Here is a 144,179-nt window from a genome sequence, read left to right as displayed (position 1 = left end):
TCTTAGTAAGATTTGAAGAATTAGTAAAAGCATGCAATTTAATGTAATTCTGCATTCTTGTTCTTAATCTCTTCATATATCTTAAGGTGATTCTAAATCTTAAGATCTAAGTATCTATTATTTTGCTTAATATTTTCCACACTAACTCTATATAGAACTAACTTATCATTTTCATCTTTAACTTTCTTTAGTTCTGTTTTTAGGTCCTCCAAATGAGCCATAGTACATCTTAGTGTAGTACTAACATTTATGTACATTTCTTTTATGGTTTCATGTTGCTCAAGGAATTCCTTTGTATTGCAACATGTCGTAATATAGTGATGAGAAATTGTATTTCGGTATACTAAGACAGTCTCTCTAAAAGCAACACAATGTTCATTCTCACATAAGTTATCTAGAGGTAAAGCAGGAACAATTAGGAATTTTACCTGTGAAGAAAATTTGCCATCAATGCAAGATTTCCATGTTGCTCTTCTTCGTCATCAATATCATCCCAGCTCTTCCCTTCTGTTATGTAATATTTCACCGGATACTTTCTTGTGCTGCCCGAGTCCTTCTTCTGATAACCCTCTTTATCATTTGCTTACTGGGACTTCCTACATTCAGTGGCAAAGTGTCCAACCACATCACAGTTAAAGCATCTAAACTTATTTCCATCAACCATCCAGGTCTTATAACCAGATCCAGAAGATGAAATTGACCTCTGACCACAATTGCTGCTTCCAGAACCCCTAAAGCCTTGATTTCTTCTAAACCTGATGTTACTGAACATCCCAGCTAGGTAGGCCATAGTAGGGTCTTCCATACCTTGAAGCTCCTCAATGGTATAGTAGTCAATTGGATTTCCAGATAAGTTTCCATCATCCATCTTAGCTTAAAAGAGCGTTTCAGCTTTATACTTAGGCTTTTCAGCAGTAATGTCAAGCTTTTTTATTCCACTAGCTACAAAAGCAGTTGTCTTGAGTAGTTTAACATTCTTGCTATCAACTATACCACCATCATATCATATATGATTTTTCTTTATTCCTGCTCCATATCATGTTTCTTCAATTTATTATACAACTTCTCAAGTGTCATGGTTTCAAAATAAACTCATTCACGAATGAATGAAGCCTTATTCTCCAAGTGGTGAAGTAGGACTGACATAAACTTCTTGTTGACTTCTCTCTGAGGATAAGTCTTGCCATGGATACTCAATTCATTTAACAGCTTGTTCATCCTTTCAAAGACTTGAGTTATAGTTTCTCCAGGAAAGGACTTAAAAGCCTCATATTGTGAAGTCAAGACATCGAGCCGATTTTTCTTGACATCTTCAGTTCCTTCCATAATTAGTATTATGGTCTCCAATATGTGCTTGGCACTTTCACAGACCATAATTTGGTGACTCGTATCATGATCCATTGAATCCACCAAAATAACCTACAAGCCTTCATCCAAAGCAAACAATTCCTTATCAACATCAGTCCATTCTGATTTAGGACATGACATTCTTGAATTAGGGATCTTTTGATGCTCCTTTATAGGCACATGTTTTCCGTCGCTTAATACCTTATATATTCAGGATTTGAATCCCGAATATATAAATATATTTTCTTCTTCCATAGATTATATCTCGATTTATCAACCCGAGGAACCTTAATACAACTTTTTGAGTACTCATCTTTTCAGATCTTAGAAAAATTTGCAATGCACCGTCTCAAAACACAACACCCAGTCAGTTAACAATACCAAACCGTCAAGTCAAAACCTACAAACCCAAAATCAGATCTATACACCAGAAACACTCCCAGACTCCGACAACCAAAATCAACAACAAAATTTTCTAATCTAACAGATCTGATCAGTATATCGATCAAAAAGTTATGATACCAATTGTTATGTATATACAAATGGGGGTGAATGTATGTTTTTTATTTTTCATACATAAATGTAGTGGATAATTAAACTATGAAAATGAAATAAACATACAGAGAGATTCACGAAGTAATTTTTATATATTAAGAAATTAGACCGCAATGGGTTGCTTACACCTTTGAACAAATATTCAAAGTTACAAATAGATAAAGCCAATACAAAATACAAGCTATCAAACTATGGCTTGTATCTATCACTCTAAAAACTTATATCTCTTATCAAATGATGAACAATACAATCAAAGAACATATAAATGATGAGTGTTACAGTTGTGTAAGTCTTTATATGGTGAGAATCAAAATGGGCATGACCTCTCCTTGTGAAATCAAGCTTTTGAATATTCTGAATACAATTTACAAGAGCTTCACTATAATCAATGATGGAGAGATATAATTCCATTAGCATCTGAATTATTTATATAGACTGATAGGTATTCAGGAGAGAAAAGGTGTTGAGTGGCATTTATGACACTTTATAACGCTCCGTAAACCTTTGAATTGGTGTTTTGTACTCAAGTTAGTGTTTTTAACGTGTTTTTGTAGTGTTTTTGCATTTCAGTCATTTATTAGGAACACTGGTACATTAGCATTGTTTGGATGCTAATTTGGTGTTAGGATGGTGTTTAGAATAAAAGCTCATGTAAAGACCAGCTCAAACCAACAAGAAAAGAAAGAAGTCAAAAGTTCTACAGAGAGACGGCGCGCCCACGCTGTGATAGCGCGCGACCGTGCCAGGATGGCCGAATGTCAACGCGCCCGCGCTGGTCAAGCGCGTGGCCGCGCCAGGTCGAGAAAGTAAAATCTTGTTTAATCTGGAATTTTGATCCGTTAGACTTCTACTCTGCATGGGCTGCTATATATACATAAATTATGTTCATTTTTTATAACGAGATGTACCAGAGCTTAAGGAGAAGGCGTAAGAAGACCATAGAGAGCAATTCAACCAAGGCGAAGAAGATCTAGTTTATTCTTGTGATTCTTTGTTTTAAGTTAAAACTTTGGATACTAGTTTTCTTATTCGTCAACCTATACTCTTGTTTTGTACTTGGTTTTATTTAAGTATAAAGACTACGTTTATCATACCATGTTTTCATCGGAACCTACATTGATGATTCCGATTATGGGCTAATCGTTATCGTGGGGTTATAACTGATTTATTTATGGATTTCTTTAGTTAATTCATTTCGATACCTTAGTGTGTGGTGATTGTATGATAACCTAGTATTGGTTGCGCTTATTCATCTTGTGATTGTCTTGAACTTATAAGATAGTGTGTTAATCTTTAATGAAGCGAAAGTGAATTTAAGGGTTTAGAACTTGCCATGCTAGCATAGGTTCATGTATGTGATATGCATGATTCATATGTAACTTTAACCATCTTACTTTCCCTATGTAATCACAATAGATAACTTGTGCACTAAACCATTATATTTTTTAAATTCTATAGACATATAGGGTCTCAATATAATTGGTGTCTATCCAGCTTCTATCTCTTTTATGGATGATTGGTAGTATAGTATTCGTACAACGAAAGTTGGCATTTATCAATTTCGTATTATCTGATTAGTGTCATCACCATTACATGCTAAGGTTAAGAACAAAAAAGCTATTGAATGAAGTATTTAATAAAGTTAGAATCCCATGTTTGTGTTATATATTATTGAAATCTCTTTAATCTCTTAGTTTATGTTCTTTATTATAATCTCTTAGTTAATCTTAGTTAAACAACCTCAATTTATTATTCGTCCTAGCATTGGATAATAACCATAGTAGTGTTGCATAAATATATTGATTGAAATTAACCTAAACCTATCCCTATGGGAACGAACTAGAATTTATTCTATATTACTTGCGATCGCATATACTTGCGTAAATATTAGCGCATGTTCTAGCCCTAACAAGTTTTTGGCACCGCTGCCGGGGATATCGGTGTTAATTTTTAGTTTATGTGTTTGTCATCATTGGTTGTTAAAGTTCAATGACTCGGACATTGTTACTTACTTAATTCCTTTTCGTGTTTCAGGTACTCTAGCGAGTGTGTATGCATACGCGTTCTCGGTTTCATAAGAAAACACTGGATCAAGCTGAGGAAGAAGTTGTAGTCGAGGAGAAAGTTGGAGAAGAGATCTTAGTTGAGAAAGAAGTAAAGGTTCTTATTGTAATGGGAGAACCAGATGCAAATCCCAAGGTTTTGATGGACTACTCTCAACCGAAGATCAATGATATTCAATCTAGCATTGTTCGACCAGCCATCTCGGCAAATACCTTTGAGATCAAGTCGAGCATGATTCAGATGATACAGAACTCAGTTCAGTTTGGGGGTTCTCCGACAGAAGACCCAAATATGCAAATCAGAGATTTCATCGAGATCTGCGACACTTTCAAGTTCAATGTAGTTTCTGAAGATAATATTAAGTTGAGGCTTTTCCCATTCTCTCTGTGGGATAAAGCTAAGTGTTGGTTACATTCTCTACCACCAGGGTCTATCGATATAAGGAAATGCTTAGGAAGTGTCCTCATTATGGGATGCCTGACTGGATGATCATTAATTATTTCTATAATGGTTTGGGTACTACTTCTAGACCCATGATTGATGCAGCATCATGAGGAGCCTTGTGGGATAAAAGCTGCGATGAAGCTTATGAATTGATTGAACTGATGGCTGCCAATGAATACCAGAATCCTACTCAGAAACTATCTCAGGGTAAGGTAGCAAGAATTCTGGAGTTGGATGCAGCTATTGTTATAGCTGCTCAACTTAAGGCTTTGACGATAGAGGTGGATTCTCTGTCTAATTTTGGAGTTAATCAGATCACTAGTGTCTGTGAGCTTTATGCTGGTGCCCATGAGACTGATCAGTGTGCCATTTCTAGTGAGTCAGCTCAGTTCGTGAGCAACTTTCAAAGGTCGCAGCAACGTGTACCAGCCACCTATCATCCTAACAACCATAATCATCTTAACTTTAGCTGGAGTAACACTCAGAATGTGGTTCAGCAGCCTTACCAGCAGTATCCAGCAAAGCAGTACAACCCCCTGGGTTTCAGCAACCGCAATATGCACCAAGGCAAGAACTCCAGCTGCAACAGTCTAATGAAAAATCTGAATTGGAGGGAGTTGAGGCTCATGTGCAAGAGCCAAGCGATTTCTATCAAGACCTTGGAAAATCAAATTGGACAAATTACCAATACCTTGTTAAATCGTCAACCTGGTACACTTCCTAGTGACACTGAAGTACCAGGAAATAGGGAAGCTAAGGAGCAGGTAAAGGAAATTACATTAAGGTCTGGGAAGGTTGCAAATCCCACACACTCTCAAGTTTCGGATGAAGAGGATTAGCTGAGGAAGAAGTGCAGAAGGAAGCTGAAGTGGAACCAAGGAAGACTACTTTTGAACACACTCCTGTTGAGGGTAATATAGGGGAGAAACATATCTATCCTCCACCTCCCTTTCCTAAGAGGCTGCAGAAGAAAAAGCTGGATAAGCAGTTTGAGAAGTTTCTGGAGGTGTTCAAGAAACTTCACATCAACATACGTTTCACTGAAGCTCTTGAACAAGTGCCTAGTTATGCGAAGTTTATGAAATGTATACTCTCTCAGAAGGTGAAGCTTGATGGCTTAGAGACAGTTGTTCTCACGGAGAAATGCAGTGATGTGCTGCAACAGAAGTTGCCTCCGAAGCTTAAAGATCCTGGAAGCTTCACTATTCCTTGCACCATTGGGAAGGTGTCATTTGACAAATGCTTTTGTGACTTGGGAGCTAGCATCAATCTGATGCCTTTGTCAATCTTCAAGAAGTTGGACTTACCTGATCCAAAACCTACTTATATGACTCTGAGCTGGCTGATCGTTCTGTTACTTATCAATGAGGCATTGTTGAGGATGTTTTGGTCAAGGTGGATAAACTCATCTTTCCTGCTGATTTCATAATTCTTGATTTTTTGGAGGATAAGAAGATTCCCATAATCTTGGGAAGACCTTTCTTGGCGACTGGCCGAACCTTGATTGATTTGCAGAAGGGTGAGCTCACCATGAGAGTGTTGGATCTTGATGTAACTTTTAATGTGTTCAATATCATGAAGTTCCCTACGGAAAATGAGGAGTTCTTAAATGTGGAGTTGGTCGATTCTGTGGTTACTTCAGAACTTGATCAATTGCTAATGTTTGATGCCATAGAAAAGGTGATGAGCAATTGCAATATCTGAATGCTTCTCCCTAGAAGAGGAAGATGGATATGCCTTTTGAATTTCTTGGAATGGAGGAGCCGAACAAATCTCCCAAGCGCCTCAAGCCATCTATTGAGGAAGATCCTACACTTGAGCTTAAACCATTGCCTGAACACTTAAGGTATGCTTTTTTAGGTGATGCATCTACTTTTCCTGTTATTATTGCATCTAACCTTTCAGGTAGTGATGAGGAAAAACTCTTAAGATTTCTGAGAGAATTCAAATCAGCAATTGGATGGACGATAGCAGATATTAAGGGAATCAACCCTTCTTATTGCATGTATAAAATTCTGCTAGAGAAAGGTAGCAAGCCTACTGTTGAGCAACAAAGAAGATTAAATCCGATCATGAAAGAAGTTGTGAAGAAGGAAATTCTCAAATGGCTAGATGCAGGGATCATCTATCCCATTTCTGACAGTTCTTGTATGAGTCCAGTTCAGTGTGTACCAAAGAAAGGAGTTATCACCGTTGTTGCTAATGAGAAGAATGAGCTCATTCTTACTCGAATAGTCACGGGGTGGAGAGTTTACATGGAATACAGGAAGCTGAACAAGGCCACGAGAAAGGATCACTTTCCTCTGCCGTTTATTGATCAGATGCTTGACAGATTGGCTGGGGATGAGTACTACTGTCTTCTGGATGGCTATTCGGGCTATACTCAGATTTGTATTACTCTGGAAGATCAGGAAAAGACTACTTTCACTTGTCAATTTGGTACTTTAGCCTTTAGAAGTTTTTTTTTGGTTTGTGTGGGGCACCTGTCACATTTTAGAGATGCATGATGGCTATCTTCTCTGACATGATTGGTCAGAATATGGAGGTGTTTATGGACGATTTCTCTGTATTTACAGATTCATTTGATGAGTGCTTGCGGAATCTTGGCGACGTTCTTAAAAGGTGTCTTGAGACTAATATGATTCTCAACTGGGAAAAATGTCACTTTATGGTGCGACAAGGCATTATTCTTGGTCACAAGGTCTCTAGTAAGGGTGTTGAGGTAGACAAGGCCAAGGTGGGGGTCATTGAATATCTTCCTCCACCAATTTCTGAATAGCGAGTTCACAGCTTTCTTGGACATGCGGGTTTCTATAGGCGGTTTATCAAGGAATTTTCAAAAATTTCTAAACTTTTGTGCAATCTGCTGGAAAAGGATGTTCCATTCAAGTTTGATGACGAGTGCCTAAATGCTTTTGAGTTCTTGAAGTAGAGTTTAATCACAGCACCTGTCATAAATGCACCTGATTGGAATGAACCTTTTGAGATGATGTACGATGCAAGTGACTATGCAATTAGAGCAGTTCTTAGGCAGTGAAAGAACAACATTTTTCATGTGGTCTACTATGCTAGTAAGACCCTCAATGGTGCTCAACTGAATTATACTACTACGAAGAAAGAACTTCTGGCTATTGTCTACGGTTTTGAGAACATATTTTCTTGGGACGAAGGTGACAGTTTTCACTGATCACGCTGTAATTCGATATCTCATCTCGAAGAAGGACTCGAAGCCTAGATTGATTAGATGGGTTCTTTTGCTTTAGGAGTTTGAATTGGAGATCAAGGACAGAAAAGGTATTGAGAATCAAGTCGCTGATCATCTCTCGCGTTTAGAAGATCCAAATGCAACTTCACATGATAAGACATTGATACATGACTCTTTTCCTGATGAGCAGTTGTTTGGAGTGCAAGAGGAAGAACTGTGGTTTGAAGACATTGTGAACTACCTTGTGAGTAATATCATGCCTCCAGACTTGTCGTAAGCTCAAAGGAAGAAGTTTTTTCAAGAAGTGAAGTGGTACATGTGGGATGAACCATATCTGTTTAGGCAAGGAGCTGACCAAATCATCAGGAGATGTATTCCGTACGGTGAAATGGGGGGGATCTTGTGAGACTGTCATTCGACTGTTTATGGAGGCCACTATGGTGGAGAGAAGACAACAGCTTGGGTCCTTCAAACAGGATTCTTCTGGCCTATATTGTTTAAGGATGCGCATCACTTTGTTTTGAAGTGTGATCGATACCATCGTGTGGGTAATATGTCCAAGAGGGATGAAATGCCTCTTAATGGCTTCTTGAGGTTGAAGTCTTCGATGTTTGTGGAATCGACTTCATAGGGCCGTTTGTCTCATCTTGCAATAATTAGTATATCTTGTTGGCGGTCGATTATGTGTCGAAATGGGTAGAAGTCAAGGCTTTGCCGACAAATGATGTGAATGTAGTGCTTAATTTTCTTCATAATCAGATATTCACACGATTTGGGACTCCAAGAGTCATAATCAGTGACGAGGGATTGCTTTTCTGCAATCGCAAGTTCACTGCCATGATGCAAAGGTATAATGTGAATCATCGCATTGTAACAGCCTACCATCCTCAGACTAATGGTCAACTGAGGTGTCTAACAGGGAGATCAAGCGTATTCTAGAGAAAGTTGTGTGTCCATCAAGGAAGGATTGGTCGTTGAAGCTTGATGAAGCTGTTTCGGCATATAGAACATCATACAAGACTTCGTTGGGAATGTTGCCATTTTAGTTGGTTTATGGTAAGGGGTGTCATTTGCCTGTGGAGATCGAGCATAAAGCGTATTGGGCTTTGAAAAAGTTGAACCTTGATTTGGATGCAGCTGGTAAGAAGAGAATGCTTCAATTGAATGAACTCGATGAATTTCGGCTTCAAGCTTATGAAAATAATAAAATGTACAAGGAGAAGATCAAGATGTGGCAACTTTCAAATCCTGAGGCTGAGGCGGAGTATGTGAGGCTGCTTTAAAAGCCTATAGCCAAGGAGCGTGGTTTTCTGCCATCGGGGAAAGATGGTAAGTTGTTGTAGATGATCTTGGAGATGGGCTGAGTTGTTTTCTGTGAGACACCCGCTACTGTGCCCATGAGTGTGTTGCGTGAGTTTTATGCTAATACTAAGGCGGAGAAGAACGGTTTCACGGTGGTGAGGGGGATGACAGTGTACTACAGTGCTGAGGCGATTCGTAGGGTGATTGAGCAGCCCGAGAGGAAGGAGCAGGAGAACTGGAATGAGAAGACTCCGGAGGAGTTTAAATTGGATTTGATTGTTGTTACCCTTTGTGTGCCTGAGACTCATTGGAAGTTCAAGAAGGGCACAAATGAGTATACCATGTTCCCTGCTTCGTGCATGAACAGGTTTGCACGTGTATGTAATTCTTTTATTTGTGCTAATATCATGGCATCTTCTCACATACATGAGATTACTATGGAGCATGCGCGTTTGTTGTGGGGTATCCTGCAGGGAGACTATGTGGATCTTGGGATGGTTATCCATCAGGGTATTCTAAAGTTTTTCCGAGGGAGTACTACGGGTTCGATATCCTATGCGTCCATCATGACGAAGTTGTGTGTGGCAGTTGGTGTTCGTTGGCCCGCACATGAGCAGCTGCGGCTCCCTTGCTCAGATTGATAGTTCGATGTTGTTGAATATGATAGAATGGTATGGTGGGAAGCCCGATCCTAAGAGGCTTGGTTATTTTTATGACTATCTGCCAGGTAGAAGGCTAGCGGATCAGACTTATGCTGGTGGGACTTTGCAGGCTCGTCGAGCGGCATTGAGAGCTCAGTTGGGAGATGAGGCTGGTCCTTCGGGATCGGAACAGCAGCAGCAGCAGCAGGAAGCACATAACAGTGCTGGTTTGAGTACGACGCATTATAGGCATTTAGCTAGGAGGATGGATGCAATGCATGACATTTATAACAGGTTTACACATGACCTCACCCAGGCATTGAGGACTGTTTTCAGAGCCACATGAGTTGACATCCAGTGGCCAGTATTCGGTGAGGACTCGGTGTATCCACCTCCAGACAATCCTGACACTCCACCCCTGGAGGGTGATAATCCTGGTTCTGATTAGGTATGCCTGATTCCTTGTTATTACCTTCACTGAGGATAGTGAATATTTTAAGTTTGGGGGTAGTAGTTAAGGATTTATGTGTTTTCTGTGAGTCGCATATAGTTTGCATATTCATGCTAGTTTAGTTCATATAGTTGAATATTTGCCATGTAGTAGTTTTTTTGTAGTTTTTATTATAGTTGTTCATATAGTTTCATGCATTTGTATAATAACATGATCCCTTAGATGATTTTTCTGATTAATTTGTGATATTGATGCTAGTGTAGTGATGTCATATTTCGTGATGTTAAGTCTTATTGAGTTGATTTGCATGCTAGAGAAAATTGTATTTCACTAAGTCTTATAGGTTGCTGGAGGGCTAGATCATGGTCATGGTTTATTTGTTTGTCAAAGATTAATCGCTTGTTTATAGTTAGAATGTAGGATATTCTCTTAATAATAAAATAACATGGATATTTAAAAATTGGAGAAAATTGGATTTCATTGCTAGTTGTTGTGGTTAGGTGTCAAATGGCTAGTAGCTGGCTCATTTTATATGAGTAGTCTAGGGTTGAACGAGATGGAGCGAAACGCACTAGTTCATAAATTTATGAAAAAAAAAGAAAAAGAAAAAAATATGTGTTTATGTATAATTGATCACGAGTGGGCTCTTTAATACTCGAGTTATTAAGTTCTTAGGGAACTTGGTGCCTAGTGACCTAAGGCTTTTTATAGTCCGGGATCCACTAACCTAACGCTCGCTACATGGGTATTATTGTATAAGTCTTTTATGGACCTCACTCATTGCACGGTCAAATAAGCATATTTTTGTTATTTTTATGTTAACAATAAAAGAGTGAATCCATGTAAAACTCCGATATAAGAATAGAAGTGTTATAAGTTATTTTGAGTCTAGCTTTTATTCTTTTTATAACCTTGTGATTGCTTTGATGAATAGTGAGTCATGATTATTGATCTAGTTACGATAGTATATCTGTAAGCATTTGAACACACGCACGTTTCTGGATTGTAAGTTGATTTGTGGGGCTTGATTGATCTTTGTGCGAATAACTGCATTTGTTGAGATATTTCTTGTTGATTGGTTTAGTTATTCTATGGGGATCGTTGCATTCATGTAGTTTGCATTCATGCATTTTTATTTCTTGGTCTTTAAGTCTGTTTATGCTTGAGGACAAGCATCGGTTCAAGTTTGGGGGTATATTGAGTGGCATTTATGACACTTTATAACGCTCCGCAAAGCTTTGAATTGGTGTTTTGTACAAAGTTGTTAGTATTTTTAACGTGTTTTTTCATTTCAGGCATTTATCAGGAATACATGTACATTAGCATTGTTTGGATGCTAATTTGGTGTTAGGATGGTGTTTAGAATAAAAGCTCATGAAAAGACCAGCTCAAACCAACAAGAAAAGAAAGAAGTCAAAAGTTTCTCCAGAGAGACGGCGCGCTCGCGCTGTGATAGCACGCGGCCACACCGGGATGGCAGAATGTCGGTGCGCCCGCGCTAGGTCGAGAAAGTAAAATCCTGTTTCTTCTAGAATTTTGATCCGTTGGACTTCTACTATGCATGGGCTTCTATAAATACATAACTTATGTTCGTTTTTTATAACGAGACATACCAAAGCTTCAGGAGAAGGTGTAAGAAGACCATAGAGCACAATTCAACCAAGGCGAAGAAGATCTAGTTTAGTCTTGTGATTCTTTATTTTAATTTGTAACTTTGGATGCTAGTTTTCTTATTCGTGAACCTATACTCTTGTTTCGTACTTTGTTTTATTTAAGTATAAAGACTACGTTTATTATACCATATTTTCATCGGAACCCACGTTGATGATGAGTCCGATTATGGGCTAATCGTTATCGTGGGGTTCTAATGGATTTATTTATGGTTTTCTTTAGTTAATTCATTTCGATACCTTAGTGTGTGGTGATTGTATGATAACCTAGTATTGGTTGTGCTTATTCGTCTTATGAGCGTCGCGAACTTATAAGATAGTGTGTTAATCTTTAATGAAACGAAAGTGAATTTAAGGGTTTAGAACTTGCCATACTAGCAGGGGTTCATGTATGCGATATGCATGATTCGTAGGTAATTTTAACCATCTTACTTGCCCTATGTAATGACAATAAATAACTTGTGCACTAAACTGTTATGTTGTCAAATTCTATAGACATATAGGGTCTCAATATAATTAGTGTCTATCCAGCTTCTATCTTTTTTGTGGATGATTGGTAGTATGGAATTCGTACAACAAAAGTTGGCGTTTATCAGTTTCGTGTTATCTGATTAGTGTCATCACCATTACATGCTAAGGTTAAGAACGGAAAGGCTATTGAATGAAGTATTTAATGAAGTTAGAATCCCATGTTTGTGTTATATATTATCCAAGTCTCTTTAATCTCTTAGTTTATGTTCTTTAGTATAATCTCTTAGTTAATATTAGTTAAACAACCTCAATTTGTTATTCATCTTAGCATTGGATAATAACCATACTAGTGTTGCATAAATATATTGATTGAAATTAACCTAAACCTAACCCTGTGGGAACGAACTAGAATTTATTTTATATTACTTACAATCGCTTATACTTGCTTGAATATTAGCACATGTTCTAGTCCTAACAAAAGGACACGTGGCAGTCTAATAACCTATTATTTCAATTATGACAACTTGCAAATCATTGTAACTTGCATCCCTCAGATGTATTCCTTTCTTACTTGCATCTAGGAGGTGTTTTTGCCTTGAAATAATTTGTAATGCTTTAACTGGCGACTAGAGTAGCTTATATACATGCTTTCTAGTGACTAGAAGCATTCTTTCTTGGTTAATTCACTAACTTGCGACTCCTAGGGCTTTGAAAGAGCCTTACTTGCAACCACCAAGACCAAAGCTTTCTTACTTGCGACCTAGGGAGCTAGATTCAATGTTCCCTTAGTCAAATGAAGTAACTTGTGACTAAAAGTCCCTCATAAGGCTAAGTGGCGGCTAGACATAGCAAGAAAAACAAGTTAGTTGTGACTTGTTGCTCCTCTACATGCTAACTTGCGACTGTACCTCCCTAGATATCTTTGTAATTGAGTTTGTGGGCTATAGCAGCACATGGGATTAAGTTTCTCTCTCTTCTTCATTATTACTGGCGACCATGACCTTCTAGTGTAGCTAGGAAGATCTTTTGCCTTAGAAAAATGTTCATACCATGCTTGATAGATCTTAACTGGCGACCAAGGGGAATAACATGCTCCTCTGAATTTCTTTTTGCCTTAGATTATTCTCAGATATTCCTTCTAAGTCAAGACTAGTTCCTGTACTGATATATTGAACTGTATTTCCAGGATAGTGCTTACGATAATCAATATACTGATCATGGTGACTCCTACTATAAGGTAGTGATCACTTTGACTTAGTTTCTGTAGAGTATTGCATTATTAAAGCTGTCCAGTCTACAAGTGTTCTCTCTTGAGTCTTCGTATGAACCATAAAACCTGTATTCCCGGATATGAATCCTCACTTGACAATCTTCCTAATGATAGTACTTAGTTTCCTTTCACGAATCACTGACACCTAGTGTAATGGTCTGGTTCACAAGTGTTTAGTTCCGCTTTCAGGCCTTCATACTATATTTTCTCAAATCATTGTCAAGTCTTCTAATAGATACAAACAACTTCACATAGAATCCTTGAGGTCTTCACACTGATCCTGGTAACTGCTTTGAAGGGCTCCAACTTTATTCCTCCGTTTCCTGAACATGTTAATGAACTTCATACGGATCATTGTTGATGTCTTCTTCATTATAGTTACCAAAATCATCATGTATATGCCCAATAAACAATATGTATTGATTCTAATGGAATATAGATTATTTCAAAGTCCTTTGTTCTATGTTGAGTTATCCAAACCAGTAGTGTTGAGTTATACATACAGCTTCAATCTTGCTCAACAATGTCATCTCCAAAGGAAATATTAGGGCCAGCTCTCTCCTTAAACTCTCTGAGCAGAGTAGAATCTCCAGTCATGTGCCTTGAGCATCCACTATTCAAGTACCATAGATTCTTCCATTTCCCTGCACACACCAAAACCAAATCAAGTTGATTTTGGTACCCAAGTTTCCTTGGGTCCTTCCTTATTAGATTTCTTCTTAAGTTTATTAGACTTTCAACCACTAGATTTAGGTGATTCAAGATCAACCTTTATATTGGGAGTAGGCCTTTGAAATCCATGACTAGTTTGAGATTCATCAAGCACATTATTATTAACATGATAGGGCATAGGTTGTGCATACATGTTATTCTAAAAGGCATGATATATGACATTTGTGGCATATTAAATGTAGCAAAGTAAGGATTGTGTGCAAATGGCATATTAGCAAAATGTGCATGTGAATTCTGTGGAGGTATGACAGACATGACATGCATAAGTGACATAAGCATGTTAGTCAGAGAAGGAGGTGCATATATGGGTGCATTCTCAATAGACTTGAAATTAGTAGACATATGATTAACACTACCACACTTTACACATGTCTTTCTAGATGCATACTTATCAGGAGTATAGTTGTTGTGTTTGTTAATCCATACTTTCCCATTCATGTTAGTTCTTCTTTTAGATTCTATTTAACCTCAATCTTTTCTAACCTGCCACTCAATTGCTTTAATGACAAATGCCCTACATTCACTTTACAAACATTTTTGGTTTTGCTTGATTCTCCTGAGACAAAATTCTTTGTTACTGAACCATATTTCTCATTTAGCTTTGCTAGCTTTCCCTGGCTAATGGTCCTTTTCTCCTTCAATGAATCAGCTTCATCTTTTAACGAATGAGCTTCATCTTTCAACGTATAAGCTTCATCATCCATTGATTCAACTTCCGTTGACAGACCATCAACTAACTCTTGGTTCAGTTTCTTCTTATGTTTCTTCCAGGCTTCTTCACAAAATGATTCAATCCCTTAAACTTTGGCAATCTGTGCACTAACATCCCTAGAAGATTTTTAGGCTTTAATGAATTCTTGTTCTCGTTCAAGCTGCTTTCTCAGATTTTTTTCTTTCTTCAAAGACTCTGTTAACTCATCTTTAGCAATTTTACACTGAATTTTCAATTTCTCAAACTCAATAAATTGAGTTTCTAATGCAACATTTCTATCATTTAAAAACACATTATTCTTTTTAATTATATTATTCTCTTTTATGTGATTTAAGTGTGATACACAAATGATACAATTCAGTTGACATATCATTAATACAATCATTGCATTCATCTTTAGAAACCTGTGAAAGATTAGTAGTGATTACCTGATTGCTAGATGATCTAACCTCTGTTTCATCTGAATTGGCCATGAGAGTAAGGTTGACATAGTTCATGTCCTCAACTGCATCATCTCCATCAGCTTCCCAGTCATTTTCTTGAATTATGAAAGCCTTCTCTTTCTATTTGAGCAACTAAAAATATTTCTTTTTGTAGTCTACAAGCTCAATTTTTTTTCTTCATATTTTGGCTTTCTGCACTCATTTGCAAAGTGACCACTCAGCCCACACTTGAAACATTTGAATTTGGTTTATCAACCATGTTTCTGTTGGGCCTCACAGCTCCAGATTTTTCTTGAATTTGAGCTTTGCAAATATTCTATATAGAAAGGCTAGATGCTCATCAACTTCAACCATCATCAATGTTTAGTGCAGTTTTAACAACTTCAACCTTCATTTACACCACACTTTCTTGCTCATGTACCAATACCATAGATCCGCCTTTCTTCCTTCCTTTCTCTATCATCTCATCTTGTTCCATTTCAAGCTCATAGGTCTTCAAAATTCCATACAGTCTCCCAAGAGTAAAATCCTTGTACTCTTGTGACTTTCTAAAAAAGACTGTCATTGGCTTCCATTCTTTTGGCAAAGACCTTAGAAATTTTAGGTTAGAATCCTTGGTTTGGTAGACTCTTCCATACAACTTTAGTCCATTTAACAGCTTCTGAAATCTACTGAAAGTATCATTCAGGCACTCACCATCTTAAAAATGGAAGTGCTCATATTGTTGTATGAGAAGTTGTATTTTGTTTTCTCTAACTTGCTCAATTCCCTAACATATCACTTGAAACATCCTTAGCAGTTTTGAAATTTATGACATTGTCACACATGTCTTGATCAAGACCATTGAATAAAATATTCATGGCCTTTTTATCTAAATGGACTGCTTCAATATCTTCATTAGTCCATTCTGATTTAGGCTTTGGAACAGTTTGCTCATTTCCAGTAGCTTCATGTTAGATATTGAATGCAACACATAAGGGGGGTGAATGTGTTTCTTGGATTTTTAGCCTTTTTAAACTTGTTTGGATATTGTGTGAACGAAGTAGTTTATATTTGCAGAAATATTGTATTAGAGAAATAAATCAACAAGCACAGTATTTCAAAACTCACATAATTTGTATTAATTATATTTTTCTTGCTACAAATTCTGGGTTCTTAAGATAATATGAACACAGCTTCTTTCTAGAGAGAATACAAGAAAATTTGATCTATTTTTTTGTTACTTGTGAACTAAGGACCAGTGCATGCTTTATAGACTAGCAGCACGAGTTTACAAGACTTGCACTAAAATGTACTAAACTACTTTCTAAAGCAACCATTTTCTATTTCTATTTCTATCTTAGAAAATATGTACAAAATCTTGCAGGTCTATGGCCATCCTTTGTCCAGTTAATCTTGGCCTTTGATCTTGTATTCTTCCAGCTACTTTGTAGACTTTTCAATCTAGTTGAATAGATTGTTTGTTGACTGATAATCTTAAATCTTTAACTTGTGTGCATTCTGTACTTGAGAGGCATGTCGAGGTCTCCAGTTTGTTCTATAGAGAAATGATATCTCGATAAGTATAATGACTTATCGAGATCTCTGAGTTCTCTATAAGTATACTTGACTTGTCGAGGTCTCTAGGTCCTTGCATCTGAAATGACTTGTCGATATGTCTGAGATCTCTACATGTAGAAATGACTTGTCGATATCTTTGAGATCTCTATATATATTTTGACTTGTCGATATCTCTGAGATCTCTATAGGAGAAATTGACTTGTCGATGTCTCCAATTCTTCACATCATCATTTGACTTGTTGATATCTCTGAGTTCTCTACATGCAGAAATGACTTATCGATATCTCCAGTTCTCTACATCTGCATTTTACTTGTCGATATCTCCGAGACTTCTCTATAAGCCATGTTGGACTTCGCGATAAGCTATTCTGGACTTCTTGAATGACTTCTCGATATAAATTGATCCGTGAGTTATCAATTTCTTGACTTAGAGCATTTTTCCTAGAACAACTTTATTCAACTCCAAGATTCTACAGTTTTCTCTGAGGCATGATCATGGCTTGATCTTCTTCCAGAGTTTATTCCTTAGCTTGAATCTGTTCACAGAAAAATTCTCCAGTCTAATCTTCCAACCTTTTTACGGACTTAAGAAATATAATACAAAATACAAAATTGATTATCAAATAACTAATCTCAGGGTTGTCATTGTGACTTAGTCTTGTTATTGTACATGCATGTCTTGCACAACAATATCCCGTAATTTGTGAGAAGATTGCTTATCAAAAATTAATGCCTGATAACAAGACTAACCCCAAGCTAAAATCAATTATATAAAAACTGACATATTGACAAATACAAATTGTTTATATTTAGTAGTTACATCAGTTCAACAATTACAACCATCAAGTGAATTTTTCATAGCCTGGTTCTTTCCTAATGAGATCCTAGAGATTTACTAGCACTTGCAGTTCCTCTATTATTTTTGTCCCTCTTAAGGCTTCGACCATCTTTAGCCATTCATCCAATGAGTAACCGTTGAGATAACCAACTCTGAATCTTAAAAATCTCCCAACTTGAATGTTCGGAAAATGTTCATCTTTAGAGATTCTACTCAGCCCCTTTCCTTAAGCTCATTTGATCTCTGTTCAAATCTCTCAATCTCCCTGACATACTGCCTTTCCCTTTCCTCCTTCTCGGCCTTAATCCTAGCATGTCTTTCATTCCTCTCTCTTAACATTTCAGACATCACAACCTTCAACATTCTTGTACTTGTATCCTGGTCCTTCATCAAGCTAATCACCCTCTTCAATCTTGTGGTTGAGAATGTTTCCATTAATTATCGGCTAAGAAAAATAAATGAGTCATCCAAATAATATATTCTTACTTAGACATAGAAACAACCCAAACTTTGACTATTTCTTCAGATAGTTGTTAACAGTAGTCATCATCTGTTATGCTCATGTTTATAGGTAGAAAATCATCTTGATTGAAACAGTTCCATATGACACCAACATCAGCTTACATTTTCTTAGGTTTTCTCTCAACAGTCTTGAAATGAGTTTTGATTGGAGGCTTGAATGAAGGTAGGTTTGTGATTTTATTTAGAGTGACTTGGTTGGATCTGATTGGTATTTTGAGTAAGGTATTTGCAGTTTATTTGACTAGGAATATAGGCTATTGGGGTAGGAATTGGTTGAGATTGTGTTTGGCTTGGCTTAGTGGTTTGAGTAGGTTGGATTTCAAATTTTTTGGCTTCCTGGACATTTTGTTTCTTAGACTCCCCTTCACTACCTCTTCTACTTTTCTTTCCATCTTCTTTCTTCTCTCCTCTCCCCTTTTTCTTCTCATACACCTTGCTGCCTATTGCCTTAGAAGATTGACTAGGATTTGAGCCAGAAGATTTATGTTCATCCTTCTTTTGCTCATTATCATCCAAATCATCTTTGGTATTGAATTGTGTATTTTCCAACATCGTTTCAGCATTCTGTAAGTATCTCCCCAAAATTCTTATTACTTCCTTATCTTCAGATGTCTTCTTCTTCTTTGTCTTTACATCAGTTCCCAATGTCATGATTAGTCTGAGATTATCCCTGATACAGTTTTTGGGGATTGTGAGGTATTTGCATTTCCCGGTTTGAGAACAGATGTAGGCCACCTCCATACTTGGATAAAGATAGGCTTCTAGAAAAGCAGCCATATGAATTTTTTTGAGTTCATTTAGCAATTGAGTGTCCTCTGAAATAACTGGATTGATCCTATCAATAATGACATCCAGCTCAGATACTCTCTTGGATTGAGGATTTGAGAGAGACACCTATAGACACCTGTCTAAACCACAATCATTGAAACTAGAAACTATTCTTTTCTCCATGAAGTTCCCATTCTTTACAAGCACCACTCTTAGAAAGTTAATGTTGTTGCCCAAAGCTCTTTTGTAGGTGATGTAGTTGTTATGAAGAGAGACTCTCAGCACAGTGAGTAGCTCATTGAACTCTTTATCTTGATAAGGTCCTTCTGCACCTTTTTGGAGTCTGTCTTTACTGACATCTTGAGTAACTTTAAATTGAGTAGAGTTTGACCAGAGTGTGATGTTGATTTTTGCAATCCAGCTTTGTTTGATTTTTGCACTCTAGCTTCTATCTCCCCCTTAGTCTAGGTAGTAGGCAGGACTAGAGGACTAGGAATTTCTGGCCTAACAGCTTCTGGAAAGGCAGGAAGTGGAATGTTTAAAGCACTCATAATAGCTCCCAAAGAGACAGAGTTTTGCAGTTGTAGGTATCTGTGGGAGTCTACTAGGGACTTTATATCCTGCTGCTGACTCTGCACCAAAGCTGTCAACTGGGAAACTTGAGTAGTCAAAGAAGCATTTGAAGATTGGATGGATGAGATTTGATCTTGCAAATTTTGTATTCGTAGGTGTGTTGATGTAGATAAGTGTTGGCCTGAGCTTGATGCTGCCATAGAACCGACAGAACTCTGCATAACATTTTTCACCTCCTTTATGACCAAGGCTGAAGGTTCAAATCTAGCCTTGTAAATTTGATCCACTTTGACCTTTGTGTCATTATGTTGAGTAATTTAATTCTGGATCACTTCATGTAGAGCTTTGAAAGATTCCCTTAGCTTAGCCATATTTTCTTCTACAGAAGTGAGAGAGAGAGAGAGAGATGGAGAGAGGGAGAGAGAGAGAGCATGTAGTCTGTTTAAGAATCTATTGAACTTGGTCTTGATGTCTTGAAATGTTGGCATTAGCTCATCATTCCTGTCATGGAATATCTTCTTTACTTCATTCTGATGCTTGACCATAGTGCTTTCCATGGCTCTTCTAACATGGTGAAAAGCCTTCAATTGTGCTTTGTACACCTCTGTAACAACATCATACACTTCTTGAGGAATGAGAACCTTAGCACTGCTACTAAAAATTGTGACATATTCCTCTCTGAACTTTGCTAAGGCATCCTCTATAGTAATTGTGAAGTCCTTTGAGAGCTATGCATCCACATTACCATCTTCTTCATCTGCAATTTTCTCTTTTTGCTCCTCAACATCCTCCATGTATAAAAGCAGCATTGCTTGATAGTCTTGGTTGGACATATCTGTAATAAGGAGTTGTTGGGAAATATTGGCTAGGCCTGCAAGGTGCTCAACCAAAAGATCATCAACAATAGTAGGTTGGGCTTGAGGATCCTGCAGCCATTGAGCTGGAAGGTGAGAAGGTTATGGTGTAGTATTTGAGGTGGATGGGATGTTTGTTTGGTTTGAGCTGAAGGGTGTGGTGGTACTAGGTAACCCTGTGACTGGAGTCACAGTTTAACTCAGAGTTTAAAATGTGGTTTTGACAGTGTGTTGTTCACCAATTATGGGAACCTCCATTTGAATTGGAGGGGATTTGACCAGGTCACTGTCATGTACCATGACCTCAAACCCTTGTTCTTCTTACAAAGAACTGGCACTTGAATGTGCTATACTTTCCTCCCCAATAGTTGGATCATTGGCAATTTTACTCCCAGCTTCTATTGACTATGCAATTTCAGCCAGGGTTTTGAGGGGAGTTGTCCCTACCTGAGGAACCTCCAATTGAATTGGAGAGGATTTAGATAGCTCCCCCTCAGGAATACTACTGAGGGGAATTGTCCCTATCACAGGGTCTTCAGTAAATATTGATGAAACCCCTGTGTTTTTGTTGGTGTCATGAAGATCTACCCCAGCATATAACCTCTCACCAACGAAATGTTGTTCCTTGATGGTGAGCACAATTTCATGAACCGTGTCACTTGATTCTGGCAACACTTGAGATATGGATTCAAGTATTTCATTGTAAGAAGAAGAAATTTGAGATATAAGATTTGTGATATTTTGATTGAGTGTTAACAATCCCCCTGAGTAAAAGAGGGAGTTTCAAATGATGTGCCCTCAATGTGTGTGCCAACCATACTTCTTCTTTCACCAACTTAAGAGTGCTCAAGTTAGGGTGCAGACTCTGTACATGATGCATTAGGAAGAGTAATTTGTTCAATAGAGACACCCTATTGAGAAGGTGCCCCTAGAGTCTGTTTAAGTCCCTCTATTACAACTGCATCTTGTTGGGAAGATGTAGAGGTGGCTACTTAAGTGGTCAACTCAGCTTTCTTAGTCTTCTTTGGTTTTCTGACCAGGCTAGACTCAGTTTCTGTTTGTTCCTCACCACTCTCAGTAATTACTATTAAGGGTGCATTTTTTCTCTTCTGTTTACTCACTCCACCCTGTTGAGAGGATGAAGTGGTTGGTTTTCTAGCTTCTATTGGTAGTGAAGAAAGGGTCTCAGTTGTGGAAGGCCCATGTTGGTGTTCCTGTGTTTGTACTTCCACAAGCACAGGAGCTATGATTGTACAAGATGTGACATTAGACCTCATGTCAGGCATAGGGTAAGGGTAAGTCCTGAATCTTTCTAACACAAAGTTAGTGATTCTCAGACTTACAGTTACCTTATTCTTTGTAATTAGTGTACCAAATAATATTCTGGACACTTGTTTACAGTTGCCGATTTTGGTTCTATCAATACTGTAATAACTCAAATTTTTGAGACCTTGTAAAAATGCTTAATGAATAGTAACCCTGACAGACGGGAAATTTTTTTAGCCCACACTATGTTGTGCATGGGAAATTGAGTTTTGGAGTTGATAACATGATTATACGTACCAAATGAGTGTATGTAAACACTATTAGTTTTCGAAGAAAATGAACTTAGAAAAATGACAGTATTTACGAACCATCAAGGATTACGAAAATCACAATATAATTATGAATTAAAAATCCTATGGATTTATATCCAAGAACGATAATTCAATACATAAAGAATGTATATGAAAGGATTTACACCGTGAATCGTTTACGAGAAATCATTACGTAAACAATTAAGCGACCAAGCAAATACGTGAACGGATAAATAAACGAATTGAACCAAACAAACTAAAATAACTAACCAAGTCAAGGAAGTAATCATGGCTAGGTTAACAAATAGTAACCTAAGGTAGGTAGGGATGATCACCTAAGCTAGAAAATAGTAACCATGAATAGTGCTGAGGGAGTACTTAGCTAGTAACCTAGCTTTAAAATTTGTGCAAGCTAGTAAAGATATGTATTAGATATGCATATTTAGGATGATATATACAAACCAACACAATCTTTCAAGAGAAGCAACAAGAAGCATTAAAGAAATCTCTCTCTCTCTCTTTCTCCCTCAACTTCTTTCCATTCGACCCTCACCAAGAAGAAGAAGAAAATCAAATTCAAAACCCTAAGTTCTAGTCATGGAAAAAATCCCCCATTAATTCTCAAGCTTCATACATCCTAAACTAAGGTAAGATAAATTTTAAGCTCATTTCATTGAGGTTTGATGGGTGAAATAAATTTAAGAAAGATGATAATGAATAGTATGATTTATAACTTTTCTTTGGTTTCTTGATTTTAATGGTTGATCTAGGTTTCAAAAACCCTACCAAGCACTCCCAAGACTTCACCATCATCAAGAACACATCTCAAGATTTCAAGAAAGGTATAAATATTTGACCTATCTTTATTTAAGGTTTAAGTTCAAGAATCTTTTGAAACCTAGTTATAAACTTAGTTTTAGTGGTTGATTTGTTGTAATTTTGATGTTTAGTTAAGTAGTTCTAAGGTTGATGATTGTTGCTCTCAAGAACATCATGAGAGGAGTTAGTGTTGGGATGATGATTTGATTATTGTTGGTGGTAGTATGGAGATTTAAGACATAAACGAAACTCGGATCGTAATCGTAATCTCGCTAAAACGAACAAAACACAACATTAAGTTTCTACAGAAAGTCCTGAAGGTATAAACTGTATTTTATTGAAAACTAACACTTGATTATGATAGGCAATGTTATAAAAATCGATTATGCGCTTGAATCGATTCCGATTAATGGATCAAAAGTTATGACCGTTTATCCCGACTTTAAGTCTATCTTGGTGAAGTAACGGGCAGTAAAAGTGAATTACGTGACAAAAACTGCTATAAATTACGAACTTTGGAAATAGAAATGATCGACTTAAAAATATTCATAAATCGTGAAATTTTTACAGAGAGTATTAAATAGAGTTCCTTAACTTCTTTAAAAATATCAAGTCAAAATAACGATTTTTTAATTTTATAAAAATATTGGAACCAAGACCGCGCGATTGGAAAATCGTTAGAAATCATAAGCGGAGCCGACGATGAAAATATAAACGGACCTAAGGTACTTCGAAAAGGAAGCGACCGTGATATGAATAAGTACTTAAAAGAATAATAAGGGTAAAATAAGTTGAGAAAATGAATAATAAGTAGCATATGAGTACGAGTCGCCGTAAATAAGAACGGGATCTAACGAAACGGTTTATGTTTATGGTTATAGATTTCCGAGCGGACCCTAGAGCATCCTCCACCTCGAAATACCCAGGAAAGTTTACGAACCCAACTCCATAAAATTTTGTGTTGTGAAAAGATTGTTTTATTATCTTTTGCATAAATGCCATGCTTGCCATGATACTAAGTATTTGAGTTTTCGCATATATATAGCGATGTTGTACGATATGTATATGTCGTAGAATATTTAACACCGCCATGAGCGTGATGTATAATTATAAGAGCGAGAGTCGGTCAAAGTTTTAAAATGAAAACCCGTGAATCATTCCGGTGATGTTTTGGACGATTAAAGTCCGCAGTTATTTTATTCCAAGGGACTCGACATCCACTTGCTAAACATTAAATACCTCGAACTTTATTAAAACGATTTCCAACGATCATATTCCCTTAACTACATTTAATTACTTGAATAATGAATATTATTTCATTTATTCTTTTAATATAGGAGAATAATTCTCAAATGATTATTTATTTCAAACTCGATTAATTATTAAATATTACTTTAATGATCTAAACATAAATTAGTTGAGGAATATTATTTCAAATATTCTTTTAAAATTTAATTATTCGAGGTTTAATAATTTAATATTTATTATTTAATTATTAATTATTTATTAAATGATTTATATGATTTAAAAATCATAAAACCTGATTTAAAATACTTTCCGAAGTTCAGAAAATTATTCAAATAATTCCAGATCGTCGATGAATATTATCTCGACATATTTTAAATATTTTGAATATAGTTTCAAAAGAAATCCCCTCATTTATTCTTCTGTTGACAACGATCAACTCACATTCTTAGTATTTCCTCCGAAAATTCTCGGAAGTACATATATATATAAGATGAGCTATACCTATCAACAAGCAAAGCGCTTGGGGAACTTCGATATAGTTCAATGATTCCATGTATATGATAGGATTTCCTAAAGGACAAAGGAGGGTTAGGATGCAAGTACTTCGTGTATTGGGTAGACTGTCGGTACCGTAGGAGACGGTACTATATGTACCTAAGGACCTGCGAAGTGTGTATATACCCGAAATGAGGACACATAGCCCGTATGCGGCAAGGGTGACAAACGGAATATGAAGGTGTTGTCCTTCTACTGGTAGAAAAGGTTTACTAATTGTCCGTAGTACGACTGATCCAACCTTGGGTCTCTATCTGACACTATGGCTACATGAACGCCGTGTCTTACTACAATTTCTTTCAAGTAAATGTCCACCAACTTATCTACGGTGTACCTTTCGTTGATTGGTAGGAAGTGTGCGGACTTGGTCAATCTATCTATGATAACCCATATGGCGTCGTGATTGGTCTTTGTCCTTGGTAGGCCTGTCACAAAATCCATGGCTATATGCTCTCATTTCTATTCCGGAATTTACAGGGGCCGTAATAGTCCACTAGATTGCTGATGTTCAGCCTTCACTCTCTGGCATGTCAAGCACTTGCTGACTCACTCTGCTACTTTTCTCTTCATGTTAGGCCACCAATAATATTACTTAAGGTCATGGTACATCTTCGTACTTCCTGGGTGGATTGAATATCTGGAGTTGTGCCCCTCGTGCAACAGCTCATCCTTTAACTCTTGCACATTTGGTATCCAAATTCGGGACGCATACCTCATGATCCCTTTCTCGTCCTTCTCGCATCTCACTTCCTCGCCGGCCAATATTCCTCTTTCTTCGCTCATCTTCTTTTCCTAAAATACTTGTATCTTTTCCGTCAGTTCCGGTACTAGCTTAATCTCAAATAATCCTTTCGTTCCTTTACCGTTCATTCTCACGTCGATTTCCATTTTCTCAAATTCTTTAATTAACTCCTCTGATGTCATTATCATCTTGAGTCTTTCCTTCCTACTAAGGGCGTCAGCCACCACATTGGCTTTACCCAGGTGATACAAAATTTCACAGTCGTAGTCCTTAATCAACTCTAACCATCTCCTATGTCTCATGTTCAGTTCCTTCTGAGTGAAAATATATTTGAGGCTTTTATGGTCTGTGTAGATCTCGCATTTCTCACCGTATAGGTAGTGTCTCCAAATTTTCAGGGCAAACACTATGACTGCTAATTCTAGATCATGCGTCAAGTATCTGCTCTCATACTCCAATTTCCGAGAGGCATATGCTATAACTTTGCCATGGTGCATCAGTACACATCCTAATCCTTTAAGCGATGCGTCACTGTATATCACAAACTCTCCCTTTCCATCGGGAAGAGCGAGCACTAGTGCTGACACCAGCCTCCTTTTCAGTTCCTGAAATATTTCCTCATATTTCTCTGTCCATACAAACTTTTCTGTCTTCCGGGTAAGACTAGTCAGTGGACCAGCTATCTTAGCAAAGTCTTGCACGAATCTTCGGTAATATCCTACTAAACCCATAAAACTCCTAACCTCTGTTGGGGTAGTTGGTCTTTCCCAGTTGGATACCGCCTCTATTTTGGCAGGGTCAACTAAAACTCCTTTGCTACTCACCACATGTCCTAAAAACTGAACTTCTCTTAACCAAAACTCGCACTTCGAGAACTTGGCATACAATTTCTCGTTCCTCAGGATTTCTAAGACTATCCTTAAATGTTCTGCATGTTCTTGCTCTATCTTTGAGTAGATTAGAATATCATCTATAAAAACTATCACACATATATCTAGGTACTTTTTGAACACACTGTTCATTAAATCCATAAAGGCTGCGGGTGCATTGCTTAGCCCAAACGACATGACTAAGAACTCATAGTGTACATACCTAGTGCGAAAGGCAGTCTTCGGTATATCTTCCAGTTTGATTTTAACATGGTGATACCCTGTCCTCAAATCTAATTTTGAAAAATATATAGCTCCCTTAAGTTGATCGAATAGGTCATCAATCCTAGGGAGAGGGTACCTATTCTTAATAGTCAGCTTATTCAGCTCTCGATAGTCTATGCATAACCTCATACTGCCGTCCTTTTTATTTACGAACAGTACTGGCGCTCCTATGGCGATACACTGGGTCTTATCATCCCATTATCTAATAACTCTTGCAGTTCAGAAGCTAGTTCCTTCATCTCAACTTGGGCTAGCCTATATGGGGCCTTGGATACTGGTGCCATTCCTGGTGCTAATTCTATACCGAATTCTATTTCCCTGTCAGGTGGAAACCCTGGTAAGTTCTCTGGAAATACATCCTCGAATTCGTTCACTACGGGTATGTCCTGTATATTAGGGACTCCCTTCTTGATATCTATCACATAAGCCAAATAGGCCTCGTTACCTTTCCTTAATAATCTTTTTGCCTGTAGCATGGTCAGAAATTTCTGGTTCTGTCGTTGACCTTTAAACACTACTTCTTTTCCATTTTGCACTCTTATCTTTACCCTCTTCTGTTCACAATCTATTTGCGCTCCATTACTGGATAACCAATCCATTCCTAAGATTACATCAAATTGTCCTAACGCAAATGGGATTAGGTCAACCTCGAAGACCTTCCCTTCTAATTTCAACTTGCACTTAGGGTGTACTTGATTCACAGGAATTATTTCTTTGTTTGCTATTTCCACTTGTAATAGCTCACGTATGGGTATGGCGTTAAGTTTTAACTTTTTAACAAAATATTGAGATATAAATGACTTGGTTGCTCCAGAATCAAATAGGACATTTGTATGTTCGAAATTTAACAGAAGGGTACCTGCTATCACGTCAGTGTTTCGGACAGCATCCTGAACAGTCATGTTGAAGGTCCTAGCAGCTGGGGGTCGGTTGGATACAGCTTTGCTCATCCCTGAGACTGGGGGCTTCAACGTCGGGCAATCCTTCCTCATATGCCCTACTTTCAGACATTGGAAACTTGTCTTGCTGTATTGGGGACAGTTGTTGGCAAGGTGTCCGGGTTGGTCGCACCTGTAACATTTCAGAGGGGCTCTTTCCTGAGTGCACACCCCAAGGTGTCTTTTTCCACATGTCTGACATTCTGGTATTGGGGCACGTGGTTGGCTATGAAATGTTGCCCTATCTTGTCCGCTGCCCTGGCCAACACTCTCACTTGGGGCCTTTCTGAATCCGGGGCCTTGCGCAGGTTGGGACATCACTCCCCTGATGAACCTGCTTGGAAGGCTCCTATTCCTAGTTCCTACTCCTCCTCCTCCACCTTGGTTTCCTATCTTTCTCTTCCTATTTTCCTTTTCCTTCACACTCTGCTCACTGCCAGCTTTAACAATTGAGGCTTTCTGTACTAAGGTGGCATAATCTATCAGCTCTAGTACTGCCACTCGGTTTTGGATCCACTATTTCAGACCAAGCTGAAACCTTCACACTTTCTTCTCTTCGGTATTCACAAATTCAGGAACAAATCGTGATAGCTTAGTAAACTTGGCCTCATACTCTGCCACAGTCATCCTATCCTGTTTCAACTCCAGAAACTTAATCTCCATCTGGGTTTCCATAAACCTAGGGAAATACTTTTCTAAGAACAGTTGGGTGAATCTATCCCATGGAATCACAACATCAGTCTCTAGGTTTCGTTTGGACTCCCATCAGTGATTAGCTTCTCCTTTCAGCATGTAAGAAGCGAAAATGGTCTTGTGCCGTTCCTCTACACCTAGTATCTCGAAGGACTTTTCTATCTCTTTGAGCTAGGCCCGTGCCTCAACGGGGTCGGCAGATCCTAGAAACTCTGCGGGTTTAAGAGATTTGAAGGCCCTAAAGGCAGTGGCTGCAGTCTGTTGGGCAGCATGTGGCTGTGGTGGAATAGGCTGTTGGTTCAGATTTGCTCTTAACAGTTCCATAAACTCATTCATGGGGTTCCCTCCCTGATGGGTATCCTCAACCTCTTCTTCTATATATTCTTCCTCATCATATTCATGATAGTCTAGGTCCTCTTCACTTTCTTCATTCACTACAGGGTCAGGTTCATTCTGTTGTTGGTTAACAGATTCTGCGGGCTGTGCCCTGGTTCCTCTTCTACGGGGTGGCATTGTTCTGATAAGGAAAATTTGTCAATATAGTTGCAATGTTTTACAATTGGATTAATTTATTCATATGCGAGCATGTTATTTACTATTTAGCATGTTTTTATTAGGTGCAATAATATGGAAATCCATTTCTAAATAACTGCTAGATATATATACCAGAGGGTCTCCCACTTATATCTGGGGACAAAACAACTAGCCGAGTTCATACATGCCTGATTATAATACATCATTACTTATCCTAAATACTGAAATGTAAATACATAAGCCGTATACCCTGAAGGGCTAGGAACGCTATCTACTACTAGCTATCCTTTCAAAATTGGTGATAAGTCACCCAGCCTTCTTCAAGGTCCATAAATAGTCACTAGTCCCTCAGTCACTGTCACTACATGTGAGGTCACGCACCCTCCTCATTGCTCCTGCAAACATCGGCTCTGTATCAACTACCGGGGTGTATCCTCCAATCGCCGTCTTCCACATCTGAACCCGAGTACGGAGCTCGATCCCATCAATCTCTCTGCGGGCTATGGCTGGGAAAGCAGCTCTGAAATCCCCTGGGTATCCTAGTCGGATGGCTCTCTTAGCAGTCAGTGCCTGGCGTAACTGCGCAATGCGGGCATATGCCACAGTGATCTCAGCATTAAGCTGAGCCACCATCCAGTCGTGTATAACTACATGTATGGTCGCCGAGGGTGGTAGAGGTGAGTCTGGGTCGCTAGAGGATATGTCATAAGCCTCGTAGACCTGTGCATATATCCCATTCTCCTCATCATTATCAGTATAGGGCAAAGGGCTCTGCATCCCTGGGGGTGGTGTAGGAGAGCGAATAGTCGGGTGAGGGTACATCTCTACATCCCTCCAGCCTAAGTCATCTCCCTGGGGCATCTCAACGTCATCAGCTATGAGGACAGGAAGGTCAGTCTCTTCCTCTGGTGCATCCTCAGTAGGGTCATCGTCTAAGTCATCAGTGGGTGGGTCCTCTGGCTCGGGAGTAGGGTCATGCTCAGGAACCATAACATCATCAACAGGGTCAACCTCCCTCATAGGCTCCACTGGTACCTGCCACAATAGGCAAGGTGTTACTAACTTAGAGTCGGAATTCCCTTAAGGGTAAAACTGTCAAGGCTACCCGTGTAGCCCAACGCGAACTTGACTTCAGCTCTAATTGATTATTTTATTATTCCTATGTCTACGTATTTTTATATCCTATCATTTCCAAGATTTGATAACCTAAGGCTCTGATACCATTTCTGTGGCCCCCAAAATCCGGGGTCGGGAATCTCAGAGGCCACACCATCTAAACCACTATATACCACATACCTCACACCACAAGATATAAATACTCACACTTTACGACCCCACACTTATCACACACACACACTTACAGGTTATTGTCTTGGAAACGAACCATTCATTACTAGAGTAGATTAAACCGCAAAGTGATAATTATTACAACCCAAAAGTAATTAAGTCTTACCGGGGAATAACCTTTAAGTAAGGCTAGTCCGTCGGCCAAATATACGTTTCTTATTTATTACCTTACATAAGTCATACTTATAAATAAGCCGAACTAAAAACAACTGAAAACCAATCCAGCTTATTCGGACTACCTGCGGTACAACACTAAATAATCTACGGAACAGCTGGCCATTTCCTACCCGTTTCCTGGCTGTGGTTCTCATGGTAGGCATCTTGATTCACTGTTGTGTTGTGTCATTTAAAAGAAAGCAAGAGTGAGCTATAGTGCCCAGCATAATAATATACAGTATGAAAATGACTGTATGATAAACTTACATAAAACATCATATATGATAATTACGTTTTATTCGAAAATAGTTTCCCTTGGTGATACACACCTTTTATGAAAACAATTCTTTAGTGGATTTTATTAACCTGCGAATACCTTAATAGTAAACCAGGCACCTAGGCTTGGGTTACGGTATTGCATCACAATTCCAGTTGGAAGCATAGGACATTCGTTGGAGCCACCACATACGATGATCAGTCGTACTACAATAAAAGTAACCTTTTCTACTAGTAGAGAGACGATACCTTCATATCCCGGTTGTAATAACCCCAATTTTTGGAATTTTTTTAAAACCCTTATGAATAGTGATTTTGCTGATTATGCTGAATAAGAAAACTTTTCATACCACACTTTGTAGAGGTTCTTTTATTATTATTCTGAGATCTTATTAGTACTCTATATGGTATATACGTGTATGTAAAGATCGTCAGAATCCAAATTCGAACACTTTGATTTTTCCCGAAAATCCACCAGATACCGAAAGAATTGAGTATAAGGTAACATGATAAAAAGGATTTAAATTCAAGGATTATAAGAGAGGATCATATAAGAAATATAATATATTGAGAAAGGTTTAGGGGAACCCAAGTAATAAGATCCCGGGTATGATCTCTCAAACGAAAATTAAGCAAACCGTATAACAGATAAGCGGTCATTAACCAAACAATTAAGCAAGGATTAGCATAAGAAGATGCTTCCACCACAAAGTGATGACAAGTGGCAAGAGATGAAGTCACCAAGATGATGTCATGCTTAGTCATACTCCACTCACTTTAAACAACCAACAAATCATCCAAATATCCCATTCACTTCATTTTCCACCACAAAAACATTCAACAAAGCAAATACTCTCCCAAGAACACATAGCTCACGACTTTTTCATTTTTTCAAGGAGAAAAATTCCAAAAATCAAGTTTCTAGCTTTGTTAATTTGCAAGGTAATTACCCCAGGTCCCTTATGATTAGATAAGCATATCCTAGGAGTTTAAGCTTCTATTTCTTCATGAATCTCTTCCAATAAATCAAGGAAGAAGATGATGAATAGTGTTTTCAACATTACTAACTTTATTTTATTTGATTTCCTTTAAGATCCAAGCATTCCTAAGCTATCTCAAGGCTTCTTAAGGCTTCCTAGCTACTCTAATCACTCCAAGGAAGGTATAACACCTCCAAACCCTAACTTTACTTTGAGTATTAAGATGGTTTTGATGGTTATAGTAAATAAGAAGCATGATGCTTGTGTGTTTAGAGTTTGGATTGGATTTGTAGTGATTTGGATGTTGAAATCTTATTTATAGTTAATGAAACTTAAGTATAGCTAGTAGTTCATGTATGGGGTTGTATAAATTGGAAAATTTTGAGATTTGGGGACTGATGCAGTAAGGTTTGGATGAGGGTTGGTTGTATTGTTGGTTGTGAGTTGAATGGTGGTTGTTTGGGGTGGTTTAAAACTTGGTAATCGCGTAAACATAGCCGTCGTAATTCCCGATTTACTTTAGACTGTTTTTGTTCTTAACATCAGGATCCGTGAACTCACTGTTAGGTTTTTACCATTTCCATGATTAGATAGTTCATGTTATGAGCTTCGTTTTGATATGTGGTTCGTTTGAATCCGATTTACGGTTTAGGAGAAACGACCGTTTTAAGTAACGGTGCTTCGCGACCGAACCATTACCCCTCGCCTTACTTTGAAACCTTGGTTGAGGACTTTAAATGACTAATTGGGGTATGAAGCAATTATGTTAAGTGGATTAGGCAGTTGTTAAGGTACTCGCGAAAGAATCGCCTTAAAACTCTTAATGGTTAATTTATTAAAAATGGTGGAGCCGAGGGTACTCGAGCGACTTAAGTGAATCGTTAAGCGCGAAAGCGAACGTTAGGGGTCTAATTGGTTAAAGTCTAGTTTCTTAAGCGACCGGGGATTAATTCCGACTTATGTTGTTGTTCATAGGTTATCGGACCCACTCTAAGCTTAAGTTTATCCGGGAACACTCAGGCAAGTTTTCTACCCATTATACTGTTGTTGTGATGTATATATGTATATGCATTATCTTTTGATAAGTGCATGAATGTTATTAGCAAATCTTGCGATATATTGGAGCATGCTAATATGGTATATATGCATGTCTGTTTCATAATCTTGATATCTAATTATTGATTCAATTGCTTATAAGTTGCATAATACCTATGCTAGAGATAAGCAGTAGTTGCGTATACCCTTAGTATAGGGGACCCAAAGGTGAACATATTTCTAAACCGGGAGTCGATATTCCCGAGTATAATATATATATATTTATATATATAGATATAGTTTTCAAAACTATTAATCGAATAAGGTTTATTCGATAACTTTATTTTATTTAATGAATATTATTTTGAATATTCATTCGAGGACTTATGACTCCGTTTAGTTTAATTAATGAATATTATTTTGAATATTCATTCGAGGACTTAAGACTCCGTTTATTTTATTTAATGAATATTATTTTGAATATTCATTTGAGGACTTTTGACTCCGCTTATTCATTACATAATATTCTTTATTTTATTAAAGAATAATATTTCGATAATCAAACTTATTTTCGATTATTCAAATAAAGATCATACTTTCGTATAAGTATATCTTTGGTTATTTATTTTTCATTTCAAGTATGAGTTTTAAAACTCCTACCTCGATTATTTTTATAAGGATCATCCTTATGGGAATATTATTTAAATAATAATATTCAGATACTTTCTAACATATCGGGACTGATTTATTTTATTAAATCAGCGTTACTCTAAACATTCTTTAAAATGTTTTCGAGTCTTCAAAATGATTTTAAAAGTTAGGGCGGATCCCAAAACTCATTTTTATATTTAAGATCCTCCTTTCGAAGGGGATTTAAATACTCGCTCAAAACCTGAGGGATCCGGCTCTGTGGTGTGTTTTATATTCGCAACAAGGTTGCTGTTTTGATAAAAGAGTTTTTGATTACTTACCCAACACTCGGGAAGTAAAATTCTTAGAACAAGTTAATCCATTAACAGACACCGCCTGGGAAATATCGGTGAGTTTTCCTTTCCAACTAGATACGACTTCTTGGTGGAGCCGTATCAACAAGTTTCTACTTGGGGAAAGGGGGGACAAGCTTTACGTTTCAGAGTCATGGATTTCATCTGAACTAGGAGTGGCGTAAGTGGTCGAGTGGCGCCGGCCCAGCCTTATTATATTGGCCCAAATGGCCTGCAACTTCCGCTAAGACGGTCCATTCCTTAGGAGTCCAGTGTTCGGTTGACAAGTAAATCCGACAGGTTCTCCTCTACATGTAGAAAATGGTGGGGTTGCACTACTGCGACTGATCATCGTAAGTGGTCCTCCTAGCGCGGTAAACTCCCGTAATGAGTTCATCCTCCAGTTGGATATTTCTGCAATACTACCCGGAGTATTTCGATCGAAAGGCTACGAATGGGTGGTTGCCGAAGCATTGACAGGGTCAAACAGTTTTAATGGTGTTTCCATCGAATGAAGTATCTCGTAACTTCATTTCCTTTAAAAAATATTTCAAAGATTGAATCTATTCAAGTCTTATCTTGTAGTCTCATCTATGTGATGAACTCTCGAAACTGTTTATACCTTGAACGTTGGTGGTTCAAGTAGTATTCGGAAAAGATATAAGTATATTGGAGTATCTTGTAACTTCATCTTTTCAACTTATATCTAGTCAATGATTATCTTATGCATGACAAAGATTTTCAGAAAAACGTTGAGACAAGGTTGGATACATGAGATCACCTTGCAACGATATTTTTATACAGTTATAAACTGGAAGTCTGTGTATATTATGCATGGCAGAGGATTTCAAAGATTTTGAAAAGTATATATATATATATATACTAAATATTTTGCGACTTGGTCGCATTAAGAGGTCAAACTTGGTTCAATTCTTCTTGACCAAGACTTTCATGAATACTATGAGAATGCTCATATATTGTTAATCATTATACATATTATTTTGGTGGGCTTGTTGCTCACCCTTGCTTTCTTCTTTCATCACACAACATCAAATAGACAATATGAATAGGACCAAGCTCCCATTTCGCGAGCGGATAGGAAACGTTCCGCAGTTTTCTATAGGCGTTGATGTCGCTGTAGCTGAGGTAGGAACTACCAATAGGCTAGGCTTTCAACTTTTGATGTACCAGACTTATATATCTTTATGAATTGTAATAATGGCAAAGAAATGTAAATTTATTCAGAAACCCTTTTAAGGTGTAATGACATATAATTGTGGAATAAAATGACTCGTGTTATTTTTGGATATTCATCTCTGAGACTATAACTTGTGGTGTGTGTGTTTATTCTGGGGTCACAGTACGGAGTAGTTGATTGTTTATTAAGATTGGGTGTTATTAAGGGAAATAGAACTCGTGACAACCCGGATCCCCGACCCCGGATTTGGGGGTGGTACACCGGTTATCACCCTTGCCGCATACGGGCTATGTGTCCTCATTTCGGGTATACACACACTTTGCAGGTCCTTGGGTACATGTTGTACCGTCTCCTACGGTACCAGTAGTTATCCAATACACGAAGTATTTGGATCCTACCCCTCCCTTGTCCTTTAGGAGATCCTATCATATCCCGAGAACTCGAACCACATCGAAGTTCCCCCAGGCATTTTGCTTGTTGATAGGTATAACTTTACTTCATATATATATATGTACTTCCGAAAGTTTTCAGAGGAAGTACTAAGGATGTGAGTTGGCCGTTGTCAACAGATAATTAAATAAGGGGGGAGTTTCTCTTTGAAACTATATCCAAAATATAAAAATAAGTCGAGCTATATTCTCCGACGATCTGAAATTATTCGAATGATTTTCCGAAAATCAGAGAGTATTTTAAATCAGGTTCTATGATTTTAAATCATAAATAAACCCTTTAATAAATAAAAATTAATTAAATGATAATCGATAAATAATTAAACCTTGAATGAGTTTACTCTTTAAAAGAATATTTAAAATAATATTCCTCAACTAGTTTATGTCTACGCAATTAATAATCTTTAATGTTTAATCAGGTTTGAAATAAATAATCGTTGGAGTATACTTCTTCATAATAAAGGAATAGGTATAAGATATTTATTATTCGAACAATAAAATATAGTTGAGGAAATATGATCGTTGGGAAATCGTTTTATTAAAAGTTTGAGGTATTTTAATGTTTCGTAAGTGGACGTTGAGTCCCTTTAAAACGTACTCTTATGGACTTGTAATCATCCCATAATATCACCGAAATGATTTCCGGGTTTTCATCTTAAAATTCCGATCGAATCTCGGTCTTATAATCATACGTCACGCTTAAAGCGGAATTAAATATTTTACGATATATACTTATCGTACAACATCGCTATATTTTGCGAAAAGTTCAATTACTACGTATCATGGCAAGCATGGTATTTATACAATGATAATAAAACAATCCTTTCACAACACAACAGTAAAATGGAGTTGGGTTCATAAACTTGCCTGGGTATCTCGAGGTGGAGGATGCTCTAGGTTCCGCTCGGAAATCTATAATTATGAACACAATTCATTTCGTTAGGTCCCGTTCTAATTTACGGCTACCCGCACTCATGCACTAATCATTATGCACCCTCTCAACTTACATTACCCTTATTATTCCTTTAAGTCCTTATTCACATCATGGTCGCTACCTTTCAAAGTATCTCAAGTTCATTTTCATTTTCGTCGTCGGCCCCGCTTATGGATTCTACGGTTTCTAATCACGCGGTCTCGGCTCCAATATTTTTATAAACTTGAAAAATAATTATTCTTACTTGAAATTTTTATGAAAGTTAGGAAACTCAATATGCTACTCTCTGTAAAAATTTCATGATTTATGAACCTTTTTAAGTCAATACTTTATATTTTCAAAGTTCATAATTCGTAGCAGTTTTTGTCGCGTAAATCACTTTTAGTAAAACGGCCATAACATTTGATCCGTAAATCGGAATCAAGCGATTCAAGCGCCTAAATGATCCTTATAACATTTTATATAATAAAAAAGGGTTAATTTTCAAGAAACTACAGTTTATATCTTCGGGACTTTCTGCAGAAACTTAAAGTTATGTTTTGTTCATTTTAGCGAGATGACGTTTACGATCGGAGTTTCGTTTATACCTTAAATCTTTACACTACCCCCAACAATCATCATATCATCATCAGCACACTAACCCCTCTCAAGAACATAATGTTCTTGAGGCAACAACAATCAACCTTAAATCTATTTAACTAAACATCAAGATCTCAACAATATCACCACTAAAACTAGGTTTACAACTACATACTAAAAGGATCTTGAAATTGAATCTTAAATAAAGTTGGGTCAAAGATTTTTACCTTTATTGAAAGCTTGAGATGTGTTCTTGATGATGGTGAAGTCTTGGGAGTGCTTGGTATGGTTTTTGGAACCTAAAACCACCATTGAAATCAAGAAACCAAAGAAGAGTTACTTTTCATACTATTCATTAGTAACTTTCTTGATTTTATTTCACCCATCAAACCTTAATAAAAAGAGATCAAAGATTTATCTTACCTTAGTTTGGTTGTTAGGAAGCTTGAGAATTAATGGGAGGATTTATCCATGGCTAGAACTTGAGGTTTTGATTTTGAATTCCTTGGTTTGATGAAGAAGGCCGAATGGAAGGTTTTAGAGAGAGAGAGGGAGTATTTTTATGCTTGCTTCCTTGGTTGCTTCTAGGAAATGATGTTGGTGATATCTTATATTGATTTAATATTCTCCTAGTTTAGAATACTAGGTTTATTCTTGTTGCCAAATCCATGGACAAATCTACTAGCTTGTGGAAGATTACAAGCTAAGTCACTTGCTTAGCTTCCTTAGCTTACTATTCCATTAGCCTTGGTTTATCATCCTATCTCTAGCTCACTATTTCATAAAGTAACCATGGTTACTTTCTTACCATGGTTAGTTAGTGCGTCACGTTTATTTAATCGTTTACGCGTTCGCTCGGTCGCTTAAACGTTTTCGTAATACTTCCTCGTAAATGGTTCGCGACGTAATTCCTTTCGTATTTATTCCTTATGTTTTGAATTATCATACTTAGGTATAATTCCGTAGGGTTTTATATTCGTAATTATATTATGATTCCTGTAATCCTCGATGATTCGTAAATATGGTCATTTTTCAAAGTTCGTTTTCTTCGAAAACTAATAGCGTTTACATACACTTATTTGGTACGTATAATCGTAATATCAACTCCGAAACTCATTTTCTCATGCACTACATAGTGTGGGTTCAATAGTTTTTTTTCCCGTCTGCCAGGGTTACTATTCATTAAACGTTTTACAAGGTCTCAGAAATTCGAGTTATTACAAAAATGATGTGAGAATAACCAGTAAAGGAACAGAAGAATTATTTGAGATTAAGCTAGTGTAGGAACTAACTGAAAAGATACGAGTGTTTCAGGAAAAGAAGACGAATGAAGAAAGAGAAACATTGGAAGTCAGATGCGAGAAGGATGAGAAAGGGATCATGAGGTATGCATCCCAAATTTGGATTCGAAATGTGCAAGAATTAAAGGATGAGGTGCTGCACGAAGGGCACAGCTCCAGATATTTGATCCATCCAGGAAGTACGAAAATGTACCGTGACCTTAAGGAATATTATTGGTGGCCTAACATGAAAAGAGAAGTAGCAGAGTGGGTCAGCAAATGCTTGAAATGACAGAGAGTGAAGGCTGAACATCAGCGACTGAGTGGACTATTACGGCCCCTGGAGATTCCAGAATGGAAATGGGAGCATATAGCCATGGATTTTGTGACCGGTCTACCAAGAACGAAAACTAATCACGATGCCATATGGGTCATCATAGATGGACTAACCAACTCCGCGCACTTCCTGCCGATCAATGAAAGGTACTCCGTAGACAAGCTAGTGGATATTTACTTGAAGGAAATTGTAGTGAGATACGGCGTTCCTGTTGCCATAGTGTCAGATAGAGACCCAAGGTTTAATTCCCAATTTTGGAGAAGTTTCCAGGAGTGTGTAGGCACCAGACTAAATATGAGTAGCGTTTACCACCCCCAAACTAATAGACATAGAAAAATGACTATTCAGACCCTAGAAGATATGTTGCAAGTATGTGCCATCGACTTTAAAGGGAATCAGAATGACCACTTACCCCTGATCGAATTTGCCTACAACAATAGCTATCACGCTATTATAGGAATGCCTCCATATGAAGCTCTCCCCTATATTGAGATGAGGTTGAAGAACACAAGATAATAGGACCCGAGTTAGTCCAGCAAACCAGGGAGATGGTGGGACACATTAGGAAGAGACTGGTAGCAACTCAAGATAGACAAAAGAAGTACGCTGACCAGACCAGGAAAGATAGAGAATATAAAGTAAGAGATTCAGTATTGTTGAAGGTATCTCCATGGAAAGGAGTGATGAGATTCGGAAAGAAAGGGAAGCTGAGTCCCATATTCATAGGACCCTTTGATATTTTGAGGAGAACATGACCTTTAGCTTACGAGTTCGCCTTGCCTCCTAATCTGCAACAAGTGCATAACGTGTTCCACGTGTCAATGCTAAGGAAATACCGTGCTGATGCACGACACGTGATAGAGTATGAACAGGTAGATTTACAACCAGACATGACCTACGTTGATCAACCGGTAAGGGTAATGGACCAGAAAGAACAAGTGCTGAGGAACAAGACTGTGAAGCTGGTTAGAATCTTGTGGAGAAATCAAAATGTTGAAGAGTCAACTTGGGAACTAGAAGACACAATGAGGAATATATATCCCCACCTATTTTTTGGGAATATATTGTGAACTTGATGATTACATTAACAAAACACCTTAGTAGATTTAACTTAGTAAAAAATGTAGCACTTGACGGATGATCAAATATAGTCCTGACGGATGACTCAATATAGTCCCGACGGATGATGATTTGATATCCATCGAGTGAGTAGCTTATGTAACAATAAGTATTGTAACACATTCATGTGAACAACTTTGTATAGATCCTGTAGTAGCATATGAGTCATGTTGACTATTATTAGATATGCAGAATAGGCTGATTAATTGTAAATATAAGATGTCTTGTAATTCTGCTTAAGTGAAATAAAGTCAAGTGTCAAATAACTACCTGACGGATGATCAACAAAGCTACCCGACGGATGATCAACAAGGAAACCCGACGGATGACAAGCATGTACCCGACGGAAGATCAATTCAAGCATCTATTGACAGTGAAAAGACAATCACATGCGTTGGGTGTTTATAAAAGGAATGTGGGAGCCTGTTTAACAGGAAATGAAGAACAAAGAAGCATTACCAAAGATGCTTGAATAGAGTAGTGAAGCAGCGTGGAGTTTGACTTGATAGTTTTGTTTTATTATCCTGTCTTATTACCATGTAAACTTGGTGATATATAAACCAAGTGTAGCTAGTGAAACAAATAACTAAGCAAACACTTTTAGAAGAGAAATAAAAAAAGCTGTAACTGATAAGAATTTCTCTGTAGTTTGTTTTTTCACTTATAAAGCAGTTGTGAGACAATTTGTTCTTCACATAGTCCTTAAATCGATATATATATATATATATATATATATATATATATATATATATATATATATATATCTGGTGGATACTTTCAAATCCACCAGAAAGTTTTAAAAGCTTGTATTTTTTATTACTTTGTGTTTTTAATTCACTTAACTTGTTATTCCGCACCTTGCAAATCAAAACACTTATATATATAGTTTAAGTTAGAACATTTCATAGTTCAAGAAAAAGGTTACTAGAATTACATTCAACCCCCCCTTCTGTAATTATTGTTGCATTGTTAGGTACTAACACTATTTTTTAATTGATTCCGGGACGGAATCCTTTTTAAAGGGGAAGATTGTAATAACTCAAATTTTTGAAACCTTGTAAAAACGCTTAATAGTAACCCTGATAGACGGGAAAAATGTTTTAGCCCTCACTATGTTGTGCGTGAGAAATTGAGTTTCGGAGTTGATAACATGATTATACGTACCAAATGAGTGTATGTAAACGCTATTAGTTTTCGAAGAAAACGAACTTTGAAAAATGACCGTATTTACGAACCATCCAGGATTACGGAAATCATAATATAATTACAAATTAAAAATCCTATAGATTTATATCCAAGAAGGATACTTTAAAACATAAAGAATGTATACAAAAGGATTTACACAAAGAGCAAGCTCTTGAAGCACAAAGAGTTTAAAGATCACAACAAACAGCAAGATGAACAAGAAGGATGTTGGAGTCAAGATTCCTTTTCTGGACAAAGATAATTACCATCACTGGAAGGTAAAGATGCATCTTTATTTACTTTCTCAAGATGAGGACTATGTTGATTGCATAGAGAGAGGTCCTCATGTACCAATGAGAGCTGCAACTGGAAATATGCCATCCGTTCCCAATCCAAGGCATGAATGGTCAGATCCTGATATTGAACAAGTCAGGAAAGACAAGAAGGCCATGAATATTTTATTCAATGGATTTGAATGTGACATGTTTGACAACGTCATCAATTGCAAGACATCCAAGGAGGTTTGGGACACCATTCAAATAATTTGTGATGGCACTGAACAAGTTAGAGAAAATAAGATGTAGTTACTAATTCAGCAATATGAGCATTTCCACTGTGAAGAAGGTGAAACTCTCACTGATATCTTTAGTAGATTTCAAAAGCTACTAAATGCTCTGAAGCTGCATGGAAGAGTCTACCAAACCAAAGACTCTAACCTCAAATTCCTGAGATCCCTTACAAAAGAGGGGAAACCAATGACAGTCTCCTTGAGAAATTCATAAGAATACAAGGAGTTTACACTAGAGAGACTGTATGGCATTCTAAAGACTTATAAGCTTGAAATAGAGCAAGATGAAAGAATGGAGAAAGGGAGAAAGAAAGGAGGGTCCATTGTACTGGTTGCTGAGTTAGAGAAAGAGAAGGAGATGAAGATAGAAGCTGTTGAGTCCACTTTAAAGGTCTGTAAAAACAAGGGCAAGGGGCTGGTAGCAGAAAATGAAGATTCTTTGAGCAAAGATGATATGGATGATATTGATGAACATCCTGTATTTCTTTCCAGAAGATTTTGCAAGCTCAAGTTAAAGAAGAACTTTGGAGCAGCTAAGCCAAATAGAAACATGGTGGATAAATCAAAATTCAAGTGTTTCAAATGTGGTTTGGCAGGGCACTTTGCTAGTGAGTGTATAAAGGCAGATTCCAGCAAAAAGAAGTTTGAGCCTGTGGATTATAAACAAACGTATTTTGAGTTGCTCAAACAAAAGGAAAGAGCTTTTATTACACAAGAAAATGACTGGACAACAGATGGTTTGGATGAGGATGAAGATGTCAGCTATGTCAATATAGCCCTAATGGCTAAGTCTGATGAAACATAGACAACTTCTTCAAGTAATCTAGTAATCATCACTAACCTTGCACATTTATCTAAATCTGAGTGTAATGATTCAATAAATGACATGTCTACAGAATTATATCATTTGTGTGTTACACTTAAGTCCCTCACTAAGGAAAATGCTAAAATCAAAGAAAATAATTTGTTTTTGAGTTAAAGGAATAATGTGCTAGAGTCTTAGTTTATTGAATTTGAAAAATTGAGAATACAATGCAAGATTGCTAAGGAGGAATTAACTGAGTCCTTGAAGAAAGAAGAAATTTTGAAGAAGCAGCTTGATCGTGAACAGGAGGTGATTAAGGCATGGAAATCATCTAGAGATGTCCATGCTCAAATCACCAAAGTTCAAGGTATTGAGTCCTTCTGTGATGCAGCCTGGAAAAAGAGTAAAGAGAAGCTGGAATCCAATTTGGTTGAAGGATTGCTAACAGATGTAGATTCGATGGATAATGAGAGTCATCCGTCGGATAATCAAAAAGGTTATTAGTTGAGTGACATAAATCCTCATCCGTCGGCTGTGAGCAAACCTGTAAGTAAAGCCAAACTTGCCAAGTTATATGAAAAATATGGATCAGTTTCCAAAAACTTTATTTCAGGAGAATCGAGTCAAGTGAAGAAGGAGAAGAAAGTGAATGTTGGTCATCTGTCCATCAAGCAATTGAATGACAGATTAGAAAAGATTGAGGTTAAAACAGAGGCTAAAAAGAAAAATAATAGAAATGGGAAAGTAGGAATTAACAAACATAACAACTACACACCTGATAAATATGCTCCTAGAAAATCTGTGCTAAGTGTGGTAGTGTTAATCATCTGTCTGTTAATTGCAAAATTTCCATACATACTTCTATGACTGTACCACCTTCTTTTCCCAATATGAGTGCTATGTCTTCTATGCCTATGAATGCTATGTCTGCATAGAATATGAATGCACAATTTGCTAACATGCCATTTGCACCTAACCCTTATTATAGCATGCCCTACTGGAATAATATGTTTGCAAATAGCATGCCATTTCCTGTTAATCAAAATGTGCATGATAATTCGGGTTTAATGTATGGTTTCAAATGTCCAACTCAAATGACTAAGGATGAATCTGATAATCCCAAGTCAAATGAGATCAAACCTAAGAAACAAAAGAAGAAAGCTAACAAGGTTGGACCCAAGGAAACTTGGGTACCAAAATCAACTTGATTTTATTTTAATGTGTGCAGGGAAACAGAAAGAATCTATGGTACTTGGATAGTGGATGTTCAAGACACATGACTGGAGATTCTACCCTGCTCACAGAGTTCAAGGAAAGAGTTGGCCCGAGTATTACTTTTGGAGATGACAACAAGGGTTATACTGTGGGATATGGCTTGATTTCAAAAGACAATGTCATCATTAAGGAGGTTGCCTTAATGGATAGTTTCAAGCACAATTTGCTGAGTATCAGCCAACTTTGTGACAAAGGCAATTCAGTAACCTTCAATTCAGATGCCTGTGTTGTGATAAACAAGAGGAGCAACAAAGTGGTTCTCACTTGAGTGAGAAAAGGAAATGTGTACCTAGCTGACTTCAACTCATCAAATGCAGAATTCGTTACTTGTCTTCTCTATAAAGCAAGTCAAGATGAAAGTTGGCTATGGCACAAGAAGCTATCCCATCTAAACTTCAAGACCATGAATGAGCTTGTAAAGAAAGAACTGGTTAGAGGTATTCCTCAAGTGGAGTTTTCTAAGGATGGACCGTGTGATTCTTGCCAAAAGCGAAAGCAAACCAAAGCATCAATCAGAAAGAAGCTTGATTCAACAATTGAAGAACCTTTGCAGCTGCTACAGATGGATTTGTTTGGACAAATCAATGTGTTGTCCATCTCAAGGAAAAGATTTTTCCTAGTAATTGTAAATGGTTTCTCAAATTTCTCTTGGACTTATTTCCTAAAATCTAAAGATGAGGCTAGTGAAATCATCATCAATTACATAAGGCAAGTCAACAATCATCCTGACTTTAAAGTTAGAAGAATCAGGAGTGACAATGGAACGGAGTTTAAGAATTCTGTCATGAGGGCATTTTGTGAAGAGAATGGTATTATGCATGAGTTTTCAACAGCAAGAACACCATAACAAAATGGAGTAGTAGAAAGAAAGAACATACCACTGATTGTAGCTGCAAGGACAATGCTTGAAGAATCAAAGTTACCAACATACTTCTGGGCTGAAGCTGTAAATACTACATACTATACTCAGAATATTTCTTTGGTTAATCAAGCAAAATGCATGACTCCCTACCAATTGTTCAAGAACAAGAAGCCAACTCTAAATTTTCTTCATGTCTTTGGCTGCAAATGTTATATCTTGAGAAATCAAACTGATCAAAATGGGAAGTTTGATGCTAAAGCAGATGAAGGAATTTTTGTTGGATATGCTGTTGGTAAAGTATACAGAGTCTACAATCTGAGAACCAACATTGTTATGGAATCGATACATGTTGTGTTTGATGATAAAAAGTTTGTAGGACTACAAGATGGAGATTACCATGAGAGCCTCAAATTTGACAATGTGGAGATGGTTAGTGATGACAGTGATGATGAAAGTGATCAAGAAACTATAACAAAGGATAGTGCAGAAAAATCTACAACCAATGAAGCTAATAACTCAACATCTATCGAGTTACAAAATGCTTCATCCGTCGGCGGACAATCTGCATCATCCATCGGGAGACAATCAGCTTCATCCGTCGGAACTCAAAATACACCATCTGTCGGGTCATCAAAAGAAGCTGAAAGTCACAATAGATCACTTACAGATAGTTCCTCTTTCTCAAATCATAGATTCACAAACTCAGGGGGAGTTTCTAATAATCAAAACTCAATCACACATCAAGACAACAGTGAGGCCTCTTCATCTAGAGCTGATCTACCTCAACAAAGAAAATGGATGAAGGATCACCCCTTTGAGCTCATCATTGGTGATGTATCTTCTAGAGTTCAAACAAGGAGTGCAACTCAAGAAGAATGTCTATATAGCAGTTTCCTATCTAAGGAAGAACCAAAGAAGGTAGAAGAAGCTTTGTTGGATCCTAATTGGATTTTAGCTATGCAGGAGGAGCTAAACCAATTTGAAAGGAACAATGTTTGGAAGCTGGTACCCAAGCCTAAAGGAAAGAATTCAATATACACCAAATGGGTATTCAGAAACAAGATGGACGAAAATGACATAGTAGTCAGGAACAAAGCTAGATTGGTTGCTAAGGGCTATTATCAACAAGAAGGAATAGATTTTGATGAAACCTTTGCTCCTATTGCAAGACTTGAAGCCATCAGAATTTTCTTAGCCTATGCAGCCCATGCCAATTTCAAGGTCTATCAAATGGATGTCAAGAGTGCTTTTCTAAATGGAGATTTCGAAGAGGAAGTCTATGTCAGTCAGCCTCCTGGTTTTGAATACCCAAGTTTACCTGATCATGTATACTATCTTTTGAAAGCACTCTATGGATTGAAGCAAGCGCCTAGAGCCTGGTATGACACTTTTTCAAAGTTTCTTTTATAGAATCACTTCACTAGAGGTACTGTAGACAAAACTTTATTCTTTAGAAATGTTAATGGCTCTAGCATACTTGTTCAAATTTATGTAGATGGCATTATTTTTGGCTCTACTGATGAAAAACTTTGCAAAAAGTTTGCCAAATTGATGCAAAGTAAGTATGAAATGAGCATGATGGGAGAACTAACTTACTTTCTTGGTTTGTAAGTTAAGAAAGTTAGTGAAGAAATATTTATTAGTCAAACTAAATACATTTATGATCTTTTAAAGAAGTTTGAACTAATGGATTGCAAATCTGTAAAAACTCCCATGGCCACTGCAACTAAACTTGAATTAAACTCTACTAAAAAGTCTGTGGATATTTCAAGTTATAGAGGCATGGTTGGCTCACTTCTATACTTAACAACTAGCAGGCCAGATATAATATTTGCTACATGTCTTTGTGCTAGATTTCAGGCTGACCCTAGAGAATCTCATTTAATTGCTATAAAGAGAATTTTCAGATATCTCAAAGGTACACCAAAACTTGGCATTTGGTACCCTAGAGATTCTGGTTTTGATCTAACTGGTTAGTCAGATGCAGATTATGCAGGTTGTAGAATTGATAGAAAAAGTACAACAAGAACCTGTCAATTTCCAGGAAACAAGCTTGTCCTGGTTCAGTAAAAAGCAAAATTTAGTTTCTACATCTACAGCGGAAGCTGTATATATTGCTGCTGGCAGTTGCTGTGCACAAATTTTGTGGATGAAAAACCAATTGCTAGACTATGGTCTGCAAGTGGAAAGAATTCATATTTTCTGTGATAACACAAGTACAATTGCCATCACTGAGAATCCAGTACAACATTCAAGAACAAAGCACATAGACATCAAGTACCACTTCATAAGGGAACATGTAATGAATGGTATTGTGGAACTATATTTTGTTCCAAGTGAAATACAGCTTGCAGATATATTTACTAAGCCACTAGATGAATCCACCTTTTCAAGGTTGGTAAGTGAGTTAGGTATGCTTAATTACTCTTGAATCTTTTAAGATATTTTGCAAGTTGTAATGCAGCCAGAAATTTAATTGATTTTCAGTCCTGGATGAAGTTTTGGCTAAGTCAAAATTTACATCTCGACGGATGATCATTATCCATCGAGTTCGATCATCCGTCGGAATACAATTTTTTAATAAAATCAATTAAGTTTCTGGAATTTTTATAACTCGACGGATAACTGTCTTTCCTCATCCGTCGAATGGTCTAAATCTTAGCCGTTAATTTTCTAAACATTATCCATCGAGTATACTTACAGTTTGTAAGCATAACACGATGGATAATTGATGCAATTTTTATAGTTTATCTTTTTAAATGGCTACTTTGGGCAATTTTTATTGGTCACTTTATTTTACTTTATTATTTTTGATAGTTTTTCTTTGGGGATATAAAAGCACAATTCATTTTCATCTCTTTTCTTTTATCATTCTCAATTCATCTGCTCTAACTTCTTTCTTTCTCAAAAGCAATTACCCTCTCTCTCTGCAATTTTTACTCTCTAACAATGGCACCAGTCGTCAAAATCATATCTCAAACTGGCTTTATCTATGAGAAGAATAATTTCACGGCTCTAGTGAACAAGGGGATTCAACAGTCTGGCGACTACCACAAAATGATGGAATTTGTGCAAGGCTGTAATCTCAAATATGCCATGCTAGAGTCTCTCACTATCTACTGTGAGGTTGTGGAGGAAATATGGACGACTGCAGTGTACAACTCAACTGACAAGACCATCACTTTCACTATTAAAGGTAAGGAATTCTGTGTTAATAGTGACATTGTTAAAGCATGTTTTAGGATTCCTGATAATACTGTTTCTACTCCATACACAGACACTGATATTTTTAACATGTTAAACTCCATGGGTTATGCACTCACCATCTCTAAATTAAGTGAAATTAGGAGATTGGGTCTTAGGAAAGAATGGAGTTTCCTGTGTGATGTAGTTACTAAAGTATTTTCTGAAAAAATTAGCAACTTTGATTCTGTTAATATCTCCATGCTCAACATGCTTTACATGCTAGTAACTGATAAATACTTCAATTATAGTGATCTAGTCTTGTTTGAGTTGGGGTTTAAGTTAGGAGAGCTTAATAAAGGGGTAAGAGTGTTTATTATGCTAGATTTTTCATGATGCTTGCTAACCACCTCTCTGAGGACAGTGTACTTGAGAACCCAACCAACAAGTTAAACTATTGGGTTCATGTTAGGTCACACTTTCACTGTAGAGGGGGTGAATACAGTGTTTATTACAATCAAATCAAACTTCAAGAACTTATGTAACAGAAAACAAACTTTATTTAAACAATAAACTCTGTTACAATCTGGAACTGTTATCTCTCAGTGATGAACAAAATATCACGAGAGCTTCTAGAGTTATAATAAATAATATTCTCGATAATGATAACACCTCTAGTGTAAACTCTATTTCTGTGTTTATATACTACACAGTTACAAGATATTCGCTAATTGATATGGAATATAATTCTGCTTCCTAAAATATATCAATCAGATATCTTCTATTCCAAGTATTCCATTCTTCACGGAATTCCTTCTTCATGCATATCTCTTCTTATGTTTATCTTGATCTTCTTAACTTTAATCAGCTACTGTCCTTATCTGATCGTCCTTCAGCACTTAAGTTCTGATATCTATCTCCTGATAACATAAGTACTGATATCCCTTAAGTTCTGACTTCCAGTACCTTAAGTTCTGACTTCCAGTATAAGTACTGATCAGTTAAGTACTGATTTGTTCTGTTCAAATAAGATCTGAAATCTAAACATAAAACATATTAGCCATGACATTATCAAATATATCTAACAATCTCCCCCAACTTGTAAATTAACAAAATATACAAGTTTAACAGATATTTGATGATGTCAAAAACATTAAGTACAAATGCATGAGAAATAGACAAGATAACTACAACTTACAGTCCTTAAAGTTTTTACCAATTCAACTTCTGATAACAACTTCAACCTGTATAAATATCAGAATTTAAGCAGTTGTAGATCTTCGACTTGGCTTCATCATTTTCTGATCTCTCTGATGTCAGGAGTTGTTCTGAGATAATTCTTCAACAAACATTTCTCAGCATATCTGAGTTCATCAATCATTCTCCGTTTGACATCTTTAAGCTCTGCAGTATCTTCACCAGTTTGAAATATTGCAGCTCTGAGATCATTAATCTTTGCTTTTCTCAACTCCCGATCTAGTCTTATGACATAAGCTTTGTTAGACTCTAGATTGAATTCAAGCCCCTTAATACCAAGATATGTTCTGATCTGTGCAGTATTAGGCTTCATATCAACAATATCACCATTGTGATTTCTGTACTTTGGAACATATCTGCTGTCAGACTTAACAGAATAAAGTCTTTTCTGTCTCTGAATCTGTTCCTTTAAGTAGTTTGCAGCAGTCTCTGTTATTCTGTCATCCACTTGAAGTAAGAATAATACATGCTCCAATTCTTCAAAATACTTCAATGGAATGGCATTTTGTCTTATATGATAAACCCTACCATCTGTCATGAAATACAACATGATGTATTCTTTCAAGTAGGTATGGTAAACCATCTGTACAGATTCTAGTTGATTCAATCTCTCAGGAGTTGCTCCAATACCTGGTTCACTCAAGGAAGTTGGATCATCAGTAGTGTTGTGTACTCTTCTTGCATCAGCACTTCCCAATCCAGTTTTATCTCTAGCTTCCTTTCCAGTAACTACTCTTGCTTCAAAACCACTTAAAGTAGTCTTCAAAGATTGAGTCTGTTTTGCTTTAGTGAATCCTGGTAGGAGTGTTTTAGATTTATCTTCTGATATCAAGTTAACTTGAGCACTGTCAGAGGTTACTTGCTTCTTCTGAATATCAGAACTTACAATTTCTTGACTCTGAACAACTTGAGCCATGTCAGAGGTTGTTTTAAGAATTTTTCTTGAAGTCAGAGCAAGATTATGTTTTCCATCAGTAATTTCTTCTTCCTCAGGAGGTACATAAGGCTTGATAGGTTCACCAACCTTTTCTTTACCCTTGGATCTTGGATCTATCTGTGGTTGTGATCTAGCCAAAGTTTCTTCAGTATGTATCCTCTCTTTGATCACAATGCCTTTAGGTTTTGGAAGTAACTTTTTACCAGAAGCTTCAGATTTAGATGTGACTTTCTCTGATTTAAGTCTGGCTTCTTCTTCCTTTAAACTTTCCAAGTCCATCCCTGGATTTTCTTGAAGAAATAACTGTCTTGACATTTCCTCATCAAGATCTAGAAGTTCATCAGAACTTATCCTTTTACCAGCAGCAGAACTTATTCTTTTCCCAGTATCAGAACTTGTTCTGTGACTAGCTTGTCTTGATGTAAATCTTCTACCTTGACTATGACCACTACCCATTCCAGAGTTTCCTTGGTCATCTTTTCCATCATCCTTTCCTTCCAGTGACTTGTTGGTTTTGCATTTGGACTTAATTACCTTCTCCCCCTTTTTGGCATCAGCAGGTAATAAAAGAGAGATAAGTAGTTCCACTGAGGTCTGGATTTCAGTAAGTTGCGATTGCTGAGAAGCTTGATTTGTCAGAATTTGATCAATCTGAGCTTGTTGCTTCTCTTGATTTTTCTCAATATAAGCAACCCTGTCAATGGTAGGTTGGAAGAACTTTTTCTTATCAAGTTTCCAAACTTGTTCCTGTTTAATAAAGTTCTCCTGAATCTTGTGTAGCTCTGCATGAGTGTTGGAATGAAGACCTTGTAGATGTTTAGTACTCAATGCAGTGACTCTAAGCTGGGTTTTAAAATCATCAGAATTTAACATTTCATCAGCTTTAGTCAAGTGCTCAGCAAGATGTAAAGCATTTGGAACACATGAAACTGAGTTCCATTCCTTAGTCCACTCCTGTCCTGCAGGAGTTTCACTCCAAGGTACTGGTGCATCCCTGATAACAAACTCCTTTAGCAGTTCAGACTTAGGAAGAGTCAGTGGAGGAGTATGTCCTGAAGGACCTGCTGCATCAGCATCTACAGTTGTAGCAGCTTCACCAGTATCTCCAACATTTGCAGCATCAGAACTTAAAGAATCAGTATCTTCTGATAAGACAACTGTATGAGTAGCAATGGAGGCTTCAACATCCTCTAATTGCTGATCTGATACTAAGTTCTGATCAACAACCATATCCTGATGCTCACCTAAAATCTGATCATCATCTTGATGCAGAGAAGGTGTTAGTGATAACTCAGGAATTTGAACAGCATCAGTAACAGGTGTTGTGGAAGGATTATTTGCTGTTGGAGCTTCTAAGAAAAGTATTTCAGGCACAACCAAGTTCTGAATATCAATTTCAGCACTTGTGCCTGGATCAACAAGAGATAAAGAAGGTAAATTAGCCTTGTCAGATACAGGTTCCTGAAATGTAGTTGATGGAGAAGAAGTGACTGGAGCAAATTCCTTGTCTTGTGAGATCAGAGATTCCTGATCCCCTTCCTTAGCTGCTTCCTCCTCATCATCTGAAACTGGCCTCTGTGCCCTCTGTTTCTTGTACTTCCTTGTTGATTTGGATTCCTTGGGAGTTGCAGGAACAGTCATACGTCTAAGCCTCTTGAGAAGCCTAGAACCCCCAATTGCAGAATCCTTCTGAGAAGTTGCCTTCTCAGCTTCATTTATCATAGGTTCTGAAGAAGGAACCTGATCTTCAGAATCTGTTTCATCTCTCAAAGTAATCCTCCTCTTCTTCTGAGATGTTTGAGGAACAGTCTTTGTTTTCTTTGGCTTAGAGGATGTAGGCTTCACAGTAGGTGCTGAAGAAGAAGGTTGAGCAGTCTGTGAAGTGGAGAGATATGATTTGAGATAAGTTCTGAGGGTAGGTTGAGTAGAATGAGAGGTAGGGACTGAGGTTGATGGATTTTGGTTATGGTGAGTTGGTTGAACATTTGAGTAAACAGATTTGTAAGTAGCTGGATCAGCATTTACCAGAATCTGTTTCACAGACTGAGGAATCTGTAATTGTCTCACCATTGATTTCTTTGTGTCAGCATTTATCAGGTCGTTAAAGTACCTTTTTGCAACCTTAAAAGGTGGGGTTTGAGTGCTGACTAACTGGGGTTCAGCAGTACAATACGTATAAATAAGTTGACAGAATCTAGCAAAATAAACAACATCTCGATCCTCTGTCATCCTATCCCCAATAAAACCAATTATTCCAGTTGCAAAATCAAAATGAGTTTGATGGATAATAGCATACCCGATGTGCTGACTCAGAATTGGGATAGCATCATAATTAGAACATTTGTTCCCAAAAGCCTTGGTGATGCAATCGAAGAAGAAACTCCATTCTCTTCTGATATGAGCCCGTTTCAACTGTCCAAGTTTCGTAAGACTCTGTTCATATCCCAAATCAGTCATTAACCCCCGAAGTTCTGATTCCTCTGGTATAGAGAAGGTACAATCTTCTGGAAGATGTAATGCTCTTCGTACTGTACCAGGAGTGACTACATAGGAAGAATCACCCACTTGGAAGATAATACTGGGAGTTCCTCGTTTACCACCATCATCAAAAATTCCAGTCCTCCAGAACCGCAGAACTTGTTGACTTGAAAATAATTCAGGCTGAGTTAAGGCGTACCCAACCTCACTATGTGCAAGAAGATCTTGCACAAAATGCAATTCAGATGGAGCGTCAGCATGATCAAGAATTGCAGCATAGTTGTTTGGAACAAACTTTGCTCCATCAATGATTAAATCCTTTGGTGCCATGTGAAAAAATATTGAAATTCAAGTATGCCTGTTAGGTGTTTGAGATAATATCTGTATGAAAACAACGGAAATAGTAAAGTGAAGGAGAGTAAAAGTAAGAAGAGAGATAGAAGATGAAGAAATTAAAAAGATTAAAGAAATCTTCTCTCTGCTGTACTTATACAAAAGAAATATTACCGTTGGACACCTGTCAGACATGCAGTAATAACGGATAGTTACTGGGCTCGAGAAAACAGTAATCAAGACTTACCCATTTGCCGAGTTTCAAGGAAAAACTGTTCCATTTATCAAGGGAAACAATTCAAATTTTAACCCGTTATCACTGATTGGATTATTTTGCACTGCAACATTAATATTCTGAAAATGAATCATGTTAAAAATGACCGAGATAATTTCGATGAATAAGTGCTGACAAAGAATCAGAACTTAAATCAGAACTTAAGACAAAATTTAAATGGTCATCAGAATATCAAGCAGGATTTAACAACACAAGATAAAATAACTCAGAGACAAAATCTTGAAGTAAAAACAGTTTTCATTAATATATCAAGTCAATACATAGATGAAATAGAAATTACATCAATACAAGATTTTCCCTAAGCTTCTAATCCTAACGTCAACAGCTTTAGTCCTAGCTAAGAAGCCTGAAAAAGCTGAGGATGAAGAAGAACAGGAAGAAGACGAGATTAAGTCATCTTCCTCTTCCTATCTTCGACAAACAAGATAGCGAGTCGAATGATTCGCTCTTGCTGACGGATACGACGAAGGTGTAGGTCTCTTCGAACGGCCACCAGATCACGTTTGATAACCTCTGGAAATTGAATCCAGAGATTGTGAGGGATGTTGGTGATAGGGTAGGGAGTTGAAATTCCATTCAAAAAGACATGCACAGTCTCATCACCGTAATTGTAGAACCAGCCAAATTCAGCCATTTGCGATAGTAAATGAAAAACAAGACTGAATTTGTGATACAAGTGTGATGAGAAGACTAATGTGAAGTGGTTGTATATATAGGCATGAGAATGCCAAGAGACACAAAGATATTGAATGCAGACAGGTAGAATTAATTCTACCTCGTCTCCCTAGACTTTGAAAAAGAATAACAGTCATTGGAAAAGGAATGTGCACATGTAACAAGAGTAAACTGTTCAAGGACGAGTGCCATTATGTTTTAACCATAGACTATTAATCTTCCACTTCAACATTTCGAAATTGAGCTGAGACTGTTACCAAAATTTACTCACAGATAAGTCAAGTAAAGGGTTAGACTGAAAAGTCAGAACTTAGACCTATACCAGAACTTAACAGTCATCAGAACATAATGTCTTAACTCGAACAAGGAATATCTATCTTAGTAAATACTCATACAAGTTCTTAGTTATGAATGTCAGAACTTAATCATCAGAACGTGTAACTAGAACTTGTCCTCAGAATTTGTGCAGAAGTGACACAATGACTGTTTATCTAAAATAACATAGACCACCACAGAAATTTCATCATTCATATGGAGTGATGTGTGTGTGCATTAAGCTAAATAACAGACAAAGAGTAAAGTCTGATCTACTTCAGTACATCTTAGAAATAAGTCATAATTAAAATTTTGCTAAAGATCTGTCATTATCCTGAAACCTACTGATAAATGAGTTCATGCATGAGTTCACCTCTACTGTTTTTGTGCTAATTTTATGCATCTTTTGAAATTCTATTTTACAGAGGCTTCTCAGTGTAAGTGAGTCACGACTGTTTATTAGAATTTATGCTATTATCAGAGTATTTCTCCAGTAATCATAGAGTGTGAAAAGTCACCAAGAAAATATTTTGCTTTTCTAATGCATATTTACTTAATACCAGCAATGCACTTGGGTCGTCCCTTTCACATTTTTACTCTAGATCTCAAAGGAGTACCTGATATTATTCTTTGATTATTGTTCTTCTTCTTTTGATAAGTGAGGTTTATCAGCACTTAGTACATTCAGCAGTTTTACTAGAATCAGAACTTAAACAGATGAGTAGCATTATTCTAATTTGTGACTTAGTAATAAGATATACAAAGTAAACTTAACTAAGCTCAGTTATCAGAATTTGCTTGTGTCATAAGATTTCCACAGAAATAACTACTTCTTTCATGGGATCATTTGTTTATTGAAGACTAGTAGGTCAGTATCTAGCACAGTTATCCTCATAGGATAGAATAGTTACTGAAACAGACATATCACTTATCAGAGTTTAGACACATATATCAGACAACAGTCAGTACTTGAAGACATTTATCAATTAATGCACAGAATATACAAAGAGATTAGTTCTGTAAATACTGATCATAAAGTCTGATAACATAGAACAAGTTTAAGCAGATTTAGAGAAAGAACCTGAAATCATTCCAAGTTCATTTACCAATTTTGAAAAGGTAGCTTCACACAGTGGTTTTGTGAAGATATCTGCTACTTGTTGATCTGTGGGAACAAAATGCAATTCCACTGTACCTTCATCCACATGTTCCCTGATGAAATGGTACCTGATGCTGATGTGCTTTGTCATAGAGTGTTGAACTGGATTACCTGTCATAGCAATAGCACTTTGATTATCACAGTAAATAGGGATTTTGAAATATGTTAACCCATAATCCAGTAACTGATTCTTCATCCAGAGAATCTGTGCACAGCAGCTTCCTGCAGCAATATACTCTGCTTCTGCAGTTGATGTGGAAATTGACTTTTGTTTCTTGCTATACCAAGAAACCAATCTGCCTCCAAGAAATTGGCAGCTTCCACTTGTGCTTTTCCTGTCAATTTTGCAACCTGCAAAATCTGCATCTGAGTAACCTATTAATTTAAAATCTGATTCTCTAGGATACCATAATCCTAGATCAGCTGTTCCTTTAAGATACTTAAAGATTCTTTTTACAGCTGTTAAGTGAGGTTCTCTTGGATCTGCTTGAAATCTTGCACAAAGACAGGTAGCAAACATGATATCTGGTCTACTAGCAGTTAGATAGAGAAGTGAGCCAATCATACCTCTGTAATCAGTAATATCTACTGAATTACCAGTATCCTTATCCAGTTTTGTTGCAGTGGCCATGGGAGTGGATGCACTTGAACAGTCTTGCATTCCAAATTTTTTCAGCAAGTTTCTGGTGTACTTAGATTGACAAATAAAAGTTCCTTCTTCACTCTGCTTGACTTGAAGGCCCAGAAAATAACTAAGTTCTCCCATCATACTCATCTGATATCTTGACTGCATTAGATTTGCAAACTTTTTGCAAAGTTTGTCATTTGGAGACCCAAAAATGATATCATCAACATAAATCTGGATCAAAAGTAAGTCCTTGCCATGGTTGAGATAGAACAATGTTTTGTCAATAGTTCCTCTGTTGAATCCACTTTCCAGAAGAAACTGAGCTAAAGTCTCATACCATGCTCTAGGAGCTTGCTTAAGTCCATAAAGTGCTTTATCAAGCCTGTAGACATAATCTGGATGTTTGGAATCTACAAAGCCTGGAGGTTGTTCAACATATACTTCCTCTTCCAATTCTCCATTGAGAAAAGCACTTTTCACATCCATTTGAAAGACAGTAAACTTTTTGTGAGCAGCATAAGCCATGAATATCCTTATGGCTTCTAACCTAGCAACTGGAGAAAATGTTTCATCATAGTCAATTCCCTCCTGTTGAGAATATCCTTTTGCAACCAGCCTTGCCTTGTTCCTTACAATTATGCCATCACTGTCAGTTTTGTTTCTGAATACCCACTTTGTACCAACAACCGATCTATTCTTGGGTCTTGGCACTAAGGTCCAGACTTTGTTTCTTTCAAATTCATTCAACTCTTCCTGCATTGCTTGCACCCAATCAGCATCTTGAAGAGCTTCTTCCACTTTCTTTGGCTCAGACTGAGAGAGAAAAGAATTGTAAAGACATTCATTCGAAGTACCTGTTCTAGTTCTGACACCTGCCTCATGATTTCCAATTATTAAATCAGGTGTATGTGATTTTGTCCACTTCCTTGCAGATGGAAGATTTTCTCTAGAACTGGATGCTCCCCCATAATTCATGCTGTCTTCGATTTCATTTTCTGATGCTCCCCCTGAAACTATGCTCTCTGAGTTGGATCCTTCAGTATTTAGATTTTCAGCACTGTCAGTACTTGGCTTATCAGAACTTGACGAATCAGAATTTGACGAGCCAGATGTATGTTCTGATGCTTCTTGAGATGTGATAAAATCTTGAGTATGCTCCCCCTGCAATGGTGCATCTTCCTTTGACGCACCACAGTTTCAATAACATCAGAGTTTAATCCATCAGAATTTACAGTATCAGGACTTAGACTGTCAGGACTTGAGGTATCAGAATATGAATCTTCATTTTCAAATCTCAGCTTATCATGATCAATGCAATCTTCAAGTCCAGTGATCTTCTTGTCATCAAAAGAGACATTGATAGATTCCATGACCACTTTTGTTCTCAAATTATAGACTCTGAAGGCTTTTGTAGAAAGTGGATATCCTACAAAGATTCCCTCATCAGCTTTTAGATCAAACTTGGATAGCTGTTCAGGATGAGTCTTGAGAACAAAACACTTACATCCAAATACATGAAAGTATTTGAGATTTGGCTTCTTGTTCTTCACCATCTCATATGGTGTTTTTCCATGCTTGTTAATGAGTGTTGCATTTTGAGTAAAACAAGCAGTCTGCACAGCTTCAGCCCAAAAATAGGTTGGAAGCTTTGCTTCTTCAAGCATTGTTCGTGCAGCTTCAATTAGAGTTCTATTCTTCCTTTCAACAACTCCATTTTGCTGTGGAGTTCCAGGAGCAGAAAATTCCTGCTTTATTCCATGATTTTTGCAGAACTCTTCCATTATCAAATTCTTGAATTCAGTGCCATTATCACTCCTCAAAATTTTCACAGAATCTTTGATCAATTTATCCAGATGTTTGACATGATCAATCAGGATAGATGCAGTTTCACTTTTTGTGTGCAAGAAATACACCCATGTGTATCTGGTGAACTCATCTACTATGACCAACGCATATTTCTTCTTTGCAATAGACATGACATTCACTGGACCAAATAGATCAACATGAAGTAGATAGTAAGGCTCAAGAATTGATGATTCAGTCTTGCTCTTGAACGAAGATTTTCTTTGTTTAGCCTTCTGACATGAGTCACAAAGACCATCAGGAACAAACACTGATTTTGGCAGTCCTCTCACAAGATCTTTCTTGATCAGTTCATTTATCTTGTTGAAGTTTAAATGAGAGAGTTTCTTGTGCCAATTCCAGCTTTCTTCAGTTGAGGCTCTACTCACTAAACAGATTGCAGAACCATCAGAACTTGTTGAAAGCTTAGCTTCATAAATGTTACCACGCCTGAATCCCTTCAGAACAATTTTTCCTTTAGATTTACTAACTATTTCACAATGTTCTGCAAAGAAATCAACATGATAACCTCTGTCACAGATTTGACTTATACTCAGTAAGTTGTGTTTAAGTCCTGAGACCAGAGCTACATCTTTAATAATGACATTCCCAAGATTGATATTGCCATATCCCAAAGTTTTTCCAATGTTGCCATCTCCATAAGAAACACTTGGGCCAGCTTTCTCCACAAAGTCTGATAGCAGGGCCTTATTTCCAGTCATATGTCCTGAACATCCACTGTCCAGAACTAGAATATTTTTCCTGTTGCCCTGCAATCAAAAAGACCACTAATTATTAGTTTTAAGGACCCAGACTTGCTTGGATCCTTTGGCCTTTTTAGGTTTGTTAACATTTGCAGCGGATTTAACATCAGATTTTATGTTAACAGTTTTCTTATCAGACCTTATACTAGAAGGAACAACAGAAACTTTCTTTAAAGAAGGTTTTATTTGATAATAATCATAGTACAAACTATGATATTCCTTACAAGTATAAATGGAATGCCATAAACTACCACAATGAAAACAAGGATTTTGTGGTTTGTATCTAACAGACTGACTCTTAACTCCTGACTTTGTAGATAAGGAGTTAATATTCTTATTCTTCCTGCAAAAAGAAGCCAGATGGTTAGAACTTCCACAGTTATGACATGCTTTCCTAGGAGCATCAGGAACAGATTTATAGTTATTGCTTTTATTCACACCTTCTTTTCCATTCCTGTTTTTCCTAGGTGATTTTACCTTGTTTGCATCCTTAACATCTTTCAGCTTATGCTTAAGCTGCTTCTTCGTCATTAAGCCTATGTTAACTTCAGCTGTCTTTTCCTGTTTTAGTTTGTCAGAAGCTAATTCCTTTTTAACTTCTGATTTCTCATTTTCGGATTTTTCAGTTACAAACTTAACAGGTTTTAACTTCGGCTTTTGCTTATCAACAGGCTTAATTTCTACAGTTCCTTTTTCATTTTCTCCATAGCCTAAACCCTCTTTCCAGTTTCCACTGCTTAGCAAATTTTGAGTTGTTTTGCCAGAGTTAGTCCAAGTTCTGATAATCTCTCTCTCCTTTTCTAACTCAGTTTTTAGAGATTCATTCATTTTTAGCACTTCATCCCTAATATAAAAAGCATTATCTCTATCCTGCTGAGTTTGATGAAACATGACTAACTCTTTTTCTAAGAAATCATTTCTTTTCTTAAAAGCAAGATTTTCAGAAGTTAATCTTTCACATGTTAAAGTTTGATCTCTATAACTAACAAACATGGTTTTAAGATATCTTCTCAACTCATCAATATCATCAGTATGAAAAGCATAAGTAGTCTGAGGTACCTTTGTTTCAGCAGCTTCAGAACTGCTCTCAGAACTTGATTTATCAGCATTTGCCATCAATACATAGTTCTCCTCACTTTCAGAGTCTGAGGTGTCTGTCCAGCTTTTCTGCTTTGTGACAAGAGCTTTGCCTTTGTCATTCTTGGTCTTCTTGCAATCAGGAGATATGTGGCCTTTCTCACCACAATTATAACATTTAACATTAGCGTAATCTCCTCTGTCAGACTTTCCTCCTTTTCCTTCAGATCTTCTGAAATTCTTCTTATCAGAACTTATGCCTTTCCTGGAAAACATCTTTCCCTTCCTGAACTTCCTGTATGCAATCTTTGTGATTCCTTTCACCATAAGAGCACACAGCTTCATCATCTCCTCATCAGCATCAGTTTCAGGCAAGCTTTCAGAATCTGAGTCATCATCACTCTCAGAACTTGATGACTCAGTATCAGATTTTATGATAAGAGCTTTACCCTTATCTTTCTTTGAGGAAGGTGGTTTGGGGGATTCCTCTTCAACCTTGAGAGCAACTGTCCTTGACTTTCCTCCTTTTCTCTTGCTTCTTTGTTCCATCTCAAGTTCATGGGTCTTGAGCATTCCATAGATTTCATCAAGAGTTGTTTCATCAAGATTGTAGTTGTCTCTTATTGTTGTTGCCTTCAAATCCCAACATTCAGGAAGAGCTAACAGGAATTTGAGGTTTGTATCTTCAAGATCATACTCCTTATTTACTAATGACAAGTCATTCAAGAGTTTGACAAATCTATCATATACATCAGTCAATGACTCATTAGTCCTAGAGTCAAAGTGTTCATACTCTTGAGTGAGTATTGTCTTCCTGTTCTTCTTAACTGTTTCAGTTCCTTGACACCTTGTCTCCAGTGCATCCCATATCTCCTTAGCAGTCTTGCAGTTGATTACCCTGTTTGACATTACATTATCAATGGCACTATGCAATAAGTGACGTACCTTGGCATCCTTAGCAATAGATGCTATATCTTCAGCAGTGTAATCAGTCTTTTCCTTTGGTACGGTCATTGCTGCTTCACCTGCAACTACAACAGCGAGTTTGGTAGGTTTGTGAGGCCCTTCCCTGATTCTATCAAGGTATTCTGGATCTGTTGCTTCCAGAAACATGGTCATCCTTACCTTCCATATGGGATATTCAGATGGTCTCAATATGGGAACTCTGATAGTCTCATATCGACTCTGAGTTGATATCTTTGATGATTCCTCAGTTTTGGTAGGCTTAGTTGGAGTTTCTGTGTCAGACATGATTGTGTTTGGATCTTTAACTGTATGTGTGTTAACAGATAGCTCTGATACCACTTGTTAGGTCACACTTTCACTGTAGAGGGGGTGAATACAGTGTTTATTACAATCAAATCAAACTTCAAGAACTTATGTAACAGAAAACAAACTTTATTTAAACAATAAACTCTGTTACAATCTGGAACTGTTATCTCTCAGTGATGAACAAAATATCACGAGAGCTTCTAGAGTTATAATAAATAATATTCTCGATAATGATAACACCTCTAGTGTAAACTCTATTTCTGTGTTTATATACTACACAGTTACAAGATATTCGCTAATTGATATGGAATATAATTCTGCTTCCTAAAATATATCAATCAGATATCTTCTATTCCAAGTATTCCATTCTTCACGGAATTCCTTCTTCATGCATATCTCTTCTTATGTTTATCTTGATCTTCTTAACTTTAATCAGCTACTGTCCTTATCTGATCGTCCTTCAGCACTTAAGTTCTGATATCTATCTCCTGATAACATAAGTACTGATATCCCTTAAGTTCTGACTTCCAGTACCTTAAGTTCAGACTTCCAGTATAAGTACTGATCAGTTAAGTACTGATTTGTTCTGTTCAAATAAGATCTGAAATCTAAACATAAAACATATTAGCCATGACATTATCAAATATATCTAACAGTTCAAGAGATAAGAATTATTACAGATCTCAATAGAGCAGATCACCACAAAGAGGTGCCACTCTTTTACTTTCCAGTAATGGAGGCACCTCAGGTAAGTGAGGTAATTTCAACTATCCCTACTCTTCCAACCTCAAACACTTCTTTGTCTTCTAGTGTAGTAGTGGCATCTGTGTCAATGAACAGACAGATGCCTACCCAAGCTACCAAAACTAAAGTTTCAAAACCAAAGACAAAGAAAGCCCCCTCTGGTGTCTCTCAAAAGATGCCAGTTGTAAATTCCACTAAACACAAAGAGGGGAGTATGAAGGTGGGAAAGTCAGGTGAGGGACAGGGTAAAAATCAAAGAAGCCCTAAGGATAAGGATGGTGAGTATAGTGTACCCAAACCAAGCCACATCACAGTTTCCCAACAAACTGTGGTTGTTAATAAGGATAAAAGCTCAATTCTAGTTTCATCCTCCCAAAAGGATGTAACTACTGAAACAAGCTCTCAACCAGGAGCACAGAACAAAATGGGTAGGGACACAAGTTCACCACAAACCTACACAAGAAAGAAGAAAACTAAAACCCTTTGGGATGCACAGGGTACACACACAGTGCAAACTGGAGCTAAAGACCCAGTCACTGCACCATCTCAAAGTCAAATTGATGTGGCTCCAACAAATGTGGAGTCACAGCCAAAATCTGTATAAATTGAAACACCTCAAACTCCAAATTCTCCCACACACTCTTTGGATGTTAACATGATTCAAAAATTAGAACCATATTCTCCATCTTTAACTCTGTTGGAGAAGCCAAAAATCCATGCAAGTGAGCATCATCTTCTAGATGATTTGTTGGCTCACTTGCCATTTCTTTCTGAGACTGTTGAGACATCTGTGCCAAAATTTTCATCAATCTGCATAGAGTCCACAATAGTCTCCACTCCAAACTCATTCATTTCTACTCACTCGATGGATATTGTTCATCCGTCGAGTAGTGATTGTATCCCGACGGATGTGCCTAACAGGTCCGCCGGAAAGTCAAATTACTAACCCGATGGATATTTCTCATCCGTCGGGTGTCTCTGCATAACTTCAAAGTTCAAATATAGTTACAAGTGTAGATGACTTAGTAACTGCGCAATCACTATTACGATTGAGGGAAGGTAGTGACTTGAGTGAGATTCTGGGTTGCTCCCAGGAAAAAGGAGAGAAAAAGAGTGATCCAATGCTGTTCATTTCTTCAGGACTGGAAAAAGTGAGTGTGAGGAGTCCCACCTTAGATGGTGAAGGTGAGGGTGTGAGGGTAGGGAGCCAAGGTGAGACCTTGATGCAAGAAAAGAGAGATAATGAGAAAAATGTAGGTACTGGAGATATAAAGGTGGATGTCATTGTAAGTGAGTTAATGAATGTCCAGGATGCAAACAGGGAGGGACTATCTCAGCAAACTCAAGCTGTTATAGATTCCACCTCCTTAGATGCTGAGACATTTACTCACCCTGTTTCAGCCTATCAACTTCTAGCTGGACAGGGCAATGATAATGCGGGGAGAATGCTCAATTTGGTGCACACCACACAGTCAATGCAAAGAGCTAAGGATGCTATCACAGCTTTTCCCTCAACAACTGGTGATGTTGATTATGATACTGGTGGCTCAGAAGAATTCTTTGGAGGTGAGGGTGGAGATAGTGAAGAAGAGTCATTGGACATAGGGGGAAGTATGCCCTAGTTCCAGATCAAGCATTCCATCATGGGCCTTCTCCAAGAACTATGATGATCACCATTTCAAGACCACACTCATCCAACTTATTATCTAAACACAGTCTGCACTTCAATCAACCACAAATGCTAGCACAAAGAAGCTTTTGCAAGCACATCTTGCTTCTCTCCAACTACAACAAATCTCTGGCTACCAACAAAGTCAAAATGTCTCCCTCATTAAAAATGAAGTTGATCAACTTAAGAAAGACATCTCTGACAAGTTGGAAGCTAAACTTCCAGAAGCCACAATGCTTGACATTAAATGACAGCTCAGAAAAAACTCTGATCTTGCAACCAAGGTGGATTCCTTGGACAAAAGAATGGTTGCTATGGAAGCTTCTCTTACATCAATCCATCTATACCAAGCTCAAAAAACAGACTTACTTCAGAAACTGGTGGCTGCACAGACCTCCTCCTCTACTCAACTTGCTGATAACAAAAAGGGGGAGAAAGAGAGCTCTAGGAGTGAGGGGGAGCAAAAAGTGCTTAACATTCAAATGAGTAAAGCAATTATGCCAACAATTTCTTTCACAAAGCCACCAGCTAAAGATAGCTTTGATCTAATAAATGAAGCAGCGGCCACTTTGAGAGCAGCTGAGAAGAAGCAGTTTAGTCCAATCAACTGGGAGAAAATTGATGAAGGTATTCAAAAGAAATTTGGTCTAGCAAAGAAACCATAAAAAGCTGCCATTCATCACTCTCAAGTCAGGAAAATTTATGTGAATGATACGAGCATGAACTATCTGGAAAGAGGCCAGACATCCTGCATCAAATCCCCAAAGGCAGATATAATCATGAATCCAAAGGTGAACTATCAAAAATCTTCACTAAAGAACCCTTTGGACACAGTGTATGAGACACCAAAGCCTGATGAGAAGAAGCTGTTGGCCAGGTCTATAATATTCTACAAAGATCCTGCAGATTCAATTCTAAAGAGGAGAATTGCCAAGATTTTCAGAAATTGTAAGGAAATTTGTGTGGTGGCTAGACGCCCTCAATTTGTTGAATCAAAAAGGGAAGAAAAGGCAATATTGAAGTAAGAAAAGAAGCAAGCTGCTCTAGATGCCAAAAAGCTCAAACAAAAGAAGGAGCAAGCTGCTATCTTGGCCAAGTTGCAAGCTGTGAAACCCACACAACAAATTTCTGCTCAACCATCTGTAATTGTTGAATCTCAAGATCAAGTAGTGCAAGATGAACCTCCATAGACAAAAAACCAAGGTCAAGCAAAAAATCAAGAGAAAATTGGATTTCAGTGATGAGGAGATGGAAGAATACCTTCCCAAATAGTCTACTTCTACAACAACTCAAACATCCATGCCCTCTGTGGCATATGAAGAGTTTAAGATAGATCCATCCAATAATTTCCATGGTGAACCTATCATTCCAAAGGATGAGCCAATAGACTAGGATAGTCTACCAATTCCTGAACTCAATCTACCTCATTTCATGAAGCCAAAGAAAAAAAAACTAGAGCAGTCAAGAAAGTGAAGCCCTCAACTCTCAGATCCAAGTCCCTAACCAAAGCTCAAACCAAGGTCAACAAGGGAGATATCATGTACATCTGTGACATCAAGGAATTCTCTGATCTAAATCTATATCTAGATGAACTGGAAGTAATTAGAGGGATTGATGCTTACAGGAATCTACCTGAAAGGTTAGTATTCAAGTATAAGGGAGGAAAAGGGATATCATGGCCACTTCACAAGATTCTTCAAGAGAGCCAATCTGTACTGATAAAAGTTTATTCATCCTTCAAAAAGAACTTTGGATTCAATGTGACAGCTAGAAGATTAGTTCTAAAGAAGATTGAAGAACTGAGGAGTAATAGAGCCAAAGATGCACTCCCAAAGACTTTAACTATTCCTTAAACTGGGAGTAGAGTGCATCTAAGGCCCTACTGGATGATGGAATTCATGGATGATAAGGAATTTAGAAGATTCTTCAGATTAGAAGACCAGTTGAGCATCTCTAGCAATGAGACTCTTCTAGAAATGCAAGGAGTGCTAGATCTCTCAGAATCTGATGAACTTGAATTCCACAGACAACTCCAAAATCAAATAGAAGAAAACAACAGGAGGCTTGGGAAGAAATCCAGATAATCAAGGAAATAGATCAATTTGCTCAGACTAGAGGAGCACCTTGAAAATGATTGTGAGCAAATCTTTGTACACTTTGTCTTGTAAATTTTTAAGTAAATAATGCAGCACTTTTTAGTTTTATCTACAACCTTTTAAATCTGTATTTTTAGGGTGTTTCGTTATCATCAAGTTTCTCCTAATTTATGGCTAAAATTCTAGTAGGCATAAATTGGGGGAGATTGTTGGGAATATGTTGTGAACTTGATGATTACATTAACAAAACACCTTAGTAGATTTTACTTAGTGAAAAATGTAGCACTCGACGGATGATCAAATATAGGCCCGACGGATGACTCAATATAGTCCCGACGGATGATGATTTGACATCCATCGAGTGAGTAGCATATGTAACAATAAGTATTGTAACACATTCCTGTGAACAACTTTGTATAGATCTTGTAGTAGCATATGAGTCATGTTGACTATTATTAGATATGCAGAATAGGCTGATTAATTGTAAATATAAGATGTCTTATAATTTTGCATAAGTGAAATGAAGTCAAGTATCAAATAGCTACCCCACGGATGATCAACAAAGCTACAAGACGGATGATCAACAGGAAACCCGACGGATGACAAGCATGTACCCGACGGATGATCAATTCAAGCATCTGTTGACAGTGACAAGACAGTCACATGCGTTGGGTGTATACAAAAGGAATGCGGGAGCCTGTTTAACAGGAAATGAAGAACAAATTAGCATTATCATTTCCATGCAAGTTAAGAGGATTTTCAAAGATGCTGGAATAGAGTAGTAAAGCAGCGTGGAGTTTGACTTGATAGTTTTATTTTATTATCCTGTCTTATTACCATGTAAACTTGGTGATATAAAAACCAAGTGTAGCTAGTGAAACAAATAACTAAGCAAACACTTTTAGAAGAGAAATAAAAAAAGCTGTAACTGATAAGAATTTCTCTGTAGTTTGTTTTTTCACTTATAAAGCAGTTGTGAGACAATTTGTTCTTCACATAGTCCTTAAATCGATATATATATATATATATATATATATCTGGTGGATACTTTCAAATCTTTAGAAATGTTAATGGCTCTAGCATACTTGTTCAAATTTATGTAGATGGCATTATTTTTGGCTCTACTGATGAAAAACTTTGCAAAAAGTTTGCCAAATTGATGCAAAGTAAGTATGAAATGAGCATGATGGGAGAACTAACTTACTTTCTTGGTTTGTAAGTTAAGAAAGTTAGTGAAAAAATATTTATTAGTCAAACTAAATACATTTATGATCTTTTAAAGAAGTTTGAACTAATGGATTGCAAATCTGTAAAAACTCCCATGGCCACTGCAACTAAACTTGAATTAAACTCTACTAAAAAGTCTGTGGATATTTCAAGTTATAGAGGCATGGTTGGCTCACTTCTATACTTAACAACTAGCAGGCCAGATATAATATTTGCTACATGTCTTTGTGCTAGATTTCAGGCTGACCCTAGAGAATCTCATTTAATTGCTATAAAGAGAATTTTCAGATATCTCAAAGGTACACCAAAACTTGGCATTTGGTACCCTAGAGATTCTGGTTTTGATCTAACTGGTTATTCAGATGCAGATTATGCAGGTTGTAGAATTGATAGAAAAAGTACAACAAGAACCTGTCAATTTCCAGGAAACAAGCTTGTCCTGGTTCAGTAAAAAGCAAAATTTAGTTTCTACATCTACAGCGGAAGCTGTATATATTGCTGCTGGCAGTTGCTGTGCACAAATTTTGTGGATGAAAAACCAATTGCTAGACTATGGTCTGCAAGTGGAAAGAATTCATATTTTCTGTGATAACACAAGTACAATTGCCATCACTGAGAATCCAGTACAACATTCAAGAACAAAGCACATAGACATCAAGTACCACTTCATAAGGGAACATGTAATGAATGGTATTGTGGAACTATATTTTGTTCCAAGTGAAATACAGCTTGCAGATATATTTACTAAGCCACTAGATGAATCCACCTTTTCAAGGTTGGTAAGTGAGTTAGGTATGCTTAATTACTCTTGAATCTTTTAAGATATTTTGCAAGTTATAATGCAGCCAGAAATTTAATTGATTTTCAGTCCTGGATGAAGTTTTGGCTAAGTCAAAATTTACATCTCGACGGATGATCATTATCCATCGAGTTCGATCATCCGTCGGAATACAATTTTTTAATAAAATCAATTAAGTTTCTGGAATTTTTATAACTCGACGGATAACTGTCTTTCCTCATCCGTCGAATGGTCTAAATCTTAGCCGTTAATTTTCTAAACATTATCCATCGAGTATACTTACAGTTTGTAAGCATAACACGATGGATAATTGATGCAATTTTTATAGTTTATCTTTTTAAATGGCTACTTTGGGCAATTTTTATTGGTCACTTTATTTTACTTTATTATTTTTGATAGTTTTTCTTTGGGGATATAAAAGCACAATTCATTTTCATCTCTTTTCTTTTATCATTCTCAATTCATCTGCTCTAACTTCTTTCTTTCTCAAAAGCAATTACCCTCTCTCTCTGCAATTTTTACTCTCTAGCAATGGCACCAGTCGTCAAAATCATATCTCAAACTGGCTTTATCTATGAGAAGAATAATTTCACGGCTCTAGTGAACAAGGGGATTCAACAGTCTGGCGACTACCACAAAATGATGGAATTTGTGCAAGGCTGTAATCTCAAATATGCCATGCTAGAGTCTCTCACTATCTACTGTGAGGTTGTGGAGGAAATATGGACGACTGCAGTGTACAACTCAACTGACAAGACCATCACTTTCACTATTAAAGGTAAGGAATTCTGTGTTAATAGTGACATTGTTAAAGCATGTTTTAGGATTCCTGATAATACTGTTTCTACTCCATACACAGACACTGATATTTTTAACATGTTAAACTCCATGGGTTATGCACTCACCATCTCTAAATTAAGTGAAATTAGGAGATTGGGTCTTAGGAAAGAATGGAGTTTCCTGTGTGATGTAGTTACTAAAGTATTTTCTGAAAAAATTAGCAACTTTGATTCTGTTAATATCTCCATGCTCAACATGCTTTACATGCTAGTAACTGATAAATACTTCAATTATAGTGATCTAGTCTTGTTTGAGTTGGGGTTTAAGTTAGGAGAGCTTAATAAAGGGGTAAGAGTGTTTATTATGCTAGATTTTTCATGATGCTTGCTAACCACCTCTCTGAGGACAGTGTACTTGAGAACCCAACCAACAAGTTAAACTATTGGGTTCAAGAGATAAGAATTATTACAGATCTCAATAGAGCAGATCACCACAAAGAGGTGCCACTCTTTTACTTTCCAGTAATGGAGGCACCTCAGGTAAGTGAGGTAATTTCAACTATCCCTACTCTTCCAACCTCAAACACTTCTTTGTCTTCTAGTGTAGTAGTGGCATCTGTGTCAATGAACAGACAGATGCCTACCCAAGCTACCAAAACTAAAGTTTCAAAACCAAAGACAAAGAAAGCCCCCTCTGGTGTCTCTCAAAAGATGCCAGTTGTAAATTCCACTAAACACAAAGAGGGGAGTATGAAGGTGGGAAAGTCAGGTGAGGGACAGGGTAAAAATCAAAGAAGCCCTAAGGATAAGGATGGTGAGTATAGTGTACCCAAACCAAGCCACATCACAGTTTCCCAACAAACTGTGGTTGTTAATAAGGATAAAAGCTCAATTCTAGTTTCATCCTCCCAAAAGGATGTAACTACTGAAACAAGCTCTCAACCAGGAGCACAGAACAAAATGGGTAGGGACACAAGTTCACCACAAACCTACACAAGAAAGAAGAAAACTAAAACCCTTTGGGATGCACAGGGTACACACACAGTGCAAACTGGAGCTAAAGACCCAGTCACTGCACCATCTCAAAGTCAAATTGATGTGGCTCCAACAAATGTGGAGTCACAGCCAAAATCTGTATAAATTGAAACACCTCAAACTCCAAATTCTCCCACACACTCTTTGGATGTTAACATGATTCAAAAATTAGAACCATATTCTCCATCTTTAACTCTGTTGGAGAAGCCAAAAATCCATGCAAGTGAGCATCATCTTCTAGATGATTTGTTGGCTCACTTGCCATTTCTTTCTGAGACTGTTGAGACATCTGTGCCAAAATTTTCATCAATCTGCATAGAGTCCACAATAGTCTCCACTCCAAACTCATTCATTTCTACTCACTCGATGGATATTGTTCATCCGTCGAGTAGTGATTGTATCCCGACGGATGTGCCTAACAGCAGTCATCCGCCGGAAAGTCAAATTACTAACCCGATGGATATTTCTCATCCGTCGGGTGTCTCTGCATAACTTCAAAGTTCAAATATAGTTACAAGTGTAGATGACTTAGTAACTGCGCAATCACTATTAGGATTGAGGGAAGGTAGTGACTTGAGTGAGATTCTGGGTTGCTCCCAGGAAAAAGGAGAGAAAAAGAGTGATCCAATGCTGTTCATTTCTTCAGGACTGGAAAAAGTGAGTGTGAGGAGTCCCACCTTAGATGGTGAAGGTGAGGGTGTGAGGGTAGGGAGCCAAGGTGAGACCTTGATGCAAGAAAAGAGAGATAATGAGAAAAATGTAGGTACTGGAGATATAAAGGTGGATGTCATTGTAAGTGAGTTAATGAATGTCCAGGATGCAAACAGGGAGGGACTATCTCAGCAAACTCAAGCTGTTATAGATTCCACCTCCTTAGATGCTGAGACATTTACTCACCCTGTTTCAGCCTATCAACTTCTAGCTGGACAGGGCAATGATAATGCGGGGAGAAGGCTCAATTTGGTGCACACCACACAGTCAATGCAAAGAGCTAAGGATGCTATCACAGCTTTTCCCTCAACAACTGGTGATGTTGATTATGATACTGGTGGCTCAGAAGAATTCTTTGGAGGTGAGGGTGGAGATAGTGAAGAAGAGTCATTGGACATAGGGGGAAGTATGCCCTAGTTCCAGATCAAGCATTCCATCATGGGCCTTCTCCAAGAACTATGATGATCACCATTTCAAGACCACACTCATCCAACTTATTATCTAAACACAGTCTGCACTTCAATCAACCACAAATGCTAGCACAAAGAAGCTTTTGCAAGCACATCTTGCTTCTCTCCAACTACAACAAATATCTGGCTACCAACAAAGTCAAAATGTCCCCCTCATTAAAAATGAAGTTGATCAACTTAAGAAAGACATCTCTGACAAGTTGGAAGCTAAACTTCCAGAAGCCACAATGCTTGACATTAAATGACAGCTCAGGAAAAACTCTGATCTTGCAACCAAGGTGGATTCCTTGGACAAAAGAATGGTTGCTATGGAAGCTTCTCTTACATCAATCCATCTATACCAAGCTCAAAAAACAGACTTACTTCAGAAACTGGTGGCTGCACAGACCTCCTCCTCTACTCAACTTGCTGATAACAAAAAGGGGGAGAAAGAGAGCTCTAGGAGTGAGGGGGAGCAAAAAGTGCTTAACATTCAAATGAGTAAAGCAATTATGCCAACAATTTCTTTCACAAAGCCACCAGCTAAAGATAGCTTTGATCTAATAAATGAAGCAGCGGCCACTTTGAGAGCAGCTGAGAAGAAGCAGTTTAGTCCAATCAACTGGGAGAAAATTGATGAAGGTATTCAAAAGAAATTTGGTCTAGCAAAGAAACCATAAAAAGCTGCCATTCATCACTCTCAAGTCAGGAAAATTTATGTGAATGATACGAGCATGAACTATCTGGAAAGAGGCCAGACATCCTGCATCAAATCCCCAAAGGCAGATATAATCATGAATCCAAAGGTGAACTATCAAAAATCTTCACTAAAGAACCCTTTGGACACAGTGTATGAGACACCAAAGCCTGATGAGAAGAAGCTGTTGGCCAGGTCTATAATATTCTACAAAGATCCTGCAGATTCAATTCTAAAGAGGAGAATTGCCAAGATTTTCAGAAATTGTAAGGAAATTTGTGTGGTGGCTAGACGCCCTCAATTTGTTGAATCAAAAAGGGAAGAAAAGGCAATATTGAAGTAAGAAAAGAAGCAAGCTGCTCTAGATGCCAAAAAGCTCAAACAAAAGAAGGAGCAAGCTGCTATCTTGGCCAAGTTGCAAGCTGTGAAACCCACACAACAAATTTCTGCTCAACCATCTGTAATTGTTGAATCTCAAGATCAAGTAGTGCAAGATGAACCTCCATAGACAAAAAACCAAGGTCAAGCAAAAAATCAAGAGAAAATTGGATTTCAGTGATGAGGAGATGGAAGAATACCTTCCCAAATAGTCTACTTCTACAACAACTCAAACATCCATGCCCTCTGTGGCATATGAAGAGTTTAAGATAGATCCATCCAATAATTTCCATGGTGAACCTATCATTCCAAAGGATGAGCCAATAGACTAGGATAGTCTACCAATTCCTGAACTCAATCTACCTCATTTCATGAAGCCAAAGAAAAAAAAACTAGAGCAGTCAAGAAAGTGAAGCCCTCAACTCTCAGATCCAAGTCCCTAACCAAAGCTCAAACCAAGGTCAACAAGGGAGATATCATGTACATCTGTGACATCAAGGAATTCTCTGATCTAAATCTATATCTAGATGAACTGGAAGTAATTAGAGGGATTGATGCTTACAGGAATCTACCTGAAAGGTTAGTATTCAAGTATAAGGGAGGAAAAGGGATATCATGGCCACTTCACAAGATTCTTCAAGAGAGCCAATCTGTACTGATAAAAGTTTATTCATCCTTCAAAAAGAACTTTGGATTCAATGTGACAGCTAGAAGATTAGTTCTAAAGAAGATTGAAGAACTGAGGAGTAATAGAGCCAAAGATGCACTCCCAAAGACTTTAACTATTCCTTAAACTGGGAGTAGAGTGCATCTAAGGCCCTACTGGATGATGGAATTCATGGATGATAAGGAATTTAGAAGATTCTTCAGATTAGAAGACCAGTTGAGCATCTCTAGCAATGAGACTCTTCTAGAAATGCAAGGAGTGCTAGATCTCTCAGAATCTGATGAACTTGAATTCCACAGACAACTCCAAAATCAAATAGAAGAAAACAACAGGAGGCTTGGGAAGAAATCCAGATAATCAAGGAAATAGATCAATTTGCTCAGACTAGAGGAGCACCTTGAAAATGATTGTGAGCAAATCTTTGTACACTTTGTCTTGTAAATTTTTAAGTAAATAATGCAGCACTTTTTAGTTTTATCTACAACCTTTTAAATCTGTATTTTTAGGGTGTTTCGTTATCATCAAGTTTCTCCTAATTTATGGCTAAAATTCTAGTAGGCATAAATTGGGGGAGATTGTTGGGAATATGTTGTGAACTTGATGATTACATTAACAAAACACCTTAGTAGATTTTACTTCGTGAAAAATGTAGCACTCGACGGATGATCAAATATAGGCCCGACGGATGACTCAATATAGTCCCGACGGATGATGATTTGACATCCATCGAGTGAGTAGCATATGTAACAATAAGTATTGTAACACATTCCTGTGAACAACTTTGTATAGATCTTGTAGTAGCATATGAGTCATGTTGACTATTATTAGATATGCAGAATAGGCTGATTAATTGTAAATATAAGATGTCTTATAATTTTGCATAAGTGAAATGAAGTTAAGTGTCAAATAGCTACCCCACGGATGATCAACAAAGCTACAAGACGGATGATCAACAGGAAACCCGACGGATGACAAGCATGTACCCGACGGATGATCAATTCAAGCATCTGTTGACAGTGACAAGACAGTCACATGCGTTGGGTGTATACAAAAGGAATGCGGGAGCCTGTTTAACAGGAAATGAAGAACAAATTAGCATTATCATTTCCATGCAAGTTAAGAGGATTTTCAAAGATGCTGGAATAGAGTAGTAAAGCAGCGTGGAGTTTGACTTGATAGTTTTATTTTATTATCCTGTCTTATTACCATGTAAACTTGGTGATATAAAAACCAAGTGTAGCTAGTGAAACAAATAACTAAGCAAACACTTTTAGAAGAGAAATAAAAAAAGCTGTAACTGATAAGAATTTCTCTGTAGTTTGTTTTTTCACTTATAAAGCAGTTGTGAGACAATTTGTTCTTCACATAGTCCTTAAATCGATATATATATATATATATATATATATATCTGGTGGATACTTTCAAATCTTTAGAAATGTTAATGGCTCTAGCATACTTGTTCAAATTTATGTAGATGGCATTATTTTTGGCTCTACTGATGAAAAACTTTGCAAAAAGTTTGCCAAATTGATGCAAAGTAAGTATGAAATGAGCATGATGGGAGAACTAACTTACTTTCTTGGTTTGTAAGTTAAGAAAGTTAGTGAAGAAATATTTATTAGTCAAACTAAATACATTTATGATCTTTTAAAGAAGTTTGAACTAATGGATTGCAAATCTGTAAAAACTCCCATGGCCACTGCAACTAAACTTGAATTAAACTCTACTAAAAAGTCTGTGGATATTTCAAGTTATAGAGGCATGGTTGGCTCACTTCTATACTTAACAACTAGCAGGCCAGATATAATATTTGCTACATGTCTTTGTGCTAGATTTCAGGCTGACCCTAGAGAATCTCATTTAATTGCTATAAAGAGAATTTTCAGATATCTCAAAGGTACACCAAAACTTGGCATTTGGTACCCTAGAGATTCTGGTTTTGATCTAACTGGTTATTCAGATGCAGATTATGCAGGTTGTAGAATTGATAGAAAAAGTACAACAAGAACCTGTCAATTTCCAGGAAACAAGCTTGTCCTGGTTCAGTAAAAAGCAAAATTTAGTTTCTACATCTACAGCGGAAGCTGTATATATTGCTGCTGGCAGTTGCTGTGCACAAATTTTGTGGATGAAAAACCAATTGCTAGACTATGGTCTGCAAGTGGAAAGAATTCATATTTTCTGTGATAACACAAGTACAATTGCCATCACTGAGAATCCAGTACAACATTCAAGAACAAAGCACATAGACATCAAGTACCACTTCATAAGGGAACATGTAATGAATGGTATTGTGGAACTATATTTTGTTCCAAGTGAAATACAGCTTGCAGATATATTTACTAAGCCACTAGATGAATCCACCTTTTCAAGGTTGGTAAGTGAGTTAGGTATGCTTAATTACTCTTGAATCTTTTAAGATATTTTGCAAGTTGTAATGCAGCCAGAAATTTAATTGATTTTCAGTCCTGGATGAAGTTTTGGCTAAGTCAAAATTTACATCTCGACGGATGATCATTATCCATCGAGTTCGATCATCCGTCGGAATACAATTTTTTAATAAAATCAATTAAGTTTCTGGAATTTTTATAACTCGACGGATAACTGTCTTTCCTCATCCGTCGAATGGTCTAAATCTTAGCCGTTAATTTTCTAAACATTATCCATCGAGTATACTTACAGTTTGTAAGCATAACACGATGGATAATTGATGCAATTTTTATAGTTTATCTTTTTAAATGGCTACTTTGGGCAATTTTTATTGGTCACTTTATTTTACTTTATTATTTTTGATAGTTTTTCTTTGGGGATATAAAAGCATAATTCATTTTCATCTCTTTTCTTTTATCATTCTCAATTCATCTGCTCTAACTTCTTTCTTTCTCAAAAGCAATTACCCTCTCTCTCTGCAATTTTTACTCTCTAACAATGGCACCAGTCGTCAAAATCATATCTCAAACTGGCTTTATCTATGAGAAGAATAATTTCACGGCTCTAGTGAACAAGGGGATTCAACAGTCTGGCGACTACCACAAAATGATGGAATTTGTGCAAGGCTGTAATCTCAAATATGCCATGCTAGAGTCTCTCACTATCTACTGTGAGGTTGTGGAGGAAATATGGACGACTGCAGTGTACAACTCAACTGACAAGACCATCACTTTCACTATTAAAGGTAAGGAATTCTGTGTTAATAGTGATATTGTTAAAGCATGTTTTAGGATTCCTGATAATACTGTTTCTACTCCATACACAGACACTGATATTTTTAACATGTTAAACTCCATGGGTTATGCACTCACCATCTCTAAATTAAGTGAAATTAGGAGATTGGGTCTTAGGAAAGAATGGAGTTTCCTGTGTGATGTAGTTACTAAAGTATTTTCTGAAAAAATTAGCAACTTTGATTCTGTTAATATCTCCATGCTCAACATGCTTTACATGCTAGTAACTGATAAATACTTCAATTATAGTGATCTAGTCTTGTTTGAGTTGGGGTTTAAGTTAGGAGAGCTTAATAAAGGGGTAAGAGTGTTTATTATGCTAGATTTTTCATGATGCTTGCTAACCACCTCTCTGAGGACAGTGTACTTGAGAACCCAACCAACAAGTTAAACTATTGGGTTCAAGAGATAAGAATTATTACAGATCTCAATAGAGCAGATCACCACAAAGAGGTGCCACTCTTTTACTTTCCAGTAATGGAGGCACCTCAGGTAAGTGAGGTAATTTCAACTATCCCTACTCTTCCAACCTCAAACACTTCTTTGTCTTCTAGTGTAGTAGTGGCATCTGTGTCAATGAACAGACAGATGCCTACCCAAGCTACCAAAACTAAAGTTTCAAAACCAAAGACAAAGAAAGCCCCCTCTGGTGTCTCTCAAAAGATGCCAGTTGTAAATTCCACTAAACACAAAGAGGGGAGTATGAAGGTGGGAAAGTCAGGTGAGGGACAGGGTAAAAATCAAAGAAGCCCTAAGGATAAGGATGGTGAGTATAGTGTACCCAAACCAAGCCACATCACAGTTTCCCAACAAACTGTGGTTGTTAATAAGGATAAAAGCTCAATTCTAGTTTCATCCTCCCAAAAGGATGTAACTACTGAAACAAGCTCTCAACCAGGAGCACAGAACAAAATGGGTAGGGACACAAGTTCACCACAAACCTACACAAGAAAGAAGAAAACTAAAACCCTTTGGGATGCACAGGGTACACACACAGTGCAAACTGGAGCTAAAGACCCAGTCACTGCACCATCTCAAAGTCAAATTGATGTGGCTCCAACAAATGTGGAGTCACAGCCAAAATCTGTATAAATTGAAACACCTCAAACTCCAAATTCTCCCACACACTCTTTGGATGTTAACATGATTCAAAAATTAGAACCATATTCTCCATCTTTAACTCTGTTGGAGAAGCCAAAAATCCATGCAAGTGAGCATCATCTTCTAGATGATTTGTTGGCTCACTTGCCATTTCTTTCTGAGACTGTTGAGACATCTGTGCCAAAATTTTCATCAATCTGCATAGAGTCCACAATAGTCTCCACTCCAAACTCATTCATTTCTACTCACTCGATGGATATTGTTCATCCGTCGAGTAGTGATTGTATCCCGACGGATGTGCCTAACAGCAGTCATCCGTCGGAAAGTCAAATTACTAACCCGATGGATATTTCTCATCCGTCGGGTGTCTCTGCATAACTTCAAAGTTCAAATATAGTTACAAGTGTAGATGACTTAGTAACTGCGCAATCACTATTAGGATTGAGGGAAGGTAGTGACTTGAGTGAGATTCTGGGTTGCTCCCAGGAAAAAGGAGAGAAAAAGAGTGATCCAATGCTGTTCATTTCTTCAGGACTGGAAAAAGTGAGTGTGAGGAGTCCCACCTTAGATGGTGAAGGTGAGGGTGTGAGGGTAGGGAGCCAAGGTGAGACCTTGATGCAAGAAAAGAGAGATAATGAGAAAAATGTAGGTACTGGAGATATAAAGGTGGATGTCATTGTAAGTGAGTTAATGAATGTCCAGGATGCAAACAGGGAGGGACTATCTCAGCAAACTCAAGCTGTTATAGATTCCACCTCCTTAGATGCTGAGACATTTACTCACCCTGTTTCAGCCTATCAACTTCTAGCTGGACAGGGCAATGATAATGCGGGGAGAATGCTCAATTTGGTGCACACCACACAGTCAATGCAAAGAGCTAAGGATGCTATCACAGCTTTTCCCTCAACAACTGGTGATGTTGATTATGATACTGGTGGCTCAGAAGAATTCTTTGGAGGTGAGGGTGGAGATAGTGAAGAAGAGTCATTGGACATAGGGGGAAGTATGCCCTAGTTCCAGATCAAGCATTCCATCATGGGCCTTCTCCAAGAACTATGATGATCACCATTTCAAGACCACACTCATCCAACTTATTATCTAAACACAGTCTGCACTTCAATCAACCACAAATGCTAGCACAAAGAAGCTTTTGCAAGCACATCTTGCTTCTCTCCAACTACAACAAATCTCTGGCTACCAACAAAGTCAAAATGTCTCCCTCATTAAAAATGAAGTTGATCAACTTAAGAAAGACATCTCTGACAAGTTGGAAGCTAAACTTCCAGAAGCCACAATGCTTGACATTAAATGACAGCTCAGGAAAAACTCTGATCTTGCAACCAAGGTGGATTCCTTGGACAAAAGAATGGTTGCTATGAAAGCTTCTCTTACATCAATCCATCTATACCAAGCTCAAAAAACAGACTTACTTCAGAAACTGGTGGCTGCACAGACCTCCTCCTCTACTCAACTTGCTGATAATAAAAAGGGGGAGAAAGAGAGCTCTAGGAGTGAGGGGGAGCAAAAAGTGCTTAACATTCAAATGAGTAAAGCAATTATGCCAACAATTTCTTTCACAAAGCCACCAGCTAAAGATAGCTTTGATCTAATAAATGAAGTAGTGGCCACTTTGAGAGCAGCTGAGAAGAAGCAGTTTAGTCCAATCAACTGGGAGAAAATTGATGAAGGTATTCAAAAGAAATTTGGTCTAGCAAAGAAACCAGAAAAAGCTGCCATTCATCACTCTCAAGTCAGGAAAATTTATGTGAATGATACGAGCATGAACTATCTGGAAAGAGGCCAGACATCCTGCATCAAATCCCCAAAGGCAGATATAATCATGAATCCAAAGGTGAACTATCAAAAATCTTCACTAAAGAACCCTTTGGACACAGTGTATGAGACACCAAAGCCTGATGAGAAGAAGCTGTTGGCCAGGTCTATAATATTCTACAAAGATCCTGCAGATTCAATTCTAAAGAGGAGAATTGCCAAGATTTTCAGAAATTGTAAGGAAATTTGTGTGGTGGCTAGACGCCCTCAATTTGTTGAATCAAAAAGGGAAGAAAAGGCAATATTGAAGTAAGAAAAGAAGCAAGCTGCTCTAGATGCCAAAAAGCTCAAACAAAAGAAGGAGCAAGCTGCTATCTTGGCCAAGTTGCAAGCTGTGAAACCCACACAACAAATTTCTGCTCAACCATCTGTAATTGTTGAATCTCAAGATCAAGTAGTGCAAGATGAACCTCCATAGACAAAAAACCAAGGTCAAGCAAAAAATCAAGAGAAAATTGGATTTCAGTGATGAGGAGATGGAAGAATACCTTCCCAAATAGTCTACTTCTACAACAACTCAAACATCCATGCCCTCTGTGGCATATGAAGAGTTTAAGATAGATCCATCCAATAATTTCCATGGTGAACCTATCATTCCAAAGGATGAGCCAATAGACTAGGATAGTCTACCAATTCCTGAACTCAATCTACCTCATTTCATGAAGCCAAAGAAAAAAAAACTAGAGCAGTCAAGAAAGTGAAGCCCTTAACTCTCAGATCCAAGTCCCTAACCAAAGCTCAAACCAAGGTCAACAAGGGAGATATCATGTACATCTGTGACATCAAGGAATTCTCTGATCTAAATCTATATCTAGATGAACTGGAAGTAATTAGAGGGATTGATGCTTACAGGAATCTACCTGAAAGGTTAGTATTCAAGTATAAGGGAGGAAAAGGGATATCATGGCCACTTCACAAGATTCTTCAAGAGAGCCAATCTGTACTGATAAAAGTTTATTCATCCTTCAAAAAGAACTTTGGATTCAATGTGACAGCTAGAAGATTAGTTCTAAAGAAGATTGAAGAACTGAGGAGTAATAGAGCCAAAGATGCACTCCCAAAGACTTTAACTATTCCTTAAACTGGGAGTAGAGTGCATCTAAGGCCCTACTGGATGATGGAATTCATGGATGATAAGGAATTTAGAAGATTCTTCAGATTAGAAGACCAGTTGAGCATCTCTAGCAATGAGACTCTTCTAGAAATGCAAGGAGTGCTAGATCTCTCAGAATCTGATGAACTTGAATTCCACAGACAACTCCAAAATCAAATAGAAGAAAACAACAGGAGGCTTGGGAAGAAATCCAGATAATCAAGGAAATAGATCAATTTGCTCAGACTAGAGGAGCACCTTGAAAATGATTGTGAGCAAATCTTTGTACACTTTGTCTTGTAAATTTTTAAGTAAATAATGCAGCACTTTTTAGTTTTATCTACAACCTTTTAAATCTGTATTTTTAGGGTGTTTCGTTATCATCAAGTTTCTCCTAATTTATGGCTAAAATTCTAGTAGGCATAAATTGGGGGAGATTGTTGGGAATATGTTGTGAACTTGATGATTACATTAACAAAACACCTTAGTAGATTTTACTTCGTGAAAAATGTAGCACTCGACGGATGATCAAATATAGGCCCGACGGATGACTCAATATAGTCCCGACGGATGATGATTTGACATCCATCGAGTGAGTAGCATATGTAACAATAAGTATTGTAACACATTCCTGTGAACAACTTTGTATAGATCTTGTAGTAGCATATGAGTCATGTTGACTATTATTAGATATGCAGAATAGGCTGATTAATTGTAAATATAAGATGTCTTATAATTTTGCATAAGTGAAATGAAGTCAAGTGTCAAATAGCTACCCCACGGATGATCAACAAAGCTACAAGACGGATGATCAACAGGAAACCCGACGGATGACAAGCATGTACCCGACGGATGATCAATTCAAGCATCTGTTGACAGTGACAAGACAGTCACATGCGTTGGGTGTATACAAAAGGAATGCGGGAGCCTGTTTAATAGGAAATGAAGAACAAATTAGCATTATCATTTCCATGCAAGTTAAGAGGATTTTCAAAGATGCTGGAATAGAGTAGTAAAGCAGCGTGGAGTTTGACTTGATAGTTTTATTTTATTATCCTGTCTTATTACCATGTAAACTTGGTGATATAAAAACCAAGTGTAGCTAGTGAAACAAATAACTAAGCAAACAATTTTAGAAGAGAAATAGAAAAAGCTATAATTGTTAAGAGTTTCTCTGTAGTTTATTTGTTCACTTGTAAAGCAGCTGTGAGACAATTTGTTCTTCATAGAGTTCTTAAATCGATATATATATATATATCTATTGGATACTTTCAAATCCACCAAAAAGTTTTAAAAGCTTGTGTTTTTTATTACTTTGTGTTTTTTATTCACTTGACTTGTTATTCCGCACCTTGCAAATCAAAACACTTATATATATAGTTTATGTTAGAACATTTTATAGTTCAAGAAAAAGGTTACTAGCATTACTTTCAACCCCCCCTTCTGTAATTCTTGTTGCATTGTTAGGGACTAACACTATTTTCTAATTGATTCCGGGACGGAATCCTTTTTAGAGGGGAAGATTGTAATAACTCGAATTTTTGAGACCTTGTAAAAATGCTTAATGAATAGTAACCCTGACAGACGGGAAAAACGTATTAGCCCACACTATGTTGTGCGTGACAAATTGAGTTTCAGAGTTGATAACATGATTATATGTACCAAATGAGTGTATATAAACGCTATTAGTTTTCGAAGAAAATGAACTTTGAAAAATGACCGTATTTACGAACCATCAAAGATTACGGGAATCATAATATAATTACAAATTAAAAATCATATAGATTTATATCCAAGAATGATGCTTCAAAACATAAAGAATGTATACGAAAAGATTTACACCGCGAACCATTTACGAGAAATCATTATGAAAATGATTAAGCGACCGAGCAAACGTGTGAACGAATAAATAAATGACTCGAACCAAACAAACTAAACTAAATAACCAAGTCAAGGAAGTAATCATGGCTAGGTTACCAAATAGTAACCTAATCTAGGTATGGATGATCACCTAAGCTAGCAAATAGTAACCATGAATAGTGCAAGGGAGTACTTAGCTAGTAACCTAGCTTTGAATTTGTGCAAGCTAGAAAAAATATGTATTAGATATGCATATTTAGGATGATATATACAAACAAACACAATCTTTTAAGAGAAGCAACAAGAAGCATCAAAGAAATCTCTCTCTATCCCTCACCTTCTTTCCATTCGGCCCTCACCAAAAAGAAGAAGAAAATCAAATTCAAAACCCTAAGTTCTAGTCATGGAAAAAATCCCCCATTAATTTCCAAGCTTCATACATCCTAAACTAAGGTAAGATAAATTTTTAAGCTCATTTCATTGAGTTTTGATGGGTGAAATAAATTTAAGAAAGATAATAATGAATAGTATGAATATTAACTTTTCTTTGGTTTCTTGATTTTAATGGTTGATCTAGGTTCCAAAAACCCTACCAAACACTCTTAAGACTTCACCATCATCAAGAACACATCGCAGGCTTTCAATAAAGGTATAATTCTTTGACCCATCTTTATTTAAGTTTAAGTTCAAGAATCTTTTGAAACCTAGTTATAAACTTAGTTTTAGTGGTTGATTTGTTATAATCTTGATGTTTAGTTAATTAGTTCTAAGGTTGATGATTGTTGCCTCAAGAACATGATGTTATTGATAGGATTTAGAGTTGGGATGATGATTTGATGATCGTTGGTGGTAGTATAGAGATTTAAGACGTAAACGAAACTCGGATCATAATCGTAATCTCGCTAAAACGAACAATACACAACATTAAATTTCTGTAGAAAGTCCCGAAGGTATAAAATGTAGTTTCTTGAAAAATAACATGATTATGATAGACAATGTTATAAGGATCGTTTAAGTGCTTAAATTGCTTGATTACAATTTATGGATCAAAAGTTATGACCATTTTAATAAAAGTGAATTACGCGACAAAAACTGCTACAAAGTACGAACTTTGGAAATATAAATGATCTACATAAAAATATTCATAAATCATGAAATATTTACAGAGAGTAGTAAATAGAGTGTCTTAACTTCTATAAAAATTGTAAGTGAAAATAAGGATTTTTCAATTCTATAAAAATATCGGAACCAAGACCGCGCAATTAGAAAACCGTTAGAAATCATAAGTGGAGCCGACGATGAAAATGTAAATGGATTTAAGGTACTTCAAAAAGAAAGAGACCGTGACATGAATAAGTACTTAAAGGAATAATAAGGGTAAAATAAGTTGAGAGAACGAATAATAAGTAGCATATGAGTACGAGTCACCGTAAATAAGAATGGGATCTAACGAAACGGTTTATGTTTATGGTTATAGATTTCCGAGCGGACCCTAGAGCATTCTCCACCTCGAAATACCCATGAAAGTTTATGAACCCAAATCCATATACTGTTGTGTTGTGAAAATATTGTTTTATTAACTTTTGCACAAATGCCATACTTTCCATGATACTAAATATTTAAGTTTTCGCATATATATAGCGATGTTGTACGATATGTATATGTCGTAGAATGTTTAACGCCGCCATGATCGTGATGTATAATTATAAGACCGAGTGTCGGTCGGAGTTTTAAAATAAAAACTCGGGAATCATTCCGGTGATGTTTTGGACGATTAAAGTCCGAGTTATTTTATTCCAAGGGACTCGACGTCCACTTGCGAAATATTAAATACCTCAAACTTTATTAAAACGATTTCCAACAATCGTATTCCCTCAACTATATTTAATTACTCGAATAATGAATATTATTTCATTTATTCATTTAATATAGGAGAATTATTCTCAAATGATTATTTATTTTAAAGTCGATTAATTATTAAAGATTACTTTAATTATCTAAACATAAATTAGTTGAGGATATTATTTCAAATATTCTTTTAAAATATAATTATTTGAGGTTTAATTATTTAATAATTAGTATTTAATTATTAATTATTTATTAAATGATTTATATGATTTAAAAATCATAAAACCTGATTTAAAATACTTTCTGAAGCTCAGAAAATCATTCGAATAATTCCAGATCGTCGATGAATATTATCTCGACATATTTTAAATATTTTGAATATAGTTTCAAAAGAAACCCCCCTCATTTATTTATCTGTTGACAACGGTCAACTCACATTCTTAGTACTTCCTCCAAAAATTCTCAGAAGTACAGATATATATATATACATATCAGACGAGTTGTACATATCAACAAGCAAAACGCTTGGGGAACTTTGATATAGTTCGATGATTCCAAGTATATGCTAGGATTTCCTAAAGGATAAAGGAGGCGTAGGATCCAAGTACTTCGTGTATTGGGTAGACTGCCGGTACCATAGGAGATGGTACTATATGTACCTAAGGACCTGCGAAGTGTGTGTATACCCGAAATGAGGACACATAGCCCGTATGCGGCAAGGGTGATAACCGGAATACGAAGGTGTCTTCCTTTTACTAGTAGAAAAGGTTACTAATTGTCCGTAGTATGACTGATCATTGTATGCGGTAGTTCCAAGTGAATGTCCTATTCTTCCGGTTGGAATTATGATGCAATACCGTAACCCAAGCCTAGGTGCGGGGTTCACCATTAAGGTATTCGCAGGATAACAAATCCACTAAAGAATTATTTTCAAAAGAAGGTGTGTATCACCAAGGAAAACTATTTTTGAATAAAACCGGGCATTATAGCTCACACTTGTTTTCTTAAATTGACACAAAACAACAGTGAATCAAGATGCCTGTCATGAAACTCACAGCCAGGAAATGGGTAGGAAATGACCAGTTGTTCCGTAGGATGTTTGGTGTTGTACCTCAGGTAGATCGAATAAGCTGGATTGGTTTTTAGTTGTTTTTAGTCCGACTTATTTACAAGTATGACTTATGTAAGATAATAAATAAGAAACGAATATTTGGGTGACGGACTAACCTTATTTAAAGGTTATTTCCACGGTAAGACTTAATTACTTTTGGGTTGTAATAATTATCACTTTGTGGATTGATTTACTCTAGTAATGAATGGTTCGTTTCTAAGACAATAACCTATAAGTGTGTGTGTGAGATAAGTGTGGGGTCCTAAAGGTATGAGTATTTATATATTGTGATACGAGATAAGTGTTATATAGCATTCAAGATGGCGTGGCCTCCTAGATCCCTGACCCCGGATTTTGGGGCGCTATAAATACCATTAAGTAGATTTATGTCTTGGACTTTATGATTTAAAGTAGAAATAATAAATGTGGGAAAGACAATTTCCTTACCCCTTGTGGCCAAGGGCATTGTGAGCCTTGTGCTGAGTTCTTCCAGGATTAATAGCCCTACATTAATGTGCCTGTTATGAGCCATGGAGAACACCGGATTTTGAACCACACTGGATAAGTTGTCATACTCAGTCTTCCTGCAGGTGAAGGCTCTCACTATGGAATCAAACAGGAATGACCATTCCCTCCTCAGATGCTTCTTGTTCAGGCTAGCAAGGTTGATCCTTTCATTGTAATTTATGAAGTCCATAAATTCAGCTAGCTCCTATTGTGTTAGTACCTCCACCATGCTATTAGTAGGGATTCACATGGCCTTATTGACATCATCCTCATTAAACTCCACTTGTTGGCCTTGGATTGAGCAGTTTACCACCAAAGATGTAGATTGATGCCATTGGAAATGTATAAATTTGAGTGGGTAAGAGATTTGAGAGAGAAAGAGCTCGAAATGAGAGAGAACGGTTAAGGTTTTGCAAAAATTAGGTCAATTGAGATCTCGAAAGCATAAAGAGGGGTTATGTCGAGATGTCTGGGTATTTATAGAGAAAGGCAAGTGACTTATCGAGAAGTAGGAATAAATTTTTGGGATTTGCTTATCGAGTTGTCATGTGAGAGAATAAATACATATCGATATGTCACTTTCATGATTCTTATCGAGAACTAGACAATGACTTATCGAGATGTCAAATAAATACCCAGTTTTTACTGAATGGACTAAATTTTTCCAAATTTTATTTGAATAAATCAAAACAAAATTAGAATGATTTTATGTCAAAAGTATTTTACTAAAATAATTTATTAAATTAAATTATTCTAGTTCTAAATTATCAAGAAGTCTAAAATGGATACTTGTAGGGAACTCTATGAATTAACATATGTCAAGATCTCTACAAGACTTATCGAGAAGTCATAATGAGACTTTTCGACAAGTCCTTCGAGAAGTCCTGGAAAAGACTTATCGAGAACTCTATCAAGAAGTCTCAAAATGACTTGTCGAGAAGTCTATTAGACTTATCGAGTACTCGGTTCTCTATATACTTTTGCTCTTGTTGATTTTGTCTTATACTAATTTCACATATTGAAAATGTAAATTAAAATTAAGACAGTTTTTCTTAGAATTTTTTAAAAAATCCAAGTTGAACTTTGAATTTTGAAAAATAAATATACAGAAAATTCTGAAATATTTGTAACTCATATTCCAGTTAATTTCCAATTAAATCAAATTTCTTTTGATTCACTAGAAATTAATATGCTGTAACATATTAGCTGAGTTCTTGCCTTTAGGATGAAGAATTTAACATTCCAATTTCACCAACAAGTCTAGTGAAATTTGCTTCATCCAAAGGTTTAGTGAAAATGTCAGCTAATTCTTTTTCTGTTGGAACAAAAATGAGCTCAATAGTACCATTTGCAACATGTTCTCTAATAAAATGGTACCTTACATCAATGTTCTTAGTTATAGAATGATTAACTGGATTAACAACAATAGATATAGCACTACTATTGTCACGCATAATTGGAATTTTGTGTAACACTAGGCCATAATCCATTAGTTGATTTCTAATTCAAAGCACTTGAGCACAAAAACTTCCAGCAGCTATGTATTCAGCCTCAGTTATGAAAGTTGATACAGATTGTTGTTTCTTACTGTACCAAGATACAAGTATTTGACCAAAAATTGACAGCTTCCACTAGTACTCTTTCTGTCAACTCGGCATCCGGCAAATCTGCATCTGTGTATCCAATGACTTCAAATCTAGTTCCCTTAGGATACCACAATCCCAAGTTTGGTGTTCCCTTCAAGTATCTGAAAATTCTCTTCACAGCCATCAAATGTGATTTCTTTGGATTGGATTGAAATCTTGCACACAGACATGTTGCAAACATAATGTCTGGTCTAGTAGCAGTCAAATATAGCAAAGATCCAGTCATTCATCTACAACCTTAAATATCTACACTTTTTCCTTTCTTATCTTCATCCAACTTTGTAGATGTAGACATAGGTGTTGATGCAGGTGAACAATCAACCATTCCAAATTTCTTCAATAAATCTTTAACATACTTGGTTTGGCTGATAAAGATTCCATCACTTCTTTGGCTGACTTGGAGTCCAAGAAAGTAAATTTCTTCTCTCATATTAACTCTGCATGAGTCTTGAGAATCTTTGACATAATTTTTTATTTATAGAATAAAAAATGATATCATCCACATAGATTTGAACTAGGATCATATGACCACCATGTTGCTTGTAGAATATAGTCTTGTCAATTGTTCCTTTAGTGAACCCATGTTTGAGCAGAAATTCTGACAATATGTCATACCAAGCTCTAGGTGCTTGCTTTGATCCATAGAGAGCCTTGAGTAGTTGGTAGACAAAAACTGAAAATTCTGGATCTTCAAAGCCAGGTGGCTGTTGCACAAAACCCTCTTCTTCCAACTCACCATTGAGGTATGCACTCTTTACATCCATTTGTTACACTTTAAAATTTGAGTGTGCAGCAAATGCAAGAAAGATTCTTATTGCTTCAAGTCTTGCAACTGGATCAAAAGTTTCATCATAATCAATTCTTTCTTCCTGTGAGTAGCCTTTTACTACCAACCTTGCTTTGTTTCTTGTTATAATTCCATTTTCATCCATTTTGTTCCTGTACACCCACTTTGTTCCAATTATGCTTCTATTCTTTGGTGCAGGAACCAACTTCTAAACTTTATTTCTTTCAAATTAATTTAGCTCTTCTTGCATGGCAGATATCCAGTCAGGATTAAGTGGAGCTTCCTCGATTTTCTTAGGCTCAATTTGTGAAAGAAAGCATGCATGTAGACATTTATTTGTAGTTGCACTTCTAATCCTCACCTCAACATTTGGATCACTAATAATTGCATCTCTTGTGTGACTCCTATCCCATTTTCTGGTGTGATTTTGTTGACTTGAATTTTCTGCATTTTCTTCACCATTGGCATGACTTGCAGAACTTTCTCCTCTTTCTCCCCCTAATTTGTGCTATCAAATTCAGGTGTATGAGATGAGTTTTCATTCTCATGATTAACTTGCTCAGTTGACTCTTCATTCATTCCGTTGCTTGTGTTGATCTCAGCTTCATCTTCAGAATCACTATCAATGTTGAGATTTCAAACTTAAGGGCTTCAACTTCATTTTCATCAAGGCATTCCAAGCCAGGACACTTGTCATCATCAAAAGTCACATATGTGCTTTCTATAATTTTCATTTGTTCAAGCACATAAACTATGTAGGCAGTTCTTTCCAATCAATATCCCAGAAAAATTGTTTCAAAAACTTTAGAGTCAAATTTTCCCACATATTTAGAGTTGTCTTTTAGAAGAAAACACTTGCTTCCAAACATATGCAGATGCTTCACAGTAGGCTTTCTTTTTGATAAGATTGAGTAGGGTGACTTTCCAATATTTTTGTTGATGAGATATCTGTTTTGAGTGTAGCATGCAATATTGACAACTTCTTCCTAAAAATTTATTGGCAAATTGGCATCTTGCAGCATTGTTCTAGCAGCCTCAACTAGAGTTCTATTCTTCCTTTCAACTACCCCATTTTGATGAGGTGTTCTTGCAGCTGAAAACTCCTGAACAATTTCCTTGTCTTTGCAGAATTCATTTAATATTGCATTCCTGAATTATGTGCCATTGTCACTCCTCAATCTCTATACATAATTTTGATCTTCATCCTGCTTCTCAATTTTCTTGATGTGTTCAATAATGATGTATGGAGTTTCATCCTTTGAATACATAAACTCTACTCATGTGTGTCTTGAGTAGTCATCCGCCATCACAAGTGCATATTTCTTTCTAGAAATTGGTAAGACATTCACTGGTCCAAACAGATCCATATGAATAAGTTGCAGTGGTGCATTTATGGAATTCACAATTTTGCTTTGAGACTAGACCTTTTTATTTTGCCTTTTTGACAAGCCTCACGACTTCATCTTGAGAAAATTCCAGATTTGGCATGTCTCTCAATAATTCCTTTTTAACCAAGATATTAATTACTTTGTAGTTCAGGTGAAAGAGTTTTTTGTGCCACATCATGATTTGCTCAATAGATGCCTTAGTGTAGAAGCAACATATACCATCCTTATTTGCTGAGTATAAATCTGCAACAAACAAGCTTCCCTTTCTTGCTCCTTTCAAAGAAACTTCACCAGTCTTTTTGCTAATAATTGAGTAGTCTCATTTGTCAAATGAAACCTTTAATCATCTATCTGTGAATTGACTGATGTTAGAAGAAATTGATGATAACAGTATATAAGACTATCAGAGTTTATTATCAGTATTTGATATCTAAATTTACTAAAGGTGACGTGATCAGTATCTGTGTATCAGTATTTGATGATCAGCATTTGATGATTAGTACTTAAGTCACAACAGTAGATAAAAAGAAAAAAAGGGATTGTAGAATTCAAGGCGGTGAAGGACTTTACTTACAGAAGCAATAATACATGGAATATAGTAGGTTTATTTATTATAATAGAATAGGATTCCTTATTGATTGTGTAATTGTGCACTATATAAGCACATATTAGGTTTACACTATATGTGTTACGAATTGATATATCTCTCTGATAACCTAGCAGCTCTCAAGGATAATTGTTTATCCTTTGAGAGAGTACTTTTGTAATCAGTTTATATCTGTTAATATAAAAGTTGTTGATTCTGTTAACTGTTATTGATTTGTTTGTATAAACTGTATTCACCCCCTCTCTATAGTTGTATTACGGACCTAAAAATTGGTATCAGAGCTTGTTGTTGATATACAAATAGTTTAAGATCTGAAAATCAATCTTTAATGGCAGAAAAAGAACTATAACAGAATCCACCACCACCACCACCCGACACACCACAGATCAATAATAATATGAGTAGGTATGAAGACATCAAGGTTCCAATCCTAAAGATACATGAATATCCAATCTGGAAGGATAAGATGGCCATGTGTTTGGAAGCTACAGATCCAGAATATCTAAGCAGGATGTATGATGGTCCTCATAGGCCAATGGAGTTGGTAGTAGCAGTTGCTGGACAAGATGAAAAGATGGTTGATAAACCAAAGAAGGACTATACTGCAGAGGATCTATCATCAATCATGAAGGATGCAAAAGTAAGACATATCCTACATAACAGTCTTGATAGTGTTATGTCCAATAGGGTTATTGGATGTAAAACATCAAAGGAAATTTGGGATGCTTTTTAAGTAAAGTGTCAAGGTACTACTGCTACCAAGAAAAATAGGAGGACAGTACTTACTCATGAATATGATCACTTTGACTCAAGAGACAATGAGTCCTTAACTGAGATATATGATAGATTTCAAAAGCTGTTGAATGACTTATCTCTTGTCAACAAGGAATATGACACAGCGAAGGGATAATTATGAACTTGAAGAAATATCTCTAGATGAGATCTATGTCATGTTGAAGAGTCATAAACTAGAGATGGAGCAAAGAAGCAAGAGAAGGAATCAAAGTCTGGAAAATATGACAAGTCAAAAGAAATGTGCTACAATTGTGATAGAATTGGACACTTTGCAGCTGACTACAGAAAACGAAAAGCTGAGAAAAAATAAGCCTTGTTCATAAAGAAGAAAAACTGGGATGATTCATCAGATTCAGATGATGGTGTTAACTATACTCTCATGGAAAATACTGAAACTGAGGTTGACACTGCTGAATTAAAGGCACCTCAAACCACACTTGCTTTTGATACTAATGATATCTATGAATTAAGATTGTTTCTTAAATCTCTGCATGTTAGTTATAGGGATCAAACTTTAGAGAACAATAGAATTAAGAGTGAAAACTATGAGTTAAAGAAGAGGAATGATCACCTAGAAATTGAGTTACTTTCTATGCTAAAAATTCAAGAAGAAAGAGATGATGTTGTTTATGTTAAATAAAGACTGTTAGAAAAGCATGCTTATCTAGAAAAAGAGTTAGCTAAAGAAAGATAAGTCATTAAGCTTTGGACTAACTCAGGAAAAACAACTCAGGAAATTTTAGAAAATGGTTGTTGGAGATCTGGATTAGGATATGCAAATAGATCTAATTCTGATAAGAAAAATGGAAAAGTAACTAAGAAGGTTAAACCAACAAATACTGATCATAAGGTTATACTGAACAAAGTTCGGCTGAAACCCATAGAGTATAATTCAAGTGTTGATGCTGCTAAGTCAATTCATGAGGTAGGTTCAACCTCAGCACCTAAATCAAACTTAAATACTGATAAGAGTGAACAAGTTCACAAAAGATCAGTAAATATTGGTTTAATGACTCAGAAACAACTTAAGCAAAAGCTGAAGGAACTAAATATGAAATACAGGGAGAAAAATCCTAGGAAAAACGAGAATGGTAAAGTAGATTTTAATGAAAATGGTACTTATAAAACTATTCCCAATGCACCTAAAAAGACATGTTTGGACTGTGGTAATACTAATCATCTTGCTAATTTTTTCAGGAAGACTAAGGAGATAAATATTGTTCCTCCCAAATTAGAGTTTATGTATAGAACAGTTAGATATAAACTACATAATCCTTGTTTTCATTGTGGTAGTGTTTGGAACTCTACTTATACATTTAAAGAGTATCACAATTTATATTATGATTATTATGAACCGAAACCCTCTTTAAATAAAGCAAAAGCTATTTCTACATGTGTAAATACTGATAGTAACAATTTTAACATAAACTCTGATGTAAAGTCTTATGCTGCATATGTTAATAAACTTAAAAGGCCAAAGGATCCAAGCAAGTCTGGGTCCTTAAAAATACTATTTTGATTTAAATACTGATTGCAGGGTAACATGAGAAATTCTCTAGTCTTGGACAGTGGATGTTCAGGACACATGACTGGTTATAAATCTCTGCTATCAGAGTCTAAGGAGAAGGCTGACCCAAGTGTTTCTTATGGAGATGAAAACTTAGGAAAAATCTTGGGATATGGAAAAATCAAAATTGGGAATGTCATCATTGAAAATATAGTTCTGGTTGCAGGACTCAAGCATAATTTGATCAGTGTGAATCAAATTTGTGCCAGAGGTTACCATGTGAATTTTTATGAAGAACATTGTGAAATTGTCAGTAAGTCTGATGGAAAGATTGCAATGATTGGTGTAAGACATGGTAACTTATATGAAGCCAGGGTCTCCACAAATACTGATGGATCAAAAGTTTGTCTACTTAGTAGAGCATCTGTGGAAGACACCTGGAACTGGCATAAAAGACTTTCTTATCTCAATTTCAATAATATTAATGAACTTGTGATGAAAGATCTTGTAAGAGGATTGCCCAATGCAGTATTTACTCCTGATGGCTTATGTGACTCATGCTAGAAAGCCAGGAAAAGGAAAATATCTTTCAAGAGTAAAACTGAATCCTCTATTCTTGAATTATATCATCTACTCCATATTGATCTTTTTGGTCCAGTCAATGTAATGTCAATTTCCAAGAAGAAGTATGTATTTGTAATTGTTGATGAATATACAAGATACACATGGGTGTATTTTCTGCACACCAAGGATAAATCTCCATCCATTCTTCTTGATCATGTGAGACAACTGGAAAAAAGGATTAACATACAAAGTGAAGCTCATTAGAAGTGATAATGGAACTGAATTTAAGAACAGTACTATGTAAGAGTTCTACAAATACAAGGGAATACAATATGAATTTTCTACCCCTGTAAATCCATAACAAAATGGAGTTGTTTAAAGAAAGAATAGAACTCTCATAGAAGCTGCAAGAACCATGCTAGAAGAAGCAAAATTGCTTACCAACTTCTGTGCTGAGGCTGTACAAACTGCTTGCTTCACACAAAATGCAACATTGATCAACAAGCATGGAAAACACCATTTGAGATGGTGAAGGGAAAGAAGCCAAATTTGAAGCATTTTCACATTTTTGGATGCAAGTGTTTTATTCTCAAAACTCATCTAGAACAACTTACTAAATTTGATCTAAAAAAATTTGATCTAAAAGTTGATGAAGGCATTTTTGTTGGGTATCCACTTTCAACAAAAGCTTTCATAGTATATAATCTGAAAAAAAGACAGTCATGGAATCTATTCATGTATCTTTTGATGACAAGAGAATCACAAGTCTAGAAGATGCAGATGACCATGATGAGTTGAGATTTGAAAATGATGTACCATATGTTGAACAGTTAAATCCTGATATACTGACAAATCCTAATATAGTAAATCCTGATATCACTCTAAACTCTGATTATCCACATTACAGTGGAAATTCTGAAAATACTGTAGTACATGTTGAAGGGGAACAACATGATTCAAATCCAGAGTCTTCTATAAGTGATTGAACTCAAGGAACACCAGTAAATAATTCATCGGACTCTGATTCCTCAAATACTGATGGATTAAATACTGATAGCACTGGAAATACTGATTCGGGGGGAGCATCATAAAATGATAGTGGTACAAGTCAAAAAAATATTATTGAGTTTATGGATCAAGGGAGAGGTTCTGCTTCAAGAAGTCAACTCCCATCTGCAAGAAAATGGTTTAAGTCACACACACCTGACTTAATCATTGGAAATCCTGTAGTGGTGTAAGAACCCGAAAAGCCTCTCAAAATGAATGTCTCTACCATTCTTTTCTATCTCAAACTGAACCAAAGAAAGTGGAAGAAGCTCTTCAAGATGCTGACTGGGTTACAGCAATGCAAGAGGAGCTAAATAAATTTAAAAGGAACAAAGTCTGGACTCTTATTCCAAAACCAAAGAACAGATCAGCTGTTGGCACAAAGTGGGTGTTCAGAAAAAAAACTAATAGTGAGGGCATCATTACAAGAAATAAAGCAAGATTGATTTCAAATGGCCATTCACAGCAAGAAGGCATTGATTATGATGAGACTTTTACTCCAGTTGCAAGGCTTGAGGTAATCAGAATCTTTCTAGCCTATGCTGCTCACATGAAATTTAAAGTGTTCCAAATGGATGTGAAAAGTGCATTTCTTAATGGTGAACTTAAAGAGGAAGTTTATGTTTAACAACCTCTAGGGTTCATTGATCCAAAATATCCTGATCATGTCTATAATATGGATAAAACACTCTATGGACTAAAACAAGCTCCAAGGGCCTGGTATGAAACACTTGCTCTATTTCTATTAGAAAGTGGTTTCACAATAGGTACAATTGACAAAACTTTATTTTATAAATACCATGGTAAAGACTTGTTGTTAGTTCAGATATGTGTTGATGATATCATTTTTGGTTCTACTAATGATAAACTTTTTGAGAGGTTTGCAAAGCTAATGCAGTCAAGATATCAAATGAGTATGATGGGAGAATTGAGTTATTTTCTGGGTTTACAAGTAAAACAGACTGATGAAGGGATCTTCATAAATCAATCCAAATACACTAGAAATTTTCTCAAAAGATTTAGAATGCAAGACAGTTCAACTACAATAACTCCAATGGCTACTCAAACCAAGTTAAATTTAAATAATGGTTCATCAGTAGATATAACTAACTACAGAGGTATGATTGGCTCACTCCTATATTTGACTGGTAGTAGACTTGATATCATGTATGCTACCTATCTCTGTGCAAGGTTCCAAGATGATCCAAGGGAACCACATCTATTAGCTGTGAATTTTTTTTTAAATATCTCAAAGGCACGATAAATCTTGGATTATGGTATCCTAGAGATTCAGACTTTAAGCTAATTGGATACTTAGATGCTGATTTTACAGGATGTAAAATAGACAGGAAAAGCACTTCTGGAAGATGCCAATTTCTTGGTGGTAGGTTAGTTTCTTGGTTTAATAATAAACAAAAGTCAATTTCCACATCAACTGCAGAAGCTAAATATATTGCTGCAGGAAGCTGTTGTGCTCAAATTTTATGGATGAAGAATCAGTTACTGGATTATGAGTTAGAGTATTCTGCAATTCCTATATATTGTGATAATTAAAGTGTTATTTCAATGACAGGAAATCCAGTACAACATTCAATGACTAAACACATCAGTACTAGGTACCATTTCATATGGGAGCATGTAATATCCGAGATGTATCGTGTAATTATTTTTTTAATAAATAAATATTCTGTGTTTATTATCTGAATTTTTGGTGAATTATATGTTAAGTGGTATCTGTGTTTGGATGTTTAAATGTGATACAATTTGAGTATTTTAATTTTTGTATGTCTAAAATAAAGTATAGATAATTGTGATATTTTTCTATTAATTTTTATGTTGTTATATGATTTTATAAAGGATTTATGAATTTAATAATTTATTTTTCCGAGTAATTATAAAATATTTTAATAATCGGGAACCAACCGACTTCAATCGTTTTACGTTTTTACAACCCGGAAGTCTCGGGAAAACTCCTTTCTAACCCAATTGAAATATTCCGAGCATTTTCCATGTTTTGACCTTTTCAATCCGGAGTACGGTTTTTCCTGTGCGGGTCCCGATGCAAAATTTTTGATAAAATATTCGTTTCAGTATATTGATAAAACCCGTATGTTTGAGAAACGGTATCTTTTGATTAAACTATTATATTATCTTTTGTTTCACTGAGACCAAGTCTGTCTTAACAAAAAGCATAGTTTTGATAGTTATCCTAAAAACCGGTACCGAATTGGATCTGTTTTATCAATTAAGTGTTATATTTTATATCTGATATGATCCAACGGGGTTACAATATTCCGTAAATATAAATAGCCCTCACCGTATTCTATTTTGTACGGATAATCATTTGTAATTAGTAAAATATATAATTTTCAGAGAAAATCGATATATTCATAATAGTTCTTCAGAATCAAACTGCAATTTCAAGGTGTTATCGATATCCGATTTTGGAGTTCAAGTAACCAAAACAAAGGTCTTGGAGAGTACTATCAAATTCTATAAGCCATACACCTGCAGAATCATCCACTATTTTTCTATATTTTTATTTATTTTTGAATTATTTTGGATTAAATTATAAATTTTTATTTTTATGTTGTTTGTATGATTTGATGATTGCATGTTGTAGATAATTTGATTCCGATCATTTTGGTATGTCATAATAGTCATTTGGAGTTCAATAACATGTTCAAAATTGAGTTTAATCTTCGAATTTTAAATTTAGGGTTCTTAATTCGTATGAATCTTTTCAATTGAATTTAGGGGTTTTTTATCTAGGGGTTATTAGTATGATTGGTTGATATGAACGTGTAGATCTTGAAAAGAGGAATCGATTGGTGGTGGTTTCTTGATCAAACGATACCGGAATCGAGCTGACCGGAGCAACGAAGAACTCGCCGTCTTGCGAGTTTTCTTCGAGCTTTTCCGGCCAACTCAGGGGTTATTAAGTTATTTTGATTGCATGAATATATTCCTGGTAACTAGTAGATGTAATCTGGAGCTTGTGGTGGTGGCACGGTACCGGAGTCGAATTTTTTGGTGAACCCCGTCGTTTTTTGACGAGGGTTTGTAAAAAATTACAGTTTGGTCCCCGAAGTTTTGAAGAATATACAATTAGTCCCTATAGTTTCAAAAACTTGCAAATTTTGGATTCCTGTTTAAAATTATTTAAAAATTATATTTTCTATTTATTTTAATTTCATAAATTCATTTTTAATTATTAAAAATTCCAAAAATCATTATTTTAATTCTAAAAATTATTTTTAACTCAAAAACAAATCTGAATTACTTAATTAATTAATTTTAGTTAATAATTAATTATTTAATTGATCAATTAATTTGAATATTAATTGATTAATTGATTATTAATTAATTTTTATTAATTATTTAATTAGATTTAATTATTTCTTTTGATTTAAAAATTCTGAAAAATGGTTTCGAGCTTTAAAATATTATTTTAAATTATTTTCAAGGCTCGATTGTTAGGTAATGAATTACACACATAGGGGGGTGAATGTGTTTTTGTGTTTTTATGCTTTTCTTGAAGTATTTATGGTGTGAACAAAGTAAATGTAAATCTTGCAGTGATATGTGTTAATATTGAAATTAAACAAGCAATAACAGTGAACACAAATCTTTCAAAACTCATTTAATTTTATATTAAAATTAAGAATGTTTTGCTACAAAATTTCTAGGCTCTTTGTAAATAAAGAGCTTAGCTTCTTCCTTAAGAGAATACAGGATTTCTGATCTAAAATTATTACAAATAACAAATGATCAGTGTTAACTTTATATGATAGTTAACTACTGGTTTACACAGTGTACAATAAGAGATGCTATTCACTTTAGTAAACTGTCACTTATCATTTCCATTTTAGGAAAAATATATCTTACATTTCTGGCTTAGCATATCCTTGCATACTGTGTTATCTTGATCTTCCTTTGTCATTTAATCTTCACCCTTGATCTTGCACACTCTTCAAGCTACTTTTTATAGACTTGTCAATCCAACTGGTTGGATTGTTTGTTGATTGTTAATCTTGGATATTGAACTGGTCTGTAATTTGTACTTTGAGATTTTACCTCGAGATCTTTAGTTAGGCATATAGAGATCTTGACATCTCGATAAGTATATTGACTTATCGAGATCTCTAATACTCCATAGTAGATTTGAATTGTAGAGGTCTCTGAGTTCTCTATAAGAGAATTTGGCTTATCGAGATCTCTTATCTTCATATCTTAACTTTGGCTTATCGATATCTCTGAGTTCTCTAGTGAATTATTGACTTGTCGATAACTCAGAGTTCTCTAGTCAAATTTGACTTGTCGATAACTCAGAGTTCTCTAGTGAATTTTGGCTTATCGATATCTCTGAGTTCTCTAGTGAATTTTGGCTTATCGATATCTCTGAGTTCTCTAGTGAAATTTGACTTATCGATAACTCAGAGTTCTCTAATGAATGTTGACTTGTCGATAACTCTGAGTTCTCTAGTGAAGAATTGACTTGTTGATATCTCCAATCTTCATGTCTTCAATTTGGCTTGTCGATATCTCTGTGTTCTCTTGTAGATTTCCTAAGTTCTCAATAAGTCATTCTAGAGTTCTCGAATGACTTCTCTATAACACTAAATCTGTGACTTGTAAAGATCTTGACTTAGAACATTTTTCCCAAAATAGATTTATTCAACTCCAAGCTTCTTCATAATTCTTCTGAGGCATGATCTTCTTCCAGATAGAATTCTTAGGCTTGATACTGTTTGAAGAAAATGACTCCAGTCTGCTCTTTTGATGTTTTTACAAACTTTAAATGTTATAATACAAAATGCAAACTAAGATTACAATACAACTTACTTGAGTTTGTCAAATTGACTTAGTCTAGTTAAAGTACAGGCATGTTGTAATATCCGGGATATATCGTGTAATTATTTTTGCTATTAAATAATTATTATGTGTGTTCAGTATCTATTCTGTGAGTTAATTGTTAAGCGTTATCTGTACTTGGATATTTAAAAGTAATATTAATTGAGTATTTTAATTTTTATATGTCCAAAATAAAATATAGATGATTGTCATATCTTCCTAATTATTTTTATGTTGATTTATGGATTTATAAGGATCATATGAAATTTATAAAATCTTTTTCCGGGTAATTAAAATCTATTTTATAAAAACAGGAACCAACCGACGTCAACCGTTGTTACGTTTTTGGAACCCGAAACTCTTCCGAGAACTCCTTCCTAACCTAATTGTAATACTCCGAGCATATTCCATGTTTCGATTTTTTTCGATCCGGCGTACGGTTTGTTCTGCGCGGGTCCCGGCGTAACATTTTCGATACAATATTCGTTTTGGTAAATCAATAAAACCCGTATTTTCGATAAACGGGAGCTTTTTATTAAACTATCCCAATTATCACTTCGTAATACGTGTAACCAGGCGCTGAGACCAAGACCGCAGTACAAATTGTACTGGTTTGGATAATTATCCCGAAAACCGATACCGTTTGGATCAGTTTTTACAAATAAACGTACCGTTTTATATCCGGAATGATCCAACGGGATACTAATTCTCCGTAATTATAAGTAGTCTTTTACCGTATTTTATTTCGTATCAAAATCATTTGCAGATAGTTAATTCTATAGTTTTCAGAGAAAAACCCTAATTACATAAACTGTTCTAAGAATCAAACAGCAAAATGAAGGCGTTATCGATCTCTGTTTTCAAAGCTTGAGTAACCAAAATGAAGGATTTGAAGTGTTCTATCAGATTCTGAGCTTTGTTTCACTGCAGAATCAAAGGTTTATGTTCTGAAAATTTATTTATTTTCGAATTTATTTTATTAAAAATATGAATTTTTGTTCGGATGATTGTTCGTATGATTTGATGATTTCATGTTGTAGAGCTTGTTTTCCTGATGATTTTCATATGTCATACGTCTGATTTGGAGTTCAATAACATGCTCAAAAGTGGGTTTAATTTTCGAATTTCAAAATTAGGGTTTATAACCCGTATGAATGTTTTCAATTGAAATTTGGGGGTTTTTGATTCAGGGATTATTAGCTGTTGATTTATAGTGGGTTGTGTTCCTTATGAAATTTGCAATCGATTGATATATAGCTCGTTAACAGAGGATGCTTGAATCGTAGGGAGTTGTGATTTTAAAATTCCCGATGTTCGCCGGAAACCGGCGATGTTCTTGGCCAATTTCCGGCCAGAACAGGGATGATTAGAATGATTTATTTGCATGAATATGTTCCTGGTAATCTGTAGTTTAATTCTGGAGGTGATGGTGGTGGGAGGATGCCGGAGGTGAGTTCTCCGGCCACCCCCGATTTTCCGGCGACTTTGGTCCCTTTACTTTTGAAAACGATGAAGTTTGGTCCCCCAGGTTTCCAGACTTTGCAAAAATTGGATTCCTATTTTAAAAATGTTTAAAAATCATATTTCCTATTTATTTTTATTATAAAAATTCATTTTTAATTTCTGAAAATTCTAAAAATTAGTATTTTAATTCCGAAAATTATTTTTAATTCCAAAATAAATCTAAATTAATTAGTTAATTAATTTTAGTTAATTTCTAATTGATTAATTGGTCAATTAATTCGAAAATTAATTGATTAATTGATTTAATTAATTATTAATTGATTTTAATTAATTATTAATTGATTTTAATTAATTATTTAATTAGATTTAATTATTTAATTAGATTTAATTATTTAAAAATGATTTAAAAATTCCGAAAAATAATTTCGAGCTTTAAAATATTATTCTAAATTATTTCCAAGACTCGATAATTAGTATAAAATTGTTTCGGAGCCAGAATTGGCCAACCGAACCCTGTTTATTATTCCGAAATTGATCCAACAACCCGTTTTAATTCCGAAAAATATTTTAAAAATCATTTTAAATACCCGAAAGCCTATTTATGACCCGAGACTTCTTTATAAACGACATATCATTGATTACGTGATGTATTATGTGCTATATGTGACTTGTTGATTGACTATCGGTCTTTATATTCGGTGTTTACTTGATTGTTGCATAACTTTCAATCCGTTAATCGGATTTGGGTAAAACGAAGGGTAGATAGAAGTATGTGTTGAATAGAACTCTATGGGTCGATTATTGATAGATGCTTGTGGTATGTGAGCAGAAGAGGCAAGGCGTAGGAAAGGGAAACAGATAGTTGAGGAGTAAAACGGTTGTGATTGGAAGCGAGGGCAGTGTAATAAGCTAATACCAGGCAAGTGTTCTGAACTTTCTCGAGATATTATAGTACTTGATAATCCTGTGATATTGCAAGTGCTTTGAAGCACAGAAACCTAAACCCTGATTCCAGTTATTGTTCTTGAGCCATGAACCTTATTCTTTCTAGACCATTGATTGTTGTGTACCCAAACACGAATTTCAAGCATACGATACTACTCTACAAATACATGCAAACAAAATCCCAAACACTGAACTGAATTACTTGTATACTCAATCATTGCATCCTATGCTTTGAAAGCCCAAATCTTTGAAACCCTGAAATATTGATTCCTTTGTTATCCAATTCTTTCATTACCCAGCATCCAAGCTTTTAAATTGACTTATTGATCCTTACAAGGATTGAAACCCTTTCATTGTTAAACACTTATTGTTGTTATTGATTCTGGTTATTATTTATTATTGCATATTCTGTTATTATGTTTGAATTGGACTGTTTTTTTATAAAATTGTGGACCAGATTCGTGGTCAGACCATATAATGGTCAAGTTAGGCCAATGTGTGCCTTGGATCCAGTAGTTAGAGCAATGTTGTGTGCCTTGCTCGGGGTTAGTGCGTGACTGATCAGCAACCTAACCTTGGTTTTTAAATTAAAAGTATAATATCCAATTCTAAATCATAATCCATTATTCACTTGATATCATAATCATGTTCACTTGATGATTATTATTCTCAGTTTTGTCATTGTGACTTGCTGAGCTAGTTAGCTCATTTGTGCAATGTTGTTCATATTCTTTCCAATTAAAAAGGAACCAGTTGGTAAAGAGGATCCCCAGTCCAGCGTGAGAGCTAGGGGTTCAGGTTGAGGAAGCTGAGCTAGTAGGCTTCTTTTGGAATAATTTAAGTCTGTAAAAGGTTGTAATAATGTTTAATACTCAGTTTGAGTTTGGAATAGTTGGGATTTGAACAGTTTGTAATATATTAGTGTGCTTGGCTTGTGTGCATACTTTAACCTGTTGCGATCCGTGGTAGTTAGTAAATAGGGTCATTGCATATTATTATTATCTTTAATATTGTTATAAGCAGGTTTTAAATAAGGTGTGTGTGGACCCCAAACTTCTGACCCGGGTTTGGAGGGCGCCACAGGTTTGGTATCAGAGCTACAGGTTATAAGTCACTGACACAAGCCTAGGTTGACGGGAATGGGTAGAAGGTTAGGATTAGAAGTAAGGAATTGAAAGATAGAACGTCGAGAGGTTGAGTGCTTCGGTATATCAGGTATTAGTGTAATTCGTGTTATGGTTCGAGATTCTTATATTGCGATATGATTTCAGACAGCAGCGATGGCCGACTCTTTTATTCCTGTATCAGCTGATCATTCAGAACCTTCAGTTGGAGTGCCATCTTCGGATCCACGTCCTGTTGTTCCACCAGTGTTGGCTATACTACCTCCACCTGTGTTGCAGCCCATACCACTACAGGCTATTCCACCTCCAGGCATGAGGCCACCTATCAGAGGACCCCCACCAGCTGATTCGGATTCCACTGGGCATTCAGTTGCGAGTGCCCCATTCCAGTCTACATTGCCCCCAGTTCCTTATTACCGGTATGAGGCTCTTCTATTGGAGCGTGATTCCTTGTTGGCCCAGATCAGAGAGCTATAGCATGTCATTAGGACTACAGATGTTGATCGTGGTGTGAGGGAGCTTCGAGAGGAGATTCATGTGACACGGAGGGTTCTTGAGGCTAGGCTACATGGAGCTACACTACCTGGCAGAGGCCCTGATGCACTGATGGGTTGGGCTATTGAGGTGATGGAGGACTTCGAGAGGCTGGCAGGACCAGAGTTTCCTTGGAGCTAAGTCAGAGATTCAGAGAGGGAGATGATGAGCAGTGTTGTTATGGTTATGTAGTATGCACAGTAGTATGTAGTGTGTATTAGTAGACTTTTGAGTTGTCTTTATAGACTAGCTATGCTGACTAGTGAGTAGGTTTTTGTATCATATTTGCTTTTACTTCCGAAGCGTCCTTACGCTTGTATCACCTAAAACTTTTGATCTATATATATCAGTACCTTTTCTTTTCCAGCAGTGTCATTTACTTCATCGCACTTGTTTTACTTCACCTTATTTATTGTACCAGTTATACCCTGTGATACCATGTACCCTGTTTTCCATAACTGTTTATATTCTGTAAAGAAGCATGCAATTTATTTAGTTACAACTATTTTCAAAAAGAAATATTCTGTTTTGCAAAACTATTCTTTTATGCAAAAGATTGATTCAAAAGCTAAATAAGTTGATTGATTCTTTACAGAAAATGCCTCCCAGAAGAAATACCCGCACCAATACCCAAAATGAAGAAACCAACAATAACAACCAAGATGATACAAACCCGAATGTGAACCCAGGACCCATGGACCCAGCCATAGCCCAGATTCTTCAAATCTTGGCCCAACAAACAGTTCACCTGGCACAACAACAACAAAGACAGACCAACACCCAGGTAACTTTTAAAACTTTTCAGGCAGTAAACCCGCCAGAATTCAAGGGTTCCCTAGAGCCGATTGAAGCAAATGTGTGGTTAAAAGAAATAGAGAAGGCATTTGCCTTAGTGAAAGTGAAGGAGGAACAGAAGGTTGAGTTTGCAAGTTATTATTTGAAGAATGAGGCCACCTACTGGTGGGAGATGGTGAAGATATTGGAAGGTACAAATATTATTACTTGGGAAAGGTTTAAGGAATTGTTTTTAGAAAAGTATTTTCCTCAGTTTGTTCAAGATCAAATGGAGCTGAAGTTTTTAGAATTAAAGCAAGGGAACATGTCAGTAACAGACTATGAGGGTAAGTTTGAGGAATTGTCAAGGTATGTACCGTCGTATGTGGATACTGACAGGAAGAAGGCTAAAAGATTCCAGCAAGGTTTGAAACCATGGATCAGAGGGAAGGTAGCCATTTTTGAATTGGATACCTACGCAGGAGTGGTACAAAAGGCTATGATCGCAGAGACAGAGAGTGAGATGTTTCAGAAGGAGAAAGAAAGCAAGAAAAGGAAAGTTGAGGGAAGTGAGGGTCAGTCACAATCAGGGAAGTTTCCAAATTTTAAGAAGGGCAAGTTTCAGCCAGGGAGAAATTTTAATTTCAGGAAACAGAATGTAGGACACGGAGGCCAGAGCAACTGTCCAGCTAATGTGAATCAGCCAAATCAGTTGAGAATAACTTTTCCAGATTGTCAAGTTTGTGGAAAGAAGCATGGAGGAGTTTGTAACAAGTTGAATGTGGTATGTTTTAAATGTAATCAGAAAGGGCACTATTCGAGGGAGTGCCGAAATCAGCCATCAAAAGAACCAGCAAGTAAGGATCAGCCTATCCGGAATCCAGCAGTGAAGGTTCCAGCCATTGGATTTACATGCTTTAGATGTGGGAAGCCATGACATATGGCCAGAGATTGCAAGACACCAGCCCCAGTCAGTAATGCATTGAGGATTATGAGATCTACCCCAACAGTGAATGAGACTCCAAGGGCTAGAGTTTTTGATATGTCAGTGAAGGATACGATCCAGGATACGGATGTCGTGGTAGGTACGCTTAATGTGAATTCTTTATGTGCCAAAGTGTTAATAGATTCGGGAGTAACTCGATCGTTTGTTTCACAAGATTTTGTTAGTAAGTTAAATTGTCCAGTTGGGTATTTAAATGAAATAATGACTGTGGAGTTAGCAAATCAAGAATGTGTATCTGTTAATCAAGTTTGTGGGAATTATGAGATTGAGATTTCTGGTAGTAAGTTTTATGTAGATTTGATACCATTTAAGTTAGGAGAATTTGACGTTATATTAGGGATGGATTGGTTATCTAAGCATGATACCCAGATAGATTGTCGAAATAAGAAGGTAATAGTGAAGACGCCTGATGAAATGATAGTAATGTTCAAAGGTCAGAAACAAGTAAAGAAGTTCTTAACGATGATTCAAGCTAAGAAGTTACTACGACAAGGATGTGAGCATTTCGTAGCATATGTGATCGACAGAAGTCAGGAGCCAGTAAAACTTGAAGATATTCCAGTTGTGAACGAATTTCCAGACGTATTTCCCGACGAATTACCAGGACTTCCTTCAGATAGAGAAATTGAATTTGCGATCGACTTAGCACCCGGAACAGAACCAGTATCCAAGGCCCCGTACAGAATGGCGCCTGTTGAGATGAAAGAGCTGGCGAAGCAATTGCAGGAATTGCTAGAGAAAGGAGTAATCAGACCTAGTATATCCCCGTGGGGAGCCCCGGTATTATTTGTCAAGAAGAAAGATGGAAGCATGAGATTATGTATCGACTATAGGGAGCTCAACAAGCTTACAATCAAGAATAAGTATCCGTTACCTAGAATTGATGATTTGTTTGACCAATTGAAGGGAGCCAAGTACTTCTCCAAAATCGATTTAAGATCGGGATATCATCAACTGAAGATCAAGCCAGAAGATATACCAAAGACAGCTTTCAGAACAAGGTATGGACATTACGAGTTCTTAGTGATGTCTTTTGGATTGACCAACGCCCCGGCAACATTTATATACCTGATGAACAGAATTTTCAAGGAATATTTGGACAAGTTCGTTATTGTGTTTATAGATGATATTTTAATTTATTCAAAGACGGAAGAGGATCATGAGGAACATTTGAGGACAGCTTTGGAAATTTTAAGAAAAAAGAAGTTATATGCTAAATTCTCAAAGTGTGAGTTTTGGTTACAGGAAGTTCAGTTCTTAGGATACATAGTTAGTAATGAAGGGATCAAAGTGGACCCGGCAAAGATCGAGGCGGTTACGAATTGGGAAAGACCGAGAACACCCACTGAGGTAAGAAGTTTCTTGGGATTGGCAGGATATTATCGACGATTTGTTCAAAATTTCTCAAGAATTGCCACACCATTAACAAAGCTTACACGAAAGAATGAGAAGTTTATATGGAACGACAAGTGCGAAGTAAGTTTTCAAGAGTTGAAGCGGAGATTAATCAAGACACCTGTTTTGTCACTTCCAGACGATCAAGGGAATTTCGTAATTTATAGCGATGCTTCTTACAAAGGATTAGGATGTGTTCTTATACAACACGACAAGGTGATTACATATGCGTCAAGGCAATTGAAACCACACGAACAGAAGTACCCTACTCATGATTTGGAGTTAGCAGCCATAGTATTTGCTTTGAAGATTTGGAGACATTATCTGTATGGAGAGAAATGTGAGATTTATACGGATCATAAAAATTTGAAGTATATATTTACCCAGAAGGAACTTAATATGAGGCAAAGGAGATGGTTAGAGTTGATCAAGGATTATGATTGCTTGATTAATTATCATCCCGGTAAAGCGAACATTGTAGCAGACGCGTTAAGTCGGAAGGAAAGGTTAAATGAGTTATCAGTACCTAAAGATATATATAAAGAATTTCAGAAATTGGAATTGGAAATTCGAGTTTGCAAACCTGAGGAAGGAAAAGTGTACAGTATGACTTTCCAGCTGGAGTTGTTGGAGAAAGTAAAAAAATGTCAGGAATATGTAATGGATCAAGATATAAATTGTTTGGTAGGTGAAATTATGCATGCAGAAGGATGATCAAGGTATTCTTAGGTTTTCTTCAAGAATTTGGATTCCACCAGTGACGGAACTGAAAAATGAAATTTTACAAGAGGCACATAGTTCAAGATATTCTATCCGTCCAGGGAGTACCAAAATGTACAGAGATTTAAAGAAGAATTATTGGTGGCCAGATATGAAGAGGGAAATTGCGGAATGGATTAGCAAATATTATACCTGTCAGAGAGTTAAAGCAGAGCATCAGAGACCAAGTGGATTGTTACAGCCATTGGAGATTCCAGAGTGGAAGTGGGAACATATTACCATGGATTTCATAGTTGGATTACCAAGGACAAGGGCTAATCATGATGCCATTTGGGTTATAGTGGATAGACTTACCAAGTCAGCTCATTTTCTGCCTATAAATGAAAGATTTTCGCTCGACAAGTTAGTTCATATGTACTTGAAAGAGATCGTAGTTCGTCATGGAGTTCCTGTGTCTATTGTATCTGATCGAGATCCAAGATTTAATTCAATATTTTGGAAGAGTTTTCAAGAATGTTTGGGAACAAGACTGAATATGAGTACAGCTTATCACCCCCAGACGGATGGCCAAAGTGAAAGAACGATCCAGATAATCGAGGACATGTTACGTTTTTGTGCTATTGATTTGAAAGGAAGTTGGGATGAACATTTACCTCTGGTAGAGTTTGCTTACAACAACAGTTATCATGCCAGCATTGGAATGCCACCCTATGAAGCTCTTTATGGACGTAAATGTAGATCTCCATTATATTGGGATGAAGTAGAAGAACGCAAGATACTTGGACCTGAACTGGTACAGCAGACAAAGGAAGTTATTGAACTTATCCAGAAAAGATTAATAGCCGCACAAGATCGTCAGAGGAAATATGCAGACCAGTCAAGGAAAGACATGGAATTTGAAGAAGGAAGCTTGGTATTATTGAAAGTATCACCGTGGAAAGGACTAATGAGGTTTGGGAAGAAAGGGAAGCTAAGCCCAAGATATGTCGGACCTTTTGAAATCCTAAAGCGCGTTGGCAAAGTAGCTTACGAATTGGCGTTACCTCCGCACATGGAGCACATTCACAATGTTTTTCACGTATCTATGCTCAAGAAATATAATCCAGACTCCAGGCATGTAATAGAATATGAGCCAATAGAGCTTCGGGCAGATTTATCATATGTAGAGAGTCCGATAGAGATTCTAGAGGAAAGAGAGAAAGTATTGAGAAATAAAGTGGTAAAGTTAGTAAGAGTATTGTGGAGAAACCCAAAGGTTGAAGAGTCAACCTGGGAGTTAGAAAGTGATATGAGAGAAAAGTACCCTCATTTGTTTTCTTAGGAGATTCTGAGGACAGAATCCTTTTAAGGGAGGAAGGATGTAATATCCGGCATATATCGTGTAATTATTTTTGCTATTAAATAATTATTATGTGTGTTCAGTATCTATTCTGTGAGTTAATTGTTAAGCGTTATCTGTACTTGGATATTTAAAAGTAATATTAATTGAGTATTTTAATTTTTATATGTCCAAAATAAAATATAGATGATTGTCATATCTTTCTAATTATTTTTATGTTGATTTATGGATTTATAAGGATCATATGAAATTTATAAAATCTTTTTCCGGGTAATTAAAATCTATTTTATAAAAACGGGAACCAACCGACGTCAACCGTTGTTACGTTTTTGGAACCCGAAACTCTTCCGAGAACTCCTTCCTAACCCAATTGTAATATTCCGAGCATATTCCATGTTTCGATTTTTTTCGATTCGGCGTACGGTTTGTTCTGCGCGGGTCCCGGCGCAATATTTTCGATACAATATTCATTTCGGAAAATCAATAAAACCCGTATTTTCGATAAACGGGAGCTTTTTATTAAACTATCCCAATTATCACTTCGTAATACGTGTATCCAGGCGCTGAGACCAAGACCGCAGTACAAATTGTACTGGTTTGGATAATTATCCCGAAAACCGATACCGTTTGGATCAGTTTTTACAAATAAACGTACCGTTTTATATCCGGAATGATCCAACGGGATACTAATTCTCCGTAATTATAAATAGCCTTTTACCGTATTTTATTTCGTATCAAAATCATTTGCAGATAGTTAATTCTATAGTTTTCAGAGAAAAACCCTAATTACATAAATTGTTCTAAGAATCAAACAGCAAAACGAAGGCATTACCGATCTCTGTTTTCAAAGCTTGAGTAACCAAAACGAAAGATTTGAAGTGTTCTATCAGATTCTGAGCTTTGTTTCACTGCAGAATCAAAGGTTTATTTTCTGAAAATTTATTTATTTTTGAATTTATTTTATTAAAATTTTGAATTTTTGTTCGGATGATTGTTTGTATGATTTGATGATTTCATGTTGTAGAGCTTGTTTTCCTGATGATTTTCATATGTCATACGTCTGATTTGGAGTTCAATAACATGCTCAAAAGTGGGTTTAATTTTCGAATTTCAAAATTAGGGTTTATAACCCGTATGAATGTTTTCAATTGAAATTTGGGGGTTTTTGATTCAGGGATTATTAGCTGTTGATTTATAGTGGGTTGTGTTCCTTATGAAATTTGCAATCGATTGATATATAGCTCGTTAACAGAGGATGCTTGAATCGTAGGGAGTTGTGATTTTAAAATTCCCGATGTTCGTCGGAAACCGACGATGTTCTTGGCCAATTTCCGGCCAGAACAGGGATGATTAGAATGATTTATTTGCATGAATATGTTCCTGGTAATCTGTAGTTTAATTCTGGAGGTGATGGTGGTGGGAGGATGCCGGAGGTGAGTTCTGCGGCCACCCCCGATTTTCCGGCGACTGGAACTGCAAAATTGCAGTTTGGTCCCTTTACTTTTGAAAACGATGAAGTTTGGTCCCCCAGGTTTTCAGACTTTGCAAAAATTGGATTCCTGTTTTAAAAATGTTTAAAAATCATATTTCCTATTTATTTTTATTATAAAAATTCATTTTTAATTTCTGAAAATTCTAAAAATTAGTATTTTAATTCCGAAAATTATTTTTAATTCCAAAATAAATCTAAATTAATTAGTTAATTAATTTTAGTTAATTTCTAATTGATTAATTGGTCAATTAATTCGAAAATTAATTGATTTAATTAATTATTAATTGATTTTAACTAATTATTTAATTAGATTTAATTATTTAAAAATGATTTAAAAATTCCGAAAAATAATTTCGAGCTTTAAAATATTATTCTAAATTATTTCCAAGGCTCGATAATTAGTATAAAATTGTTTCGGAGCCAGAATTGGCCAACCGAACCCTGTTTATTATTCCGAAATTGATCCAACAACCCGTTTTAATTCCGAAAAATATTTTAAAAATCATTTTAAATACCCGAAAGCCTATTTATGACCCGAGACTTCTTTATAAATGACATATCATGGATTACGTGATGTATTATGTGCTATATGTGACTTGTTGATTGACTATCGGTCTTTATATTCGGTGTTTACTTGATTGTTGCATAACTTTCAATCCGTTAATCGGATTTGGGTAAAACGAAGGGTAGATAGAAGTATGTGTTGAATAGAACTCTATGGGTCGATTATTGATAGATGCTTGTGGTATGTGAGCAGAAGAGGCAAGGCGTAGGAAAGGGAAACAGGTAGTTGAGGAGTAAAACGGTTGTGATTGGAAGCGAGGGCAGTGTAATAAGCTAATACCAGGCAAGTGTTCTGAACTTTCTCGAGATATTGTAGTACTTGATAATCCTGTGATATTGCAAGTGCTTTGAAGCACAGAAACCTAAACCCTGATTCCAGTTATTGTTCTTGAGCCATGAACCTTATTCTTTCTAGACCATTGATTGTTGTGTACCCAAACACGAATTTCAAGCATACGATACTACTCTACAAATATATGCAAACAAAATCCCAAACACTGAACTGAATTACTTGTATACTCAATCATTGCATCCTATGCTTTGAAAGCCCAAATCTTTGAAACCCTGAAATATTGATTCCTTTGTTATCCAATTCTTTCATTACCCAGCATCCAAGCTTTTAAATTGACTTATTGATCCTTACAAGGATTGAAACCCTTTCATTGTTAAACACTTACTATTGTTATTGATTCTGGTTATTATTTATTATTGCATATTCTGTTATTATGTTTGAATTGGACTGTTTTTTTATAAAATTGTGGACCAGATTCGTGGTCAGACCATATAATGGTCAAGTTAGGCCAATGTGTGCCTTGGATCCAGTAGTTAGAGCAATGCTGTGTGCCTTGCTCGGGGTTAGTGCGTGACTGATCAGCAACCTAACCTTGGTTTTTAAATTAAAAGTATAATATCCAATTCTAAATCATAATCCATTGTTCACTTGATATCATAATCATAATCACTTGATGATTATTATTCTCAGTTTTGTCATTGTGACTTGCTGAGCTAGTTAGCTCATTTGTGCAATGTTGTTCATATTCTTTCCAATTAAAAAGGAACCAGTTGGTAAAGAGGATCCCCAGTCCAGCGCGAGAGCTAGGGGTTCAGGTTGAGGAAGCTGAGCTAGTAGGCTTCTTTTGGAATAATTTAAGTCTGTAAAAGGTTGTAATAATGTTTAATACTCAGTTTGAGTTTGGAATAGTTGGGATTTGAACGGTTTGTAATATATTAGTGTGCTTGGCTTGTGTGCATACTTTAACCTGTTGCGATCCGTGGTAGTTAGTAAATAGGGTCATTGCATATTATTATTATCTTTAATATTGTTATAAGCAGGTTTTAAATAAGGTGTGTGTGGACCACAAACTTCTGACCCGGGTTTGGAGGGCGCCACAGGTTTGGTATCAGAGCTACAGGTTATAAGTCACTGACACAAGCCTAGGTTGACGGGAATGGGTAGAAGGTTAGGATTAGAATTAAGGAATTGAAAGATAGAACGTCGAGAGGTTGAGTGCTTCGGTATATCAGGTATTAGTGTAATTCGCGTTGTGGTTCGAGATTCTTATATTGCGATATGATTTCAGACAGCAGCGATGGCCGACTCTTTTATTCCCATATCAGCTGATCATTCAGAACCTTCAGTTGGAGTGCCATCTTCGGATCCACGTCCTGTTGTTCCACCAGTGTTGGCTATACTACCTCCACCTGTGTTGCAGCCCGTACCACTACAGGCTATTCCACCTCCAGGCATGAGGCCACCTATCAGAGGACCCCCACTAGCTGATTCAGATTCCACTGGGCATTCAGTTGCGAGTGCCCCATTCCAGTCTACATTGCCCCCAGTTCCTTATTACCGGTATGAGGCTCTTCTATTGGAGCGTGATTCCTTGTTGGCCCAGATCAGAGAGCTATAGCATATCATTAGGACTACAGATGTTGATCGTGGTGTGAGGGAGCTTCGAGAGGAGATTCATGTGACACGGAGGGTTCTTGAGGCTAGGCTACATGGAGCTACACTACCTGGCAGAGGCCCTGATGCACTGATGGGTTGGGCTATTGAGGTGATGGAGGACTTCGAGAGGCTGGCAGGACCAGAGTTTCCTTGGAGCTAAGTCAGAGATTCAGAGAGGGAGATGATGAGCAGTGTTGTTATGGTTATGTAGTATGTACAGTAGTGTGTAGTGTGTATTAGTAGACTTTTGAGTTGTCTTTATACACTAGCTATGCTGACTAGTGAGTAGGTTTTTGTATCATTTTTGCTTTTACTTCCGAAGCGTCCTTACGCTTGTATCACCTAAAACTTTTGATCTATATATATCAGTACCTTTTCTTTTCCAGCAGTGTCATTTACTTCATCGCACTTGTTTTACTTCACCTTATTTATTGTACCAGTTATACCCTGTGATACCATGTACCCTGTTTTCCATAACTGTTTATATTCTGTAAAGAAGCATGCAATTTATTTAGTTACAACTGTTTTCAAAAAGAAATATTCTGTTTTGCAAAACTATTCTTTTATGCAAAAGATTGATTCAAAAGCTAAATAAGTTGATTGGTTCTTTACAGAAAATGCCTCCCAGAAGAAATACCCGCACCAATACCCAAAATGAAGAAACCAACAATAACAACCAAGATGATACAAACCCGAATGTGAACCCAGGACCCATGGACCCAGCCATAGCCCAGATTCTTCAAATCTTGGCCCAACAAACAGTTCACCTGGCACAACAACAACAAAGACAGACCAACCCCCAGGTAACTTTTAAAACTTTTCAGGCAGTAAACCCGCCAGAATTCAAGGGTTCCCTAGAGCCGATTGAAGCAAATGTGTGGTTAAAAGAAATAGAGAAGGCATTTGCCTTAGTGAAAGTGAAGGAGGAACAGAAGGTTGAGTTTGCAAGTTAATATTTGAAGAATGAGGCCACCTACTGGTGGGAGATGGTGAAGATATTGGAAGGTACAAATGTTATTACTTGGGAAAGGTTTAAGGAATTGTTTTTAGAAAAGTATTTTCCTCAGTTTGTTCAAGATCAAATGGAGCTGAAGTTTTTAGAATTAAAGCAAGGGAACATGTTAGTAACAGACTATGAGGGTAAGTTTGAGGAATTGTCAAGGTATGTACCGTCGTATGTGGATACTGACAGGAAGAAGGCTAAAAGATTCCAGCAAGGTTTGAAACCATGGATCAGAGGGAAGGTAGCCATTTTTGAATTGGATACCTACGCATGAGTGGTACAAAAGGCTATGATCGCAGAGACAGAGAGTGAGATGTTTCAGAAGGAGAAAGAAAGCAAGAAAAGGAAAGTTGAGGGAAGTGAGGGTCAGTCACAATCAGGGATGTTTCCAAATTTTAAGAAGGGCAAGTTTCAGCCAGGGAGAAATTTTAATTTCAGGAAACAGAATGTAGGAGACGGAGGCCAGAGCAACTGTCCAGCTAATGTGAATCATCCGAATCAGTTGAGAATAACTTTTCCAGATTGTCAAGTTTGTGGAAAGAAGCATGGAGGAGTTTGTAACAAGTTGAATATGGTATGTTTTAAATGTAATCAGAAAGGGCACTATTCGAGGGAGTGCCGAAATCAGCCATCAAAAGAACCAGCAAGTAAGGATCAGCCTATCCGGAATCCAGCAGTGAAGGTTCCAGCCATTGGATTTACATGCTTTAGATGTGGGAAGCCATGACATATGGCCAGAGATTGCAAGACACCAGCCCCAGTCAGTAATGCATTGAGGATTATGAGATCTACCCCAACAGTGAATGAGACTCCAAGGGCTAGAGTTTTTTATATGTCAGTGAAGGATGCGATCCAGGATACGGATGTCGTGGCAGGTACGCTTAATGTGAATTCTTTATGTGCCAAAGTGTTAATAGATTCGGGAGCAACTCGATCGTTTGTTTCACAAGATTTTGTTAGTAAGTTAAATTGTCCAGTTGGGTATTTAAATGAAATAATGACTGTGGAGTTAGCAAATCAAGAATGTGTATCTGTTAATCAAGTTTGTGGGAATTGTGAGATTGAGATTTCTGGTAGTAAGTTTTGTGTAGATTTGATACCATTTAAGTTAGGAGAATTTGACGTTATATTAGGGATGGATTGGTTATCTAAGCATGATGCCCAGATAGATTGTCGAAATAAGAAGGTAATAGTGAAGACGCCTGACGAAAAGATAGTAACGTTCAAAGGTCAGAAACAAGTAAAGAAGTTCTTAACGATGATTCAAGCTAAGAAGTTACTACGACAAGGATGTGAGCATTTCGTAGCATATGTGATCGACAGAAGTCAGGAGCCAGTAAAACTTGAAGATATTCCAGTTGTGAACGAATTTCCAGACGTATTTCCCGACGAATTACCAGGACTTCCTTCAGATAGAGAAATTGAATTTGCGATCGACTTAGCACCCGGAACAGAACCAGTATCCAAGGCCCCGTACAGAATGGCGCCTGTTGAGATGAAAGAGCTGGCGAAGCAATTGCAGGAATTGCTAGAGAAAGGAGTAATCAGACCTAGTATATCCCCGTGGGGAGCCCCGGTATTATTTGTCAAGAAGAAAGATGGAAGCATGAGATTATGTATCGACTATAGGGAGCTCAACAAGCTTACAATCAAGAATAAGTATCCGTTACCTAGAATTGATGATTTGTTTGACCAATTAAAGGGAGCCAAGTACTTCTCCAAAATCGATTTAAGATCGGGATATCATCAACTGAAGATCAAGCCAGAAGATATACCAAAGACAGCTTTCAGAACAAGGTATGGACATTACGAGTTCTTAGTGATGTCTTTTGGATTGACCAACGCCCCGGCAACATTTATATACCTGATGAACAGAATTTTCAAGGAATATTTGGACAAGTTCGTTATTGTGTTTATAGATGATATTTTAATTTATTCAAAGACGGAAGAGGATCATGAGGAACATTTGAGGACAGCTTTGGAAATTTTAAGGAAAAAGAAGTAATATGCTAAATTCTCGAAGTGTGAGTTTTGGTTACAGGAAGTTCAGTTCTTAGGATACATAGTTAGTAATGAAGGGATCAAAGTGGACCCGTCAAAGATCGAGGCGGTTACGAATTGGGAAAAACCGAGAACACCCACTGAGGTAAGAAGTTTCTTGGGATTGGCAGGATATTATCGACGATTTGTTCAAAATTTCTCAAGAATTGCCATACCATTAACAAAGCTTACACGAAAGAATGAGAAGTTTATATGGAACGACAAGTGCGAAGTAAGTTTTCAAGAGTTGAAGCGGAGATTAATCACGGCACCTGTTTTGTCACTTCCAGACGATCAAGGGAATTTCGTAATTTATAGCGATGCTTCTTACAAAGGATTAGGATGTGTTCTTATGCAACACGACAAGGTGATTGCATATGCGTCAAGGCAATTGAAACCACACGAACAGAAGTACCCTACTCATGATTTGGAGTTAGCAGCCATAGTATTTGCTTTGAAGATTTGGAGACATTATCTGTATGGAGAGAAATGTGAGATTTATACGGATCACAAAAATTTGAAGTATATATTTACCCAGAAGGAACTTAATATGAGGCAAAGGAGATGGTTAGAGTTGATCAAGGATTATGATTGCTCGATTAATTATCATCCCGGTAAAGCGAACGTTGTAGCAGACGCGTTAAGTCGGAAGGAAAGGTTAAATGAGTTATCAGTACCTGAAGATATATATAAAGAATTTCAGAAATTGGAATTGGAAATTCGAGTTTGCAAACCTGAGGAAGGAAAAGGGTACAGTATGACTTTCCAGCTGGAGTTGTTGGAGAAAGTAAAAAAATGTCAGGAAGATGTAATGGATCAAGATATAAATTGTTTGGTAGGTGAAATTATGCACGCAGAAGGATGATCAAGGTATTCTTAGGTTTTCTTCAAGAATTTGGATTCCACCAGTGACGGAACTGAAAAATGAAATTTTATAAGAGGCACATAGTTCAAGATATTCTATCCATCCAGGGAGTACCAAAATGTACAGAGATTTAAAGAAGAATTATTGGTGGCCAGACATGAAGAGGGAAATTGCGGAATGGATTAGCAAATGTTATACCTGTCAGAGAGTTAAAGCAGAGCATCAGAGACCAAGTGGATTATTACAGCCATTGGAGATTCCAGAGTGGAAGTGGGAACATATTACCATGGATTTCATAGTTGGATTACCAAGGACAAGGGCTAATCATGATGCCATTTGGGTTATAGTGGATAGACTTACCAAGTCAGCTCATTTTCTGCCTATAAATGAAAGATTTTCGCTCGACAAGTTAGTTTATATGTACTTGAAGGAGATCGTAGTTCGTCATGGAGTTCTTGTGTCTATTATATCTGATCGAGATCCAAGATTTAATTCAAGATTTTGGAAGAGTTTTCAAGAATGTTTGGGAACAAGACTGAATATGAGTACAGCTTATCACCCCCAGACGGATGGCCAAAGTGAAAGAACGATCCAGACAATCGAGGACATGTTACGTTTTTGTGCTATTGATTTCAAAGGAAGTTGGGATGAACATTTACCTCTGGTAGAGTTTGCTTACAACAACAGTTATCATGCCAGCATTGGAATGCCACCCTATGAAGCTCTTTATGGACGTAAATGTAGATCTCCATTATATTGGGACGAAGTAGGAGAACGCAAGATACTTGGACCTGAACTGGTACAGCAGACAAAGGAAGTTATTGAACTTATCCAGAAAAGATTAATAGCCGCACAAGATCGTCAGAGGAAATATGCAGACCAGTCAAGGAAAGACATGGAATTTGAAGAAGGAAGCTTGGTATTATTGAAAGTATCACCGTGGAAAGGACTAACGAGGTTTGGGAAGAAAGGGAAGCTAAGCCCAAGATATGTCGGACCTTTTGAAATCCTAAATCGCGTTGGCAAAGTAGCTTACGAATTGGCGTTACCTCCGCACATGGAGCACATTCACAATGTTTTTCACGTATCTATGCTCAAGAAATATAATCCAGACTCCAGGCATGTAATAGAATATGAGCCAATAGAGCTTCAGGCAGATTTATCATATGTAGAGAGTCCGATAAAGATTCTAGAGGAAAGAGAGAAAGTATTGAGAAATAAAGTGGTAAAGTTAGTAAGAGTATTGTGGAGAAACCCAAAGGTTGAAGAGTCAACCTGGGAGTTAGAAAGTGATATGAGAGAAAAGTACCCTCATTTGTTTTCTTAGGAGATTCTGAGGACAGAATCCTTTTAAGGGGGGAAGGATGTAATATCCGGCATATATCGTGTAATTATTTTTGCTATTAAATAATTATTATGTGTGTTCAATATCTATTCTGTGAGTTAATTGTTAAGCGTTATCTGTACTTGGATATTTAAAAGTAATATTAATTGAGTATTTTAATTTTTATATGTCCAAAATAAAATATAGATGATTGTCATATCTTTCTAATTATTTTTATGTTGATTTATGGATTTATAAGTATCATATGAAATTTATAAAATCTTTTTCCGGGTAATTAAAATCTATTTTATAAAAACGGGAACCAACCGACGTCAACCGTTGTTACATTTTTGGAACCCGAAACTCTTCCGAGAACTCCTTCCTAACCCAATTGTAATATTCCGAGCATATTCCATGTTTCGATTTTTTTCGATCCGGCGTACGGTTTGTTCTGCGCGGGTCCCGGCGCAACATTTTCGATACAATATTCATTTCGGAAAATCAATAAAACCCATATTTTCGATAAACGGGAGCTTTTTATTAAACTATCCCAATTATCACTTCGTAATACGTGTAACCAGGCGCTGAGACCAAGACCGCAGTACAAATTGTACTGGTTTGGATAATTATCCCGAAAACCGATACCGTTTGGATCAGTTTTTACAAATAAACGTACCGTTTTATATCCGGAATGATCCAACGGGATACTAATTCTCCGTAATTATAAATAGCCTTTTACCGTATTTTATTTCGTATCAAAATCATTTGCAGATAGTTAATTCTATAGTTTTCAGAGAAAAACCCTAATTACATAAACTGTTCTAAGAATCAAACAGCAAAACGAAGGCATTACCGATCTCTGTTTTCAAAGCTTGAGTAACCAAAACGAAGGATTTGAAGTGTTCTATCAGATTCTGAGCTTTGTTTCACTGCAGAATCAAAGGTTTATTTTCTGAAAATTTATTTATTTTCGAATTTATTTTATTAAAAATATGAATTTTTGTTCGGATGATTGTTTGTATGATTTGATGATTTCATGTTGTAGAGCTTGTTTTCCTGATGATTTTCATATGTCATACGTCTGATTTGGAGTTCAATAACATGCTCAAAAGTGGGTTTAATTTTCGAATTTCAAAATTAGGGTTTATAACCCGTATGAATGTTTTCAATTGAAATTTGGGGGTTTTTGATTCAGGGATTATTAGCTGTTGATTTATAGTGGGTTGTGTTCCTTATGAAATTTTCAATCGATTGATATATAGCTCGTTAACAGAGGATGCTTGAATCGTAGGGAGTTGTGATTTTAAAATTTCCGATGTTCGCCGGAAACCAGCGATGTTCTTGGCCAATTTCCGGCCAGAACAGGGATGATTAGAATGATTTGTTTGCATGAATATGTTCCTGGTAATCTGTAGTTTAATTCTGGAGGTGATGGTGGTGAGAGGAAGTCGGAGGTGAGTTCTCCGGTCACCCCCGATTTTCCGGCGACTGGAACTGCAAAATTGCAGTTTGGTCCCTGTACTTTTGAAAACGATGAAGTTTGGTCCCCCAGGTTTCCAGACTTTGCAAAAATTGGATTCCTGTTTTAAAAATGTTTAAAAATCATATTTTCTATTTATTTTTATTATAAAAATACATTTTTAATTTCTGAAAATTCTAAAAATTAGTATTTTAATTCCGAAAATTATTTTTAATTCCAAAATAAATCTAAATTAATTAGTTAATTAATTTCAGTTAATTTCTAATTGATTAATTGGTCAATTAATTCGAAAATTAATTGATTAATTGATTTAATTAATTATTAATTGATTTTAATTAATTATTTAATTAGATTTAATTATTTAAAAATGATTTAAAAATTCCGAAAAATAATTTCGAGCTTTAAAATATTATTCTAAATTATTTCCAAGGCTCGATAATTAGTATAAAATTGTTTCGGAGCCAGAATTGGCCAACCGAACCCTGTTTATTATTCCAAAATTGATCCAACAACCCGTTTTAATTCCAAAAAATATTTTAAAAATCATTTTAAATACCCGAAAGCCTATTTATGAACCGAGACTTCTTTATAAACGACATATCATTGATTACGTGATGTATTATGTGCTATATGTGACTTGTTGATTGACTATCGGTCTTTATATTCGGTGTTTACTTGATTGTTGCATAACTTTCAATCCGTTAATCGGATTTGGGTAAAACGAAGGGTAGATAGAAGTATGTGTTGAATAGAACTCTATGGGTCGATTATTGATAGATGCTTGTGGTATGTGAGCAGAAGAGGCAAGGCGTAGGAAAGGGAAACAGGTAGTTGAGGAGTAAAACGGTTGTGATTGGAAGCGAGGGCAGTGTAATAAGCTAATACCAGGCAAGTGTTCTGAACTTTCTCGAGATATTGTAGTACTTGATAATCCTGTGATATTGCAAGTGCTTTGAAGCACAGAAACCTAAACCCTGATTCCAGTTATTGTTCTTGAGCCATGAACCTTATTCTTTCTAGACCATTGATTGTTGTGTACCCAAACACGAATTTCAAGCATACGATACTACTCTACAAATACATGCAAACAAAATCCCAAACACTGAACTGAATTACTTGTATACTCAATCATTGCATCCTATGCTTTGAAAGCCCAAATCTTTGAAACCCTGAAATATTGATTCCTTTGTTATCCAATTCTTTCATTACCCAGCATCCAAGCTTTTAAATTGACTTATTGATCCTTACAAGGATTGAAACCCTTTCATTGTTAAACACTTATTATTGTTATTGATTCTGGTTATTATTTATTATTGCATATTCTGTTATTATGTTTGAATTGGACTGTTTTTTATAAAATTGTGGACCAGATTCGTGGTCAGACCATATAATGGTCAAGTTAGGCCAATGTGTGCCTTGGATCCAGTAGTTAGAGCAATGATGTGTGCCTTACTCGGGGTTAGTGCGTGACTGATCAGCAGCCTAACCTTGGTTTTTAAATTAAAAGTATAATATCCAATTCTAAATCATAATCCATTATTCACTTGATATCATAATCATGTTCACTTGATGATCATTATTCTCAGTTTTGTCATTGTGACTTGCTGAGCTAGTTAGCTCATTTGTGCAATGTTGTTCATATTCTTTCCAGTTAAAAAGGAACCAGTTGGTAAAGAGGATCCCCAGTCCAGCACGAGAGCTAGGGGTTCAGGTTGAGGAAGCTGAGCTAGTAGGCTTCTTTTGGAATAATTTAAGTCTATAAAAGGTTGTAATAATGTTTAATACTCAGTTTGAGTTTGGAATAGTTGGGATTTGAACGGTTTGTAATATATTAGTGTGCTTGGCTTGTGTGCATACTTTAACCTGTTGCGATTCGTGGTAGTTAGTAAATAGGGTCATTGCATATTATTATTATCTTTAATATTGTTATAAGCAGGTTTTAAATAAGGTGTGTGTGGACCCCAAACTTCTGACCCGGGTTTGGAGGGCGCCACACATGTCTTGCACAACAATCTCCCCCAATTTGTGAGAAGATTGGTTAACACAAATTCATGTCTGTTAACAAGATTAACCCCAAGTTATAATGGAAAATAAGACTAATATAAAAATTGACATAATTACAGCAATTGTACATTAGATGATTTTGAGTTTGACTATTTACAAGCATTAGACAAAGATTGGAACTTCTGATTCTGCCTTAATGAGGTCTTTTAAATATACCAGAATTTCAAGTTCCTCTATGATTGGAGTCCCTGTTAGAGCTTCTATCAGTTTGAGTCCGTCATGCTTTGGATAACCATTTAACATTTCAATTCTGAATCTTGAAAATGAGCCAGCTTTTACATTTAGAATTATTCTATCTTTAGAGATTCTGCTCATCTCTTTTGCTTTAAGTTCTTCTGATCTTTTGATATACATTTCAATCTCTTCATCATACTTTCTCCTTTTCTCATCATATTTTGCTTTACTCCTTGCTCTTCTTTCCTCCCTTGCAGTCAACCATTAAGCTATAACAGATCTCCATGCTCTTGTAGCAGTATCCTTGTCCTTCAGCAAACTTATCACTCTCTTAATTTCTATCGGTGAGAGAGTGTCCATCAAATTGCTGCCTAGAAAAGTGGAGAACCAATCTTGAAAGTAGTTTCTCACTTCCTTTAGAGTACCAACCCAGACTCTAACTATTTCCTCAGCCAGTTGTTGAAAATAGTCTTTATCTGAACTATACTAGTTTAAGGGTAGAAAATCATTCTTCTTGAAATAATTTCAGATGGACCTTTCAGTAACTTCACCTTTTTCAGTAGGCTTAGCTTTCCTAGGTTTTCTCGCAACAGACTTGAAATGAGTTTTGTATGATGGTTTTGTAGAAGGTAGGTTTGTGATTTTCTTGAGAGATGTTTGGCTTGTGGTGATTGGAATTTTTAGAAAGGTATTAGCAGTTTGCTTGTACAGGAATTTGGGCTTAGAGGTTTGAGGTGGTTTGATGTTTGAGATTGTTGACTTTGAGGGTTGAGCTGGTTTTGTTTGAATTTTTAGGGTTTGTTGTGGTTCTGAGCCATCATGTCTTTGTTTGCTCCTCATTTATCCTCTCCTTTTACTTTCACCATCCTTCTTTTCATCCTCCTTCCTCTCTCCACCCTTGCTTCTAGCTGCCTTAGTGGATTGACTTGGATTTGAGCCAGACGATTTTTGATCATCTTTCTTCTACTCATCATCATCCAAATTATCCTTGTTGATTTGAGTTTTCGGCAAGTTGGCTTCAGTATCCCTTAGATATCTCCCCAACACCTTAATCATCTCTTCATCTTCAAAAGTCTTATTCTTCTTTACTTTTAACTCAGTTTCCAGAGTCATGATAAGCTTCTTTTTGGCCATGACACATTATTTAGGGATTTGGAAGTGTTTGAAGTGTTTGGTGGTAGGACAGATGTATGCCACTCCCTTACTTGGCTATAGGTATGCTTCAGGAAAAGCAACCATTGAGCATTTTTCAGTTCAGCTAAAAATAAAGTGTCTTCATGGATCACTACTCTGACTTTGTTTATCAGAATATCCAACTCAGATGCCCTCCTTGATATCAGATAATTGAGGGACACCTGCATACACCTATTTACCCCAGAGTCATTTATATTGACCACAATCCTCTTCTCTTGAAAATTATCTTTAGTCTCCAAGATCACCCTTAAGGAATTTATTGTCCTGTCCAAGAACTTTTTGTAGGTGAAGTGGTTATTATTGAGAGAAGCCCTTAGAGCCTTTAGAAATTCATCAAATTCCCTGCTCAGACTTGGTCCTTCAGCAGCCCTAATGAGCCTCTCCATGCCAATATCTACTTCTTGAACTAAGCTCTTTTCAGCACTTTGCACATTTTGAGTAAATGATCTTGATCTTGCTAGCCTAGCCTCTATCTCCCCCTTAGTCTTGTTGGCAGGCGTGAGAAGGGGAGTAGGAATTTCAGGCCTCACAGCTTCAGGAAGTGTAGGAAATGGAATATTAAGTTTAACCATGATGGCTCCCAAAGCAACTAAATTTTGCATTTATAGGTGCTTGTGGGAGTCCACCAAGGCTTGAATGTCTGCCTGTTGACTCTTTACCAGTGTAGTGAGAGCATGCACTTAAGATGTGAGTTGGTCATTTGAAGCTTGCAAAGTGGAAACTTGACCTTGAAGAGACTGAATTTGAAGATTTGTAGAAGTTGATTCTGGCTGAAGAGAGCTTGTGGAGCCAAAAGTTCTTCCACGGCTTGTTTGATGTCATCCATAAGCAAGGCAGAGGGCTCAAATTTGCTCTGGTGAAGCTGCTCCAGTTTGACCTTTGAGTCATTTGTATTGGTGATTTACTTCTGGATACTTCATGAAGAGCAATGAAGGATTGTTTTAGATTTTTAATTTCTCTTTCAATGGTAGTCAGATCCATCCTAGTCATTTGATCATCAAAATGCTTGAACTTGGAGGTGATCTGAACTTGAGAAGGTATAATTTTATCCATCTTTTCATTTACCAGCTTTCTGATCCTGTCTTCATGACCACTCAGTTTGACTTCAAGAGCTTTACCAAAAAGGTGAAAAGCTTTGAGATGCGCTTTGTAAACTTCTGTAACTATATCATATACATCTTGTGGAGTCAAGGCCTTGGCATTGCTTCCCAGAATAGTGATATATTCCTCCTTAAACCTGGACAAGACTTAATCCATCTCCAATACATAGTCCTCTGATAACCATGCATCTATATTACCATCTTGTTCTGCATCATTGACAATTTTCTCTTTTTATTTCTCAACTTCTTCATTGTATGTAAGCATAATCGCTTGATAATCTTGATTGCTCATGTTTGAAGTGAGTAGATGCTGTGAGATGTTTGTTAACCCATAAATCTGTTCAACTAGAATATCATCTACAGATGTAGGTTGAGAGTCATATTCTTCCATCCATTGAGAGAGAAGATGTGGTTGTTGAGGTTGTGAGGTTGAAGGTTGGTGTCAGGGAGTAGAACCACCTGTGACTGAAGTCACGGTTTTACTCACAAATTGCTCTGTGTTTGTGACAGTGTATTGTCCTCCACTTGTAGTGGGAACCTCCTATTGGATTGGAGGGGATTTGACTGGACTGTCATGTACACCAGTCTCAAACCCTTGTGCTTCTTGCAAAGAACTGTCACATGAATGTGATAAACTTGCCTGGATCATTGGCAATTGTACTCCTAACATCAACTGCTAATGCAATTTCTGCTAGGGTTTTGAGGGGAGTTGTTCCTACATGAGGAACCTCCAATTGAATTGGAGAGGATTTAGATAGCTCCCCCTCAGGAGTACTACCCTCAAACCTAACAGTCTGTGAAGACTGATTTACAAATGAAGGTACATTTGTGACATCCATGGGGTCTTTAGTAAAAACTGATGGATCCGCCATGGTTTTGATGGTGTCATCAAGGTCTACCCCAGCTAGTAGCCTCTCACCATCTGATTGAAGTGTCTGGGTGGTGAACAAGGTTTCTTGAACCAGGTCACTTGATTTATCTTGCACTTGAGAATTGGATTCAAGTGCTGTAGGTGGAGAATAAATTTGTGAGATTAGAAGTTGTTATTTAGAAGCGATTGTTGGCAGCACCCCCTGAATGGATGAGGGAGCTTCAAAATATGTGCCCTCACTGTGTGTGCCATCCTTATTTCTTCTACCATATACTTGGATTTGATCAAGTGCAGGCTGTGTAGACTCTATACAGGATGCATTTATGTAAATGCTCTTTTTAATACACACACCCTGTTGAGAGGATGTATATAGATTCTGTTTAATCTCTATATTTATAACTGTATCCTTTTGGGAGGACACAGAGGTGATTTGAGTGGTCAGCTCAGCTTTCTTACTATTCTTTGTTCTCACTACTAGAAAAATGCCCTTAGACATCGGTTATAAACTGATGTCTTTTTTTTTCAAACCGATGTCTTCGCATGTGAGGAGAAAGGTGGGGGACATTAACATCGGTTTTTAGCCGATGTTAAAGATATACATAGACATCGGTTTTCTTAGCAAACTGATGTATAATTAGCCCTTTTTTTGAATAACATGTTAAAATTAGATTGTGAAAAATGGTAAATAGGAGGTTAAGAAGCACTATAAACATATAACAAGGAAGAACATTAAACTGATAGACATCAGATTCTTAAAAGAAATAATGTCTTACTTTGTATAGTACATCGGTTGCTACATAGAACCAATGTTAAATATGGCATATCACATCGATTTCAATTAGGTTAGCGATGTCAAATATGACATATCACATCGGTTTCACTTAGGATAGCGATGTAAAAGTTCCTATTTATATCATTTTTCCTGTCAAAATTGTTGTGTTTTGCTTATTTTTGACATCAGTTTGTTAATAATTAAATGATGTTATATATATCCAAGATACATCGTACTCTTTAATTAAAATAAAAGCTATATCAATAAAAAAAACAATCTTCAACGAGAACAAATATATACCAAAAAACTTATATACAGCATTCAACCAACATATTTATGTATCTACATCTACATCAACATCAAAAACCATCTACTTACAATCACATTCCTAACCTATCTAGCTCACTAAAGCCGCATTCCCCAAGCAATTCTCCTCGGATGGATATGCTGCTGAACCATAAATAGCATCCGCTGAAGCAAAGTTGGTAGCATCACGTACAACTCCCTCTTGAGCTTGTCTTTATAATCAACAAAGTACACACAGGAAATGAATGATGATAGGAGACAAGTATAAGAAAATATTACAAATTATTTACTTCACAAATGTCGAACGTATATTTAGAAGCTAAGTCCGGTATTAGTCACTGACCACATACGAATACATGATTAGTTGCTTTAACTAGTTTCTTATTTATAGATAATTTCCTAAATGTTAAATCTTAAACACTAACGAACTATCAGCTTAACTGTTTATAGGATACATTAAAAATGATTTAGTAGCAGCATCCTTCCAGATGGATGATGACAAGCTAATTTCCTAAATATAGTTGTTTGGTCTTCATAATAAAAATAAACAAACTTACAACTATCAATTTTCCTGCACTTTCTGGCCTCTTTGCGATTTTAATTGCAGCTGCAGCTGCAGCACCGGATGATATTCCCACCTGTAAAGATACTTAACAATCAGATGTAGATAAACTGAGCAGAGCATCATAAGGCAACATAGAAGTCCTAAAGAGATCCATTTCGAGTGTAAAAATGGTTAAACTTACCAGCAATCTTTCTTTTACGGAAATAAGATCTATAGTTTCAATGGTTTTATCACTTGGCTCCTGTTAAATGACGGAAACAACATTACATCTTGAGTAGAAAGTATGTATTGCTATTAAAATCTTTATATGTTAGATATATTTGATAATGTCATGGCTAATGTGATTTATGTTTAGTTTTCAGATCTTACTTAAACAGGATAAATCAGTACTTACTGGAAGTTAGGACTTAAGGATATCAGTTCTTATATTATCAGGAGATAATTATCAGAAGATGGATATCAGAACTTAAGTACTGAAGGACGTTCAGATAAGGAAGGCAGTTGGTTAAAGGAAAGAAGATCGAGACAAACATAAGAAGAGATATGCATGAAGAAGGAATTCTATGAAGAATTGAATACTTGGAAGAAAAGATATCTAATTGATATATTTTAGGAAGCAGAATTATATTCCATATCAATTAGCGATTATCTTGTAACTGTGTAGTATATAAACACAGACATAGGGTTTACACTATAAGTGTTATCACAATTGAGAAGATTATTCTTTGTAACCCTAGCAGCTCTCGTGATATTTGTTCATCACTGAGAGAGAACAGTTTCATACTGTAACAGAGTTTATTGTTTTAAATAAAGTTTATTTTCTGTTGCTTGAGTTATTAAAGTTCGATTTGATTGTGCTATATACTGTATTCACCCCCTCTACAGTGTGTGTGACCTAACAAGTGGTATCAGAGCCTATCTGTTAAAACACAAACAGTTTAAGATCCAAGCACAATCATGTCTGAAGCAGAAACTCCAACTAAGCCCACCAAAGCTGAAGAACCTCCAAAGACACAAATTCAAAGCCGATATGAGACTATTAGAGTTCTCATATTGAGACCATCTGAATATTCCATATGGAAGGTGAGGATGACCATGTTTCTGGAAGCTACAGATCCTGAATATCTTGATAGAATCAAGGAAGGGCCTCACAAACCAACCAAGCTCGCTGTTGCAGTTGCAGGTGAAGCAGCAAAGTCTGTACCAAAGGAGAAGAGTGATTACACTGCTGAAGATATCGCATCAATTGCTAAGGATGCTAAGGTACGACACTTACTGCATAGTGCTATTGATAATGTAATGTCAAACAGGGTAATAAACTGCAAGACTGCAAAGGAGATATGGGATGCCTTGGAAACAAGATGTCAGGGAATGGATACAATTAAGAAGAGCAGGAAGACAATACTCACTCAAGAGTATGAACACTTTGACTCAAAGGCTAATGAGTCATTGACTGATTTATATGATAGATTTGTCAAACTCTTGAATGATTTGTCACTGGTTAATAAGGAGTATGATCTTGAATATTTAAATCTTAAATTCATGTTAGCTCTTCCTGAATGCTGGGATTTGAAGGCAACAACAATAAGAGACAACTATAATCTTGATGAAACAACTCTTGATGAAATTTATGGAATGCTCAAGACTCATGAACTTGAGATGGAACAAAAAAGCAAGAGGAAAGGAGGAAAGTCAAGGACAGTTGCTCTTAAGGCTGAAGAAGAATCCCCCAAGGCAGCTACCTCAAGGAAAGACAAGGGTAAAGCTCTCTTCACGAAGTCTGATACTGAGTCATAAAATTCTGTAAGTGATGATGACTCAGAATCTGAAAGCTTGCCTGAGACGGATGCTGATGAAGAGATGATGAAACTGTGTGCTCTTATAGTGAAAGGAATCACAAAGATTGCATACAGGAAGTTCAGGAAGGGAAAGAAGTTTTCCAGGAAAGGCACAAGTTCTGATAAGAAGAATTTCAGAAAATCTGAGGGAAGAGGAGGAAAGTCTGACAGAGGAGATTATACAAATGTCAAATGCTACAACTGTGGTGAGAAAGGCCACATATCTCCTGATTGCAAGAAAGTGAAGAGTGACAAAGGCAAGGCTCTTGTCACAAAGAAGAAAAGCTGGACAGACACCTCAGATTCTGAAAGTGAGGAGAATTATGCCTTGATGGCAAATGCTGATAAGGCAAGTGCTGAAAGCAGTTCTGAAGCTGCCGAATTAAAGGTACCTCAAACTACTTATGCCTTTCATACTAATGATATTAATGAGTTGAGAAGATATCTTAAAACCATGTTCATTAGTTATAGAGATCAAACTTTAACATGTGAAAGATTAACTTCTGAAAATCTTGCTTGCAAAAAGAGGAATGATTATTTAGAAAAAGAGTTAGTCATGTTCCATCAAACTCAGAAAGATAGAGATGATGCTTTCTATGTTAGGGATGAAGTGCTTAAAATGAATGAATCTCTAAAAGATGAGTTAGAAAAGGAAAGAGAGATTATCAGGACTTGGACTAACTCTGGCAGAACAACTCAAAATTTGTTAAGTAGTGAAAACTGGAAAGAGGGCTTAGGTTATGGAGAGGATAAGAATGATAAAGGAACTGTAGATATTAAGCCTGTAGTTGTTAAACAAAAGCCAAAGTTAAAACCTGTTAAGTTTGTAGCTGTAAAGTCTGAAAATGAGAATTCAGAAGTTAAAAAGGAATTAACTTCTGACAAACTAAAACAGGAAAAGACAACTGAAGTAAACGTAGGCTTAATGACAAAGAAGCAGCTTAAGCATAAGCTGAAAGATGTTAAGAATGCAAACAAGGTAAAATTACCTAGGAAAAATAGGAATGGAAAGGAAGGTGTGAATAAAAGCAATAATTATAAGCCTATTCCTAAGGCTCCTAGGAAAACGTGTCATAACTTTGGAAGTTCTAACCATCTGGCTTCTTTTTTACGGAAGAATAAGAACATAAACTCCTTACCTTCAAAGTCAGGAGTTAAGAGTCAGTCTGTTAGATATAAGCCACAAAATCCTTGTTTTCATTGTGGTAGTTTATGGCATTCCATTTATACTTGTAAGGAATATCATAGTTTGTACTATGATTATTATCAAATAAAACCTTCTTTAAAGAAAGTTACCATTGTTCCCTCTAGTGTAAGTTATGATTCAAAGTCTAATAGTGTAAATTCTGATAAGAAAATTGTTAACATAAACTCTGATGCTAAATCCGCTGCAAATGTTAACAGACTTAATAAGGCCAAAGGATCCAAGCATGTCTGGGTCCTTAAAACTAATCATTAGTGGTATTTATGATTGCAGGGCAACAGGAAAAACATCCTAGTTCTGGACAGTGGATGTTCAGGACATATGACTGGAAATAAAGCCCTGCTATCAGACTTTGTGGAGAAGGCTGGCCCAAGTGTTTCTTATGGAGATGACAACATTGGAAAAACATTGGGATATGGCAATATCAATCTTGGGAATGTCATCATTAAAGAAGTAGCTCTGGTCTCAGGACTTAAACACAATCTGCTGAGTGTCAGTCAAATCAGTGACAGAGGTTATCATGTGGATTTCTTTGAAGAACACTGTGAAGTTGTAAGTAAATCTACAGGCAAAGTTGTTCTGAAAGGATACAGGCGTGGTAACATTTATGAAGCCAAGCTTTCAACAAGTACTGATGGTTCTGCAATCTGTCTGATGAGTAGAGCATCAATTGAAGAAAGCTGGAATTGGCACAAGAAACTCTCTCATTTAAATTTCAACAATATAAATGAACTAGTCAAGAAAGATCTTGTGAGAGGACTGCCAAAGTCAGTATTTACTCCTGATGGCCTTTGTGATTCTTATCAGAAGGCTAAACAAAGAAAATCCGCATTCAAGAGCAAGACTGAATCATCAATTCTTGAGCCTTATCACCTTCTACATGTTGATCTATTTCGTCCAGTAAATGTCATATCTATTGCAAAGAAGAAATATGCTATGGTCATAGTGGATGAGTTTACCAGATACACATGGGTGTATTTCTTGCACACTAAAAGTGAAACTGCATCTATCTTGATTGATCATGTCAGGCAACTGGATAAATTGGTCAAAGATTCTGTGAAAATAATAAGGAGTGATAATGGTACTGAGTTCAAGAATTTGATAATGGAAGAGTTCTGCAAAAACCATGGAATCAAGCAGGAATTTTCTGCTCCTGGAACTCCACAGCAAAATGGAATTGTGGAAAGAAAGAATAGAACTCTCATTGAAGCTGCTCGTACAATGCTTGATGAAGCAAAGCTTTCAACCTATTTTTGGGCTGAAGTTATGCAGACTGCTTGTTTTACTCAGAATGTAACACTAATTAACAAGCATGAAAAGACACCATATGAAATGGTGAAGAACAAGAAGCCAAATCTGAAGTATTTTCACGTATTTGGATGTAAGTGTTTTGTTCTTAAGACTCATCCTGAACATCTATCCAAATTTGATTTAAAAGCTGATGAAGGAATCTTTGTTGGGTATCCACTTTCCACAAAATCCTTTAGAGTCTATAACTTAAGAACAAGAGTGGTCATAGAATCTATCAATGTCTCTTTTGATGAAAAGAAGATTACCGGACTTGAAGATTTTATTGATCATGATCAGCTGAGATTTGAAAATGAAGACTTAAATTCTGATACTAAAAATCTAGACAATCTAAATCCTGATACTGCAAACTCTGATGGACTAATCTCTGATGTTATTGAAACTGTGGTGACTACGCCAAAGGAAGATGCACCTATGCAGGGGGAGCATACTCAAGATATTACCACATCTCAAGAAGCATCAGAACATATATCTGGCTCTTCAAGTTCTGATTCGTCAAGTTCTGATAAGCCAAGTTCTGATAGTTCTGAAAATATAAATACTGAAGAATCCAACTCAGAGAGCATAGTTTCAGGGGGAGCATCAGAAAATGTTAATGAAGACAGCATGGATCATGGGGGAGCATCCAGTTCTAGAGAAAACCTTCCATCTGCAAGGAAGTGGACTAAATCATATACACCTGATTTGATAATTGGAAATCCTGATGCAGGTGTCAGAATTAGAACAGCTACTTCAAGTGAATGTCTTTACAATTCTTTTCTTTCTCAGACTGAGCCAAAGAAAGTGGAAGAAGCTCTTCAAGATGCTGATTGGGTGCATGCAATGCAGGAAGAGTTAAATGAATTTGAAAGAAACAAAGTCTGGACCCTAGTGCCAAGACCAAAGAACAGATATGTTGTTGGTACAAAATGGGTATTCAGAAATAAAACTGATAGTGATGGCATAATTACATGGAATAAGGCAAGGCTGGTTGCAAAAGGATATTCTCAACAGGAGGGAATTGATTATGATGAAACATTTGCACCAGTTTCTAGATTGGAAGCCATAAGGATATTTTTGGCTTATGCTGCTCACAAAAAGTTTACTGTCTTTTAAATGGATGTGAAAAGTGCTTTTCTCAATGGAGAATTGCAACCTCCAGGCTTTGTAGATTCCAAATATCCAGATTATGTCTACAGGCTTGATAAAGCACTTTATGGACTTAAGCAAGCTCCAAGAGCATGGTATGAGACTTTAGCTCAGTTTCTTCTGGAAAGTGGATTTAACAGAGGAACTATAGACAAAACACTGTTCTACCTCAACCATGGAAAGGACTTACTTTTGGTTCAGATATATATTGATGATATCATCTTTGGTTCTACAAATAACAGACTTTGCAAGAAGTTTTCTAAACTGATGCAGTCAAGGTATCAAATGAGTATGATGGGGGAACTTAGCTATTTTCTGGGCTTTCAAGTCAAGCAGAATGAAGAAGGCGCTTCTATTTATCAAACTAAGTACACCAGAAATTTGCTGAAGAAATTTGGAGTGCAAGATTGTTCAAGTGCATCCACTCCCATGGCCACTGCAACAAAACTGAGCAAGGATACTAGTAAATCAGTAGATATTACTGATTACAGAGGTACGATTGGCTCTCTACTCTATCTAACTGCTAGTAGACCTGATATCATGTATGCTACCTGTCTTTGTACAAGATTTCAAGCAGATCCAAGAGAACCTCACTTAACAGCTGTGAAAAGGATTTTCAAATATCTTAAGGGAACAGCTGATCCGGGATTGTAGTATCCCAGAGAATCAGATTTTAAACTAATAGGTTACTCAGATGCAGATTTTGCAGGTTGCGAAATTGACAGGAAAAGCACAAGTGGAAGGTGCCAATTTCTTGGAGGCAGATTGGTTTCTTGGTTTAGCAAGAAATAAAAGTCAATTTCCACATCAACTGCAGAAGCAGAGTACATTGCTGCAGGAAGCTGTTGTGTACAGATTCTTTGGATGAAGAATCAGTTACTGGATTATGGGTTAACATATTTTAAAATCCCTATTTAATGTGATAATCAAAGTGCTATTGCTATGACAGGTAATCCAGTTCAACACTCATTGACAAAGCACATCATCATCAGGTACCACTTCATAAGGGAACATGTGGATGAAGGTACAGTGGAATTGCACTTTGTTCCAAAAGATCAACAACTAGCAGATATCTTCACAAAACAACTGTGTGAAGCTACTTTTACAAGATTGGTAAATGAACTTGGAATGGTTTCAGGTTCTTTCTCTTAATCTGCTTAGTTTTGTTCTAATGCATCAGACTTTATGATCAGTTTTTACAGAAATTACTCTCTATGTGTATTCTGTGCTTCATTGAAAATTACTTAAGTACTGATTGTTGTCTGCTGTGAATTTCTAAACTTTGATAATCATATGTCTGTTTATGTAACTATTTTATCCTATGAGGATACCTGTGCTAGATGCTGACCTAGTAGTCTTCAATATACTAGAAATCCCATGTAAGAAGTAATTATTTATGTGGAAATCCATTGACACAAGCAAATTCTGATATTGAGCTTAGTTAAGTTTACTATGTCTATCTTATTACTAAGTCAAAAACTAGAATAATGCTTCTCATCTATTACGTTCTGGTGTTAGTAAATCTGCTGAATGTACTAAGTGCTGATAAACCTCACTTATCAAAAGAAAAAGGGAAAAGAAAAAGAAATAAAAATCAGGTATTCCTTTGAGGTCTAAAGTAAAAAGGTGGAAGGGACGACCCAAGTGCATTGCTGGTATTAAGTAATATGCATCAGAAAAGCAAAATATTTTCTTGGTGACTTTTCACACTCTATGATTACTGGAGAAATACTCTGATAATAGCATAAATTCTGATAAGCAGTCGTGACTCACTTACACTGAGAAGCCACTGTAAAATGGAATTTAAAAAGATACACAAAATTAGCACAAAACAGTTGAGGTGGACTCAAGCATGAAATCATTCAATAGTAGGCTTCAGAATAATGACAGATTTTTGGTAAAGTTTTAGTTATGCCTTATTTCTAAGATGTACTGAAGTGAATCAGACTTTACTCTTTGTCTGATATTTAGCTTAATGCACACACTAAACACTCCATATGAATGATGAAAATTACTGTGGTCATCTATGTTATTTTAGATGAACAGTTTATATGTCAGATTGCATAAATTCTGAGGACAGGTTCTGTTGAACGTTCTGATGATTAAGTTCTGAAGAATCGATATCAGAATTTGGGTGAAGAATTACGGAGATAGGCATTCATTTTTCAAGTTAAGAAATCATGTTCTGATGACTGTTAAGTTATGATATAAGTCTAATATTTGATATTAAATTCTGATCCTTTACTTGACTTATTTGTGGATAAAATTAAAAAAAGAAACAGTCTCATTTTAAATCAGAATATGTTTGGGAGGAATATTAACAGTCAATATAATTAGGGATAGTGGTACACGTACATGCACGGTAATTTTTACTTGTTTCTTGTGCGCATTAAAAACCCTGTTTTACCTTTCCAATGACTGTTTTTCTTCTTCCAAGTCTAGGGAGACGAGGTAGAATTATTTCTACCTGTCAGCATTAAATTTTCTTGCGTCTCCTGGCATTCTCTTGCCTATATAAACCAACACTTCACATCAGCCTATACATCAATTCTTTTCTCACATACTCACTATCATTTCCTTTATACCAACAAAACCATGGTCAACTACAATATGTTTTTGAACTATGAGACCTTCAACATGGAGCTGAGCTGTGAAGCATGGCAGCAGGAATGGCACGTCACTGTCATTCCTGATGAGATTTGGGACTCGGTTCCCCAGGAGGTTCTCACCCACCTCCTGTTCTTTTACATGGACTACCATCGCCATCTGGAGCGATTGGAGGAAGAAAGGCTGGAAGCTCTCCGCCAGCAAGAGCGAATCATCAGACTCGCTATTCTTTTTGTAGAGAGTAGGAAGAAGAAATAACTTATTTTCTTCTTCCTGTTTTTCTTCATCGTCAGCCTTGCCCTGCTTCTTGAGCTAGGACTAAGGCTGTTGATGTTAGGATTAGAAGATTAGGACAGACTTGTAATTCTCTGATGTAATTTCAATTTCATGAATGTATTCTCTTAATATATTAATGAAATTTCTTATTTTTGCAAGATTCTGTCTCTGAGATGTTTGCACATTTAACTGCATTGATAAATCCTGATATATCCATGTTCTGATGATCATTTTAATCATTGATTTAACTTAAGTTCTGATTTTAAAATATCAGTACTTGTTTACTTGATTTATTTTGGTCATTCTCACACTCGAATTGTTTTCCAGAATATTGGTTTAGCAGTAAAAATAATTGAATAAGTGGTAACAGTTTAAATTTTGAATTAAAACTGACTTATCTCAATTAATGGAATTACTGGGTAAGTGGAACGGTTTTTCCTTGAAAACCTGCAAGTGGGTAAGTAATGGTTACTATTTTCCCGTGCCCATGAACTATTCATTATTGCTGCATGTCTGACAGATGTCCAACGATTATATTTTTTTTACCAAGTATAAGTAAGAGAGAGAGAAGATTATACAATCTTTTATTTACTTTTACACTTTATCTCTCTTTCTTTGCTTTTACTCTCTCTCATCTCCTGACGTTGGTTTTTCATACAGACATTTTATCAAACACCTAACAGGCAACTCTTAATTTTCGATTTTTCTCATGGCACCTAAGGATTTGATCATTGATGGAGCTAAGTTCGTTCCAAATAACTAAGCTGCAATTCTCAATAATGATGAAGCTCCGTCTGAATTGCATTTTGTGCAAGATCTTCTTGCACACAGTGAAATTGGGTATGCATTGACCCAACCTTCAGTCTTTTCAAGCTAACAAGTTCTGACGTTTTGGCGGACTGGGCATTTTGACAATGGTGGTGCTAATGGTACTCCTAGCATTGTTTTTGAAGTGGATGATATTGAACATGTGGTAGCTCCTGGTATAATTCGCAAGGCCTTACATTTACCAGAAGGCTGTATTTTCTCAATACCGGAGGAATCAGCTCTACAAGAGTTAATGGCCAGTTTGGGGTATGAGCAGAGTTTGGCTAAGTTTGGACAGTTGAAACGGGCTCATATCAGAAAGGAATGGAGCTTCTTCTTCGACTGCATCACTAAAGCTTTCGGGAATAAGTGTTCAAACTTTGATGCCATTCCTATAATGAGTCAGCACATCGGGTATGCTATTATTAACCAAACTCATTTTGATTTTGCAAATGCTGTGATAGGTTTTATTGGGGATAGGATGATAGAAGATAGGAATGTTGTACTTTGCTAGATTTTGTCAGCTTATATATAATTTCTGTTGTGCTGATGAACCCCAACCTACCACTGACTTAACTCCACCTTTCAAAATTGCAAAACGAGCCTTTAATGACTTGGTAAATGCTGACCTTAAGAAAAAGGTGGTTAGACCTTTACAGATTCCTCAGTCTGTAAAACAGATCTTGGTAAATGATGATCCTCAAACCTATAGATCTGTTTATCCTGATGTACAACCCACCACCACATCCCAAACACCACAGCAACCATCACAACATACCACTCATACATCTATTCCTCAACCCTCTCTCAGAACATATCTCAAAACATATCTCACACCTTCACAGACAGCTCAACCTTCATCCTCAGCACCTACTGTGAAGCCTTCATCTTCCAAGCCCAAGAGGACAAAGACTGTTCCTCAGACACCTCAGAAGAGAAGGAGGATTGTTTTGAGAGATGAGTCTGATAGTGAGGAACAGGTTTCTTCATCAGAACCTGTTGTTAAAGAAGCTGAGAAAGTTCCTTCTCAGAAGGATTCTGGAATTGGGGGATCTAAGCTTCTCAAAAGCCTTAGAAGAATGACTTCTGTTGAATCTCCCACGGAATCCCCACCTTCAAAGAGATACAAGAAATAGAGAGCTAAAAGGCCGGTTTCAGATGATGAGGAAGCAGCAGCTAAGAAAGGAGATCAGGAATCTCTGATCTCACAAGAACCAGAATCTGCTGAAGCCACTACTTCTCCATTGACTCCAACTCAGGAAGCTGCTACAGAACAGACCAACACACCATCTGTGTCTCCTATACATAAGGATGTATCTCCTGTTGATCCAGGCACAAGTGCTGATATTGATATTCAGAACCTGGTTGTGCCTGAGGTACTTTACTTAGAAGCTCCAACAGCAATTCATCCATCAACAACACCTGTTACTGATGCTACTCAAAGTCCAGAATTGTCTACTACACCTTCTCTGCATCTAGATGTTGATGATCAGAATATAGGTGAGCATCAGGATATGGCTGTTGATCAGAACTTGGAACCAGATCAGCACTTAGAGGATGATGTTGAAGCCTCAATTGCTTTTCATACTGTTGTTCTATCAGAAGATGCTGATTCTGTTAGTTCTGATGCTTCCAATGCTGATACTACTGGTGCTGATGCTTCAAATGCTGATCCTACTGGTGATACTGCTATGAATGCAGATGCTGATGCAGTTGGTCCTTCAGGACATGCACCTCAACAAACTGTTCTTAAATCTGAACTAGTTAAGAAGTTTGCTACAAGAGAAACACCAGTGCCTTGGAGTGAAACTCCTGCAGGACAGGAGTGGACTAAGGAATGGAACTCAGTTACCTGTGTTCCATCTGCAAAGACTCTTGCTGAACACTTGACAAAAGCTGATGAGATGTTAATTAATGATGATTTCAAAACACAGCTTCGTGTCACTGCATTGAGTACTAAAAATCTGTAAGGTCTCCATTCCACAACTCATGAAGAGTTACATAAAATTCAGGAAGAATTACTCAAGCACAAAACAGTTCAGAAAATTGACAAGAAAAAATTCTTCCAACCTACCTTTGACATAGTTGCTTATATTGAGAAGACCCAAGAGAAGCAACAGTCTCAGATTGATGCTATTTTGAAAAATCAAGCTTCTCAGCAATCTCAACTTGATGAAATCCAAGCCTCAGTGGAATTGCTTGTCTCTCTTATGTTACCTGTTGATGCCAAAAAGGGGGAGAAAGTAATTAAGTCCAAATGCAAAACTGATAAGACACTGAAGGGGAAGGATGATGAAAAAGATGACCAGGGAAACTTTGGAATGGGTGGAGGTCATAGTCAAGGTAGAGATTTCTCATCAAGAAAAGTTGAAGTCACAAGTCATAGGACAAGTTCTGATGCTGGAAAAAGAATTACTTCTGCTACTGGTAAAAGGATAAGTTCTGATAAACTTTTAGATCTTGATGAAGAAATGTCAAGACAGTTATTTCTTAAGGAAAATCCAGGAATAGACTTGGAGAGTCTGATGGAAGAAGAAGCTAGACTTAAATCAGAAAAAGTCAAATCTAAACCTGAAGCTTCTGTTAAAAAGAAACTTCCAAAACTCAAAGGCATTGTGATAAGAGAAAGGACAAATCCTGTAGCAACCAAAGCTAAATCACAACTGCAGATAGATCCAAGGTCCAAGGGCAAAGAGAAAGTTGGTGAACCTATCAAGGTTTATGTGCCTCCTGTGAATGAAGAGATTACTGATGAAGATGCTGATCTTGCTCTGACTTCAAGAAAAGTTTCTAAGACAACCTCTGACATGGCTCAAGTTGTTCAGAGTCAAGAAATAGTTAGTTATGATATCTCTAAGAAGCAAGTAACCTCTGACATAGCTCAAGTTAACTTGACATCAGAAGATAAATCAAAGGAAACCTCTGACATTGCTCATGTTAAACCTTCAAAGATACTCCTATCAGGATTCACTAAAGCCAAACAGGCTCATCCTTTGAAGACTGCTGCAAGTGGTTTTGAAGCAAGAGTGGTTACTGGAAAGGAAGCAAGAGATAAAATTGGATTGGGAAGTGCTGATGAAAGAAGAATACAGAACACAACCAATGATCCAACTTCCTTAAGTGAACCAGGTATTGGAGCAACTCCTGAGAGATTGAATCAACTAGAATCTGTACAAATGGTTTACCATACCTACTTGAAAGAACACATCTTGTTGTACTTCATGACAGATGGTAGGGTTTATCATATAAGGGAAAATGCCATTCCACTGAAGTATTTTGAAGAGCTGGAACATGTATTATTCTTACTTCAAGTGAATGACAAAATAACAAAAAGTGCTACAAACTTTTTGAAGAGTCAAATTCAGAAACAGAAAAAGCTTTATTCTGTTAAGTCTGACAGCACATATCTTCCAAAGTACAGAGATCACAAGGGTGATATTGTTGAGATGAAGCCCAATTCTGCTAAGATTATAACTACCTTTCTGGGTTACAGGGCTGTGGAATTCAATCTTGAGTCTGACAAGGCATATTTGATCAGACTGGATCAGGACATAAGGAAAGCTAGAATTAATGATCTCAGGGCTGCAATCTTCCAAATTGGTGAAGATTCTGCAGAACTTAAAGATGCTAAAAGGAGGATGATTGATGAACTCAGATATGCTGAGAGATGTTTGTTGAAGAACTATCTCAGAACAACTCCTGACATCAGAGAGATTAGAAGATGAAGCCAAGTCAAGATCTAAAACTACTTAAATTCTGATATGAATACAGACTGAAGTTGTTATCAGAAGTAAAAGATTGGTAAAGCTTTAAGGACTGTAAGTTGTAGTTATCTAGTCAAATTCTCATGCATTTGTACTTAATGTTTTTGACATCATCAAATATATGTTAAACTTGTATATTATGCTAATTTACAAGTTGGGGGAGATTGTTAGATATATTTGATAATGTCATGCCTAATGTGATTTATGTTTAGTTTTCAGATCTTACTTAAACAGGATAAATCAGTACTTACTGGAAGTCAGGACTTAAGGATATCAGTTCTTATATTATCAGGAGATAATTATCAGAAGATGGATATCAGAACTTAAGTACTGAAGGACGTTCAGATAAGGAAGGCAGCTGGTTAAAGGAAAGAAGATCGAGACAAATATAAGAAGAGATATGCATGAAGAAGGAATTCTATGAAGACTAGAATACTTGGAAGAAAAGATATCTGATTGATATATTTTAGTAAGCAGAATTATATTCCATATCAATTAGCGATTATCTTGTAACTGTGGAGTATATAAACACAGACATAGGGTTTACACTATAAGTGTTATCACAATTGAGAAGATTATTCTTTGTAACCCTAGCAGCTCTCGTGATATTTGTTCGTCACTGAGAGAGAACAGTTTCAAACTGTAACAGAGTTTATTGTTTTAAATAAAGTTTGTTTTCTGTTACTTGAGTTATTAAAGTTTGATTTGATTGTGCTATACACTGTATTCACCCCCTCTACAGTGTGTGTGACCTAACATTATATATTAACAATAATATATTATCCATTTGGTCATCGAACCATTCTATTGTTGTATCAAAAAAGTCATCCATTTCCTTTCTGGAAGAAGCTCAGAGCACTTGACATGGTAGAATGTGGTGATAGATAAACTGAATGAAACTTACAGAGGGAGCACAATAATTTCCTGGTCTTACCTGAACAAATTCATCAATAATGTCGACATCTAGTACTCCAGGAATAAAACCAGCTCCAATTCCCTGGATCTTATGCGGACCTTAGGCATTAGAAGATGTATACATTAGGTATATTTAGTAATAAACATCTTTTATTGAGAAATAAGATCATCATCCTAATGAGAAACACTGTTCTTGTAATTTCACTTACCATCTTTTATGGAGAAACACTTACCATTTTTTGTTACCATAAATAATTAACATCACCCATTCACCCTAGTAATTGCTTCCAAGAAAGACAGGTGAACCAGTATTAACACTGGAATATATTTACTTAGAAGGAGAAATGCATGAAAGCTGATGTGGTAGGAAAACTCACAAACATAGTGATCTAGTAAGATGGTTGTTCACACAGGCGGAACAATATTGTGTACATTCCTGCTGCTGGCACAACACTGATGATCCAGTTGATGATATAAATCCAAGCAGGTTTCCTCATATCGCTAGATGTTACAGTATAGTGAACGAACTATATTACACCAGACATATTTTTCATGATTAGAAGAGAGACTAACAGTGTGATCCATATATGTCAGAGAATGTAATCTTAACTAATCCAAATAATCACTTCAAAATAACTCCAAATAACTAATTTATGTGATATTATCTTTAATTGATAAAAAATAATATAAAATCAAACAAGTTCATATTATTTCAATACAAATTAATTACATCAAACATCATATTTCTCTACAGGTGAATGCTATTGAGCTACTTTTGTTTTCTCGAATAATGATAAACTTTTAGTCCTTCACAACATACATATGTGAACACTTTAACAGAATTCTACCTTTTTATGACAGCATTGGAAAAAAATGAATCATTTGATGAAGATACATTAATTCCAGCTTCTTTTGCCCATCTGACATACTGAGCTTTTCCACCAAACGCAATTAGATTGTTTACAAGACTAAGAATCAACTGAATCTGATGTCTCCTTGCTTCAACTATCACATAATCTAGCCCCTGAAATGGTTGAGCCATTACATATAGTGACATAAACTAAAATTATAGACAAGTTACTTGACAATATAAACACTTAACCATAAATGAGATTAATTAATTGACATAAATTAACAAGTCATCAATTTTGTTAGAATACTAAAGTACTAAACTAGTTTTAGTCGAAAATCATCAATGGTTCAGGTTTGCATAACCAAATGAAAGTGTAGATCGAGACTGAACAATTGTATAATTAACTAAGATCCTTATATTTTGACACTGAACAAACTTCGAAGTTTAAATGACAATAAGCTTCCAACAGCATAGACTTCATATTTTAAATGAAAAGTAGATGAAAAACATGGAAGAACCAAGTACTAAATACTACAAATCTAATTATAGGAACTTTACACACATATCAGGTCATGTTTCCCTTTATGTTAACACAAACTCCATAAACCAGCTACAAATCAAGAGTCACAATACTAGAAATCGCGATCACAGTATTATCACATGCCTCGTAGTACAAAATCATCACTTTGTAGGCTAAATCAGTTAATATTTCACCACCTATATATATGAAAATTGAACAAAATTGGATATAAAATCTTAACAAAACCATTTTTAACTGCAAGTACTAGAGATGTGGATATTACTTTCGGTGCCAACCACAAAGGGAATCTAACAACTCAAACAACATAACATTATATACCTTAGTTTTTTATGTCCTCCTTGAGCTGTTCGAGACTCTGAGTGTTCACATGTGAATCAAACTCATTTGGAATCCCCCAAATCCTGACATTCTTAACCATTTTATTTTTAAGGTCATACCACAAAATTTTTGAGCCATCCACCTCTAAGAGTACACTTTGGCACTCCTGGTATAATAAACAGGTCTACCAAAGCTTTCATATCCAAGTGTACCGCGTTTCTCCTCTACGGTGAGTGCTTTAGACCAAGAATTTTCAGCTGTAGAATCAGTCCTCATCACCCACACATTAATACGACCCTTAAACACACATATACACATACACACACATGTATATATATATATTCTACCTCTAAACAAATCTCCAAACCTGTGAACCGACCCGTTAAAAAAATCAAAACATAAAAATTGAAAATAAATTAGAAGCTTACATATTTTTCACAGAGTAATCGAACATATCCAACACCTTCGAAGGTTATTTACCAAGAATCGGAGCAATTACAAGCTTGATTTCAAAGATTATAAGCTTAATTAGGGATTTCTACAAATTAGGGTTTTTATGGTTTGAGATGGGTTTAGGAAATTTGGATTGATAAAAGATTCAGAGACAGAGTTGAGTGAGAGACGAGAACAGAGAGAGAATAGAGATGAAGTTTGAGATAGCAGAGGGAGAGAGAGAGAGTAGAGATGAAGATGAAGTAGAGAGAGAGTTGATAGAAAAGTAGGGTGAGGGAAAAGTAAATTTTTGTTTTGATGGAGGGAAATAAAAATTTTGTTAAGGGGGAAATTTTTTGGTGTATTAACGGGGGAAAGTAAGAAGTGGGTTTTTTTTTGTTTTTTTAAAAAATGATTATAGACATCGGCTAGTTAAGATAATGATGTCTTACAACCCCTTTAACATCGGTTTTAAAGTGACCGATGTTAAAACTGTTTTTAACATCGGTGACATTTCTAACCGATGTTAAAAGGGTGATGTCGTAGGCACTATTTCTAGTAGTGTCTCTTGACCAAGGGTGACTCAGCTTCTGTTTGGTCCTCACCACTCTCATTCATAACTGTTAAGGTTACCTCCTTTATCTTCCTTTTACTCACCTTATTCTTTTGAGAAGATGAGGTGGCTGGTTTCCTAGCTGTTAATGGTTTTGAAGAAACAGGCTCAACATGGGTAGGTTCATGTGGGTGTACCTGTGTTTGTGCTTCCACAGGCTCAGGAACCATTGTTGCACTAGGTTGACTTGCACTAGTTCTCATGTCTTGCATGGAATAAGGGTAAGTCTTAAATCTTTCAATCATGAAAGGTGTTAACTTAAGATTTACTTGAACCTTATTCTTAGTAAGAAGTGATCCAAATAGAATTTTAGATACTTGCTTACAGTTGCCAATTAGTGACCTATTTACTCCTTCTAGCATATATATGTCATTAAATTTATAGTTTAAAGCTGACATAATAAATCTAGGTAGAAAAATTTCCTTACCTCTTGATTCTAATGGCATTGTTAACCTGATGTTCAATTCCTCCAGTATGTAGTGTGTAACACCCCCAAATCCGGGATCGGGGATCCGGGTTGTCACAAGTTCCATTTCCCTTAATAACACCCAATCTTAATAAACAATCAATTACTTTGTACTGTGACCCCACAATAAACACACACACCACAAGTTATAGTCTCAGATATGAATATCCAAAAATAACGCGAGTCATTTTATTCCAAAATTATATGCCATTACACCTTAAAAGGGTTTCTGAATAGATTTACATTTCTTTTCCATTATTACAATTCATAAATATACATAAATATGGTACATCAAAAGTTGAAGCCTAACCTATTGGTAGTTCCTACCTCAGCTACAGCGACATCAATGCCTATAGGAAACTGCGGAACGTTTCCTATCCGCTCGCGAATTGGGAGCTTGGTCTTGTTCATCTTTTCTATCTGTTGTTGTGTGATGAAAGAAGAAAGCAAGGGTGAGCAGCAAGCCCACCAAAATAATATGTATAATGATTTACAATATATGAGCCTTCTCATAGTACTCATGAAAGTCTTGGTCAAAAGAAATGAACCAAGTTTGATATCTTAATGCGATGAAGTCGCAAAATATTCAGTATATATACATATATACTTTTCACAATCTTTGAAATCCTCTGACATGTATAATATACACAGAGTTCCAGTTTATATCTGTATAAAAATATCGTTGCAAGGTGATCTCATATATCTAACCTTGTCTCAACGTTTTTTCGAAAATCTTTGACATGCACAAGATAATCATTTACTAGATATAAGTTTAAAAGATGAAGTTACAAGATACTCCAATATACTTATATCCGAATTCTACTTGAACTACCACCGTTCAAGTTATAATCAGTTTCAAAAGTTCATCACCCAGATGAGACTACAAGATAAGACTTGAATAGATTCAATCCTTGAAATATCATTATAAATAATGAAGTTACGAGATGCTTCATTAAGTCCCGATATATAAATATATTCATATATATCTCCCATACATTTCCTGAAAACCTCTGTAATGTAAAGTATGAACAGAGTTGCAATATCCAATAAATTTCGAAAGGAAAGAATTTTGGCATAAACCCGATATCTTGCTGATCAGGAAAAGATACCAATAAGTAACCTTTTCTACTAGTAGATGGATGAATCCCCCACCGGTCATCATCCCTGGCCTCATTAGGACCTTGTGCTGGACCGCCACCCGGCCTCTTACGCGTTGATGGACTGCCACCCAGCCACTTACACTTTGATAGACCGTACCCCGGCCTGTCGCTTATGCCGACTCAATTAGATGGGCTTACTTCCCGAACGTTGGGTAAGTAATCAATTCATTTGTTTTCTCAAAACAGCAACCACGTTGCGAATGTAAAATACACCACAGAGCTGGATCCCCCAGGTTTTGAGCGAGTATTTAAATCCCCTTTGAAAGGAAGATCTTAAATATAAAAATGAGTTTTGGGGTCCACTCTAACTTTAAAAATCATTTTGAAGACTCGAAAACAGTTTTAAGAATGTTTGGAGTACTGCTGATTTATTAAAATAAATCAATCCTGATATATTAGAAATATCTGAATATTATTATTTAAATAATATTCTCATAAAGATAATCCTTATTAAAATATTCGAAGTAGAAGTTTTAAAACTCATATTTGAAATGGATATTAAATAACCAAAGATATACTTATACGAAAGTACTATCTTTATTTGAATAATCAAAAATAAGTTTGATTATCGACACCTCATTCTTTAATAAAATAAAGAATATATTTCAGTAAATAATCGGAGTTATAGATCCTCAAATGAATATTCAAATAATATTCATTAAATAATATAAACTGAGTCATAAGCCCTCGAATGAATATTCAAATAATATTCAAATAATAAAATAAACTGAGTCATAAGCCCTCGAATGAATATTCGAAATAATATTCAATTAATAAAATAAAAGGAGTCATAAGTCCTCGAATGAATATTCGAAATAATATTCATTAAATAAAATAAAAGTTATCGAATAAACCTTATTCGATTAATAGTTTTGAAAACTATAACAATATATATATATATTTAAATATATATATATATATAATATACTCGGGAACATCGACTCCCGGTTTTAGAAAATGTTCACCTTTGGGTCCCCTATACTAAGGGTATACACAACTACTGCTTATCTCTAGCATATGTATTATGCAACTAATAAGCATTTGAACCTACAGATATATAAATCAAGAATACGGAACAGGCATGCATATATACCATATCACATGCTACAATATATCGCAAGAATTTGCTAATAACAAATATGCATTTATCACAAGATCATGCATATACACATATACATCACAACAACAGTTATACGGGTAGAAAACTTGCCTGAGTGCTCCCGGATAGACTTAAGCTTAGAGTGGGTCCGATAACCTATGAACAACAACATAAGTCGGAATTAAATCCCGGTCGCTTAAGAAACTAGACTTTAACCATTTAGAGTCCTAACGTTCGCTTTCGCGCTTAACGATTTACTTAAGTCGCTCTAGTACCCTCAGCTCCACCATTTTTAATAAATTAACCATTAAGGGTTTTAAGGCGATTCTTTCGCGAGTACCTTACCAACTGCCTAATCCACTTTACATAATTGTTTCATACCCCAATTAGTCATTTAAGTCCTTAACCAAGGTTTCAACGTAAGGCGAGGGGTAATGGTTCGGTCGCGAAACAAACGCCGTTACTTAAAACGGTCGTTTCTCCTAAACCGTACATCGGA

At 36.5% G+C, this 144,179-nt stretch overlaps 1 long non-coding RNA gene across 2 annotated transcripts; it reads right to left on the bottom strand.

Moving 5' to 3' along the window:
- Positions 1-79,419: 79,419 nt before the first annotated feature.
- Positions 79,420-140,649, bottom strand: LOC141713165 (uncharacterized). Of its 2 annotated transcripts, none has more exons than XR_012571875.1 (7): positions 140,339-140,649; positions 139,911-140,167; positions 139,047-139,222; positions 138,576-138,725; positions 138,408-138,482; positions 138,218-138,297; positions 79,420-79,695 (listed from the first exon to the last, which is right to left on the bottom strand). It is a non-coding gene; the product is annotated as an uncharacterized LOC141713165 (long non-coding RNA). The 2 variants fall into 2 exon arrangements; XR_012571876.1 differs by having other exon boundaries at positions 138,432-138,482.
- Positions 140,650-144,179: the final 3,530 nt, after the last annotated feature.

This window comes from Apium graveolens, chromosome 3 (assembly GCF_009905375.1).
Source record: "Apium graveolens cultivar Ventura chromosome 3, ASM990537v1, whole genome shotgun sequence".
Classification (NCBI taxonomy): domain Eukaryota; kingdom Viridiplantae; phylum Streptophyta; class Magnoliopsida; order Apiales; family Apiaceae; genus Apium; species Apium graveolens.
The sequence above is the reverse complement of the archived record's forward strand: the minus strand, read 5'-3'. Positions and strand labels throughout refer to the sequence as shown.